The 144,179-nt window shown below is 37.2% G+C and overlaps 1 protein-coding gene across 1 annotated transcript; it reads right to left on the reverse strand.

Annotated features, from left to right (window-relative positions):
- Positions 1-25,800: 25,800 nt before the first annotated feature.
- LOC131069063 (uncharacterized) lies at positions 25,801-97,924 on the reverse strand. The gene is made up of 6 exons (XM_059210046.1): positions 95,952-97,924; positions 95,340-95,499; positions 95,118-95,139; positions 83,124-83,389; positions 33,576-34,002; positions 25,801-27,724 (listed from the first exon to the last, which is right to left on the reverse strand). The coding sequence occupies exons 1-6, from the start codon at positions 97,790-97,792 to the stop codon at positions 26,043-26,045; spliced, it is 4,398 nt and encodes a 1,465-aa protein (XP_059066029.1). The 5' UTR covers positions 97,793-97,924; the 3' UTR covers positions 25,801-26,042.
- Between the last annotated feature and the right edge of the window lie 46,255 nt (positions 97,925-144,179).

Consider the following 144,179-nt stretch of genomic DNA (forward strand, 5'->3'; position numbering starts at 1 on the left):
ATTTTTTTTAGGTTTAAACATAATTAGCATATTAATATAAATTTTAATTAATTTTAATGTTTAATTTTAATTTCAATAATCTTTAAATCTTATTTTCAAATTATTTAGTTTTATGATTATTTAGTTTTTTAGTTTTTTTGTTATTTTTCAAAGAGTTTTCAATTTTTAAGGGAACTTGTGTTTTTTTTATTTTTTTGGATTTTGCGGATTTTTTATGCTTACGCCAAGCCTACAACCTACAGAAATGATAGTTCTAATACTTAATATAAGTACAGATCCAATAGCCAACAAGATGAGAAAGGGGGGGGGGGTGTGAATCATACAAATTTAATCATCCATAAAAACATCAGAGTCAACCTTGGTAACATATACTTCAGTAATATAACCAAAACTGTCAAACATGCAAACTTAAAAGCATATAAACAATATAAACCTCATAACACCAGATTTAACGTGGAAACCCAAATAGGGAAAAACCACTGTGGGATTTCGGACCCACTAAGAAATATACTCTTCTAGAGTATACTCGGTTAAAAGCAAATCCTGTTAAAGATTACAAACACATTGCTAGATGTGACCCGGTTAAGGGATTTCCCTCAGATCTGTTAGGATCTTCACCTTGTTAGAAGTAACCTTGTTAAAGGATTTCAAACACTCAATCAAAATGTCACCTTGCTAGAGGGTTTACATATAAGACTGTTAAGTCCACTCGGTTAAGAGATTTTCTGTCACCTTCACAAAATTACAGTAATAAAAATCTATCTGCAACTTCACATCTAAAATGCTAAAGCAGATTCCTATTTGTTCAATACAATCTAGACATAGAACTAATCTTGTCTATCTGTTGGGCTTCTATACTTTGTTATTCTAACAGGTCTTCAAGCTTCTGTGCTCGGTAATCACTATGTAGCATCCCTGTGCATACACTTGCCCGCGCATACATTGTTTATCAACAGTTTCCTATTTATAAACAATTAGATAATCGCTTAATCTCCTTGATCACATTTCCCATGATCAATCATAACCATCAGATCTTTGATCTTGTCCAGGTTCAATGCATCTTTCGATCTGAAAATGTTTTACCCCGCCTTGGAACTTGTGTCAGGGTATTGCGGTTCAATTTGAGCTATAGATCTTTATGCCGACTTTCCTTTGTCTTAGATTCGTTAACAAACTTCATTCACGGCTCACCAATCATTTAATCCGCTCCAGCTCATCAGCTTCCTTCATTAAATACCGCATGTAAACATTTAATGCATTCTGTTATAGCTCGGTTACAACTCGGTAACAACTCGGTGAATACTAAACTTCACTTGGTAGACATTCCGCCTCCATTAACCGATAGCGATAACCTTAGGGTTTACCGACTAGGTTCTTTGCTTGATAACATAGTATAGTATTAACCTTTACAATTTACAACATATGTATGATGTAAAAACAATCTAAAACATCATGATCTCATCATTGTCTGACTCGGTAGTAGTTGCCCATTGAATACCTTATTCATCCCCTTATTCATCATATCCTTTCGTGTGTCTTTCACCAACATCTTTATAATCTTCATATCATACTTCTCAAGATATGGCAACATCATACTGAATTAGAAAATCAATTTCTTGACATCAATGACAAAATAATAATATCAAGACAGTAAAACATCTTTAATCAGTTATATCCATAGTCATCAACAACCTTCTCAATATCCTTATGAAATGCTAACAATCTTTCATTGCCTGTTATAATGCAATATTGCCAACACAGAAAATGACGACAACGATGACGAACAAAAAGACGAACGCACGATGAAGATGACAACAACGACCAACAAGAGGACGCATACACTAAAATGAAGACGCACAAGCAACAAGCTCGGAACCTCAAGGACCCGAGTTTTTGAAAAATGGACAGAAAAACAGCTTGGGAGTTCGGAAATCCGAACTTCCGAGGTGAAAACCAAAAGACGAACAAACACTTCGGGACTCCAGGAACCCGAAGTTTCGAAGTGATGCTCTAAAATGACACAAAGCGAACTCGGGAGTTCAGGAACCCGAACTTCCGAACAAGAAAACAAAAACATGATCCAAAACTTTGGAAACCCAAACTTCTGGGGCTACACAAACAAACAAATGAAACAACAACGAACTCGGGAACACGGGGACCTAGATTCTTGAACAAAGAAACAAAAACAAGAAAACAACCCACCTCAAGAACTTGGGAACCTGGGTTTCAAGGTGAAAAAAACAAAAGACTAAAAAGAAAAGGAAAAACTAATAGAAAAAAAGATAAAAGAGGGGACCCGTATTTTCATATAAATGAATATGATGGGAGTAGATATGTAGGGCATAACAGGATGATTGTTAGATGAAGGATTAGAGGACTTATGAGTGGAGGGAGCTTGTGGATTAACAAGTTTGGATGCCAATTTGGATTTTTCTTTGAGATGCATTTCTCCAGTGATTAGCTTGGGAATCCACATAGGTTTTTATTTTTTCTTTTTGGGCCATTGTGGCCTTTTGGATTTTTCTTTCTTTTGGATCATGTGTTTCTTTCCTTGAGCATGTCTTTTTGAGGGGACATGTTGATCCTTGGATTTTGTGGATTTCTGGATTTATGCATTTTAGATTTGGCATCCATATTACTTCCAATTGGAATGGTATGGGTGCATGAGAATGGATGACTTTGAGGTTTTATGGATGGGATGATGGAGGGAGAATGTTGGAAGGAATCCAAAGATGTGTGCCTTTGTTGATCTTTCTTAGGGATCATTTGAGGGGATGGAGTGGTGGATGGAGGTATGTAAGGACCCGAGATGCATGGAAGGGATGAAGGGTTTAGTGCTGGAACATAAGGATCCAAACTGGACGTGGATGAGGAAGGAAAGAACTTTAGGACATAAGGATCCAAAAGGGATTTGGAAGATGGGCAATGGAAATGTTTGGATTTAGATGAAGGTATTTTAGATTCAAAAGAGATATAAGGTATACCAACATCTTGAGCATGAGCTTTGTAGCCAAGGCCATATGAACTTGTATTTTCTTTGACTTGAAGGGGTTATAATATACCCTGTTCATGGAGGCCTAACCCTTTACCTTGATAATTCATTTTTTGACAAATTATTTTTCCAATGGGATACTTATTATTTTGGAAACAATATGCAAGTCCATTTTGAGGGGGTGGGATGTCGAAGGGATTGTAATCTCTTGGAGGAAACCATAATGGATGAAGGTGGAAGAGCCAAGTTGATAGATATGGGATTCATGAATAGCTTGGATAGTGGTGATGGTAGGCTGTGTAGGATTGGGATCATGTGGGGAATTAGGAGGAATATTAGGATCATCATATGGATTGGGATTATGACATGGAGAGGAAGGAATACTTTGACCTTGACTTGGGATGGGATCATGTGGTGGAGTGGAAGGGATGATTGGATCTTGAGATGGAGTGGAGGGGATGGGAGCATGAGATGAAGTGGAGCGGATGGGATCATGAAATGGACTAGAGGCTAGACATGGATTTTGAGATGTAGAGGTGTCATGAGATGGAGGGATGCCTTGATCTTGATGTGGAGAGGAATCAATGCTAGCATGTTCTAGAACAAGCGCTTGACATGGTTGGGGTTGGGCAGATGGTGTGATGGAGGAGGAGGTGATTTCTTCAACTTGGATGGATGGGGGATGGGAGTATCATGAAGTGTAGGAGAATGAGGTGTGTATTGATGGGGAGGGGATGGAGGTGGATGTAGAACTTGAGGATACTGGGAAACTTTGTTTTGAGGTGGGTATTTTGTCTCCTTTGCTAGTATTTCTTGGATAAACTTATGAAGAAACGACTTGGAGGATGGGGATGATTTGGATTTTGGAGGATAAGGATTATGTGGAGGTTTAGTATTGGATGGAGGATTGGGTTTATGGATTGAGGGATTAGAATTAAGGCTAGGAGAACTTTGGTGTAAAGGATTTCGATGGTGAGTGGCTATGGAGGTTTTATAAAAATATGGGGATTGGGATGTGGATGGGTGGAAATATGGAGGTATACATATTGAATCGGAGGGGTATGTAGATGAGGGATAATATGATGACATGAATGGGGAATAAGAAGGATTTTCCTTTTCAAAGGTAACGGAAGGATAAGAGATGTGAGATGAATTGGGACTGACTTGGTAAGTGGGTTGGGGTGGGAGACATGAATAGGTGGAAGTTGGATAACTTTGAGGCATGTATGAGCTAGATGGGCATGGTTTATAAGGTGATCCTTGAACTTCCATAACCATTTCTTCAAACCAACCCATGATGTTTGAATGTAGGTTTTGAATAGACAACTTTTTTCTTTGCTGAGTGTGTGCAAACTATGCAAGGGTAACCTCAAAATGATGAGAATGGGGGGATAAGTTGGAATTGGATGAATGTGAATTGGTCAAGAAAGGTGATGAGATGATGTTAGATGAAGATGAGCACTAGGACTTAGCAACTTTGGATTTGATTTGGATTGATTTGATTTGATTTGATTTGCCTGGATTGGATTGGGTTTGATTGGATTGGATTGGATTGGTCCTTGGATTAGGACAAGATTGATTAGATTAAAATGACCCTTAGCCCTTGGATTAGGACTTAGATGAGGTGAGAAATTGATGATGTGGACCACAAAGCAATGTGACAACCAAGCTAGGTAAAATTCAGACCCTTGGATTAAGGTGCAATTGATCAAAACTTCTTCTACTTAGGATAGCCTTACGTTCCTAAGAAAAAGAGGGTAAAAGAACTAGGGTTTTGATGAGCCCAAAATTATCAAGAAAAGGTACTTGGGGGAGATTTTTTCCCAAGCACAAGAGTCGATTGCTGATTGATTAGAGATAAAGGTTTAAATCAAACTTTTGCAAAGTGTTGACCTTGGATTAGGATGAGGTTGATTGATTGATAGATGATTAATTGATGATTGGATTGCAAGGGTGATTAAGTTGATGTGCTAAGTCCTTGAGGATGGAATGAAAATGATTATGGAAGGATGGATTGATGATAGGAAGAAGGGGAAGGTTACCCAAGATTGGATTGATCCAGTTGGCCAGAGATATTAGTTGGGGATTGATGATCATTTGGATGGATGAAAATCGATTAGGGATTTGAATTAGGAAGAGACGTTGAAGCAGGACAAAGACATTGAAACGGTGACGTGAAGACATTGAATCTCAATGCTTAACAGGGCAGAGACATTGAAGGACAGTTTGACAGTTTTGAATGAAATATGGTAAAACTTGGTCAAATTTGGAAAGATGTTTGATTTTTTTCTATTCTTGGAAAGAGAATATTAGACAATGAAGACACATTAGCCAAGGGCAATGCTTGATAACAAGTGTGAAAGTGATTGGGGGCGTAGATTAGCCTAAACAAAATTTCACTGGTTTTGCACAAATGAAGACACACATCAAACATACAACTTAGGTTGGAAAGTGGAAACCATTTGATAGACCTCTCGCACAAAGTGATACCTCAAATAGGTGAATATATAGAGATTATGGTAGCACTGCCCCCCCCCTTACAATGCACTCACTTCTCAGGCATACCAAATCCTCTTACCCCAAAGATTCGAAGATCTATTATACGGGGAATTCATGTCTCATCTCAAGAGTGGGTACATGAGAGGTAACTTCGGGGTACAATCCACATCCCCTGCACAATCATATGTGGGATTTTGACTACTACAACAAGGTTCTTAGTTATTTTCCAACGGGTCTAGTCAAACAACGAATCCATGAAGCAAGCCACTAAAGGTTTTAACTGAGCTTATCAGTATAGAGAAGGCCTTCACATACATCAAATTCACTCAACACTCCAATCATTTTACTAGGTTCTTATATAGCAGCTCGAAAACACACCGCTCGAGATCGCACTGGAAGAGTCGATATCCCTGACGTGTCCCAATTCGAAATATCCTTGTGGGGTGATGAAATCCCTAATCAAAGATACCCCTCAATAAAAAAGGAAAAGGCGGGTTTTGTTAATCGCTTTTCTCTTACACCCAAGATCCATGAAGGCGAGGAGAGAGGATACTAAGCATAATGATGGGTCCACCCTATGAAAGTGTAAGTGCACAAGACACAAAAAACACACTTTCTTTTTAACCTATGTGTTTTCTAATCTAATGCATGAAAGAAGTCTAATTTAGTGGAAAAATAAAAGCCTTCGACAAATGTCTTGCAAAAGATGATTAGTAGTTTGAGTTCTTGTCTTGGACCAACGAAAAGGCTACAAAGATAAGATGATTAGCACAAAGATACAAATATCAAGATTACTTATGATTTTATAAACAAAAAATTGGATTCCTTATGATTTTCTACGTAATTTCAAAAAAAACTTTTAATGAAAAATGATTTCATATGCTAAAATTAAATGCATTTAAAGTTTAAAAAGAAGGATTGACTTTGAACGTGATAAGATAATTTTTAAAACATGATATAAAAAATATAATGACAACCCATTTTATATCTCCGAGTCCTCTTTCCATCACATTTTGAATTTTTAAAATCCAACACCCGAGCAAAAATTTATGACCGTTTTACTAAAATTGCTTTTTTAATTAAGCGTAGACATTGAACGTCTGCGTGGATGTAGGTTCAATCCATATGCAGATGTTGATTCACATTTTTTAATGAAAAATTAAAAAAAAAGTTAGGCGGGAAGATTTTTTTGAACTAAGGCGTTGATTTGGGGCTGCAAAGATGTCAAAGCACAAAGTTTACAAAAATGGCAGGTTAAAAATTCAAATTTTGCATGCAGACGTTGAAACAACAAGTTGTAGATGCTGATTTGTAGGCGCAAACGCTATTCCGGAACCTGCAACTTGGAAACTCATAAAAAAATCAAACTTGAAATTAGTACTAAGGGATGTGGGTCCCATCGGACGTGCCAAAATGAAGAGGGGAATATCTAAGGTTAATAATCAGTTGCATAAACCACACAAAAAACACCAATAAAGCATTTAAACAACTAAATTGATCAATTATACTTTAGCTTCCACTCTTCCTTCGATTGAGGTAGATGAAGTGGAAGATGTGTCCTTGTTGCTCCACTTGATTTTCTTTTCCACTTGATTTGCTCCTTGGATGAAGGATTGGTGTGGATTGATTTCCACTACACAACAAGAGATTGGATTGAGTGAATGAGTAGGATGAAATGGATTGGCTAAGTAAGACAAGATTTTGGCATTATAATGGTATGATAGAGGATTTTCATCCTCAAATGGACATCATAAGGATATGATGGAAGTGGATGATTTGTGAGGAGAAGAGACTCCAATTTGTAGATTGGAGGAGGCCAAAAATGGAGGGCCAAGATTGATTTCAAAATGAAGATCCTAGTTGAGATTAATTTGAAATGGAGGAGAAGATTGAGAGGACAAGGTGTGGGATTCAAGAGATTTACCATAAAGGCATTTCTTGTCTCCACACCTCTCAAGGTACATGGGGAAGACTTCACAAGTACATTGAGAAGAGAAAAACGAATTAAAAATTCCTTGGAAAAGGGGGAGAGGAATTAAAAATTCCAAAATAAGAGGATGTGTGGGAAGACTAAATGAGAAAAGGAATTAAAAAATCCTTGGGAAGACAATGCATGGGGAGGTTCAAAGAATTTGAATTTCCTTGAAAGGATCAAAGCTGACCTATCTGATTAGAGATGTGCAAATGATTAAGGGGATTGATTAGGTGGCTTCAGGAGTGATTAGAGTGCAAGTGGGAAAGTTAGGAGGATGTAACATGAGGAGAGAGAATGAATGGAGGAATATAAAATTATAGGATAATGATAAGCATGATTAGAGAGGACTTAATTACGATAGATGAAGATTAGGGAAAGTGATTTATAGGAATCAGGGAATTAACTTAGTTAATGGAAGTTAATTAACTAATAAAGATTTAGAAGAAATAATGATTGCGATGACTTTAGAAGAATAGAGAAATAACTAATTTTGATACATTAATTATGAAAGGCTATAGTAATAAAATTAATTAAATTTGATTTAATTAAGTTTAAGAAGATCAGGACCAACACAATTAAATTAATTAATTATTAATTTAATTAATTTTAGGTGTCTACACTTACCATGCAATCTCTCTCTCTCTCTCTCTCTCTCTCTCTCTCTCTCTCTCTCTCTCTCTCTCTCTATTTATCTCTTTCCCCTCTCCCTCTCTATCTCTCTCTAACCTCCCTCTCTCTTTATCTCTCCCTCCTCCCCCTCTCCCTTTCTATCATTTTATAAGCTACAAAATGCAAGAAAATCTTATGATGCACAAAAGGCAATCACATTAAGATTTGGCATTTATCAAGCCACAATGTGATCATGTTAATTCATTTTGAACATAACACAAGTGCATTATGTATCAAATTGGCCATTTGGCCACTAATCGCACACCATTTCTATGCACAAGCCTAGATTTATGCAAGAATACACTTTATCTTGGGGATAGGAGGGACTCCTTGAATTCATACTTCATTATCTCAGTTTGGGAAGAAATAATTTTATTTTTTTTAAAAAGCAAAAACCTTCAATATAGAGTAGGCGAGTTTTCTAGATTCAAGAAAAATTTTCACTTCAATAACAATTATATAATGAAAGCTTAAAAGTCCCAAAGGCAAATGGAATTCGAGATTTCACGTTTTAAAACACAATTTATATATGTGGTTTTTACAAGCACTAAAGACATGAAAAACCTTGTTACCACAAGTAAATTTGGTTTTCAAGGTTTATAACACTTTCACAAAATTGAAAGGGATGGGGAACACTATCGGAAAAAATTAACAAGAACAAGAATCTATGTGATTTTCAATTCCTAAAGCACAAAAGCTAACTCAAGAAAATGTATACCAATTCTAAATGCAAGGTACTTGAATTAGGTTGTTGTGTGAGCATTTTGACATGCCCTCATAGTATAGGAACAAAGTTGAATAAAAAAGGAAAACTATACTAGAAACCCTAACACAAGGTGAAGATATTTCAACATATGGACAAGAGTTTTTAAAAATAGAATACCTCGAGAGCACTAGTATGAAGAAAATGACTTGGAAAACAATTTGCATAGAGAGCATAATGTTGTTCAAAGCCTAACCTAGGAACAAAAGTAAAAAATACATGTAGCTTAATTAATAGATCAAGAAATGATGATACAAGACTTTGGTGATAGCTCAACATAAATTAGGAGGGCTCAAGTTTGGAAAAGAGCATTTGACAACTTGACAAGATTTTATGTTTACAATTTGTGAAATGCAAAACTTCTCACAATTTATGTACTCCCATCCTATGAAATAAACGCACCTCATTATGACTCCATTGTCGAGTTTCAGAGTTTGACAACAATTTACTCATCTATGTAATTGAAATTATAAAACCCTAATTTGTAGTACCCCTCCCTTGATCAAACTATTTTGATACTCTTTTTTACCATCAGTGGGTTTTGTGGATACACTATGTGGTGGTGTTTTATTTAGATATTATGCTATGATGAACTATGTTTTGATGTGTGATTCAATGAATGTTGATTATGTATTATTCCTTATGGGTGATTAGATGTTAACTTTACTTATGCATTATTGACCATGGATTGACACATTTACCTTATGTATGAGTTGCAATATGTATATGTTTTCATGTGTGTGTGTGTGGAGTCTGTATGGGGTGCGTGGAGATGTTTTTTTTCTTGTGTGTGTCTACCATGTTTGAATGTGTGTGTGTGGGGGGGGGGGGGGGGGGGTTCGGTGATGCGAGAATTGTAGGTACAAGGTACTAACTCCACCTAGCTCCACAGGTCTGAGCGTACCTAATTAACCCGATGGAAGTGGAAGAGATAATCTTAAGGCCCTAAACATCATCCCTAGCCTTGCTTGATAGTGAGCATTGTCAGTGTTCTATCAACCTTTTCAATGTTGGTATGCAGGTCAAGTATTTACTTTGTTTAGATGAATTTTTGTGTTATGCGTTTTGTGATTTTATTTATCCTTCTAGTGTATTTTATGTGAAATTCATTATTAATACCTTAAGGTAATTAATAATTAATGTGTATTGTCATGCTTAAATTGTATTAAGGATAATTAAAATGGGAACCTTTTATGTTAAAATAAATAAATAAATCAATCATACTAGGTTGATTAATTAAATTAATGGTAAAATATATATTATCTAGTGGATTTAGTGGATTTAATATTATGTCATGTGTTTTTGTAAAAGAATTATTTTAACTTTTATAAAAATATATATCTTTATGGCTTTTTGTGTGAGAGAATTTAGTTTTAAATTGAAAATATAAATGTTATTAAAATTAGAGGAAAGAAAGTCAAATTGGAATTTTAGAAAATGTTGAATTTCCACAAGTAGAAGATTTTTGCCCTAAAAGATATTTTGGTTAAAAATCCTTTATAATTGGGGGATTTCTCCAGATTATGGAGTTCTTTTATTTTGGGAAATTTTCCTCTATGTGGTTGAATGTGGATTTTGCTGGAAGTGTTGAAGAAGTTGGGAAAGGTTTCAGTTGGTGAAAAGCTTTGGAAAGACTCTTCAGTTTTCTTCCAGGAAAGCATATAAGGTTGGATTTTAAATCTCTGTTTTTAGAATTTGTGTATTAAAGAAATATTTGTGTTTTGTAAAATTTTGTCTCTCAAATTTGTAGAGCAAAAGAAAATTTGTGAAGTTAACAAATTTTAAATTTCAAAATTTTAATGCCTATTTTGTGGCTGGCAAATAAGGAAAACTTGTTTACCTGAAGAATTGTTGGTTTTGTTGTTACAAGAAACTATGTTTTTTTGCCTTAGTATGTTGTGGTTTTTGTTTTATTTTATTTATTTATTACCCACAGTCATGGGTCCAACAAAGCCACAACCGCCTCCCCTATGATCATTTTGTGGGTTCAAAAAAAAAAATGTATGTGTGTGTGTGTGTGTGTGTGTGTGTGTGTGTGTGTGTGTGTGTGTGTGTGTGTGTGTGTGTGTGTGTGTGTGTGTGTGTGTGTGTGTAATTTTATATATATACTATCGTTTTAGAATTTTTATATTGATATTAGTGAATATGGATTGGAGGATTATATTGTTTTTGAAAACTATTGAAGAAATTGATTTAAACGTAAATTTAGAAATTATAGTGAAACATGGTCAAATATGAATTAGATGGAAAAAAAATCTATTTTCAAATGTAATGATGGTTTTTGTTTCATGTATGTTTGGCTTCATAATTAAGTCATCATGCAAGTCAATTGGCTATATGTTGAATTAGACATTTTCATGTTTTTTTTCCTCTGTGGTCATGTCTCGTGAGTAGACTGAATTGTCCAGTTGGTTAAACCTAGATGGAAGGGTTTGTATGACCAAGTGTATTTCTTTAGTTGTATTTGAGCTCCCTGGGTATGGTTGGCTTTTGTGTTTTTGCCTTGGAGTTCTTGGGAATTGTGTAGTGTCATAAGGAAGAGTGGCTTCCAAGTGGGGGTTGAGCCCAAAGTGGCTAACAGGATAAACCCCTCGGAAGTTGGATAATTAAGTGATAACCTAATAATATATTAGGGGGTTTGGGTAGCTTAAATACTAATTAAGATTAATTGTACCCCGCTCATGGTTGAGTGCTTGTACAGACTCGGGATGCAGTGGGAAGACCTGGAATGGCAGGGACCTAAGGCCTATGGAGGTCTACCAGGATAACCATTCCAAGCTATGCAATGACACTCTTCCCTTATGTTCACTGATGTGTAGACTTGTTGATGTCACTTGGAGTTTTATTGTGGAGTCATGTTTGTGTGTGTATGTTTATGTAGTTACCCGATGTAATGTTTAGACCATGTGTGCATTCTTTGTGGTTTGCTAGAGGGTCTTATTGCTATCTCCTAACACGATGGGGTGGTTCTTTTTGAGCCACGTGGTTAGGTGGTAGTGCCACTTTCCATCGGGTGTTCGTTCTATTCTTGTGAGGGTTGGCTTCGCAGGTGTTCTAGTTGTTCTCATGGATTTGATCTTCTCATGTACTAGTTGGACCCTATTTGTTCTTCTTGGACCATTCTTGTAGTTCTTGGACCTTATGTGGTCGGATGTATGCCTTCATGGCAAGCTTTAATTTTGGTGTAATCATTATGTAATCTTATGAGACTTGGTGTTTTAAGTGCAATGTAATATTATGGAATCCTCGTAATGTATATGCAGTGTATTATGATGAGAATTAAATGGTAGGATTTATATCTTTAATTAGAAACATTAATGTAATGTAAATGAATGTATTATTATGAATGCAGCATAGAAATATTTATGTTATCAAGTGCAAAAGTATGAATCAATCATTGTTTGCTTTAATTAAGTTCCTAATTGTTAAATATATCTTAAGTAGATTATTGACCTTAAGTAATGATTAATTTAATTAAGTAATCCACGTTGGGAAACCCTTCAGGAGTTGTAGTTTAAGTCTTCCGTTTGTGCAATTAAATGCAATCTTTCATCATAATGCTATGGTATGTTCTTTATGTTTAAAAAAAATAAAATATTTCCACTCTTTTTCTAATGTTTTTTAGTATATTCTTTTAGGGTTTCTTGGCGAGGCATTACATAATCTTTCTTTACTTTTTGAGTTTTCAAAGTTGAATAATGTTTAAACAACCTCTGAATTAGTGTTCATTTGAAAACCTAAAAGTTTTTTCAAGACTGAGCTTTTGAGGTTTGAAAACTTAATTCCTTTGTACAAATTGTAGAGAAAATCCAAAAACACAAAATGAAAGAGACTGCTCACTTTTAATTTAATAACTTTGTTTGCATGGATGGAACTTAGATTTTTGCAAGTCACTTAGACTTCCTTGGAACTTAGACTAATTATGAGTCAACTATGGGAGACATTCAAAAAATTGAATGTAATTATTTGACAAACTTAGGCACACACAATTTGAGAATTGTGAGTTTGAACATTCCATAATGAGACTAGGGGAAGGGGTCCACTTACCGCCCATGTTCCAATAACTAGTTGTTCACTCCTTGCTCACCCGACCCCCAATTACTAACTATAAAAAAAAATCAAAAAAATACTAATCAAAAGTCATCCACTTGTACCCTCAATAGTTAAAATTTTAACATTTAAGTGGAGGAGTTGTGCAACTTTATTAGTACCCATAGCATATAGTTACGAGGGCATTTGTACATAAGTATTGGTAAAAACAATAATTAGAGGATTATGTGTTGGATTAGTTGTGCAAATTTTTGAAGTGGTTGTAGTGCACAATTATTGGGACATATTTAGGTAGGTATCAGTAGTCACCTCTAAATGACTACTTTTTTACCTTTGTGCACATAATGAATCACCCCTCAGCCTTTCTAACTATCCACAAGCTGAAACAATAGCTTTAAATTCTTCAGTCACGTGTGAAAACACCAAAAAACCATCAAAATCTGATATATCATTTAGAAACTTAGAATGCCTGAAATTAATTATAACAACTACTAATACCCTTCACCGGCCATAACAAGGACTGTGACAATATCCCAAAAATATCTAAGCATGGAGGAATGGAGATTGGTGGGAGCCGAAACATTAAAGGGTTGTTACATAACTGCAATAACACTTATAAAGTACAACATAGGGGAAGAGACATCTCCTGAAACTGTGGAAAGAAAACGGGTATTCAAAATGCTAGCTTCATCTCTTCTAGCAGAAGCAAAGCTTGACCTTGAAAAGAAAAAACTCTAGATAAGTCAAGAAGTGATATGGAGGCTTGCTTGGAAGCAGAAGGACAAATGATTTGAAGAGTGAGTGAGGTATGACTCAAAATTGATGCAAGAGAAGTAGAGCTACAACGAGACTCAATGACTAGGTCAAAAGTGCACCTCAAGAAATGGATGATTACATCATCACTCAATTGAACTCAACAGAGCAACATTGGAAGATTCTACGAGTATACTCCTCAATAGAGAGGGGGTGACAAAAGAAATCGAGAGGCATTCTACAAGTAATTTTCACTGGATTGAGAGCAAAATTGAGTCATTGGAGGAAGGGCAAGATCATGGAAAGTACCCTAAGAATGCTACCTAGAGTTTGGTCAAAGGTGACAATCTAACTCAATCTGAGTGCAATGGTATAAAGCATGACAGACAACGGCGCGGTGTTTTGGTCTATTGGTTGTTGCAGTAGAGATCATTTTTTCAGCTCAGGGTTAGTGCCCACACATGGCCTTGCCACTCCAATCCGAAAGTGGAATCATCACTACCCTCCTCATCCTCGAATTGCAAGGATTTGAAGATCAAATAATTGTTTGGATTGGGCCAAGGGATCACAAGAGAATACTTTTAAGGCAAAACTACTGGAAGCTCATTTGGTAAGTCAGCACTCACATGCTGGTAGTGACGAAATTGGAGATGAAATTCTCAAAATCAGATTCCTATAAACCAGGAGATCCAAAATTTTAAAAAGATGATGATGGTAATGATGTATAACAGATAAATTAATGCTAGGACTCCCACTTTATGTGGGTTATAAGAATTCTGATATTTTAGATAATTTTGGTTGTGCTATCATTCAAAGTAAATCGGCTGATGTGCATATTTAATTGGGAATTTGGGGTTAAGAAACGCGTTTCTGGAAATAGAAAATTTTGAGGATCTGGTCTTAGAAAGACTTTTTGTAAGAGAATTCCAGCTCAGAAACAAAAGTCATTTTGTTAGCTTCCATTGTTGGAAAATGAGCCAGCCCGAATCAGAGATGGGTTGATCACCAAAAGGATCAGTACTTCAGTGATTAAGCACTGCAGCATCTTAGGTTTGATTTTTGGTATAAGAAAAGTTCAATATGGTATCAGAGTCAGGTCCGCAGAGTCAAGTCAAGCTAGATCCTTAAGTATCTCTAGTGTGACTAAAGGGAGAGTGTTGAAAACTGAGTCATACTCAAATTAAAAATGGATTAGTCATCAAGAAAGCTGGTAGCTCAGTCGTAAAGCACCCCGCAACATATGGAAGGTTCTAGATTTAATTTTTAACTGATCCATGACAAGTTTAATATCCATTGCAATCTGCATCAATTTTGATATAAATTTATCAACTTAGAAAAACATAATTATAAAAAATAAACATCCCAGTTGATAATTTTGCTACAATTAATCCACAATATTGATAAGTATCAATTCCATACCGAAGTCGTAATAGAATTACACTGTTCCTTGACTACATGAGAACGGAAAGCCCACCTCAGATTTTGTTACCTTCTGAAACTAAATGCTGCTTGATGAGAAATAGGGGTTCTGATGGCGAATTCTAATAATAGAAATTGCAAATATTCCCCGTTTGCTAAGAGGTATGTTATTGCAGTTGCATATCAAAGACAAGCTTGTTATTGATATTTGATCCAGATTTTTCTCAGACCCTGCAAGATTAATGAAAGCACCTTTTGTATAATAGAGAAAATAAGCACAGCAGAACAAATACAAACAAAAACTTAATTTTTGCTTTGTATTCATTATTCAAAACTAATAATTACATCTCTAAGAGCTTAAAAAACCCTATGATTCCAGCTCCCTTTTTATTCAGAAATATACCCTTAGATCACTGCTTTTAACAGAGACTCAACTCGTAAGTTATCTCCAACGGAGACTGCAAGGAACAGCAGCCTTAACAAAATAATCAGCCCCTAAATTAGATTATAGCACTCTTTTAACAGAAAGCTCACTCCTACATAGACTACTACAACAACAGTTAAGGAAATCCACTCCCAATCTAAATCCTACAGAGACTACTCAGCAACAGTAACAGCAGTTATGGAATAGTTTGCATGAATATTTATCCAACAACTTGTCCAAGACAATGATTGTTTCTCACACTTTTCCCATCTTGAGAAAGCCATTCCCATAGACCTTTTGAGGCCTCCTTACTGCATAGCGAATTTTACTATATCTTTTCTGTAAGGACCCGCTTGTCCTAACCCTAGTTAAACCAAACTTAAACTCATTGTTTTAATTAATTATTAAATTAACCATTATTACACATGCAAAAGCAATAATTATTAACATGCAAGTAATAGATAAGTAACTGAACAACCATGCAATTCATAAATAACATGTAGGAATTAAATGTGCATGCGAACAATAACAATCTAAAATTACGTATGAGGTCCAATAGAATGCAAACCATAATTAGTTATGATGTCGAGTTACGTGTGCACATGAATAGCGTAAATCATATGCATGAAAGTATTACGAATTAAATTAACATGCAAAAACTCATAATTAAATAATCTACCAGATAATTAAATATGCGTGCAAGCGTAAATGAAAACTAATCTAAGAAAGTAAATCATGCATGTTAGTGGGTTAGTATGTTAGTAGCCCTTTTTCTTCTTCTTTTTTATTTGTCAGTTACATTGCATGGCGACTTCTTGTCGCTTTACATCATGTGACCTTTATAGGTCCGTTTTCATAACCTCTACATGTGACCATTCTGGTCTTTACAATGAAATAAAATATACATCTTTAATTATTACATAAAATTTTATCTGGAATCTCTGACTTTCTTTGTCTCCAGATTTGTCGCCTCCATTTGACCTGGATAACCTCCTCTCGCAAACCGGATGACGGACATATGACCCAGGTGTTTTATCCATCCAACCAAATGAAGCATAAGCTTCCCGGTGCTCTTGATAAGCTCTCATCCCTCACGACGGAGTATCCTAGCAAGCCGGTACCAACTGGTAGTAAAGGAATCCTGTGCAATCATGTAGAACTAACAACCCATCCTGGTTGAACTAACTACATGTGTTATGGCAAGGAGAAAAATAAATAAATAGATATGATGGCCATCATTACCCTATTGGGGAGGTGAAGAAAATCACCCTTCCCTGGTTAGCCCATAAACAAGCACTCTCATTCCATAATCATCCCTCATAGACGAAAAAATAATTAACTCTCCGCGGATTAATGTCAAAATAATATTATTATATGTTTTCTTTATAGATTTTTATAATTTTTCCCTTTATAATATAATTTCCTCAAATCAAAATTAAATTTTAATATTTTGAATAATTCTAAATTAAGAATCTCTATTTAAGTTAGAATTTACCACTATCAAGACTTTCCAAATACAGTCGTAATGTTTCAGTATTTTCTTAAAAACCCAAATCCCAATTTCTCTGAAATTTTCACAATAACTAAAAATATTGGAAACGCAAAAACCCAGTAAAGTTTTCCAAAACCCAGTTTCTACTTTTTAAGATACATCGAGAAGATGGCATTGACAACACAACTGACACATCAAACAAACAAGCATTAAATCCACAATATCCAATTTTTAAAGAAAAAGATCAAATTAAGACTCAAATTAAATATGAAAAGTAAATGAACCTGACTATGAGAAAGAAGAATCCCAGGCATTTCCCAAATTTTAAACAATCTCTTCAAACTTGTCGACTTCACACAATCACACGAATCAAGAAGCTCAAAAAGAATTGGAATGATCAAATAACAGGTTTATTCCTATATTTATAAACATTGAATTCTCTAAAAATAAAATTTAATTGTTTGCATGATTAAATTCTTAAAATAAAACTAATTATTAAAATTAGAACTCACAAAATAGTTAATTGATTTATTAAATTACAATTTGTTAAAGATTTAGTTTTTAAGAAAATAATTAATTATTAGGCTCTCACATATCGTCTATTTTTTTAGTACATAAGTTTACTCCAACATTATATTTTTGCATGCCTTGATCATTTATTTAAATTTATTAATTAACATTTTAATTAATTTCTTGAATTAATCTCATTATTTATTTTAATTAGTCCTCTAATTTTAGTATTTATAAGATATTATATCTTAAATATCTTTTAGATTTAATAATTTAATTATCAAATAATTTTATTTTTAATTACTCAACTAATTAATTTATTTACTCTCTTTTAAATAATTATTTTATAATTATTTCTAGCTTGATTGTAATATTAAATACTTGTATATTTAATAATTTATCCTTATTGTTATTTTTATTTTATCAACATATTTTAGACTCCCTAATTTAATTTACTAATTGCTTATCTAATTGGGTACTTTGCACAAGGTTCCAATACTTAGGTTGCTACTGGCGAGCTAGAAAAACCCCTCCTCGATCATATGTCCGCCTTCGACGGTTACCCTACAACTTATACTTGACAAAAATTCGTCAGATCCCATTACATAAAAATCTAGCAAAATATTAACATCATAACATTATTATTTATCATCATTAAATAACGACATCATATCAATAAAACATCATTATTAAGTATTATTAATCATAACAGTAAAGTATCATTAAAACATTATCATCATAAAATAACTAACCATCATCATTGTCACTAAAACACACAATATCATCTATCATTATTAAAAGTTAATCAAAAGGTATCTGACATAATAAATAAATCTAACTAAGGTCTAATTCGAGTCGTGACATTTTCCCTTTCAACGAGTGTCATAAAGGTGTGATCTTTGAATGGAAAGCTTTTGTAAGGGGCTGCTGTCTCAGGGAGACCAGTATGCTTCTGGGGTTATAAGTCCCTTGTTATTCTCAGCAAGTGGAAGTTGTGGTGACGGACATATGTTTATTGCCAAGCTTCAGATGTGTGAGAACTGGACGAAAAACTTATATAGGGGGAAGCAGAGTACCCCGACCGTTCACGAGAGAACGTATCTACATTGTGCTTTACTTTCCACAGGCGAAGGTTCATGGTGGAGAAATCCAAGGAGGACCAAAACAGCATTCCAGCGAGCAAAGGTGTTCAGAGCGATTGCAGAGCAGCGGTGAAGTAGGAGCAGCAGCAGAGTAGCAGAGTGACTTGGAGTCCCCGTTTAGGGAGGGGGCCTGGGTCTTGTACTGGGTAAGCCGTCGCGGGCTCACGAGAGAGTTAGTGGTGCGCCACGTTGAGTTCCAAAGGAGACAGGGTCTTTGTGGATCAGGAGTTTACGTGAGAAGCTACAGCCAGGGGCGAGGTGCAGTGGTGTTTGTACCGGTGTTTCAAGAGTGGACGTTGATCCAGGGGCGGGAACTTGTAATCGAGTGTTGGGGAAGTACTCGGGGTAGTGACCAACGATATAGTTGGAATTGTTTGTAGACCGGGCCAGGGGCCATTCTTCAGATCAATAAAGCTATCTTATTGCCCCAACATTGTGTTATTGTGTAAAGATTCCGCTGTGCAAGTTTGTACGTGTTGTGCAAGTGTGTGTGTGCAGGTTCTGGAGCTTGGGAGTGCTTACAGGCGTAGTCCGAGTTCTTGGAAGTGCTTGGATCTCACAGACAAGTACCGAAAAGATCGTCGGTGCCGCACAGGAAAACCTAGCCCCGTGACAGTTGGTATCAGAGCACAAGGTTTTGATACCCCAAGCTAGCACACTAAAAGGGAGTTCAGTTTACAGCAGTCATGCCGAAGTCAAGAGCGGGGGAGTCTGACAAGGAGTCAGAGGGGGAGCAGGACTCGCCCCATATTCATGTCACTGAGAGGTCCAAGACAAAGGAGCGACTTCTTGAAGTGAGAAACCGTTTGGAGGCTTTCGAAGAGATGGAGCTGCCGGCGCGCGCGGAGGCCGCCGAGGTAAGACTGGACGTTGCTGAAGGTGAGATCAAGGATCTCTAGGTCCTGTATGGACATGAACAGCAAGAATGAGTTAGACTCGAAGACGAGTTGAAGAAGGCTCTTCGGGAGATCGAGTTTGTCAAGAGTTGTGTTTCTCAAGCAGGGATTACCAAGGGTGCAAGAGTGACACCACCTGAAAAGTATGAGGGTGATCGAGACGACAAGATCATGGAGAATTTCTTCTTTGACATGGGTCGGTACCTGAAATCCATGAGGGGATTGACGGATGAAGAAAAGGTGGAGACGGCCACAGGATTCCTCACTGGAGCAGCAAAGCTTTGGTGGAGGACCAGACTTCAGGATATGGAGGCTGGTAGGTCGGTAGTCAAGGTAGACACATGGGATGAGTTGCGGGACGCACTCAAGGAGCAGTTCAAGCCAGAGAATGCAGGTTGGACCTCCTTCAAATAGCTTTCAGACCTGAAGCAAACAGGGAAGATCCGAGATTATATCAAAGCTTTCCGGGTCCTTATGTTGGAATTTCCAAATATGGATCAAGATTTCAAGTTGTACCACTTCTTGAAGGGTCTGGCACCGTGGGCTCAGAACGAGCTACAGAAGCTGAAGGTTCCAAATGTCGAGGAGGCCATTTCAGTCGCGGATTGACTGGTTGACTACAAGGATTTGCCGAAGGCACCGGGTGCATCGGGTGGATCCTATCCGCCGAAGAAAGACAAGAAGCAGTTCCAACCTAAGGACGATGGAAAGTCTAAGGGAAAGGGGGACTCTTCTAGTAGCAAACAGAGCGGGACAGGGAAGTCCTCATCTAGTAAAGGTTCCAACAAAGGTTCGAGAGACGTCGTGTCAAAGACTAACAAGAGAGGGCGTGGGTGCTTCATCTGTGGAGGCTCAGATCATTGGGCAAGAGAATGTCCGCAGCGACAGAGGTTGAACTCTACACAGGTGACAGCAGAACAGGATGGTCAGATTGCAGCGATGGGTGTGATCCAGCGTTTGGGTGCAGTCAATGCCACCGAGCAGCCTAGGGCAACGGCTGCCGAACCTGAGAACCGCAACAAGTTGTGTTACGTGGAGGCCCAGTTGAGTGGGAAGTACACAGTGGCTATGGTGGATACAGGAGCTACTCACAACTTTATCTCAGTCGGGAGAGCTAGAGATCTGGGGTTAAAGGTGCAAGCAGATGCATGCTCTTTCAAGGCGGTGAATTCCCCGTTCAAAAAGATACATGGTATTGTCCGGGACATACCACTGAAAGTCGGCTCGTGGCAAGGTCGCATGGATCTAACAGTGATCGAAATGGATGATTTCGAGTTGATTTTGGGTCAAGAGTTTTTGAAGATCGGCAAGGTTACGGTGATACCTCACCTAGATTCGTTGGTGTTTTTAGATCCGAAGCAGATGGGCTTGGTGAAGATGATAGAGAGGCAACAGTCTGGGAAGGCTCCGATGATTTCAGCATTGGGAATGAAAAAGGCGGCCAAGAAGCATGGTAAGGAACCGATGTTTTTGGCAGGGCTACTTGGAGGTTGGGATGAACTTGAAGATGTGCAGGAGACACCCATTCCACCTGAAGTAGAGGAAGTCATTCTGGAGTTTGAGGACACTATGCCAGTCAAGCTACCCGCTCAACTCCCAGAGAGGAGAACTGTAGATCATAAGATTGAATTGGTACCAGGGGCGAAACCACCAGCACAGGCTCCGTACAGGTTATCTGGTCCCGAGATGGTAGAACTGAAGAGGCAGTTGGAGGAGCTGCTTGAGGCAGGTTACATTAGGCCATCCCGTTCTCCGTATGGGGCGCCCGTGTTGTTCCAGAAGAAGAAAGATGGAACATTGAGGTTATGTATCGACTTCAGGGCCCTGAACAAGTTGACCATCAAAAATAAGTATCCCCTTCCTCTTATTGCTGATTGTTTCGACCGATTGTCTGGGGCAAAGGTCTTCAGTAAGCTTGATCTTAAGCAGGGCTACTATCAAGTGAGGATTGCAGTGGGAGACGAGGAGAAGGTTGCATGTGTGACCAGGTATGGGTCATACGAGTTCATGGTGATGTCGTTTGGGCTATGCAATGCACCCGCGACATTTTGTACACTCATGAACGATGTGTTCCGACCTCTGTTGGATAAGTCTGTGGTGGTGTATCTGGACGATATACTAGTCTACAGTAAGAACATGGAGGAGCACAAGCAACACTTGGCAGAAGTATTTCAGTTGCTCTGGGAGAACAAGCTTTTTGTCAAGAAGGAGAAATGTGTGTTTGCTCAGGAAGAGGTGCACTTCTTGGGGCATATCATTGGAAAAGGTTTCATTCGTCCAGATCCAAAGAAACTAAGAGCAATCTGGGATTGGGAACCCTTGCAGAATATTCATGAAGTGAGGTCGTTTCTTGGTTTGGCGAATTACTATAGGAGGTTTGTTGAAGGGTTTTCTAGATGTGCAGTGCCCTTAACAGAACTTCTAAAAAAGGACCGAAAGTGGAAGTGGTCAGACAAGTGTCAGACGGCCTTTGAGACACTCAAGGAGAGACTCACGTCAGCGCCAGTGTTGGCATTGCCTGATTTCACGAGGCCATTCGAGGTTCAAAGCGATGCTTCGGACTTTGCAGTCGGAGGGGTGTTGATGCAGGATGGACATCCAGTGGCTTATGAGTCAAGAAAGTTGCAGGATAGGGAGAGGAATTACCCTGCCCATGAGAAGGAGATGACCGGGATCATTCATTGTCTTCGGACTTGGAGGCACTATCTCTTGGGAACGCGGTTTGTGGCGAAGACAGACAATGTTTCCTCAACGTATTTTAAGACTCAGGCGAAGCTCACTCCAAAGCAAGCCAGGTGGCAAGAGTTCTTAGCAGAATTTGATTTTGAGATCCTCTACAACCCAGGAAAGAAGAATGTTGTAGCGGATGCTCTAAGTAGGAAGGGACAGTTAGCTGCTATTGAAGAGGACCAGGAGGCATAGCCCGGGGCTAGTCGAGTGGAACTATCTAGCGAGGTGTTGGAGTCTATCAAGGAGGGGTACCTGATGGATCTTCAGGCGGCGGAGCTGTATAAACAGGCTAAGGAGGGTAGGACTCGGAAGTTCAGCATCAAGGATGGGTTGTTGTTGTTCACACAGGATCGAGTTTACCTTCCGAAGTGGAAGAATGTGAGGAGGGAAGTTCTCAACGAATGTCATGATAGTCTGTGGGCAGGCCATCTAGGACAGAAGAGAACCCTTGCGTTGGTTGAGAGAGGCTTCTACTGGCAGAACATGAGGAAAGATGTGGATGAGTATGTCAGGAGCTGTCTCATATGTCAACAGGATAAGGCGGTAACTAAATCTCCGGGAGGTTTGTTGCAGCCCTTACCCGTGCCAGTAAGACCGTGGGCAAGCGTGAGTATGGATTTCATCACAGGGTTGCCGGAAGTGGACAGGTACAGTAGTATCATGGTCGTGGTTGACAGGTTCTCGAAGTATGCTGTTTTTGTACCGTGCAAGGCACCGTGCAGAGCTGAGGACGTTGCCGACTACTTTTTCAGGAATGTTGTGAAGTATTGGGGTGTTCCGTTGAGTATCATTAGTGATAGGGATGCCCGCTTTACCAGCAATTTCTGGAAGGAGATGTTCAAGCTAATAGGGACAAAGTTGCTCATGTCGACGAGTCATCACCCGGAGACAGATGGACAGACCGAAAGGATTAATGGGGTCCTGGAGGACTATCTGAGGCACTTTGTTTGGTCGGACCAATCCAACTGGCCAAAGTTGTTGGACCCAGCGCAGTTTAGCTACAACATGCAGAAGAGTGCATCGAGTCAGTATTCACCTTTTGAATTGGCTACAAGTCAGCAGCCACTGACTCCTCATACTGTTTTGAGTGGATATGTCGGGGACTGTCCGGATGCAAAAGATAGGTTGAAGGAGTGGCAAGATCAAGTGGATCATGCGAGGCATAACCTGGTCAAGGCCGCGGAAAGAATGAAGCATTATGCAGACTCAGGGAGGAGCAATGTGGAGTTCAATGTTGGTGACAAGGTCTTTCTCAGGATGGACCCAATTCAGTTTAAGACACCCAAGGGGTTGAGTGCATCACTTGGTCGCAGGTTTGACGGACCATTCACAATCACAGGGCGGATTGGGAAAGTTGCATACAAGCTGAAGTTACCGACGCATCTTAGAGTCCACAATGTTTTCCATGTCAGCCAACTCCGTCCGTATCATCAGGATAAAGAGGACAACAGCAGGAACATACCAACCCGAGGACCAGCATTTGTCAAGGACAGGCCGGGACTAGATGTGGAGGAAGTGATCGCTGTAAAGGAGAGAGGATTTGGAAACAGGAAGTGGAAGGAGTTCTTAGTTCATTGGCAGGGCCAGTCCCGAGAGGAGGCGACTTGGGAGAAGGCTGAGAACCTCTGGAAATATGAAGCCAAGGTTTTGGAGTTCTTGGAGAGGAACTCCAGTCTCCCCTTCTAAGTGTAAACAAAGTTGGGGGCCTCTGCAGCATAAGTCTGGGACTATGTTGCCGGCGTCGAGGACGTCGCCTATTTTAAGTGGGGGAGGATGTAAGGGGCTGCTGTCTCAGGGAGACCAGTATGCTTCTGGGGTTATAAGTCCCTTGTTATTCTCAGCAGGTGGAAGTTGTGGTGACGGACATATGTTTATTGCCAAGCTTCAGATGTGTGAGAACTGGACGAAAAACTTATATAGGGGGAAGCAGAGTACCCTGACCGTTCACGAGAGAACATATCTACATTGTGCTTTACTTTCCACAGGCGAAGGTTCATGGTGGAGAAATCCAAGGAGGACCAAAACAGCATTCCAGCGAGCAAAGGTGTTCAGAGCGATTGCAGAGCAGAGGTGAAGTAGGAGCAGCAGCAGAGTAGCAGAGTGACTTGGAGTCCCCGTTTAGGGAGGGGGCCTGGGTCTTGTACTGGGTAAGCCATCGCGGGCTCACAAGAGAGTCAGTGGTGCGCCGGGTTGAGTTCCAAAGGAGATAGGGTCTTTGTGGATCAGGAGTTTACGTGAGAAGCTACAGCCAGGGGCGAGGTGCAGTGGTGTTTGTACCGGTGTTTCAAGAGTGGACATTGATCCAGGGGCGGGAACTTGTAATCGAGTGCTGGGGAAGTACTCGGGGTAGTGACCAACGATATAGTTGGAATTGTTTGTAGACCGGGCCAGGGGCCATTCTTCAGATCAATAAAGCTATCTTATTGCCCCAACATTGTGTTATTGTGTAAAGATTCCGCTGTACAAGTTTGTACGTGTTGTGCAAGTGTGTGTGTGCAGGTTCTGGAGCTTGGGAGTGCTTACAGGCGTAGTCCGAGTTCTTGGAAGTGCTTGGATCTCACAGACAAGTACCGAAAAGATCGTCGGTGCCGCACGGGAAAACCTAGCCCCGTGACAGCTTTATCCATCAAATTTCACTAAAATCTATTGCAACTCCAATATTCCTCTATAAATTATCATAGCTCTTCTACGCCCCTTGCTGCATCACAAATCATCCTCTTCAATGTTTGGAAGATCCGGATGGCAGGCATACATCCCCTAATAGTTTAGAGTGCATTGACCAGAGTACCGTGGAAACTATCATCTTAACACTCTGTCCCCTTACTGATGTTACCCCCATACAAAGATATGAAGGTCCAACTGTATGTCATTGTATCAGGAGTGATCTTCTTACAAGTATTTCATCAACATGCTCAGTTGCTTCTTTAACACTTTGAATTTCACAAAGGCCATCAATAAAAAGGTTGTAAGTTACCACAGTTGCCACCCATACCTGATAGTCTGTGTCTCCAGAAAGGAGTTCTGCATTTTGAACTTTGCCAATTTAAAAGGGATGGGGAAATGGGGTTCAAGGTTTCCTTGACAGGAGACTATTAAGAGTTTTCTAGACATGCAGGAAATAGTAAATTTTGACTATTGTCTTAAAAATAATTACATATTATTCGACTTTTGTGAAGTGCAAAGATATATTCTATACAGATTTATATATGGTTAATATGCAACGAACTAAGTTCAACTGGACAACAACCACAATTGGGGTATTCTTTCAGGTTTTAACAGGTGAAATCATTCAATGGGGACACAAAATATAAGATATGCACTATGCAGCAGCAAACCTATGAAACAAAAGAGATTGATACAACGGAAGTCTATCTCCATTAAGTGCTCTAGTGACAGATCAAAAAAAAATTATTATATTGAAATGGTTGCCAGGTAATAGATTAGTTTTTTATAATATGACTTCCTGATTTGGACAGTTATTTATATCAGGCTAGAAATGGCCGAAGAATCACTGGTTCCTTGAGAAACTGATTTAAGAATGTGACTGAGCTTGACTATTCCATTTCTGGCACTGTTAAAAGAGCCGGGATAGGAGCCCTTTGCTTCCATTTCTCTCATAAGCTGCATTGCTTGGTCAGACTTCCCCTCCCTTGAAAGCCTCTTCACCAGCACAAGATAAGTCTTACTATCTGGAGTACAATCCTTGGCAAGCATACAATATATGAACTTCAGAGCAACATCAAGGTTGCCATCCTTACAGAGGGAAAATTTGATACTATGAGTATAATCATCAGGTAGGTGCCCCTTGCTAGTGAATTCATTAAAAAGCTCAATGGTTGCTTCTGCTCTTCCCTCCTTGTGCATTGCGCGGATGTAAATATATCTGGAGCACAACCTTTCACAGCCATTTCGTCCAGAAGCTTTCTTGTATCTTGGGACCTCCCCATAATGCATAGACCTAAAATTACAGTATTATATGTAACAGCATCAGGCTCAATGCCCTCTCTTACCATCTTTTCAAGCAGGTTTGTTGCCTTGTCTAGGTCTCTTGCTCTGCAAAACCCACTGATTACTGCATTGAAAATCTTAGTATCTGGATAACGCCCATTTTCACTCCTGGCAAGCATATGATATATGTACTTCAGAGGAGCGTTGTGGTTGCCATCCTTGCAGATGAAAAATATGATTCTGTGAGTATGATCATCAGGCGTGTACCCCTTGCTAGTAAGCTCATTAAATAGTTCCATAGCTTCGTCTATTCTTCCCTCCTTATGCATTGCACAGAGCAAACTGCTATATGTAAATATATCTGGAGAACAACATTTCACAGCCATTCCATCCAGAAGCCTTCTTGCCTCTTGGGACTTCCCCACAACGCAAAGACCTAAAATTACAGTATTATATGTTACAACATTAGGCTCTATGCCCTCTCTTACCATCTTCTCAAGTAGATCTCTTGCCTTGTCTAGCTCTTTTGTTCTACACAACCCACTGACTATTGCAGTAAAAGTCACGGTATCTGGAGAAAGCCCGTGTCCGCGCATCTCTTCTAGAAGTTTAAAAGCGTCCTCCATTCTTCCTTGCTTACAGAACCCATTGATTATAGTAGTGAACGTCACAGTATCTGGAGAGAGCCCACTTCCACGCATCCTCTCCAAAAGTTCAACAGCCTCCACCATTTTCCCTTTCTTGCAGAACCCATTAATTATTGCATTGAAAGTGACGATATTTGGGTAGAGCCCGCTTCCATACATCTCCTCCAGAAGTTTGGCAGCCTCATCCACCCAGCCCTGCTTGCATAACCCATTGATAATTGCACTGAAAGTCACAATATTGGGGCAGAGCTCGTTTCCACGCAGATCCTCTAGAAGTTTGGCAGCCTCATCCATCTTGCCCTTGTTGCAGAATCCATGGATTAGCGTAGCGTAATTCACAGCATTAGGAGTGCACCCGTTTGATTTCATCTCCTTGAATAACTTCAAGGCCTCTTCTATCATATCCTTCTGAACAAACCCAGCCATAAGATTATTATATGTAGCTCCATCGGGGACCAAACCCAAGTCGAACAACATCTGTTTCAACAAACTCAATGCAGAAGCCATGTTTCCAACCTTACAATGGGCTTTGATCAATGTATTGAAGGTTTTGACATCTGGTTGGATCCCAGCAGACCTCATTTGTGAATATAGTGATTCCAGCATCGTAAACTTGTTTTCATACACAAGAAAATTGAGCAACATGTTGTAGATTTTGGTTGTGGGTGGGAATCGTTTTACCTCCATTTCGTTAAGGACTCCAAGGGCCTGGTCGACCATGTGCACTTTGCCGTAGCCCATAATGATGCTGCAGAAGGCTTCCTCTGTTGGTTCACTCAATAAGCTCAAAACATCCCGCATCTGCTCCAAATGCCCTGCATAACCCAGGCGATGAATGAGTAATTCACAGAGTGAAAGGTGGGGAGTGTACTCATTTTGGGCTATAGCTCGTTGAAGGATTGTGAAGACCTTCAAAGAGTCCCTTTCTTTCTTCAGGGAGTGGAACAACTCAATTGGGGTGTAATTTGTCGGCAGCTGGCGCACTGCACCGCTGTTTGCATTTGGTGATAAAGATGATTGGGGACTGAGTTCAAAGCTCCAAGTCGGGGAAAATTTCAAGGACTTCCAATGGAAATTCTGAGGCGCGGGATGCGGTTTAGTGGAGGAATGAATAAATGGCAGGGCGGCAGAAGCCATCGCCCCAGATACACTTATTCTTCCTTCCACACTTTAACCACACCTGTAACAAGGAATTTGGTTCTGTAGATCTTGTTATCCTGAGAATCTGCTTATTCACCACAAGGTATGTTACCTATTATAATTATCAGATGATCTTTGTTCTTCGTTCATCGTGTTGGCAACTAGGCTACCTTATTTATACTTGATTTTTAGTAATATGTTGAGTTGTTTTTTAACTATTTGGTAAATGTAAAATAAAACTGGTATATTTATATTTAAAAAAATTATGTAAAAAAAAATAAAAATTAAATTGAGTTTTTTTAGTTATAATATTGTTAAAAAAATAATTTTAAATTGAGTTTTTAAGTTATAATATTGTTAAAAAAAATCATGTTGCAACAAATAACATTCATACATTTATTTCATATGATCTTTTTCCAATACAACTAGGAAGAGAAGAAAATAACAAATGACATACACATTATTTATACATAAAAGCAAGTGCATTATTTAATAATAAAAATCAACAAAGAAGAATCAAAAATTGTATGCATGTTCAAATTCATATCAATCTTCATGATACAATCTATGAGTTCCTAACAAAGCTTCAATTTGATGACCATATAGATATATTTGCAATTTTTATTTTTATTTTGCTATTAAAAACTACTTTGGTGGATTGTATCTTACACACAAAAATCAAACCTCTCCAAATTCAAATGAAATAATATATATTATATTATACAATAGGTTTTGAATCTCATGTCTTATATTATCAATGAAAAACTCAACCAATGCCTCACCAGATAATATATGTACATTGAGAAGTTCTCCAAAGAACTTTAATATGGTAAAGTGGTGCATTATTAGGAATAAAACAAGTGGGAGGAATGCCAATTTATTATTTAATATTTTAAAAAAATATATAGTTTTTATTAATATTGATAAAATAATATATTTTTTAATATTGATAAAATATTTACAATTTAAAAGTAAGAAATTTCAGCCCATTAATGGGCTTTCACGGGTTAATTTGAAGCATAATGGTGAGATGATATCAAGTTGGATCCCCCTAGAACCCGGTTGGGTCAAAATAAATTTTGACAGTGCAGCCCGGGGCAACCAAGGCCCCTCAAGCGTAGGATGTGTTGGCATAGATAATAAGGATACAATATTAGCAAAAGGTAAGCAACGCCTCCCACTAGGGACAAACAAAGAAGCTGAAGTGAAGGCGACTCTAATGGCTATTCAATTGGCGACAAGAATCGAGGTGTCCAAAATAGACCTAGAAGGGGATTCTCAAATTATTATTCAAGCTATTATAAGGGGTGGAGCTCAGAATTGGAAGATTGACCGTGAAATTCAAGAGATGAAGGAAACATTAACATATTTCCATAGTTTCAAAGTATCCCATGTTCGAAGGGAAGGTGATATGGATGCAAACATGTGTGTGAACCAGGCTTTGACCTCCAAGTTGGTGAAGTGAAGTTTGAAGTGGAATAATACATATGTTCATATATTTGAAACTTAAATCTTAAGCGAATATTTGAATTGCACTTTATGCCTGTTGGCTTGTCCGAGGGTGGTAGGTGGGTGCGACATTGAGCTTTAATAGCTCTACATGGAGGCGATACGATGTGCTTTCTTAGAAAATCAAAATTCAACATATCTCGATGCATATCTTGGCGGATATGTTTTTTGGCAAAGAGGAGTTGTTTAGTTTGGCAATGTGGTGGTCGCTTTTAGCAAAGTACCTGATGCAGACGCATTAATGGTGACTAGCAGGTCACACAAGTTCACCACTCTAGCTAATCGAGCCTCATTAATCTCTTGTGTGATGCTTATCATTTTCATATTGGCTTCCTCATCAAGCAAAAGAGACTTAAGCAATTTAAAGTGTGATAGAGACACAAAGTTCGACGTTTTAAGGTAGTGGTGTTGAGGAGTGTTGCAAAGTTTGAATTCTGGATTCACATGGAGCCCAACTTTTCCCTGCAGGCAGTTAGACCAATGGTGGCCTTCTGAGGCTAGATTTCAAACAAAAGACTATCTAATCTCTTTCGTTTTGAACAGCAAGAGTTTTTAACGTGAATCAAGATTGTGTTAGGGGAAGAATACTTAAAGGTGCAATAAAAATGTCGCACGAATGCAGATATCACTTCCATGTTCATAGCATGGTGTTTTGAATTGGTCAGCTTGGAGAAGGTGAAATGGATAGTTACAAACTATGTGAAGGAGGAGTGGTGTGGGGGGTTAGAGATATTTCTAAGGTTGTCACGAGACGGGAGTGGCTTTGTGTGCTTGAATGGGGTTTGGATCCATTTGAGTGGATTTTGTCCTCCCTTCAAACCCTACCTCCTCTAGAGCTTTGATAGTAACAAGGAGGTTCGAAGGGCATCAATGCAAATTGGGATGCATGGGATTCAAGAGTACCTTCGGGCATGGGAGAGGCAAAACATTCGCAGGGAGTTGGAGAAATGGGGCCCTAGTGATCAAAAGTCGACGGATGAAGGCTCAACTTCATCTTCCAAAAGAAAGAGAGGGCGGTCGAGAGGCTCAAGGAAGAGATCAGTGAAGCACAATCTTTGGATTGGCTTCCCACCATAGGGAAACGACGACCTGGATGATTTGGAAGACCCACAAGATGATGAGCCAAAGAGTGAAGGGAGAAGCAACGAACTTGCAATAGTAAGTGGATCTTATTTTTTTCCCATTCAAGCTTGTTTTTTGTGATATTACTATGTAAATCAATAAAGACTGTGAACTATGCAGTAGATTAGGTGATAGGTAGTCCTTTAATGATGCTTTGATCCAAATACTTTATCTTGATGGTTTTGGATTCAGTAAATGGCTTATAAAACTGTGTTGGAATCAAGGAACACTGGAGAGGGGGGCTGAATTAGTGTTCTACTAGTTATCAGATTTTCTACTTTAACTTTAAACCACCGGAATCATAAGCATGAAACTAAAATGTAGAAACTCAAAACAACCAACCACAAAATTATAACACCAAGATTTTTACATGGAAATCCAAATGGGAAAAACCACGGTGGGATTTAAACCCATAATTTTATTCCACTATGGGCAATAGTAAAACAATATTACATGAGGAGGAATGCACAAGCATTCAAGCACACTGGCTAGAGCTCACTGCTCAATTACAATAAGGGCTACAACCCCAGAAGGCTCACTACCTTACTGATCAATTACAGAGATGAAATACAATGAAAGAACTCCAAAATAACATCTAACAATGCCTGGATGAGTTCTAGTTAAGTGCCAAATCTCTGACTATATCTGCTTTGCAACCCTGCTCTGTTTCCTATCTCAGTCACCTACCGGATCAAGAATGCACACGTGAAATTGTGCCAAAATAGATTCTCGATCACCACTCACTCGCATATCAATCATACCACACACCAAAAAGATCTTCTGCACCGATCTTATATATCTGTAATCACAAAATAATCATTTATCAAGTTGGCCTAATGATGTAACGTGTAATCATGAGTTGGCTTGACCGAATAACCAAAGACAAATGCAGATCACCAAATTGAGGATAAAATGATGTCTCTATGTTGGCCCAATCATCCCATGCACGATTCATAACACTGCAACCACCAAAAATCTTATGGACCAAAATTGCTCTGCTCAACCTGAAATACCGGTTAACTGGCTACCGGATGACATCTGCTTCCAGATATCAAGATCTGTGAGTACCGAATAGAAATCTCAAGAAGAGTTTCCATCAATGACAACCCTAAACCACTAATCAAGCATCAATATCCACTAGATGAGTGTTAATTGCCAACAATATCCCCCTTTGGCATTGATGGCAACACTCATGAAAAATGACTAAGTGTTGAAACTTGTACACCAGATCAAAATTGCTAAGGCTCCCCCTTAGACAAAGAATTTTTAAACCTGTAACATGCTCTCTACATTGCACTCTTCTATTGTACATTTTTTCACCTTTACTCTCCCCCTTTGACAACAATGCCAAAGATGGGGTGTTGTCCAAAACTTATACACAGAGATGTCTACCAGAGACTTTACAAGTAGTGAGAACTTTAGTGGCTAATATTCACCAATTGGCTATTTTTTGAAATTTGAGAATCAAATTTGGCTAATAATTTCAACTTTTAAGGTGACCCAAATCGCCACATTTTTACAAATTTTTATTTTAATGTTATTTAAATCATGAGAGAATTTATTTTATTAATTTTTTTTTTAACTTTAATATTTGCCATAATATTTGATACATGATTAGATCAGACTCGCCAACATTTTATAATTTATGATAGAAATCCAAATTATTTCACCAATAATATATCATAATTATTAGTTACTTTAGGGTTATATCAACAATCTTTTGTTTCCACCATTGATTTAAAATATATCTAATGACCTTCATTGTATTCCATGAGGTAAAATGTACCTACAAGTTGTAATGTTCATGGGGTTTGGAATTGCTTTTGAATTGTTGACTTCAATGAAAACCAATGGTCTAAAAGCAATTTTTGGCCCCATGAGTATTACAAATTGTTTGTGAATTTTATTTCACAAAATAGAAAGAGGGCTATTAGATTATTTTAAGTTAATGGTAGAAACCAAATAAAGTATAGTCTAACCATTAAACTCATTAATGATTTCAACCTTCATGCCTTTACTTTTTAATAAAATATTATTTTTAAATAAAAGGAAATGCGATAGTAATTAATACATACAATGATTATTTTCCAAGATTCGCCAATATTTTGTACCAAAAATATTGATATAAATAAATTCGCCAATAAAATTAATTTTTTTTTTATAAAAAGGAAAGATTCGTGAACAAACATTATTATTATTTTTAGAAAAAAATAAATATTCGCCAAGATTTTATAGAATTTTTTGAGAGGGGGTTTCTTAAAGTTATCACTGTTTACAAGTACTTGAAGATATCAGCAAAAATGGTCTTCAAAAATCCTAGGTGAGTATCCCACCCACTCTTCAAGTTATCCAAAATTGTAATGAATGCACTGAAAACATATGCATGAATCTCCTCATCCTTTAGTTCAAATGGAACAGGTTGTCCTATATCCTTCATACAGTCAACCTTATTGCTCAACATGGTGTCCAACTAAGGGGCAATCAAATTCCAGAGTTCACCAACTCTCCTAAAAATTTTGTCCTTATTTGCATTAAGGCTCGAGATCTGATCATTGAGAGCCATTATCTTCCCTTCTACACTGCTGGTTAGGGATACATTAGGATCAAAAGACAGTGAAATACCAACAAGTTTACCTTAGCAAACACTTATTTTCTTGTCTATATCTACTATGAACTTTGGCAAAATGAGACAAGACATATATTTTACCACCTTCAGCCAATGCATCTGAAATAGTCTGTAGACCTTTATTCAATCTTACTAGATATAATCTTCTATCATTTTTTGGAATGTCTGCATTCTTACCTCCTTGAATCTATCCAATACTCGCTTAGTGGTAGACTTCTCTAAAGAATCAAAATTAGTATTTACATTGTTAATCAATTGTAATAATTTACCGAAGGGGCTAGGATTGGGATCTAGCTGCACACTCGAAACCACCTTCTGCAACACATCAACAGACATCAAAATAAGCTTTTTGTCTTTAGATTCTAATTTGACCAGATCTTGACTGGCTTGAGCATGTACAACTACTACAAGCATTAGCTTTTCAGCAGGAGACATATGTCCAAGAGATAGAGGACCATCAAGATTGATAGAGATTTGGGGTAGGATCCTTGTGACTAGAGGAGTGTCAATTGCTAGATCAACAACTCCCTTCCCTTTATCTACCTCTGCATCTTTCACCTTTGACTTCTCAAACTCCTTCACCTCAACATCATTCCCTTTATCCTGTGCACCAGTGTTTCCACTTGGTGCAGTATCATCCTTTTGAATCTCGAGAACTTGTCCAACATCATCTACTACCAAAGGATTTGCATTGATCTCAGCATCAAGTGATATATTACCTTTATCTTCCAGATGCTCCTCAGTCTAAGTTTCTTCCTTTAGATCACCGAAGACACCTTCCTTTACTTCTAGATGGAAAGTCGAAACTGCATCATTGTACAAGGGATTGTTCTTCATGATTTTTCTCTAGATATCTTCAGTCTCCTTCCTCACCTCTTCAACCCTACCAATCATCAACCTGTTGACCCTGTTTCTACTTCTAAATTCCTTCTTATTTGCTTCCTCAATGAACCTTTTGGATTCATCTTGGGAGATATAGGTGCAAACATTAATAAATTCTCTTTCTTTCATTTCCTTACTTGTTTTTCTAGCAGTCAGTCTCCTCGCATCAATAAGGGTGTATAGATCTTTAGGGATGCTCCGTTCCAACTCAATCAATGTTTTGCTAAAGTTATGTAAATATAAAATAACTGCTTCCTCAATTTTTCTCTGATCTGCCTCATCTATATTTTCATAATATGCTCCAATATTTTTCAAATTTCCATCAACAATTATCTCATCAATCAATTGATTTGTTGTTAATGAAAGAACAAATGTATATTTACCTTGCTAGTCATCAGATTCAAGATCTTTCTCAAGCTGAGTTCTAGTTGGCCTTCCTCTCTTGGGTCTTCTAGTAAGGATAGGTTCAGATTTATATTTCTTTCTCTGCTCCACACCACCGGACTGAGGTTTCCTCACAACTCTGACAAACTCTCCCTTCTTCTTAGCCTTTTTTGCCTCTTCATCTTATTCGATCTCAGATTCTACCGGAGATACAACAACATAGGTTCATTTAGGCTTCTCCTTTGTCTTCAAAATTCCCTTTCTGGATGAGCTCTATCCTGATGATGGTACTACTGGAGTAGGGGTAGACTTGGTCTCTTTTGGCTTGGCTTTAGAGGGAACCAGTTTGGCCTTAGGCTTCTTGGTTTCCTCCTTAGCTTCCATCTGAGCATATTTCTCCCTTTTTTGCTTCACCTCCTCTTGGGTAAATCCCATCTGCATTGCCACTTCCTAAGCCATCTTAGATACTTTCCTCTTCCTAGCAAGTGCAGTGAACTGCTTGTGCAACTCTATGTCCTTTTCCTTGAAAGTGTCAAATATTCCTTCTTTCTTATCAACCGACTGACTCAACATATGTTGAGAATAGGCATCAAGGGTAGCAACTCATAACCCATTGGAAGAATCCACACAATCCTTGGCTCAATGACTTCCATTAGACATTGGTCTTTATCAATTATGAAGCAAAAATATTTCTCATACTTCTCCACGATCTCCTTTGGGATTCTTTCTCTACTCTTCATTGTGGCTTGAAAAGTTTTGAAATAACCCCATAGAGTGGATATCCTCATTGTGCCATCACCAATCCCCATAATCCCTTCCTTGATTAGCATAGCAACTGGCTTGTCATAGGCCCATTGGACCTTTCCTTGAACACCAAGGATTTAATTAATGAAATATAAAGCCAAACAGATAATAAGGGTGCCAAAATTAAAGGTGTGTTTCTTGTCTTGTTTAATTTTCTTCAAATTGCTCAGTAACTCATTCAAGAGAACCGTACATAAGTCATACCTCTTATCTTCCTTCAGCATCTGATAGGCAGAGTATATTGTTGTACTGGAGACAAAGTTTTGTTTGCTTCATTGGTATACTTTATATCCAACCACCATTGATGAAAACTTGACATCATGCTCTAGAATGTCATTGATTGTCATAGCACTACTGTCAAATTGAGAACCAGTGGTTGCAATTACAATGTTCTTTGATATTTTCCTTAAGCTAGGAACTTCACTGGATGCGCTCAGACAAGTCAAGGCCTGGATTGCTTTCTTAGTGATCTTGTAAGACTTTTCCAACCACATAAATTCATTGTGAATTATGCTAAGTATGAACCAGATCCATTCTTTCTCATCAAATGTCGAAAAGTGAATGAACTGAGAAAAACCCTTGACCTACAAATGCTGATATTCTGGCTCAAGATTCCCCAAGTTGTCCGCCAGATGATTGTTGTACAAGGTCAACATGTCAATGATTTTGAGTTCATCAAGATCACAATGGATATATGCCCTAATGTCCTCATTATGAAGAATGTCGTAGGGTACAGAGGAAAATGATCCTTTCGAGTCATCCTCGATTGATTTGAAAGGGTGTTTCTTGAAAACAGGTCGAGCCCTATCCTTGATTTCCACAACCAGTAGGGTAGCAATTCCTGATACTGATGCCATTGAGAACTTAGGGTTTTCAAAAAAATTGATAGCTTGAAACGGATAAATACCTCAATTTGCAATCGAGAACATAAATTTGCTTTAGATCGTTGTTTAGATCACCAAATTACTTTGTTGTAATGCTCTGCACTTTTTATTGATCACATTATGAGAAATAAAGGTTTGAAATGCCCTTTTTAACCCTTGAAAACCTAATTCTACATTGTAATAAATGTTGCAACCAGTTACCTTGATTTTTCATGGAGTCACTTACTGGAGCATCAAATCTTCACTAAATCTTTTGAATAACATCTGCATATATGATTTAAGCCTTCTGCAACCTTCCAGAATCGATTGCAGATCTCTGAAGAGGGGGTTCTTAGAATCTGCATGAAAAGTTCCCCCTAAGGCAAAAATCCATAGTTATCGGATGAAGATCCTACACCGAATTCAGGTGCAGATCCATTTTATGCCTTGGATTTATCTTTTCTAACTCACATCTTCTCATGCTTGTCTTTGATCTCTTCTACCTTTTCCTTAACTTTCTCATATGCTTTGTTCTTGTCCACCAGAGCACTCTTGTTCACATTTTTGCTTCTACAATATTTTATAATGTGACCAATTTTATTGCATGCATGGCAAACAACATTCTGCATAGGTCTGAAGTTCATCTGGTTTGGTCTCAACCTGCACTAGTTAGAGATATGTCCAAACATCCCACAAGCATAGCATCTCTTGTTTGGAAAATTATTCATTACTGCTCTACACATGTTTGACTTGTGACCAAAATTATTGCATATGAAACACTGACCGATAAAGGTGGGACCATTGTTCACATTATTCATTCCATTATTCACCCTACTTCTGCATTGATTCACCATATGACCAAATTTATTGCAAGTAAAGCATCTACCATTGAATTTATCAGCATTATGTTGTCTTATCAGAGGATTCTTGTTCTTAGGCTTTGCATTGCTTTGTCCAAATCCAGAGGATTCTCCTTTCTCAAATCCAAGTCCTCACATGTCCCTTCCATGTATCTAACTTTGTATCATCTCATTAAGCCTTGATGAGCTAGCATTGAATTTGTCTTTGTAATCATTTGCAGTAGCAAGTTCATCTCTTAGGGCCACAATTTGTCTTTCAAGTTCCTGACCATTATTCCTTGATTGTGTCAACTCAATCTTCAATTGATCATTCTCATAGGTAAACATGCAACATTCATCTACTCTTTCCTTCAATGATTGAGTCAAATTCTCTTCATTCTTCTTCCGGTCCTCAATCTCCTTAGTCATCCTCATCACAATGAATTGCATCTCATTCTTCAATGCAACATTCTCTCTCTCAAGTTTGTCGACTTTGTCCTGATTCTCCATGCATTGATCTTCTTTCTCCTTCATCTTGTCCATCATCTCTTTCCTCTTGTCTCTTGTAGAGTTCACTTGATCCTTTAAGTCATTAATGAAGTCTTCAGCTGCATTTAGGTTTCTCTTTAAGGTACCGATCTCATTTCTTACTGCATCAAGATCCTCAAGTGCCCCACTAAGTTGTCTCTAAAAACCAGAATCCATTGATTCAATCTCCCAGACCTTCCTCAAGTGGTTAGGATTCCTCAGAGGAACTAGGCTCTAATACCAATTGTTAGAATCAAGGAACACTGAGAGGGGGGGGTGAATCAGTGTTCTACCGGTTATCAGATTTTCTACTTTAACTTTAAACCACCAAAAGCATAAGTATGAAACTGAAATGTAGAAACTCAAAACAACCAACCACAAAATCATAACACCAATATTTTTACTTGGAAACCCAAATGGGAAAAACCATGGTGGGATTTGAACCCACAATATTATTCCACTATGGCCAGTAGTAAAACAATATTACATGAAGTGGAATGCACAAGCATTCAGGCACATTGCCTAGAGCTCACTGCTCAATTACAATAAGGGCTACAACCCCAGAGGGTTCACTACCTTACTGATCAATTATAGAGATGAAATACAATGAAAGGACTCCAAACTAATTAATTTATATATAAAAAGAAGATGGACATCAATTTCAATCACATGGAGTTTTTATTGATGGAGGTTCTTCAATTCATTATGCAAGTATAACACGCTCATTGATGTAATAAATCTATAATATTTTTATATTTATTAATTTGATTGTCATTCAAAAATATTGAAATAAATATAAATTATTAGATTCAATTAAAGTATATTTCAATTTTAAGAAATGAGAATCAAATACAATTAGAAATGAAATAGGAGAGAGGAATGTGCCCTTGTTTTAATGTATGAAGATGTTCAAGGTTGAAGAATATTGGTAGGAGGTTGAAGAATGTTGTTATTTGACAACTTAAAAAATCTCCTTTTGAATGAAAGCAAGTGTTAGTCCTTTAAAACATGGGAAAGTCATACAAAATCAACCAAACACCATAACAAAACAATATCAAGCATGAAAATAGAGCAACATACAATAAATAATTACTTAAATGTACAAATTTGGTTTAGAGAAACCCTAAAGGGGGGGATTTAGTTTTAGATGATAAAATTACTCTCCAAATCCACTACCACTAGTCAAGTACAATTAATAAAAATTAATAAAGGTTTGTACAAGACCTTTACAACTCCTTAACAAGCTACAAGAGTTAATTTATCCATCTACACACTTCTTAAGAGAAGAATGTGGTGACTTAGCAGGAGGATGTTGAATGACCAAAGGATCATTGCTAACCTCTAGAAGAGAAGCAGTGACAAACTTAGGAGGAGGAGCTTGTGTGACCATAAGAATAGAATAAGATAGATTAGTTGGTGGCAAAGAAGGCAGAGCATACTTATTTTGATGGAGGGAAAGAAGAGGACCCTACTTGAAGTTGTGCTTAGCTAGTTGATGAGGAATGTTGACATCAACTATGGCAGGATTGAGAGTCTTTAGAAATATCAAATGGCGTGTGTTGTGGAGTAGGATGAGCAATGAGAGTGATGATAGACACAAATTTTTCATTAAGTATGTCAATGGGCTTAATGAAAGTCAAAACGTTAGGTAGAATTATGATAAGTGGTGGTTTTAACTAGGAAGCAGTGAACACTTGCACCCTTTTGGGTTGAGGCTCATCAAGATCACTCAAAGGAATTGGAAGTGAAGTAGATGAGAACTTGGGTGTGCAACAAACTTAGAAGGATATGTAGAAAGACAAGTCTCATTCTCAGTCTTTTATAAAGAATCTAATTTGTGGGCTAACACACACTAATGATGCTTACACTACAAGCAAGTTGGTTACAATGATTGTGTTCTAGGAACAAACATTAATAAGACTCTAGAGCACTCTATTCCACAAATGGAGTTGTCAAAACAAGCTTCATAGGTGGAATAGGAAGTTCTATAGGTGTAAAAATTCTACTCTTGACCATGGGTGCCTTTCTTCAATCTACTTTTGAGGTAGGAGGAGGAATGGAGGGAACCCTTGAGGGTATAGATGTACAAGTTGTGTGTGGGGAACTTTCCTAAGAAGAATTCTTCCCTTTCCTATACTAAACAAGGTGAGGTATAGTAGGAAGAACTGTGGGATTAAAAACCTGAGGTTTATATTTTGATGATGCATATGTTTTTTCTCTTCCAATATTTATCACAGTTGGAGGGATAGAATATATTGGAATGATCTGATACCGACAGTAAACTGAGAGGGGGGGTGAATCAATTTACTCACAAGTACAATAATTAATTCAATTGAAAACCTCAAACCGGATCACAACACAATGAAAGATATATCATGAAAGCACAACACACATAACACCAATATTTTGATGTGGAAAACCGAGAAAGGGAAAAACCACGGTTGGAAACCCTACCCACAATCAGATGAATACTCTGCAGTAGTATTATGAATAATTACAATGGGGTCCGCACATGCAGAAAGGCCAACAGCCTAGAGCACACTTCTCATCACAAAGGGAAGTCTCATTGACTTACATAAACATCTGACTACAATCCGAAAAGAAATAAACTGTGAAAGTAGCATCTACTAATGCTTGATACAGTTCCGATCAAACACTGATGTCTGCTCTGCAATACAAAACCTTCACATGAATGATATGACTTTATTCACACATAATCCTTCCTCTGATAATGCAAACATAACCTCCCATAACCATCGATATCTAAGTTACATGAATAAGTCACATATAAATACAGATCATCAACCTTATTGACAAGGTCGACTAAACCCTGAACCCATAATTACAAAAATTATATCACATGATACCACCAGACCAATATTATGATTTACATTACATAGCATGGACCTAAATCAAGTAACCAAACAACTATATCCATCGGAGATTCTGCTAAGACTAAAATCCAACACGCTTCACCAACCGATAGAAACCCTTCGTGAAATAATAGAAATTTTAACCGGATCCAAATAGGACCATCATAACAACACGCCATCTAATGCAAAGTCACCAAAAGCTCAGGATACAATCAAGAAACACCTTTAGAATGAAAGAAACTGATTCCATAAGCCGAACCCAAAATCCATTGACCAAGTCACCAAATAATGCATACTAGTAAAGCTAACCAGGATAGCAGAGGCAAGCTAGTAAAGCTAGAAACTAGCTGGTACTAGTAAATACCAAAACCGATAACACCCAAAGCACCAAATCATGAATCAACAAAATATATCAAGTATGTAACCAACTATAATAAGCATCCAAAACCGAATCCAAAGATCTGATCATACCGGATCAGAATCACAGCCAAAACCAAGAAGATCACCAAGACTAACCGAGATAAATCCAACCGGGATAGATCCAATCGGGATAGTCTCCAACCGAGATACAATGTTGACATAAATGACAACACTTAACCAAATCCAGCATATTTCCAACAATCTACCCCTTTGGCATTGATGGCAACACTGAATGTGAAAAATATCCAAGTGCCAAGGAATGCCAACAATCACCCTCAAGGATATGACTGATTTTCACATGAATACCACCTCTCCTCCTTTGACATCAATGACAAAGGATGGATACTAGACCAAGAATATTGAACCAAATAGCTAACTACTCCCCCTGATTAGTATCACCATCTTCATCAATCCAGATCAGAAAAGTATGTCTGATAAGCTCACTAGATTGATGCATCCCTGCATCTCTAAGTCACTTCTGGAGGGTTGGTAACCCCCAACTGATCTCTGAAAAAATCAAAAGTGTCTTTAGGCAATGGTTTTGTTAGAATATTTGTAATTTGTTCCTTAGTAGGCACATAAACCAATCTGATTTCCTTTGCTTCAACCTTTTCCTTCAAGAAATTATACCTTATAGAAATGTGTTTTGATTTGGAATGAATTATCAGATTCTTTGACATATCAATAGCAGTAGTATTATCACAGTGAATAACAATAGGCTCATCATAACTTACCCTTATATCTTTTAACATTTTTTTCATCCATAAAATCTGAGTACAGTTGGTAGCAGCTACAACATATTCTGCTTCAACTGTAGACAATGAAGTACAAGATTGTTTCTTACTAAGCCATGAAACCAACTTCTTCCCGAGAAAGAATGCACCTCCAGTAGTGCTCTTCAGGTCATCCACATCTCCTCCCCAATCAGAATTTGTATATGCACATAATGTGAAGTCATCATTCTTTGGATACCATAACCCAAAGTATGTTGTACCTGCCAAATATCTGAATATCCTCTTGACAACAATATCATGAGTTTCTCTAGGATCTGCCTGAAATCTAGAAGTAATACAAACATTATTCATTATATTAGGTCTAGTATGAGTTAGGTACAACAAACCAACTATCATTGATTTGTATCTGCTTGGATTCACTTTAGGGTATTCATCATCCTTTGACAATTTGCAACCGGTTATCATAGGAGTACCGACAGGTTTAGAATTCTCTAGTCCAAATTTCTTAAGTAACTCCTTCACATACTTAGTTTGACAAATGAAAATACCTTTATTAGTCTGAGTAATCTACAAACCTAAGAAAAGTTTCATCTCACCAATCATTGACATTTCAAATTCATTCTTCATATCATTAGCAAATTTCATGCATAGACCTTCTTCTCCTCCAAAAATGATATCATCCACAAAGACTTCAATAATCAATATGTCATCATGTTCAATTTTCTAATATAAGTTACCATTAGCATTACCTTTACTGAAACCAAGCTTTGAAAGATACTTATCCAATCTAGCATACCATGCTCTAGGGGCCTGTTTTAGTCCATATAAAGCTTTCTTCAATCTGCAAACCATGTCCTTGTCTTTTGATAAGGAAAATCCATCAGGTTGCTCAATGTAAACTTCCTCTTCAAGATCTCCATTCATAAATGCACATTTAATATCCATCTGATATACTTTGTAGTTCTTGTGTGCAACATAAGCAAGAAAAAGTCTTATCACTTTAATTCTAGCAATTGGGGCATAAGTCTCTCCATAATCAATTCCTTCTTCTTGTGAATAACATTTTCAAACCAATCTATCCTTTTTCCTTACAACTTGACCTTCCTCATTCAATTTATTATTGAAAAACCCATTTAGTTCCAGTAATGTTCTTGTCTTTAGGTCTAGGTACTGGTTCCCACGTCTTATTCTTTTCAATCTGATCTAGTTCCTCTTCCATTCCCTTTATCCAATTTTCATCCTTACTTGCTTCAATAAATGATTTTGGTTCAATTTGAGAAATTAAACATACCTCTTCAACAACTAGCCTTCTCCTAGTCATCACACCTTTCCTTTTATCTCTAATGATTTGATCTTTAGAATGATTTAGTTTTACATACCTGGGAGTCTTTGAATTTTCTTGATTTGCTGACTCATTTTGTTGTTCATTTGGTTCACTATTTTGAACTGATTCTTGCATTACCTGTTCAAATCTGATAAATTCATCTTCCAGTCCATAATCAAATGATTTCATGTAATTACTACCATTCTCATCCACCTTGACATTTATGCTCTCCATTATCCTATTCAATCTTTTGTTATAACATTTGTATGCTTTTCTCTTAGTAGAATAACCCAAAAATATTCCTTCATCACTTCTAGGATCAAACTTTCCTAATGCATCATCTCTTCTAATGTAACATTTGCTTCCAAAAATTCTGAAATATCTGACAGTAGGAGTATGACCAAACCATAATTCATAAGGAGTCTTATCAGTATCACCTTTAATTGGTACTCTGTTGAAAGTGTATACCACTGTATTGACAGCTTCCCTCCAATAGATATCAGGTAATCTAGCTTCTATCATCATTGTCCTTGGTGCATCCAAAATTATTCTATTCTTTCTTTCCACTAATCCATTCTGCTATGGAGTCCTTGGGGCAGAAAGTTGTCTCCTAATACCATTCATTTCATGAAAGTTGTTGAAACCAACGGATGTAAACTCACCACCATGATCTGATCTTAAGCATTTTATCCTGAGTCCTATGCCAGTCTCAACCATATATTTAAAGATTTTGAATTTCTCAAAAGCTTCAGATTTCTCTTTCAAAAATGCTACCCACATCATTCTAGAATAGTCATCAATAAGTAACATAAAATATCTATCACCTTGAAAGCTTTTAGTTCTTGTCGGTCCACACAAATCAGTATGAATAAGATCAAGAAATTCATTAGATTTATCATGTATACTTCTGAAAGAAGTTCTAACTTGCTTACCCATTTGATATTCTCTACATATCGGATTATGAGGTTTAACAATCTTGGGAAAATCCCTGACAGCCGGTATTGAACTGATATTCACTATGCAATCAAAATGCACATGACACATCCTCTTATACCATAACCAACTTTCGTCAATTTGAGAAATCAAGCAAGCCTTCTCACCGGAGTTCAAATGAAAGATATTTCCATTGGTCTGAGTTTTGGAAGCAATCTCCAATCCAGATCTATTGATGATCTTACATTTTCCATCCTTGAATTGCAAATGAAATCCTCTATCTACCATCTAACCTACACTTAAAAGATTACCCTTAAAGTCTTCAACATAATAAACATTATCAATATTAGTCTTACCATCCAATGATATTATTCCTTTGCCTTTGATCCTACATGCCTTGTTGTCTCCAAATCTGACCAATCCACCATCAAATTCTTGCAATGATAAAAACTTTCTCTTGTCACCAATCATGTGATGCGAGCATCCACTATCTATGAGCCATTCATCCTTTTCTTCAATTTTTTGTAGCTAAAGCCTTTTCTTCAATATGAGTTGTTTCAATAACAAATTCTGGAAAACCATCCTTAATAGCAATAAAGACCCAATCTTTCCTAGATGAGGCTCCATTACCGGATCCACTCACAGGTTCATCATCATCATCATCGGAAATACCAAAATCATCATCACTAGCATAATAACATGATTTATCCTTATTCCTTATGAATTTAGGTCTGCTCTGATATTAAGGATTAGGCTTATAATTCCTCACAAATCTTTCATGATTCCTAGCAGCTCTTTCAAGGCATCTAGAAGCAAAATGACCAATCTTATTGCATGAAAAACATTTAAAAGGGACTTTTCCTTCATACTTACTTCCAGTTGGTCCTTTAGGAATTCTTCTAGCAATCAGGGCTTCCATCTCTTCAAGTTCTCTTTCTTCTCTCTCAATTTCCTCCATATCCTTAGCATGCATATCCTTCCAATCTATATTTTTCTTACCGGAGGTAGATGCTTTAAATGCAATCTCAGTTTTAGCAGCACTCTGATCTCCAAGCTCTTCAAGTTCAAAACCAATCAATTTCCCAAGTAATGTATCTTTGGTCACAGGGGTACATGACATTGTTCGGAGTTCATTGATAGCAGTAGCCTTAATCTTGTAAGCCAGAGGTAGAACTCAAAGAACTTTTATTGGCAATCTATAGCCTTCATCTTGTAAGCCAGAGGTAGAACTCTCAGAAAATCCATTACGGAACTATTGTTATTTTATCAAATCTTGTATGTGCTCCCAAATTTAGATGCTCAAAGAATTTTATTTCATTAGTAGAATCTTCTCCCATAGCACTGGCTATAGATTGCCAATAAATATTCTTTGAGCATCTAAATTTGGGAGCACATACAAGATTTGATAAAATAACATAGTTCCGTAATGGATTTTCCTGATGGAGGGTGTGAAGACATGGGACGGGAGGACCAAGGTCCTAAATTTGGGGATGACCAAGGAACGATGGGGGGATGACTATGAAGTAGTGGTGGGGGTGATGATGTTGATATACAAATTGAGGTGAATTGAAATCTTAAAAAAAAAATCTACAATCTAACATCTCTCAAGTGCCCCATGAAAGGTAAACTAATTTTCTAAAGTTAAAGGTTGCAATTATTATGTAATGGCATGTGCCATATAGCATGCTACCTAGTTCATCCTTAGCGAAGTGGCAAAGGTGGTGGTTCTATAGGGGGATGATTCCCCCAAATCCCCAAGTCTCAGAAAAACCCCCCTATAGGGGATGTCGGTTTCTTTTAGGGGCATGTCCCTATGGAACACTGAAAAATAGATTGGTATCTAAAAATAAAATTAGTGACTTTCTCACGAGGTCCTTTCTTACAATGGACCAAATTAGTGAAGGTAACATGTGATCTTATTTTCACGTGGAAGTGTTGAAGAAATTGATTTACTAATTGGTTAAAAAAAACTATAGAGTTGTCAAGAAGTGAATAGAACCAATACAACATGGTGTGCTTAAGAGATCATAGGAAAAAATTAGCTAACAAAACATCCTGTAAAAAGGAAATCACCACTAATAGTTGTAAAATTTGACATGTGTGTTTGCAAAACTCCTTTTCCCCTATACTCTTAAAACTTTGGTATGTCAAAGTCTTGAGGTAAGGGTGTGTTAAGGATGACTAAACATAGAGGGCTACAATGATAATAAGGTTGCATGATCGATTGAGAAGTAGAACTTACAATATTTTCTAGTTGATACTACATTCGACCCATATTTAACTGGATTAAGAGGAGGATTAGGCATAATAGTGGAGGTCTAAACTGTGGTATTTGGGATAATAGATATGGGTGGGTTAGGGATTTGATATCCTAAGAAAGGTTGAGAGACACCAATAGGAGAAACAACACTAGCAGTAGGACCACTAGAAGAACAAGAATTGTTGATGGGGTAGCACAAACCATATGAATGGAAACTTTTGGCATTGACAAATTTAATTATTTTCTAGTAACATCCAATTGGCATTGATAGGTTGAGTTAAAATAGATGTATATGAAAGAAAATGACTCTCAACTATGTGTGATAATTCACGTTAGAGTTCAAGGCCCTTGTGATATGAGATAAGCATGTCCCTCAAATTTTCAATAATAGGGGCCACTCAAGTGTAAAAGAAATCTCAAGATATGAAATCTTGGAAGTCCTTAAGATTTTTCTCCAATTATATAGACTTACTCAAAGGGGACTAGAAGAGCAGCCTAATGACTAACAAGAGGAGGAGATTCAAGTGGTGTATGAGAATTAGGTCTAGAATGTGGCAATGTAGGAACATAATTTGGAGAATTCGAATCATATGTGAACATAGGTCCTAGTCTAGGAGGATTGGAAGGATGATTAGATTTTGATATATTTAGGTTACGCAAACTCCTAAGCATATTCCCAAAAGTAGTAGATTGGACCTTGTGAAGCTCATAAGAAGGAGACACGACACTTAGTTCAAAAAACCTCAAGGAAGAAGAAAACAAGAGCTTGTTATATTTTTCACAAAAGATGTTCTTGGTTTGTGTAAGATATTCAAAAGGAGTGTTCACGTCGGGTTCACAAAAATGTAGGGTATGAAAAATAAACTTTTACAAAAGGATAAGAATCCTTTGAGAGTACATTCTTCAAATTTAAAGTCAAATAAACCAAAGGTCTCACTACCTTCTAGTTTATCTTACTTTAATACAAGATTAGAATTTTAGAAAGGAAGCCTTATGTGCTCACAAATGCACAACTATACAAACATAATAAAACTAAAATTACTTTAAGAGAAAAGTGCACAAACAATAGAGAACATTCAAGAATCCAACCCAACTCTTTGCTACGGATGTGAGCATGGCACATGGACTACAATGCAATGCATTGTCATCTCATATGGGAAGAGAACCAAATTTCCTCAAAGAATGATAGTTTTTACCATATAACATGAATATAAAGAAAATAGTAGTGTGAAATATGATGAAATAAAGGATGATTGCAACTATATATTAAAATAAACAAGTGTATAACAAAAAAAGAGAAGAACAGATCACCCAAACATTCAAATATCTATGATAGCTTCCATAGAGAGGGTTTTCCAGAACCTACACACAAAAGACAAAGAGAAATGTTGGGTGTGGCTATTTAGGGGGCCTACCTCAGTCAAACCCTAGGTTTAGTGTTTACACCTCCACATACAGCCAAGACCGATAAAGATAGAAATGACATGAAAATATAAAGAAAGGTGTATGCTTCCAAAGAAAAAACAATGAATAATAAAAATGATTTGCAATGAAAATGTAAGAACAACAGAGTAAGAACAATCCAACCATGGATGAGATTATCTTTGTGTTAATGCCAAAAGAGAAGAGAGTATACTTCAAAGATTCAAACCAGTCACAGATGTTATATCAAGAGATTCAAAAGAAAACTATTAATTATTTATGCATTCTGAAACCATCAATGAAAAAATGAGAGAGTGGAAGAGGGAAACATTCTTGTTTAAAATAAGAGTTCTAGTGCCAAATTAGAAGGTCTCGATTCACTTGTGGCACCCATCTTGGCTAATAGGGGCATTACGTTGGTGAAACCTAGGAAGTGTAACACTACAATGGTTAGTTAAGCCATATATTTACGAGGGATGCTAGTGCATCACTTGAATGTCCATGCAAAGATTCTATTTGAGTAGAATTGGATTTAGAGGCCGGAGATCAGTGAAATATTTTCATAAAAAATGATTTTTAATATAATTATTTTTCAGTTGTAAAAATTATCTTTTCTTGGGCTAAGGGGAGTTTTATTTAATGTAAAATTACAAGGTATGAAATTTGTGGCATTACAACTTTATCAAGCCACATAATTGGTAACATTGGTATCTCAATTGCATTTGATTTATTTTCTTTACAATTTTATCTCTCCTAGTTTTAGTTCATGTTTATTTTCTTCCATTTTCAAAATTTACGTTTCCAAGTTATGTCACTTGGCATATTTGTAGACTCACATCTAGTGTAGGTTAACATAGTTTTATATTAGCCTAATTATATTAGTCAAAAAAGCTTTAGTTTGTTATATTTAAACAAATACATTAGGAAATATACCTCGTTATAATTATGGTTTCTTAATTAGCTTATTTAGAATTAGGGTCTCTCTCTTTATAAATACAATTAAGGCTTCCCAAGGTTTAAACACTAAGGGTATAGAGCCTAATTTGGATAACTTATTTCACAAGAGTGTTGGTGCTTCCTCCAACCTAAAAAATGATATCATTTATCACCTTTCTCCTCATAATTCTCATGATATGGATGAATCGCTAAGTAAGGTTACCATTGACTAATTGGAGAAGATTGACAGTGAATTTGAAAATATTAAATGATGGATGAGTCAAGAATACCCGAAAAGTGATGCAATCCCTTTGATTGAAGGATTAAAAAGAATGGTGCAAAGTGATAAAATTGGTGCTGACTTGTTGCATGGCCTTGCTCATATTGTTGACACTAATATCATGCAAATCAAAAGTTGTGTTGAAGTCCTTGGTTACTCTCAATCCACTAGCCAAGCTAATCTTTCTATTCCTATGCCTGCATCCTTGTCTAGTGTGCCCACATTTACATCTTCTATCATGACTACTTCCATACAAAATGTTAATCCTACACGTGTTAGTCATGGGGGAAATCCTCTTAATCAATAGTCTTATATCCCTCATTTTGAGAGTCTTCCATTTGTATCCAAGTTATCTCCCATACCCACATATCATAGTGTTCCACCTTCTTAATCTCAACCCCCACCCACATATAGCAATATTACTCCTTCATCACAATCTAATATGTCCAATTTCAATCCTTCTATTGTAGAAACCATCAACAACTTAGCCCAAATTGCTACATCCTTACAACATCAATTGGCTTCCATCACTCAATCCAAGTTCAATGTCCCTAAATTTGATGTAGCAAGCCCATTATCCAATGACATTGTTCGTGTTGTCCCTCCTAAGCATATGGAAGTTCCTTAATTGGAGTTGTACAATAGAAAAGGTGACCCTTGACTCATGTAAAAACATTTCAAACTTTGTGCAATGATTTTGCTCATGACCAAAGACTAATGGCTAAATTGTTTACTAGAACCATTTGGGATAAAGTTTTGCAATGGTATTGTTCTTTGTATCCTTATTCTATCACTTCTTTTCAACAATTGACTAATGCTTTTATTCACAATTTCAAAATAATATTAGTCCTAAGATTACTTTGATTGATTTGATTCATTGTAAGCAAGGAGTTAAAGAAAAAGTGATTGATTTTATTGGTAGATATAAACATTTGTATTCTCAAATTGCTTATCCTATGCCTGATCATGATGTTCAAAGAATTTTTATTTCTTATTTACAAAAATACATTAGAGAGAAGCTTCTATTTTCTGAGTTTGCTTCCTTTACACAATTGTGTGCAGTGCTTCATAACTATCTGCTTCAAGTGAGTCAATTTGAATCATCTCCTTCAATGGCTCTGGTTGATAAGAATGAAAGTGCTCAACAATCTTTTGAGAAGTTTAAACCTAACAAATGATACATCAAGATAAATGACAACATCAATACTCAAGTGGTAGCCATAACATTGGGTGTGGCCGCTGTTAGGACCCGAAGGCAACTGAGAGGGGGAGGAGGGTGAATCAGTTGTCTATTAATTTCAACCCAAATATAACTTAATCAAACTTAGTGCATAATATCGGTAAACCAAACTTAATGTCGATAGATAGTTTAGCAGTTAATAACAGTGTTGGTAAAGTTTAATGCATGAAACAAAAAGACAAATAACATCCACAACACATAACATAGTTATTTATACGTGCAAACCCTCTAAGGGGAAAAACCACGGTGGGAAACCTTACCAACAATCAGATGATACTATTGTAGATAGTATGTGTGTACAAATGGGGTTTGCACATGTAGAAAGGCCAATTGCCTAGAGCTCACTACTCAATCACAAAATGGGAGTCACACTGACTACAATTGGATGGTTAAATCCAATGATAATGTACAGCTCAAAATAGCATCTTCATATGCCTAATTCAATACCGGTTAAGCTCTGATTGTCTTCTTCATACCTTCCTTGAATATTCAAATGATGTTTGTGTGTATAGCTCTACTTCTATTCGTATATACCTTATTACAATTCTTTTTCCACACCTTTGTTAATCTCACAAATGAGATCTTACATATATACCAAAACCTAAGACCAAATGTGTAGGTCGGCTCACTAAGAATATTACAATTAAATCAATTACAAATGAATCAATATGTGATGCATGATGTCGGCTCAATGCATTTACAACAATAATCAATCAATAAAACATCTCCATAACATGTCGTGTTGATCTGGAATAGATAACGCTTGTCTGTCCATAACCTAGACCTATTTGTCGGTAACAACAAATATGCAAACTCGATTTAGACCAATAACCAAACAATGTCTTTGAAATAACCAAGTAATCTCCAGATGATAACAGATCATCCTTAGTGCTGGTGAACAATATATCCTATCGGTGAACCAGATATCGGTGACTGTGCATAAGTCACTGAACATGCCGGTGAACATAACCAAAGATCTCCACAAGGATAAATGTTGACATCAATGACAAAACCAATGCAACACATCCATAATACCAACAATCTCCCCCTTTGGCATTGATGGCAACACGAGATGGAAAAACCATCTAAGTGCCAAAGCAAAAATGCCAAAAACTAAAAACCAACAATCTCCCAAAGAGATCAATTACCAAAAATCAAAATACATAATATCTCTCCCTAGGAATAATCTCTCCCCAAAAGATAATGTGTTTTTCCGTAGATATCTCTCCCCCTTTGACATCAAAATGCCAAAGCAATACAAAACCAAATACAATCAGCTCATAGAACTTATTACAAGTACCAATTGTTATAACCAAATTTATTCAATCTACTCCCCCTAAGAAGTAGCTCTCCTTCATCAAAGCCGGAAAAATATTTCTCTGTTAATTCTGTCGATCTGATGCCATGCTCCAACTATCTAAGTTTCTACCGGTGAGGGTATTGTTGGCATTTTTTATGATTATGTTGTGATTGTCATTGATGGACACACACTTGCATTGAGATCCCTTTTTTAATGTATAAGTTAAAGCTCAATCGGTACATGTTCCAACTGGTATGATGCATTATAGTCCTTAGACTATTGGTGTTTTGCAGAAAGTGATTACCGATCTGAAGCGGTATGTTGACCCCAAGTGGTTCAAGGATCTCAAGCGGTACGAAGGATCAAAGCGGTAGAACACATATTTCCCAGTCTTCATTTTGTCAAGCCGGCAACCTGTATTTTGCTTGAACCGATATTTTGTATGAACCGGTAATACTCTGTGATGAGTTACCAACCAACATTTGTGATGAGTTACCATCCACTGATTTTTTGACGATGCCAACACTTTAACAGTGCTTTTTGTGTCATGTTACTGAATGTAAAGCGGAAAATCGAACCCTAGGTGTTCCCCCACTCCATGGAGAGAGAAAGGAGGTCACTAGGATTGATGGTTTTCACTTAGAAGAGACTTTACATTCAAAAGAGGGGTTGAAATCCACAAGATCCAATCCCACACAATGCAAGATTGAATTCTAAATGAGTTTCAAGGGTTAAGACATCAAGGATACCCTCTTTTGTAAAGAATGTAGATAGAATGATTGAACTAGGAATGCATGTAAAGTAAGAAAGATTAGCTTATAAACGGAGATAGGGACACGGGATGAAGCTACGGACCTGAAATTAGCAGTAAAATGTCGAGACGATGCTGTCCTACAAATTTGAGCAAAAGTTGACGGGACGATGGCGCCCGGAGTGTACACGGTCCTCCGAAAAATCCGTGAAATGAAGGGGGATCTGTTCGTCTCTGCACAAGGATTCCAGATCTTCAATTATAGCCGCGTACCTGCAACCTACACACAGAAAAGAGAGGACGATTGGGGGGTTAGGGATTAGGGGTTTGCCTTTAGGTCAAACCCCGGTTTTGGAATTAACCAAGAAATGAGAATGTTGTAAATGTTTGTAATGTAATCAAGTACTGATACCTTGTTGTAAGAATGTTTGTATTCTTACATGCGAAGGTGTAATGATGTTGTATGTTGTATGTTGTAAGTGATCTCCTCTTCAATGGTTGAATCCTTGTCTTTGAATGCAACACCTAGCCTTGAATGGAGACTTAGAATACTCAATTGCTTGAAGGAATGCTTGAATGCTTGAATGTTTGAATGTTTGAATATCGCTTTCGCTTCTTGCCCACATATGTTTTTTTTTCGCCCTCCCTTTCGAGGAGGGGAAATGTAGTTTATATACTTGTCAATTAGGGTTAGGAGACTAATTTTTCCGACCTTAGGCCGACCTAGAAGCATTGTTTTCCGAATTGCAAACTTAAAGACCCGATGCCCAACAAGAGACCGAGCCCAAAATAGGGCCAGGGACCAGGGCGTTGGGCGCCATGGTTCCACCTCCCGGGATAGTAGGGTGCAAGGAAGGATCAGGCCAAGGTGCAAAAATATGTATTTTTTGATGTCGTAAACAGGTTCAGGGTCTCCATTCAGGTTCAACGTTGCACCGCCATTGTGAAGACCCAAATGCAGTCGAAATTGCAAGTGTCACAATTTTAGGACGCTACATTTAGCCCCCACTTTAGCGGGAGTATAAGCATTCGCCCATACTTCCGGTAAAGTACAAGGAAACAACATTGAAAAACTTTCACCATGTCAAGGAGGCAAGATACACCAAGCCCCCAGTGGACTAAGGATCTTACGACTTCGATTGACAAAGTAAAAGGGAAGATCACGAGGGAGAACCATGACTGTCAGAAGTAGGGTTCCCTCACTATGAGTCATGCAAGAAAAATACCAAAAATTTTCAAGGCAAAGCTAAATTTGCCAAGAAATTTTCAAGTATCTTGAAGAGATATGAACGGGGTGTATGCCCCCCTACGTTAAAGCGATCGCACACGCCTCATCGGAGGTGATTGCTTTAAGGTAGTGATACATATAAGAAATGAGAAGGGAAAGGAGCATGTTATCACAAAGATTTAGCCCCCAAGTTTGAGATAAGCCCAAGGATAATAGACACAAAACACAAAGCACGAGGTGACTTCGCTTTCCTTGGGGTCAGTATGCTGTATGATAATTCATGTATATCATATGTATGTATGCATAATTGTTCTTCATTCCCCAATCAAGGAAGGTCACCTAGAAGAAGGGAACACATGTGTCTTTTGAGTCAACATGAGAGAGACCAAAAGAGATCTCAATGCTTTGCATCATCCTCAAGTAGACAACACTAAGGACAACAAATAGAAGAATGAGAATAACACATAGAAGAAGTAACAAAAGAGATCAAGAGAGGAGGAGAGAGTCTGCTATGCTAATGAACTAGTCTAGCACGTCATCTACCCTTCGATCTTGCTGATCAATATTTCGGGAAGGCAGGAAACACGCTAGAGGAGGAACATCCAACACAGTAGATGGAGCTATCACAAGATCCAAACAAGGGCTATGTTCATGTTCCAAGCCACGTTGTTCTTGTCTAGGAGCTAGGATAAGAGCTTTAGAAAATTCGTTAGATACATGGTTATCAACATCAACATATTCATATTCACTATCAGAAGCAAGAAGAGTAACATTTTCATCTATATCATCATCAAGATTTATAAAAATAGGATCTTTAACTCGCACAGGATCAAAACCATCATGCATCTTATGTTTAGGACATTTTGGCTCAATTTTTGACTGAGGAGAAAATGGAATAATACTAGCTGAAGGTGTTTTTGGGGATTGCAAAGTTTGAGAAGCAGTTGCTTGAGCTCTAAGATGACGCTTTCATCGGCGTTCACGTGCAGAATGATTTCGTCTAGTCTTAGTAGGAAGTTGGGAAGATTGAGGAGGAGGAATGTTCTCATCCTTATCACTTGGGTGTTTAGGTTGTGGTCTCTTAGGTTGAACAATAGGAGAAGAGGAAGGTCTCTTCTCTCCATAAGAGGAAGGAGGAGGAATTGCTCCATATAAAGGAGGAATATTTGGTTTAGGAAGGAGACCAAGTCCATCATGATGAGGAGGTATAGGTCTACCTTTAGAAAGTTTATTAGTCATAGATGTAGTCACATTCATAGGGATGGGTTGGGAATCTTCTTGAAGAAAGACATTAGTTTTATCTTTCAAAGGAAGAACTTCCCTCTCAAGAACGATAGGAATATCAAGTTTGGGTGTTCTAGGTTCACTTAGAGATAGGATCATATCTTTTTTCCACTTTTGATAAGATTTGAAAAGATGATCACTTCGCGGTGGAAGAGATTGGAATTGTTTAGGCCAAAAATAATCAATAGGAACGCTAGAAGTTCTTCCAGCTGGTTTAAAGAGACTATGATTGACAGTAACAACTTCACCATTATGGGGAAATTTCAAACACTTGTGAATAGGAGAAGCAATAGCTTTCATGGAAGATAGCCAAGGATAACCTAGCTTCACACGAAATTGTTCGGACGATGGAATAATAGCAAAGTCCACATCAAGGGATTTGTTATGGACCTCAATAGGTAATGTAATAGAACCAATTGCAGGGGAAGAAAATGCATCAAACAATTTCACAGCCACGTTTGTTTCGTCATAGATCACTTGATTCAATTGCAAAGTAAAAAGAAATTCTTCAGTAATGATATTAACCATACAAGAAGGATCAATAAGCACTCCACGGCAAGGTGTATTCTTAACTTTTACAATTATATATAAAGGACCATCAGGTGCCCTGATAGTTTCACTAGAATCAAATGTGATGGAAGGCTCTCTAGGGATTTTCTGTTGCTCTACAAAGTTAATCACATTCGGAGTCATAGACACAAGACTATCAGGTGAGAAAGAGGAATCATTAGTCTCAATCACATTAGAGGTATGAGAAGGTAATGGATCAGTAAAAATCTTAAGATTTTGGTTAGGAGGAGCTACAGATGTGTTGCCTTTATCATTCACACCTAAAATAGAGATAGTATTATTATCAATCAAATCTTGAATTTTACCCTTTAAAGCAAAACATTTTTCAGTATCATGCCCAAGTTGACGATGAAATTGACAAAAAGATTTATTATCAAAATAGGGTGAATTAATCTTTGTAGGATCTATTTGCCTTATAGGAGGGAGAGTAAGCACATTTTGTTCCAATAACTTATTCATAATACTATGCAATGATTCATTCAAAGGAGTAAACTTTCTTTCTTTCTTGAAAAACTTAGAAATAGGAGGCACACCTGATGCTGCATTCACATTGTTGTTGATGATGTTTTCATTGAACTTAATGACCTCTCTATTTGGTTTAAACTTCCCAAATGGTTGTTGACTACTATCACCCTTATCACTCAGAGCCATAGGATTTGCTTGTTCCATTTGACTCATAGTCAGTTGATAATTGTGAAGAGTTGTGCACAACTGTTGGAAAGAAGTAAACTCAGAAGACATAAGTTTTTCCCTAATATCTTTTTGTAAATTAGAAATAAATATTCTTTGAATATCATTGTCAGATACTGGAAAAGAAATTTGAGCATACAAATGCTTATATCTACCAATGAAATCAGTCACTTTTTCTTTAACACCTTGTTTACAATGCATTAAATCAATCAAAGTAACTTTAGGACTTATATTGTTTTGAAATTGTTGAATAAAAGCATTTGCAAGTTGTTGGAAAGAAGTAATAGAATAGGAAGGCAACGAGCAATACCATTGTAGAGCTTTATCTCTTAATGTTCTAGTAAACAGTTTTGCAAGCAACCTTTGGTCATGAGCAAAATCGGTACATATTGTTTGAAAGGTCTTAACATGTGTTAGAGGATCACCCTTACCATTATAAAGCTCCAACTACGGGATTTCAACATGTTTAGGGGGGATAGCTTGAACAATGTCAAGAGAAAGTGGGCTCGCAACATCAAATGTGGGCACACTAAACTTAGATTGATTCATAGAGGCAATTTGCTGTTGTAAAGAAGAGACAATTTGTGCAAGATTGTTAATGGTCGCTTCAGTCGAAGAGTTCATATTAGACGTGTTAGATTGTGATGGAGGTATTATGTTATTGAAAGAAGGTATTGATTGAGAGTAAGGTGGCGGGACACTATGATAGTTAGTCATAGGAGATGATTGGAAAGGAGGAACACTACAAGGAGGAATGGAATGGTTAAATGAATTGCCCCCTTGCGTCATGTTCATTTATGGAGATGTAATAGGAACACTCATTGAAGGAATGAATGAGGAAGTCGGATTGAATGAAGGAAGAGGGTTGATTGAAGAAGAAGGATTGCCCCCATGACTGGTGATCATAGGTGGAATGTTTTGTGTTGAAGTAGTCATTATGTTTGATGTAAAAGTAGGTATACTAGCAATAGAAGTTGTCAAAGGAATAGAATGATTGTCTTGAGTAGGAGGTTGTGTATAACCTAAATTTTCGGCACAACTCTTCATAGGCATCACATTTGAATCCACAATGTGTGCAATACTATGTAAAATATCAATTCCATTCTTATCACTTTGAACCATACGTTTTAGACCCTCAATTAATGAAAGAGCTTGACTATCGGGGTATTCTTGAGACATCCATCGCTGAAAATCATCAAATTGGTTATCCAATTTTGAAAGTTGTTCTACAGGAACCTCATGGAGAGCTTCTTCATCATTAAGAGGATTAGAGGAATTACCCATGTCCTCGTTAAAAAGGCCATTCAAATTAGGTTCCATCTCCTCGGTAATTACACCTTGGAAGGACTTAATTCTAAGGCTTCGTCTAACGGGAATAGTGTAAGTAGGGCTTATTGTTGTAAAACTCATGCACTAAAGAGAGAGAGAAGATTTTGAACTTATTTTCAAATTTAGATGTAGCAAATTTCAATAAAATCAGCCAATCTCCTAGATTTAAGCTGTTAAATGCAATCATAACAATCTCCCGAAGTTTCAAAAAAAATGTCAGGGACCGTGGCGAACGGAGTGCACACGGTCCTCACAACTTTTTTCAAAATTTTCAGAGATGAAAGTTATGATGATTTTAAAGCTAATCTGAAAAAATTGAGTGATTTTACAATCTGTAGATAGGCCAAATTAAAGTTGCAATCTCAAAAATTGAATCCTACCAAGATTGTTGAAAAATGCAAAATTTGAATTTTGAAAAAGAGAGGGAAACTGAAATTTTGAATTTTATGATTTTAGAGGGAATACTGAAAGCAATGCAAGCTTTGAAATTTAAAAGTTGACTCAATTTCATGCAGAATTCAAATTTGAAAGCAGAAATCAAAGTTGTTGCAATTAAACACTTAATTTCAAAAGTCACAAACTGCAAGAATTTGAATAAAGCACTAAAATTTCGAATGAATGCCAACACACTTTTCAAATTTAGGATAGTAAGAAACACAATTTTAACACAAATTTCAATTTCAACAATTTTTGAATGATTATAAGCCTTAATCCAAGCAATCACTAGACCAACTTTGACTTTAATTTTGAAAGTGTTATAATTGATGAAACCAGCCAAAATTTTGGATTTTAGCAGAAGAATACAGTAAGATCTAGCTCCCGAAATTTCGAAAAAAATGTCAGGGACAATGGCGCTCGGGGTGCACACGGTCCTCGCAACTTTTTTCAAAATTTTCAGGGATGAGAGATATTGTGATTTTGTTGCGGAATCCAAATTTATAGCCGATTTGGAGGTGTTTTGATCAGTGAAATCATCGGTCAAAGGTTGAATCAAGAAGGTTTTAAAAATTAGGGTTTTGACACTTAACCACTTAATTTTCAGAATTAGAGCACAAATATGAGTTGACAATTTGCAATAGAAGGGTAGATCTGAAACAAGCATTAACAATTAAACATTTCACAAGCTCAATTACTAAAAAGAAAATTTAGGGTTTTTATGCAATTAACCTCTAAAATTTGCAAAAGATCAAACATGGAAATGTAATTAAGGAAGCAAATTTTTCAGATCTAACCATGAATAATCAGAATTAGGATGTTCACGTCGGGTTCACCAAAATGTAAAGCGGAAAATCGAACCCTAGGTGTCGCCCCCCCCCCCCACTCCAAGGAGAGAGAAAGGAGGGTCACTAGGATTGACGGTTTTCATTTAGAAGAGACTTTACATTCAAAAGAGGGGTTGAAATCCACAAGATCCAATCCCACACAATGCAAGATTGAATTCTAAATGAGTTTCAAGGGTTAAGACATCAAGGATACCCTCTTTTGTAAAGAATGTAGATAGAATGATTGAACTAGGAATGCATGTAAAGTAAGAAAGATTAGCTTATAAATGGAGATAGGGACACGGGATGAAGCTACGGACCTTAAATTAGCAGTAAAATATCGAGACGATGTTGTCCTACAAATTTGAGCGAAAGTTGACGGGACGATGGCGCCCAGAGTGCACACGGTCCTCTAAAAAATCCGCGAAACGAAGGGGGATCTATTCGTCTCTGCACAAGGATTCCAGATCTTCAATTACAGCCGCGTACCTGCAACCTACACACAGAAAAGAGAGGATGATTGGGGGGTTAGGGATTAGGGGTTTGCCTTTAGGTCAAACCCCAGTTTTGGAATTAACCAAGAAATGAGAATGCTGTAAATGTTTGTAATGTAATCAAGTACTGATACCTTGTTGTAAGAATGTTTGTATTCTTACATGTGAAGGTGTAATGATGTTGTATGTTGTATGTTGTAAGTGATCTCCTCTTCAATGGTTGAATCCTTGTCTTTGAATGCAACACCTAGCCTTGAATGGAGACTTAGAGTACTCAATTGCTTGAAGGAATGCTTGAATGCTTGAATGTTTGAATGTTTGAATATCGCTTCCGCTTCTTGCCCACATATGTTTTTTTTTTGCCCTCCCTTTCGAGGAGGGAAAATGTAGTTTATATACTTGTCAATTAGGGTTAGGAGACTGATTTTTCTGACCTTATGCCGACCTAGAAGCATTGTTTTCCGAATTGCAAACTTAAAGACCCGATGCCCAACAAGAGACCGGGCCCAAAATAGGGCCAGGGACCAGGGCGCTGGGCGCCATGGTCCTGAGGGACCAAGGCGCTAGGCGCCATGGTCCTGAGGGACCAGGGCGCTAGGCGCCATGGTCTTGAAGGACCAGGGCATTGGGCGCCATGGTACCACCTCCCGAGATAGCAGGGTGCAAGGAAGGATCAGGCCAAGGTGCAGAAATATGTAGTTTTTGATGTCATAAACAGGTTTCGGGGTCTCCATTTAGGTTCAACGTTGCACCACCATCGTGAAGACCCAAATGCAGTCAAAATTGCAAGTGTCACAATTTTAGGACACTACACTGAATATGTCTAGATGCACTGAACCTAGGAAATTGTATTGTAATCCTATTGGACCAACATTAAATCAGATTCCTTTATAAGGACATCATGTCTAGGGTTTTAGGTTGTTGTTGTTGATGTTGTTGCTAGGGTTTAAGGTGGTTGATGAGTTAGAGAGAGTATGAATGTGTAGAAGACTGAAGTAATGCTGGAATGCATTAGGAATGAGCTATCAAGGATCTAACCAAGCAATCTGTGCTATTTGCTAGATCACTCACTTGTTGATTACTCACATCTTCGACAAGTCTGTAGCCCTTAACCGGGTAGGCCTAAAAGCCTTTTGTAAATCCTCTAACAAGGTGGTTCACATCTATGGATCTAAAATCCTCTAGCAAGGTAGTCTTTAATCGGACTTATCTCCTAACAGAGATTGAGATTCCTAACAAGATCTATTCTAGTAAAGAACATTGTATGACCTTAACCGGTCGGTTCCTATTCTGCAGATAGTTACTTGTGAGTTCCATCTCACCATGGTTTTTCCCATTTGGGTTTCCACGTCAAAATCTCTTGTGTTATGGTGTTTGTGCTTCTATGGGTGAATGCATTATTTTCTATTTGGTTTGCATGTGTGCTAACCGGTTTGTCTACTAAACTATTTTACCGGTTTACTGTTAGTCTAGCAAAGTGTTTAAGTGCAAAGATTTTTGGCATACTAATTCACCCCCCCTTCTTAGTATTCATCAATTGGTATCAAAGCCAACCTTTCTATAAGTTTAACCACTTGGAAAGAGATATGGGGGAATACACATTGAGGGAACTTACTCAGTCTAAGCAAGCCTATGATGATCTTATGGTCAAATATAAGGCCTCTCAAGCAAAAAGGAGAGAACATGCTGAAAAGTTGATGGAGCTATCTGAAAATAGTTCTTCTGATGAAGCGGACATGGAAGCCCTAATTCAAGAAGTAGAAAAGTTGAATGAATCCAATTCCAACCTGAGAAAAGAATTGGAAGGACTGACTATCTGAATGTGCCAAGAGCTTGAGAACCGGAGGAAAGCTGAAGATCTGATAAAAGACAAAGATCATGAAATCTCCAAGCTAAAGCAAGAGATCAGTGCCCTAACTGCTCAACTCCATGCCAGCAAAGTGGAAAACAAAGACATGCAAGGAGAACTGAACATTGCCATCTCTGAGAATGAAAACCTGATGGAAATAAATGTTGCTATTTCCAAAGAACTCTCTGAGTCAAACGAAATACTTGCTAAGTTCAACAAGAGTACTGTCAAGCTAGAGCAAAAGCTTGAATCTGCCAAACTTGTCAAGAATACTGATGGACTTGGTTATTCCAATCATGAGGAAGGTGAGACCTCTGGTACAAATGTTGGAGCATCAAAGAAACAATCGACATCAAAGGATAAAGGTAAGCAAAAGTTTAAACCCTGTTTGCTTTAACTGTCTTAAAGAAGGACATACTGCTAATGTGTGTAGGAGTAAGGCTTACAATAATTTTCCTTATTTTCTAAACGATAAGCCTCGATCCTATAGATTCAATGGTAACTGTTATGCATGCAACAAGTTTGGGCATAGAGCATTTGAATGCAGGTCTATTATGAACAACATTGGAAGATATCCTTAGAGGACCCAAGGAGTTGGTCCTGAACCTTTTGTGAATCGAAATCACAACTAGTTTAATGCCTTCAATCATCAGTCAAGAAGCGGTGGCTATCAAGCGGCAACCGGATGGAGAGAAAACTGTATGGTCTATCATGGTCATGGTCACACTACTGCAACATGTAGGAGGAAGAACGACAACATGAAAAATGGACCTTGGAGAGCACCTGGAATGGTCTGCTATCATTGCAATAAACCGGGTCACATTGCTAGATTCTGCAGATCAAGAAAGAACATATCGGATGATATACCGGTCACTCCATAAGGAAAGATTGATATTGACATTGTTCAAGCGGATATGAACAAAACCTGGAAGAAGAAACCAGCGGTGTTACAAGAAAAACCGGTTTCTGCACCTAGTGTGGAAATATCGGAACCAGCAAACTAAGCATCAGAAAAGCTTAGGGGGAGCAAATGGCCAAATGTTTCAAACCCCTGGTTTACACCGGTAAAAGACCTTAACCGATATGTGATACATGTCATTTGGCAGAAGACCGAAAACGGTAAAAGGCAAGTTAGGGTTTACGCCCTAATGGTGGAGCATTAATAAGGGTAGGTGAGGAATATGTTTAAAAGGAATTTTCAAATCATTTCTCAGTATTAATTTTTTTTAGCGAAGAAGGTTTTCAAGTGCAGAGCGACGGAAAAGTGATTTGTGCTACAATTCAGAGAAATTTAGAAACCTTGAAGGAGATTCAAAAGCAAATTACAAACGGTCAAGAGAAGAACGCAAAGCGGTGATTCTACAACCGACGAAGTGGAAGGCGAAGTGGAATTTGCAAAGCCCTAAATTCTTGATTTCCAAAAGGTATTTCTTGAGTTTTCTATTTTGTCATCGCTTCTGCATCTCATGAGAGTTCTAGTGCAACTATCGATTCTATGGATTTCATTCAAAGAAAATCGAAATATAGTGCTTTGTCACAAGTACTGGCTGGGGTTATAGTAGAGGAAGGAATTTCAGATTATATAGACTGCAAAATCAAAGACCTAGGGTCTCTTGTGATCCATTCGCAACTAGGTCTATTATATGGGAAGGATAAGAAGATCAAACCAGATATAGCATTTTGGAGAAGAAGAAACTTCACAATGCGGTTTACTTCCTTGAGGATTTCACAGATGATCATATTAGAATCATTTTGAGCAGATTTCATGGTGACAAGATGTACCTGGAGAGAACACATGATATCACTCCACAAGCTATTAATGTCGTCACCAGTTTCTGCAATACAGGGGAAGTGCCAGCCCTTAGGAAGGTCAATAAGATGGAAATGTCCAAGCTCACCGGTTAATTCCATCAAGGATGACCTCGTGAAATATGCATGCATGGTGATTGGATACCGGATGTTCTCTGCCAGCAGAATTAACTCTTTATCTGTTGCAATGGTAAATGCTGCTTACCGGATGATTAAGGAAGATGCATCATTTGACCTCTGCACCGGTATGCAAAGGCAACTCCTGTTGAATCTGAAATCAATCAAACAGGATAATGCATTGAAGTTCAAGTTTGGTCAGCTACTGGTCGGATTATTCTTTTATTTCCAGGGTTACTTCCCAGGAGTGGGAGATATTCAGTGGTCTACAGACCAACCAATTACCAAGCAGATCAAAGAAATCCTGCAAGTAGTTGGAACCAGTTACCCTGACGTTCTGAACAGGTACCTTGATGAGTTCAGAAGCAAGATGAGCCTAAGGATGATGATATCCAGTGACATTGTCAAGAAGTATGAAGATGATATCTACTTTATCATCAATGTGGATCAATGCATAATGGAGGTCGTTGAGCCTAGACAGGAAGAATTGGAGCCTATGGGCTATGAGTAGTATGATATGTTGGACGAGTATGCCTCTACCCTAATTGTCTCACCCCTAGATCCCAAGGTAAAAAGAACCGGCACCTATCTGGAAAGGGTTGCACCGGTTGAAGAATCCCCTAACAAGAAAGGAAGGGCAATGCCTTCGGCATCGGCACCAGTTACTGCAGCCAATCCCAAAGTGACCAAGTGGTCACCTGCAAAGAAGAAACCAGTAGCGGCACCTGCCAAAGTCTTTGAGAGAAAGAGGAAGACAAGGAATGCCTCACCGGACTCAAAAGAAACTGTGTCTGAGGAAAAACCCAAGAAGACAAGGCAAGCAAAGAAAAAGACAAAGAATGAATCAGCATCATCGTCATCGGTAAATATTGTCATCTCCTCCTACAAACCTTTGACACATTGTCAAAGAACTATCAAAAATATTAGGAGAAAAGTGTTGAACGATTTGATTGATTGTTTTGATGATTTCAATGATGATGAAAAAGAAGCAGTTGAAAAAGAAATAATTAAGTATTTATGTGTTAATGACCGGTCGCCTTCAGAAATTAGATCTAAGACACCGGATTCTTTGTATAATTCCTTAGACAATAAATGGCACATTGCCATAGAGAAGGAACAAGAAATGAGAGAGAAAGTTTTTGCTGAACATTTTCCTGATGTGTCAAATTCAAAACTGTTTAAAGTAATGAATAAATACAAAGGCCTCTTCTTTATGAGAAGAAGAAGACTCTTGCTACTGGAAGGAAAGGCTCAAGAAGTGCTCAAGAATACACACACTCTTTCTCTAGAATCTCTTAAGATGCATCGAGTGGCTGAAGCCAACGGAAAGGCTGAGTAAGAACCGACAATAACTAAACCGGATGAAGTGTTTGATAATGAAGGAAACCCGATTACTGAACCGATAGACACTATTGATGTCGATGCTCTGGATGGAGAGGATGTTGCTCAGGGTACACCATCGGAAGCAACAGGACATGAGAAGCAAGCAGAATAGGAAGAAAAGAGAAAAGAAGAAGAGAAGAAAAGAAAGGAAGAGGAGAAGACAAAGGAAGAGGAGAAGCGAAAGGAAGCAAAAAAGAAGAAGGAAGAGGAAGATAAGGCAGAGGAGAAGAGGAAGGAAGTAGAGAAGAAGAAGGAAGAGGAGGATAAGGAAGAGGAAAAGAGAAAATAAGCGGAGAAGAAGAAGGCAGAGGAAGACAAGGAAGTAGAAGCGGCAAAGAGCATGCAGATGGAGACTCCAATGGCAACCGGTAGTCAAGCCAAACTAGCTGACCTCACCAATCCTATTGACCTCAGTCTGCAAGCAAAATGGAGCTACTACAAAGCATTAAGGTTGCTCAAGAACGCCTTGAGGTGTTAAGGAGGAAGAAGGAGGAAGATGTGATCCAAGCTGCGGTGGACACTCTTACCGGTTTGTTACCTGACACAAACCTCCCCAGTACTGACTCATCATTGGCCCAATTGAATCTCCTATGCATAGTAGTGGATGATCAAGTGCAGGGATTAGAGGAGGTAGCAGAGGCAAATGCCAAGAAAGAGCATCAAAAGGCTCTCAACATTGCCCTGGTGAAGAAGCTTAATGAGCTCCGGTCTAAACTGCAAAAAGCATAGAAGGATATAAGGAATGCTCTGGATGAGGGAAATCTACTACTAAGTAATATTTTCCAACCCCATCTCTTCTATGATGATGTGCTTGCACAGAAGCAAAAGCTTCAAACTGACTTGCAGTTGTATATGTGTACCTTCAAGCTGCCATATGACTCTTTTACAACTTATGGGCAAACCGTTCACCAGTTTCACATTTAGTCTGCCAAAATAGAGTTGGAAATAAGCAACCGGACTCAAGATTTGGAGGAACTCCAACTGGTTCTACTCCCACGCCTATAGATACTTCAAAAATGTTATCTCAATCTGGATGCTTTAACAATGACTCAGGAGATGAGCACACTAAATGCCATGGAAGAACAGGTCTCCCAGATGCAGATAGAGAAAGAAGTGGCAACCTCCCTACTTGAGTCCTGGTCCTTATCTATGAAACAATTTTTGCAAGACTTTAAATCAGTTTTTGACAAGTTTTATTCCTTATTGTCATAAACTCTTATTCTTTTAATACTAATGACATAGGTGTTAGTCTGTAATATTTTGTTGTCATTGTTGACAAAGGGGGAGAAGTATAAATTTTGAACGTTTTGATGTATACTTTCATGTTATTTCTGTTAAGAAGTAGTATTCATTGTATTTTCTGCAAAAGGGATAGTGTATATGCCTAGGGGGACTAATTTTGATTCTGGCATATTTTTGTTGTAAAACACTTAGATGTCAAAATTTCCTAAGTGTTGCCATCAATGTCAAAGGGGGAGATTGTTGGCATTTTTTATGTTTATGTTGTGATTGTCATTGATGGACACACACTTGCATTGAGATCACTTTTGTATGTATAAGTTAAAACTCAACCAGTACATGTTCCAATCGGTATGATGCATTATAGTCCTTAGACTATTGGTGTTTTGTAGAAAGTGATTACCGATCTGAAGCAGTATGTTGACCCCAAGCGGTTCGAGGATCTCAAGTGGTATGAAGGATCAAAGTGGCAAAACACATATTTCCCAGTATTCATTTTGTCAAACCGGCAACCGGTATTTTGCTTGAACCGGTATTTTGTATGAACCAGTAATACTCTGTGATTAGTTACCAACCGGCATTTGTGATGAGTTACCATCCACCGATTGTTTGACGGTGCTGACACTTTAACGGTGCTTTTTGTGTCGTGTTACTGAATATGTCTAGATGCATTGAACCTAGGAAATTGTATTGTAATCCTATTAGACTGACATGAAATCAGATTCCTTTATAAGGACATCATGTCTAGGGTTTTAGGTTGTTGGTGTTGATGTTGTTGCTAGGTTTAAGGTGGTTGATGAGTTAGAGAGAGTATGAATGTGTAGAAGACTGAAGTAATGCTGGAATGCATTAGGAATGAGCTATCAAGGATCTAACCAAGCAATCTGTGCTATTTGCTAGATCACTCACTTGTTGATTACTCACATCTTTGACAAGTCTATAGCCCTTAACCAGGTAGGCCTAAAAGCCTTTTGTAAATCCTCTAACAAGGTGGTTCACATATGTGGATCTAAAATCCTCTAGCAAGGTAGTCTTTAATCGGACTTATCTCCTAACAGAGATTGAGATTCCTAACAGGATCTGTTCTGGTAAAGAACATTGTATGACCTTAATCGATCTGACCTTAACTAGTCTGGTTCCTATTCTGCAGATAGTTACTTGTGAGTTCCATCTCACCGTGGTTTTTCCCATTTGGGTTTCCATGTCAAAATCTCTTGTGTTATGGTGTTTGTGCTTCTGTGAGTGACTGCATTATTTTCTATTTGGTTTGCATGTGTGCTAACCAGTTTGTCTGCTAAACTGTTTTACCGATTTACTATTAGTCTAGCAAAGTGTTTAAGTGCAAAGATTTTTGGCATACTAATTCACCCCCCCCCCCCCCCCCCTCTTAGTATTCATCAGGTATAACTCCAAGCTGCTCTCTTAGATATTCAAAAGTTTCCTTAGGCAAAGGTTTAGTAAAGATATCTGCAATCTGCTTTTTAGTATTCACATAAACCAATTTCACTTCTTTTGCTTCAACATTCTCTTTCAGAAAATTGAATTTGATATAAACATGTTTAGTTTTAGAGTGAAATACTAGATTCTTTGATATATCAATTGCTGCCATATTATCACAGTAAATGATTATAGGTTCTTTGCATTTTACCTTTATGTCCTTCAACATTTTCTTAATCCATAATGCCTATGTACAATTAGTTGTTGTTGCAACATATTCTGATTTTGCTATTGATAAAGATGTGCAACTCTGTTTCTTGCTTAACCATGAAATTAATCTACTGCTAAGAAAGAATGCTCTGTCGGTGGTGCTCTTTCTGTCATCTACATCTCTTGCCCAATTTCCATCTATGTATGCACATAAATCAAAATTTTCATCTTTAGGATACCATAAGCCAAGATTTGTTGTGCCTTGTAGGTACCGGAAAATCCTTTTTACTGCTGATTCATGATTTTCCTTAGGATTGCTCTGAAATCTTGAAACAATACATACTGCATTCATAATATTAGGTCTTGTTTGTGTCAAATACAGTAAACCTCCAACCATAGATTTATATCTTGTTGGATTAACAGGTGTTGATTCATCCTTCAATGATAGTTTTTATCAGTTGTAGTCATAGGTGTACTTACCAGTTTAGAGTTTTCCATGCCAAATCTCTTAAGTAATTCCTTCAAGTACTTTGATTGATTTATGAATATTCCTTTATCAGTCTATGAAATTTGCAATCCTAAAAAGAATTTTATCTCCCCAATCATAGGCATTTCAAATTCTCCCTGCATCTTATTAGAAAATTCTTTACACAATCCATCTTCTCCTCCAAAAATAATATTATCAACAAAAACTTCTATAACCAAGATGTCATCATTAGTCACTTTGAAATATAAGTTGATGTCAGCATTACCTTTAGTGTAACCAAGCTTTAAAAGATATTTGTCCAATCTAGCATACCAAGCTCTAGGAGCTTGCTTCAATCCATATCAAGTTTTCCTTAACCTGCAAACCATATCTTTGCCATTTGTCAAAGAAAATCCATTAGGTTGTTCAATGTAAACTTCCTCTTCAAGATCACCATTCACAAGTGCACATTTAACATCCATTTGATATACTTTATAGTTCTTGTGTGCTGCAAAAGCTAAGAATAATCTAACTGCCTCAATTCTAGCTACCAGTGCAAAGGTTTCATTGTAATCAATTCCTTCTTTCTGTGAATACCCCTTACACATTAATCTTGCTTTGTTTCTGATTACCTTACCATCTTCATTAAATTTATTTCTGAATACTCATTTAGTTCCAATTACATTTTTGTTTTTATGTCGGGGAACTAATGTCCATGTGTTATTTCTTTCAATTTGTTCCAACTCATCTTCCATAGCCTTAATCCAATGTTTATCTTCACATGCCTCATTAATGGTTGCTGGTTCAATTTGAGAAATTAGACATACCTCTTCATTTGCTAGTCTTCCTCTATTCATTACACCTTGATACTTATTCCCAATTATCTGACTTTCAGAGTGATTCAATCTTACATACTTGGGTGTATTCACTTGTTGTTGTTCTTCTGTCACTGTGGAATTCTCAGATGATGCCGATGTGACTGGATCAACATTATGTACACGTGTACTCATTGTAGGTTCATTTGTGATTATCTCAACTACCAGTTTAGAGTCCATAGACCTTCTGAATTGTTCATCAATCTTCACATTTGCACTCTCAATGATTTTATGTAATATCTTATTAAAACATCTATATGCCTTGCTCTTAGATGAGTAACCAAGAAATATTTTTTCATCACTTCTAGGATCAAATTTGCCAATATAATCATCTCTCCTAATATAACATTTGCTTCCAAATATTCTGAAATATTTAAGAGTAGGAGTATTACCAAACCATAGTTCATGAGGGGTCTCACCGGTTTCACCTTTGATGTGAACTCTTTTGAATGTGTAAACTGTTGTATTCACTACTTCTCTCCAATATACATGAGGTAGATTTGATTCTAATATCATGCTTCTAGTTGCATCCAAAATAGTTATGTTCTTTCTTTCCACAACTCCATTTTGCTGGGGTATCTGAGGTGCTGATAATTGTCTTTTGATTCCATTCACTTCACAGAATGTATTAAATTCCCTAGATGTGAATTCACCTCCTTGGTCTGATCTCAAACATTTGATTTTCTTACCGGTTTTATTCTCTACCATCACTTTGAATAGTTTGAATTTCCCAAAGGCTTCTGATTTCTCCCTGAGAAAAGTAACCCAACACATTCTAGAATAATCATCAATGAGTAGCATAAAATATCTATCTCCTTGTAAACTTCTAGTTCTTGCTAGACCACATAAATCAATATGAATTAAGTCAAGAACATTATTGGATTTTTCTGGAATACTCTTAAAAGTTGCTCTAACTTGCTTTCCAAATTGACATTTCTTACATACCGAATTGTGAGGTTTAACAATCTTAGGTAAATCCCTTACTGCCTTAGTTGTACTGATTTTCACAATGCATTCAAAATTTACATGACAAAGTCTCTTATGCCATAACCAACTTTCATCAATATGTGCAATCAAGCATGTCTTCTCATTATTATTCAAATGAAAGATACTACCTCTAGTCTGATTACTGGTTGTAATTTCCAAACCAGTTCTATTCTTGATTTTGCATTTACCATTCTTGATTTGTAACTGAAATCCTTTTTCAACTAATTGATCAACACTCAAAATATTATGCTTCAAACCTTCAACATAATAAACGTTATTAGTATTGTGCTTACCATCAAAAGATATAGTATCTTTTCCTCTGATCAAACAAGCTTTGTCATTCTCAAATCTTACTAGACCTCCATTATATTCCTGAAAGGTTAAGAATTTACTCTTATCACTAGTCATATGATGTGAACATCCAGAATCAATGATCCATTCATCCTTTTCTTCAATTTTAGCTGGCAGGGCCTGCTCTATTGGTTGAATAGTAGGTGTCAGTTGATCTTCTGTTATTGCAACAAAAGCCCATCCATTGTCTGTTGGTTCCTCATCAAAATCATCAGTAACTCCTTCATCAACATAGTAACATGATTTGTCTCTATTCTCCTTAAATCTGTATCTTTGATATTCAGGGTTAGGCTTATATGTTCTTTTAGCTTCTTCTTTCAATCTTGCATATCTATCAGGACACCTAGATGCCATATGACCAATTTTATTGCAGTTAAAACATTTAAATGGTGCTTTACCTTCATACTTACTTCCAACTGGACCTTTAGGCATTTTCCTTGCAAATAGTGCTTCAATCTCTTCAAGTTCTTCATTCTCTCTTCTAATTTCTTCAAGTTCTCTAGCATATAGTGCTTTCCAATCAGATTTTTTAGATGATGATGATGATGTCGCAAATGATGAAGCTTTGAAAGCCAAATCTATCTTAATTGTAGCAATAGGACCAAATTTTTCAAGTTTAAAAGTTGAAAGTTTTCCAACCAAAGTATCTCTAGATACTGATGCATTAGGAATTGTTCTCAATTCATTAATAGCAGTTACTTTCATTTTGTATGCCAATAGCAATGCTCTTAAAACTTTAGAAACAATTTCATCTTCACTTAAGGATCCTCCACAACATTGTATACCCAAAACAATTCCATTTACTCTTTCCATAAAAGCAGAAATCCTTTCATCTTCTTCCATTTTCAGATTTTCATACCTGACCTGGAAGCATTCTAGTTTTGCAATTTTGACAGTAGTATCACCTTCATTCAATGTCTCCAATTTATCCCAAATATCTTTAGTAGTAGATCGGTCTGATAATCCCATGATTTGTTGATCTGACAATGCGCTCAAAAGTGCTTCTCTTTCTTTGCAATCATTCTCCTAATCTTTAGCCAAGGTTGGTGGATTAGGTTGACTCTATGTAAGACCAACATAGTCATTCTTTGTAACATCCCATATGTATTTTCCAATGCAATTCAGATGTGTTTCCATTCTAATTTTCCATATACCATAGTTAGTTCCATCAAGCTTCAGACTGTCCTTCCTGAAATAGTTAGTTGCCATAGAATCTCCTCAAGCTGTTAAACTTCTACAAAAAGAGGACTTGGCTCTGATACCAATTGTTAGGACCTAGAGGCAACTGAGAGAGGGGGGGGTGAATCAGTTGTCTATTAATTTCAACCCAAATATAACTTAATCAAACTTAGTGCATAATACTGGTAAACCAAACTTAATGTCGGTAGACAGTTTAGCAGTTAATAACAGTACTGGTAAAGTTTAATGCATGAAATAGAAAGACAAATAACGTCCACAACACATAACACAGTTATTTGTATGTGGAAACCTTGTAAGGGGAAAAACCATGGTGGGAAACCTTACCTACAATCAAATGATACTATTGCAAATAGTATGTGTGTACAAATGGGGTCTGCACATGCAGAAAGGCCAACTGCCTAGAGCTCACTGCTCAATCACAAAATGGGAGTCACACTGACTACAATTGGATGGTTAAATCCAATGATAATGTACTGCTCAAAATAGCATCTTCATATGCCTGATTCAGTACCTGTTAAGCTTTGATTGTCTTCTCCATACCTTCCTTGAATCTTCAAATGATGTCTGTGTGTATAGCTCTGCTTATATTCGCATATACCTTATTACAATTCTTTTTCCACACCTTTGTTAATCTCACAAATGAGATCTTACATATATACCAGAACCTAAGACCAAATGTGTAGGTCAACTCACTAAGAATATTACAATTAAATTAATTACAAATGAATCAATATGCGATGCATGATATTGTCTCAATGCATTTACAACAATAACCAATCAATAAAACATCTCCATAACGTGTCATGCTGATCTGGAATAGATAACGCTTGTCGGTCCATAACCTAGACCTATTTGTCGGTAACAACAAATATGCAAACTCGATTTAGACCAATAACCAAACAATATCTTTGACATAACCAAGTAATCTCCAAATGATAACAGATCATCCTTAGTGTCGGTGAACAATATATCCTATCGATGAACCAGATACCGGTGACTGTGCATAAGTCACTGAACATGTCGGTGAACATAACCAAAGATCTCCACAAGGATAAGTGTTGATAAGTGTTGACATCAATGACAAAACCAATGCAATACATCCATAATACCAACAACCGCTTTATCTAAATACTTTAGAAAAGAGTTAACTCCCCTTTCTGAGTGTTTGCATCGTATAATGTCGAGGTTGATAAATGCTAATATGTTGAAATTTCCTCCCATTAGTCTAATTGACTCTTTTATACCATTTCCACCCTATCATGATCCCAAAGCCTTTTGTCCATATCACTGTCAACCTAGCCATGATACCAAGAAGTGTTATACTTTAAGGGGTAGGATTCAAGACTTCTTTGATAATAATAATATTATATCTGTAGCTAGTGTGAATGACAAAGAAATCAAATCCATAGATCCTCCTAATCAAAATCTCCAAATATTCACCAATCTTTTGCCTTCTCACTCTACTAATGTTGTTGAGTCAGAGTCTCTTGCCTTTTCTTTCGATGACCTTGGTGTAGAATCTAATAATGTTGTGAATCATGTTGACAAACCTAAACCTCCTAAAGACCTATGCATTACCATTGATCCTAGTGAGACTATTGTTGCACCTGATGGCCCATTGTATATCACTACGAAGATCAAAGACAAACTCTCACAAGGAGTGCTCATTGATCCAGTATGTATGGTGGAAGTGATCACTAAAGAATATCTTTACATTTTACAATTGCATCAAGTAACATATGATAAATCTAATGTTATGGTAAAGGTGTATGATGGTTTCTCTTTCCCTACTATTGGTTCTATTACACTTCCCATCGAAGTTGGTATTAAGTGCTTAGATGTGACTTTTCCTATCATTCCTACTTCGGATCAATTTAGTGTGAATTTGGGACATCCTTAGCTCTCTTCCATGAAAGTTATACCTTCTACCATTCATAAATATTTAAAATTATCTTATAATGGCACTATCATAACAATTAATCATAGCCTTTACCAACCCACGGTGAAGTGTGAAAAATTCACCCTTGATTACTTTTGGCCTAAACAATGCGAGCCTCTTAAGCCTCAAAGTGATGCCCTTTTTCTATCTTATCAAAAATTGAAAAATGGGATGATCCTATAGATCCTAGACCTATTCCTCCTCCTCATGATGGACCTAGTATCCTTTCTAAACCTTCTATTCCTCTCATGTATGTCACAGTACTACCTCCTATGTCTTACCAAGGAAAGTGCTTGGCATCTCCTATTTCTCAACCTAGTAGGGCTTCTCTTGTTCCTCCTCCTTTAAAAGAAGAAAAGAAGCCTATGTCCATTTATCCTCAACCTTCACAAGTCTCAACTAAAACTAAAAGGAATCATTGTGTGAGAGAACATCGATGAAGATGTCATGCTAAGGCTCGTGAACTTGCTTCCCAAACCATTTCCTCCTCGAAGACACCAAATGTTCACTTGGTCCCATTTTACAACCTTCGCCTAACCCTAGGGAGGATGTTCAACTTGAATCACCAAGATTAAACATGCTTAAGAAAAATGACGGTTCATGCTTTTTTGTGTGTGTTAGATATCCTATTTTTTTAATCTAGATGATGAAATGGATGATGATGTTGTCCATGCTAACAATGTTGATTCTAATGATTTTGATGATATGTATGAGCTTATTGAGGTTTTTTTGTTTTTTGTTTATTGGTAATAGTTGATTTTATTGAGAAAATTGGGTTTTGAACTAGCTCAAACCAGTTGGGGCTACAGCTAGGGAGCCCCTCCCAAAAGAGACTGACCATTATAGAGATCAATGATTACATTGTTAGTTTAACTCCCCCTTCTCTTGAGAGGAAAGTGTCTTTCTTATGCTCTCATCATTGACCCTCATATCCCTCTTCCTTTTAACCTCAATCCGTCCTTCCTCTCTTGCATTTTCCAATAACTTCAAGTTGGAACCCCTCAACACTTCCTTCCCCCCTACCTCCAGGTGAGGTAGATCAAAGTGATTCTTAGCAATTACCCATGTGGCATACCCCATCATAGAAACATCTTTCATCGCAACCTCTTAAACACCAGCCTTAGATTGCTTTGCCTCCCAATTCTTTGAAGGACTTGAACCGTCCTTGATCTCTAACTCCTTTTCATTGACATCATTGTGCCTACCACTCAAGTCATGAGGGATGTTTTGATTCTCCACCACCTTCTCCACCGTGTAATGGTGAGTGAGGAGCCTCCTCCTTCCACCACAAAGTTGGTCGCTCCACTCTACACCTATCACAAGCAATATCAATGTGCCCAATTTTAAAACATCTCCTGCATCTAAAAGAAACCTCTTCGAAGTCCACTGGTTGAACCCAACTACCTCTTGGTGATTTAAGAGAGATATCTGAAGGAAGTTCTTTGGAAAAATCCATCTCCACCAAGATCCGAGCAAATGTAATATGTAACTGTAGACACCTAAAATTAATTAAATTGATATTTAATTAATTTAAGCCTGTCAACATAATTAACCAGTTTAATTGATTTAATTCCCTTCTTCTAAAGGTTAATTAAATCAAATTTAATCAATCTTATCACTATAGTCCAATAATCAATTTATCAATAAATTAATTATTTCCCCATTCTTCTAAAGTCGCCTCAACCGTTATTTCTTCTAAAACCCATTTAGTTAATTGGTTTTAATTAATTAACCTAACTAAAATGATTCCTACAAATCACTTCTTCTAATCCTCACTTAGCCTAATTAATTATTCTAGAAGCATGATTATCATCATTTCTCAATTTTATATTCCTCTATTCATTCTCTCTCCTCATGTCACATCCTCCTAACTTTCCCACTTGCACTCTAATCACTCATTAAGCCACCTAATCAATCCCCTTTATCATTTGCACATCCCTAATCACCTTGATCCTTTCAAAGAAATTCAAATTCTTTAAATCTCCCCATGCATTCTCTTCCCAAGGAATTTTTAATTCCTTTATCCATTTAGTCTTCTTGCACATCCTCTTATTTTGAAATTTTTAATTCCTTCTTCCTTCCCCCAAGGAATTTTATATTTCTTTTTCTCTTCCCAATTTACTTGGGAGCTCTTCCCCATGAACCTTGAGAGGTGTGGGGACAAGAAATGTCTTTATGGCACATCTCTTGAATCCCACACCTTGTCCTCTCAATCCATGTGCTCCCTCTCAAATCAATCTCAACCCTTCATCCCAGAATCAATCTTGGCCCTTCATTTTGGCCTCCTCCAATCTATAAATTGGAGTCTCCTCTCCTCACAAACCATCCACTTTTCATACATTCTTATGCTGTCCATTTCATCCCTTGATCCACTTCTCATCTAATTTTATGTTGTTAATTTGGAATCCAAAATCATCCATAACGCCATCATAATGCCCAAATATTCTCTCATCTAATCCATATCCATCATCATTCAAATCCAATCCAAATCCAACCAATCTTGTTGTGTGTGGAGAATAATCCACATCCCAATCAAGGAGAATCCAAACAAGTTAAGGAGGGGTGCATCCTTAGCTTCACCAATAGCTCAATCGGAGGAACAAGAGAGAACTCTCTCTTGCAAGGTATAAGAAGCTTGGTTTATACTTTATTGTTTATTTGGGTTAAAACTAATCATCTAAACTTGCATTGGTTTTCCCTTGCTTTAATAACAAATTGAGAGAACCATCATCAGTCATCAAAAAATTACCTAAAGAGTTCCTAATAGCCTCAAAAGGGGAATCAAACCAAAATTGCATTGGAAGATTAGGAATTTTGATCTAGAGAGGGATCCGGTCAAAAGATTTTGATAGAAGATTAAAGGTTGGATGCCATGGTTTCAGCATCAATGGACGACTATCCTCCCAGTACCATTGACACTCATAGAGGATCTTGTTCCTGTTATTCTCATTTTCAAAAACTACCACAAAAAATCCTTTAGCATGTAGATAAATCTGCACACTACCATCTACAATGGGTTCCTAGTGAATAGAAATCCATTTATGCAGGTCACCTAAACTTGGCCATAATCCTTTGAAGCACCCTATAAGCCCTAGCCCAGAAAAAAACTTCTCATTGTGATCCATCTCCTTCTCCACCTCCTCTGTCATATTAACTATGACAGGCTTAACCATCATTGGTCCATTCAATGTTGAGGGACCAGTAGAAGTCTTGGCTCTGTAAGACAACGACCCCATGCAATTCGAACAAAACCTTCTTCCCACTCAGCCCATAACCACTCTTGGCCCCTTAGCCCATCCTTCCTCTGCAACATAACCATAGGGGGTTCATTTCCCCATACCTTATCTCACTTCAAAACCCCCAACTCCACCATGATAGGAGTTGTTGATCTCCAACCCCAATCCAACACTTCTAAATTGACTGTAAATAGTAGTGATTTCATTACAGCGACACCCATGCCTCACCGCAGTAGCCCAAGAGACTCGACCTTTGCGCGAAGATCCATCTGTAGGCGGCTTCCATTGCTTCCAAACCCTAGCAACAAGAGTAACTCTTAACGACATCTCAATGGCCCCCTATATCAAAAAATGAGCGTATTGATGTTTTGGATTATGGCAAAAATAGGTTTTGAAGGGGCCTTGAAACCCTTTACAAAATGGATTCTAAAAGATTTAGAATCAAAGCAAAAAAAGTATCCAAAACAAGACAGGCTATGAAGTATAGAACATTACAAACAACAGCCAAAAAGAAGTGTATATCTACTGTTGAAAGCCACTACCAAAAACAAAAGCTGCACAAAAGCCAACAAGCAGCCTAAAACCAGAGAAAGGGCCAAAGAAAAATCCAGTCCGATCATCCACAAACAAGAACCCTCAAGATTAATGTCAAGAACTAACCTTGTGGGACCGGTCATATCAAAAGAAGGCCTGGAGATCTTAGATTTCTTCCCCTTAACAATAATCCATCCTTCTTCCACCTTAGTTGTCGCGTCAAACCAATCCGAAGAGCCCAATGTTGGCCCATCCAGAGTCAGAGAGAAAGCACCAGCAGAGGACATGAGCGTAGTGATGTTAATCATGATCTTTCTTCATATTTTTCAAAAACATTAACCCTAGCTCCTAGTGACAAAGAAAGTGACTCATCATTAGAGCATGGTCCTTGTTTGGAACTTATAGTAGCTTCATCTACTGTGCTCAATGTAGCTCCTCTTGCATCTTGTCCACCTTCTCAAAATAATGTTCAACAGGATTGGGAAGCGAATGATTCACTTGATTAGTGTCATTCGTGTTGTAGACCCTCTCTTGTGTGTTTGCTTGTTTGTAATGTGTTTCCCCCATGATGTGTTTTTGTCTTATGTTAGGTACTCTTTAGATGATCCTTGTTACTCCGTTGGTACAAGGTAATAAAGTGGTTGAATCTGTGGTGACATTCTTCTATTTGTATCTCAATTCTTCTATATGTTGCCCCTTGTGTTGTCTACTTGGGGACAATGCAAAGCATTGAGATCTCTTTTGGTCTCCTCCATGTTGGCTCAAAAGACTCATGTGCTCTTCTTCCATTGTGCTTGTAGTTCCACTACCTCTAGGGGATGAGGTCAATTTGTTGCCCTAGTTTTTAAACATCCAAAATTTGAACTTTTGTGTTGTTGACCTTTTTACATGAACCTAGATGCAAAAGTAATTAAATCTCAAAAATTGTAAAATATCAGGGGAAACTGGCTTACGAGCATGTTCTTGGTATAATTTCGAGCAACGTAGCGAAGTTTTTTGAAAAACCCACTTCACCGTTTGTGAGCTATTAATGCTTCAATTTTTGCCACCCTTTGTTTGAAAAATGTCAAAGCATGGTTCTTAGGTTTGCGTCATGAGAAAGCAACTCTTGGGTTATCATCATTTAATCCTCACAAATCTATGTTTAAAATTTCAAGATCAAATTCTTTGTCAATCAAAAGTTACAATGATTTGAAAATTTAAACTTTGCATTTGAAAGTTGAAAATCCTAACTTTTGAGTCCAAAATTTAAAATTCCTAACTTTTGAAGAAGAAAGATCAAAATCCTAATTTTTACACAAGAAAAATGAAAACCTTAACTTTTGCTTTTTGGGAACTCTAAATGCTAACCTTTAACTTTCACGTTTTTCCAACCCCAATCCTTAACTTTCCGCACATAATGTCCCAAAATCCTAACTTTTGCATTTGAAAGTTAAAATTTCTAACTATTAAATCTCTGTTTCAAGGAGCTCATAACCGTTTTTCAAGAATCTTCAGAGGGTTGGAAAGCAAGTTCCCATGGTAACTCTGTGACAGTGAGCATGAAGGGTTGCAGGATTTTGTTGATGCTGTAATTGCAATCACCTCAATGGTCATGTATGCGAAAGATGGAAGCTTTGATAGGCATATCAACGCTTAGCAGAGACACACAAAATAATTCCATCTCATTGTGCATGACATGATTATAGGAAATGCGTTCAAAGCAAATCTGCTGAAAAGGCAGCAAAAACAACTTTACGGATGCAGCTCATTGACACATGCATGAAAATGTAGAAGCATAGATGTTGTATGTGAAACGTTTGACATAATGCCTCAAAGAGATGTCATCTCAATGAAGTTATTGTAGAATGTGCACCAAATGGATTGCACAAGAAGCTCTTGAAATCTTTGAATTAATGAAGCGCTCTAGAACATATCCTGACCATGTAAGCTTTGTTCACTTTCTGGTTAGTGAATGAAGACAACAAAATGCGGAAGCAAAGACAATACACGTGAAGTGTTTGACAAAATTTCTTATAGAGATATCATCTCATCAAAAGCGATGAGTGCAAAATTTGCACAAAATGAAATTGGTGAAGAGGCAATAGAAACCTCCAAGCGAATGCATTCGTCGGCATCAAAACATACACTATTTGGAATAATGCCTCGAAGGTATGCCCTCATGGACAGAAATGATTACAAGTTCCGCACAAAATGGAAAAATGGGAACCTTTGAACAGGTCGTGAACATCCATCAAATCATTATGAAGGGGAGTTTTTGTCAGATATTATGGTTGGAAATACTCTGATAAATGTGCAGACAAAGTGTAGAAACATTAATAGAGCCATGCGGACTATTTGTCAAAACACCCCAAAGCCGTCCCATCTCATAGAATGTTGTAGTTGCAACGTGAACACCAAACAGGTTTTTTTGAAAAGGATTAAAAAATAAATAAAAATCATTTTAACACAAATTGGCAGGAATAGATCCAAATTCAACAACCTTTTCTATTGTCCTGTCTGCGCAGAGTTGTAGAAACCGACATGGCGAACGAAGCAAGGTATTGTTGGTATGGAGGATTATTGGTGATGCTACATGAAACAATCTGAAAAAGAAACTTGCACTATAATAATGCGCAATACGTCAGATATCTGGAACAATGTATGGACATCCACCGAAACATAATAAAGGGAGATTTTTGCCAAATATAATGGTTGGAAATGCGTGGTCTATATGCATACAAGGTGTAGATAGATAGAGAAGGCACAACAAAGGCATTCAAATTAATGCCATAAAGAAATTTAATCTAATGACATGCCGTGATTGCAGTTATGTGTATAATGGATTTGTTGAAAACGCTTTAGAATCTTGAAAGCAAAGCGTGATCTGCGGTAAAAAATGAAACATTGTATTTGCTAAGATATCCATCGAAGCATGCAGAAGGTGAATGTGTGTCAGAGATTAGAGTTGTGAATGTTTTGGTTAAAATGTCTACACACTCTAAAAAGTAGAAACAAGGCACGTGAACTGTTTGATACTATGCCTCAGGGAAATGTGAGTGCATGAAAAATATGAGGGCGTAGACCATGCACCTAAGTTATTAGATTGAATGCCACAAAGAGATTTCATCCTAAGGAATTAATGAAATGATTGCAGAATGTATGCAAAATGGATTTTGCAAGGAAGCTCTCAAAACCTTTGAATTAACGAATCAGTCTTTAGCACACACTAACATTGTAAGCTTCGTTAGTGTTCCATTTGGTTGATGAGGGCTGCACACATTCCAATCACATGGGTTGCATTACATATATATTTGATCATTGGGTGTCCATTGTTGACTGTGATTCTCGTGGTGGCTATCATGGGAACACTCGATGCCATTTAGAAATGTGGTGATTGTGTGAATATGTTTTGCTGGTGTCTGTAGATCATACACAAATATAGGCTGTGCTTCAAACAATACGGTTTTTAAAATGATTGATCTAGATCATAATGGGGAGATTGACAAAGGAATTCAGGAAAGTGATAAACTTGATGTAAGTTGCAGAATATTCATAAAATGGATTCATTTTCCTTTATTCCAAGTTTAGGTTATATAGCTACTGAAGGTACTATAGCGTGAAGATAGAGAGACATGGTGGATTTTTTATATTGTTTGAAGCTATCAACAAGTTACATGCCACTGTTGGAAGTGAAGTCCAACGGACTCCTTCCTTTTGCCGTCAAAACTCTTGGTTATTCGACTTCTCCTTGCAAGCACTTTAAGAGCTGATTGTAATTCATTTGTAGAGGTTAATTTTTGGAGCTGCTGGCAGCTGTGTATATGTGTATACCAGATTGTTGATTAATCTATGATTCCCTAGCTTCAATGTGGATGTAGGCAATTGCTGAACCACGATAAATATGTGTGTTTCATTTGTCTGTGTTGTGTGTGTATTTAATTCTGTTTATCTGCTGTTTAAATTCGTTTCTTCATCCTAACAATTGGTATCAGAGCAAGGTTAGATTGCTGTTTAGATTTTGGTGGTTGAAATTCCAGAATCATGGAAGAATCGAAGATAGAGAAGTTCTCTGGTCAGAGCTTCGGATTATGGAAGGTGCAGATGGAGTCTTTGCTGATAAAGCAAGACCTTTTACTCATGCTTGAAGGGAAAGCAAAGAAACCAGCTGGGATGGCTGATGAAGAATGGAAAAAATTGGACAAGAAGGCGAGAGCGACAATTTTTCTCTCGCTGTCCAATAATGTTCTCTTCAATGTCACGGGTGATGCAACAACAAAAGATGTATCAGATAGACTTTCAGCCATGTATGAAATGGCATCGATTGCAAATAAAGTTTTTATTATGAAGCGCTTGTACAAACTGAAAATGAAGGAAGGTTGTGCTATGGCAAACCACATCAATGAATTCAATGCATTGATTAGTCAAGCGACTTCGGTGGGGATGACACAAGATGATGAAAGCAAGGTTGTTTTGTTATTATGTTCTTTACCAACCAGCTGAGATGGCGTTGTAATAGCAGTTAGCAAATCTATATTCGGTAAAAATAAGTTGGTTTTTAATGATGTAACAGCTACTCTTCTCAGTGAGGATTTGAGAAGAAAGAATGATGAACCTTCATCCGGTGAAGCCTTAACGGTGGTCAGCATCGAAAATAGAGGTAGAGGTCATAATAGAGGCATAAATAATTAACATAGATGTTCGAAATCAGCAAAGAGATCGAAGTCTAGAAACAGAAATGGTGAATGTTGGTTTTGTGGCAAAGCTGGTCATGTGAAGAAGGATTGTAGAAACTTCAAAAGGGCACAAGAGAGGGTGCGGGACAACGAAGCAAATACAGTCTATGATAAAGATGATAGTGTATTAATCCTTTCAACAACCGACACTACTTCAGATTCATGGGTGCTTGATTCCGGTGCCTCCTATCATGCTACCTCATGTCTTGAAGCGTTCATTAACTACCATGAAGGTCATTTTGGCAATGTTTTCTTAGGAGATAACAAAGCTTGTGAAAGTACAGGCAAAGGGGATGTATTGCTGCCATTAGAAGGTGGTAAAACATGGTTGCTCAAAGATGTTCGCCATGTCCCAAAATTGAAGCAGAATTTGATATCCGTTGGACAGCTCTTTGACCAAGGTCTAAATGTAGATTTTCTCCCGGATACATGGAAGGTAACTCATGGTACCATGTTGATTTCAAATGGTAATAAAGTGGGAAGTCTATACATATTTAAGACTCATGGTGAAGTGGGAGCTGCAATGGTGATTGAGGACAACAAATTGGATCTTTGGCATCAAAGACTTGGGCACATTAGCAAGAAAGGACTCCATGTTATGCATACAAGAAATCAGCTACCGGGCCTCAAGCTTGTTGACTTAGCCTTTTGTGAACATTGCCTTTATGACAAACAAAAGAGAGTCAGTTTTTTGAAAGATGGGCATGACACAAAGACAACACCGTTGGAGCATGTATACTCGGATGTTTTTGGGCCTACCGAGGTAACCTCCATTGGAGGAGCTAACTATTTTGTAACCTTTCTTGATGATTGTACAAGAAAAGTATGGATTTATATGCTTTCTAAGAAATCTGAAGTCTTTTTAAAATTTAAAATTTTCAAGGCTTTAGTTGAAAATCAGATTGGGCATAAGATTAAATGCTTACAAACCGATAACGGTGGAGAATTTTGTTCACATGAATTTGATGATTTTTGTGTTGATAATGAGATTAGAAGAATCAAGGTTGTTCCTTTCACTCCTCAAGAAAACGTTGCAGCCGAGAGAATGAATAGAACAATTCTTGAAAAGGCACGATGTATGTTGTCTAATGCAGGTTTAGGCAAGGAATTTTGGGCAGAAGCGTGTAACACAGCAGTGTATTTAATCAACCAAAGTCCATCATCTAAATTGGATTTTGGTATTCCAGAAGAGGAATGGCAAGGGAAGAGGATTTCATACTCGCATCTTCATGTTCTTGGATGCAAAGCCTTCTCGCATATACCCAAGGAAAAGCGAATGAAATTGGATCCAAAGTCGCTGAAATGTATTTTTGTGGGGTATGGAGAAGAGCAATTTGGTTTCAGATTGTGGGATCCAGTTCACAAAAAGATTGTTCGCAGCAGGGATGTAATTTTTCATGAAACCTCATTTCCTGCACTACAAGATTCAAATAAATCAGAGACAGAATTTGTCCCTATGTCCTTGTTTTAGAATTCGACTACCAGCGCTCTGCCTCCGGTCTCTCATTCAGTGGGAGCTCCTATGACATCTACATCAGCTGAATACAATTCTCAATCTGAGAATGATGAAGAAAGTGCTGATAATGTTTGGTCTTCGTGTAACTTTGAAATTGGGGGTCTAGAGAATAGAGCGAATTCTCCCCAAAATAACACTCATGTTGCAGGAAACTTGGAAAATCATCCTTATGGTAAGCATTTTGGCTCACATTATTCCCAATTGGCTAGGCAACCCACACAGTGGTTTGCAACTCCACCTCAACCTGCACATTGGGTTTCATCCTCCCCACACCCCTCACGATAACCTCCCCTACCTTGCGACTCCCCTCACTCCTCGCGTGACCTGCCAACGCTGCAGGCTTCCCTCGACCCCACGCTGCTTCCTCCACTCCTTCGCAGGCCCCTTGCTCCCTCTCCTGTGAGCTTCCCGCAGTCCCATCGTGGAGTCATCCTCCCGTGCAGATCGTGGAGGATGCCACCACGGCTCCCCACTCCCTACACTCCCGACAACCCCAAGCCGTGGGAGATGCCACCTTGGCACCCAGTCCTCTGCACACTCGCCAAAGGCAGGTCGTGGCAAGTAATTCTGCGGGTACATCCTCTTGTGATCTGCGTGCAACTCATGTGGATAAACATCCATAGGCGTTCAATTACTCTGCATATAGAGATCAAACCAGACTAAAAAACAGAGTTATTAAAGAGAACATAACAAAGACAATGGGAGAGATATGAGTTTGCATAAACAGGGAACACGTAATGATTCTACTACTCCAGCAGAGAGTCAATTGAGGAAATCAACCAGACAAAGGCAACCTCCTGCAAAGTTCTCTGATTATGATTTACTGTTTTGTGAAGAAGTTGAACCTTCTTTGCTCATCTCTGATCAAACAGCCTACAACATACAAAGAAGCTTGTAAAATTGTAGACCATGATAACTGGTACGCTGCAATGTGCGAAGAAATGGACGCACTAGTGAGAAATCGAACATGGGATTTTGTGCCACTTCTGCTTGACAAAAAGGCATTAAGAAATAAATGGGTGTATAAACTAAAAGATGAAGCCAATGGTCACAAAAGATTTCGAGCAAGACTGGTTGTAAAGGGATATGCTCAACAACAAGACCTCAACTTCAAATAAACTTTCTCACCAATAGTTAAAATGACTACCATCCGAGCAGTATTAGGCTTAGTTGCAGCCTGGGATCTTGAACTTGAACTGCTAGATGTGAAGACGGTATTTCTCCATGTCGATCTTGATGAGGAACTATTTATGTATCAGCCGGAAGGGTTCATTAAAAAGGGGCAGGAACACCTTAATTATAGATTGAAACGCAGTTTGTATGGGCTTAAGCAAGCCCCCCGGCAGTGGTATCTTAAATTTGACAAGTTCATGATTGATCACAGGTTTACTCGCAGCGAGTTTGATCCTTGTATCTATTACAAGAAGCTTCCTAATGGTGAATTTGTCATTCTTCTCCTTTATGTGGATGATATGCTAGTGGCCGACACAAGCATGAGGATTGTGAGTGAACTTAAAACTCACTTAGCAAAGGAATTTGCCATGAAAGATTTAGGGGTAGCAAAGAAGATCCTAGGAATGACTATTTTTCGGGATAGAAAAAAAAGAGAACTCAAACTATCTTAGCAAGACTACATTAAAAAAGTCTTGGACAAATTTGGTATGGCAGATGCTAATTCTGTTTGTGTACCCTTAGTCTCTCATTTTCAGTTGTCTTCTCACTTGTGTCCAAAAACACAAGAAGATAAGGAGTTTGTGGATAAAATTTCCTACAAATATGTAGTTGGAAGCCTCATGTATGCTATGGTGTCTACTCGACCAAACATTTCTCATGCCGTAGGATTGGTGAGTAGATTTATGGCTAATCCGGGCAAATCACATTGGGAGGTAGTTAAGTATATCTTGCGGTATCTCAAGGGCACTTTTGATTTTTGTTTATGGTTGGAAAGGACAAGGCAGTTTTGCAAGGGTTTACCAATTCTAATTTTGTCGGTGACCTAGACAAAAGAAAGTCTACTTCAGGTTATGCTTTCACATTTGCCAAGACAACGATTAGTTGGGCTTCAAAATTGCAACATATAGTTGCTCAATCAATCGCGGAAGTTGAATACATAGCTCTTTCTGAGGGAGCAAAGAGATGGTATGGTTGCAACTCTTGTTCAGTGAGTTGGGTTTGAAGCAATCAGATTTTGCTTTGTTTTGTGATAACAACAGTGCCATTTTTATGACTAAACATCAAACATCTTAGCCACGGTCAAAACATGTTGATGTTCGCAGTCATTATGTTCGCCATATGGTCGAAGAAGGTAAGTTTCATGTAGATAAGATTCATACCAACCTGAATCCAGCTGATGTGCTCACTAAAGTGGTTAAGTGGGAGAAGTTCGATTTCTGCCGAGCTTCTCTAGGCCTTTTCCAATAACTGATAGCAGGACTGAGTGGGGGAATCTACTTGTTGCAACAATTCGTTGGCCTTTAGTGGGAGATTGTTGGAAGTGAAGTCCAACGGACTCCTTCCTTTTGCCGCCAAAACTCTTGGCTATTCGACTTGTCCTTGCAAGCTCTTAAGAGCTGATTGTAATTCATTTGTAGAGGTTAATTTCTGGAGCTGCTGACAACTGTGTATATGTGTATACCAGATTGGTGATTAACCTATGATTCCTCTGCATCAATGTGGATGTAGGCAATTGCTGAACCACGATAAATATGTGTGTTTCATTTGTCTGTGTTGTGTGTGTATTTAATTTTGTTTATCTGCTGTTTAAATTCATTTTTTCATCCTAACAACCACCTCATCATTATAAAGCTAAATAGACCACTCCCTGTTTATGTCAGCTGTAGATGATATTTTATCAAATATGTTCAATGCAAAGGTTTAGAGTTAATTGGTAAAAGATTATTAAATCTTGCTAAAATCTTCAAAGTTTTATTTGCAATTCATGATATGATAGTGATGGGCTTCAGCATTCAAATTTATATGTTCGAGCATTTTTGTACCTTGTTACTATGCAATGAAGAAGGTAGGATTAACTTTGGAAGTTGTCACACTGAAGCACACAAAAATGGAAAGCTACCTCCCCAAAGTCATAATTTGGTTTTTATTCAAAATATGAGTTTTAGGTACCTTTTTGGTAAAGATGACTTATAGTTACTTTTTGTCACTCATTGTAACTAAAAGTTAGAAATAAACTTTATTTGTGCAAAAGTTGAGAAAAAGTCAAACAAAAATGAAGCTTATTTTTATTTTCTCAAATTTGCAAAGGTAGTTACTAGGTGGTTAGAAAATAGTTGCAAAATGGTTATCTAAAGAAGCTTATAAATAGAAGGCCATTTTCTATTGTAAAAGGGGAGACTTTTTGCAAATGGGAAAACTCTGTCGAAATTCTTAGATGAACTTGTAATGATTTTTTGGTTTTACACTATGTACAAAAGGGTTTATGAGATTGTATAATCTCATGAAGATAATAAAGAATGCATTTGAGTTCGTATGTTCAAGATGTTCTTTCGAGTTATCATTGCTAATTTTTTGTATGTTAAGTTGGTGATTCCTTTATGTACCTATGTGGATTAGACAATCTATGCAATTGATGTAGTGAAATACAGTCACTTCTTGGTATCTCAAGTTGTTTGTGTCAAGATAGCTTATTTCCTCATATGCCAGAATTTGTTACCTTTCTTTATCATTGTGTATCAACATTTGTGTTGTGCTTAAACCCTCTTTGTAATGGCTATCCATTGTGGGATCTCAACTAGTATTTGTATGTTTGCTACTAGCATTTCTGTTTTTTGTTTTCTTTAGTTTTTTGTTTTCTTTAGTTTTATGTTTTCTCATTTATATACTTTCAGGTTAAAAGTACACAAAATCCTAAAAACCCTTATCATACAAGGGAGTTGCCTCTCTCAAATGCAGAGGAAGATTGTGGTTTACCACAATCTCTCCTACTATTGGAACGTTTGTCATTGCTCTTCAATCAAACAGGGTCAAATTTGGAGAATCAATCGTAGTGACATATTTGTTTACCAACACAATTCAATACAAATATTCATGATATACATTATTTATCATAAGAGCATAGTGACCCCAAAGATAGTGGATCCCTTGTGTGATTTTATGTTTTTTGAGCATTATCTGTTGATTTGTCCTTTCTTGGGGGCATCTCATTGTGGTAACGTGCTTTTCTTTTGGATACATGCTACCTTAAAGCAATTACTCCCAATAAGGTGTATGTAATTGCTTTAACATAGGGGCATACACTCTGCTTAATGTTATACTTTATGCACACACCATGACATGTTTTGATACTCAAGTTATTTTGCAAACTAAGCCTTTTGCTTTGTAATTTGGTATTTTTCATTTTCATGACTCATAGTAAGCAAATCTTACTAGGCTAGCAATCATATTCTCTCTCTCTTTCCTCTGTTTTTATGTTGTCCCTTTTATCTCGATATTAGAGTAGTGAGATCCTTGAGCCCTTGGAGGCTTGGTGTGTTTTGTCTCTCTGATATCTTGATAGAAGTTTTCAATGCAAACCTTTGTACTTTACCATGAATATGCTTAGTCTTATACTCTCGCTAAAGTGGGGGCTAAATGTAGCGTCCTAAATTGTACTCGCCTACAATTTTGTCCTCACTTGGACCTCACTTTGTCACTTCGGCTTCCAAGGGTTGATTGAAGTGTTGATTTTGTTCATATAACCTATCAAACATGCTTTTTCACCATCTTCATAGTCTCCCCCCAAAACTAGAGCCTTGATTTTTAGGATCGTGGTGTTGGGTGCCCTTGTCCTAAATTAGGACCATGATGCCTAGCGCCATGGTCCTCTAAAAACGGGCCCAATTTGGGGCCTCATAACGGTCACCTAATTTTGACAGGGACCTAGATCTTGTGTTGACTTGTGTCAAAAATTCAGTTTGTTTTTTGACAAGCAAGTATAAAAGGAGGTCCACCTCTCTCACTTTAAACCTAATCAACTCAAGAAGGTAAAATTGAGATCCTAAATTCAAGTGAGCAAGCACTCAATCTTTCATCAAGCATTGGAGTAGAAGTGAAATCAAGTTTCAGACATTGAAGATGACATCCATGATCTATATTTTATGAAGACAACATACATGAAACCCTAATTCCTTTGTGAAGGTCAAACAAAACTTCATTGAGGTACATTAGGTTTTCAAACATTTTTAGCCTTTCCCTCAAAAGGAAATTATTTTATTGCAGTCTTTCATTACATTTAGCAATTCAATTTCATGGTTAATTCAAAAATCAAGGTTTCACCTAAGGCAAGCCCTTATTCCCAACAATTTTCTCTTTCTCTCTGTGTGCAGGAACAAGTACAAAGTTGCACTCAAGACGATCAACAAAATTCACAATGATGATCAAGTTCATCTTTTGCCGACGAAAAATTTGGAGCACCATTGCTAATTGATACTACCTGAACCTGAAAAATTAGATTGAACTTTTGAGAGCAAATTCCAAACAACTTATTTTGCCCAGATCTAGGTTGGTGGCTCCATATGACATCTATAGCTTATTGTTTCTGTCAGAATACTTCAATTATCACCTATTTTTCCCTAATCATCAACAATCAAATCAATTCAATTTTAGGAAGGAGAAAGGCCTTATCCAAAGAGCCTAGAATTTGATTAGAATCTCAATCTTTTAAGGCTAGATCTATTAGATTCCTTCTCCTTCCAAATATAATGGTTAATTAGGTCATTTAGTGGTTTTATTATCTTAATTTAACTCTCCACCATTATTTATATATATATATATATATATATATCCATCTCTCTCTCTCTCTCTCTCTCTCTCTCTCTCTCTCTCTCTCTCTCTCTCTCTCTCTCTCTCTTTCCCCCCTCTCACTATCTATCTATCTCTCCCTCTCCATCTCTACCATTTTATAAGTTGCAAAATGCAAGAAAATTTTATGAGCCACAAAAGGCAATCACATTATGGCTTGGCATTTACCAATCTATAATGTGATCATGTTATTTGATTTTGAACATAGCACGTGCACATTTGTACCAAATTGGCCATTTGGCCCCTTTTTGTACACCATTTCCATGCACAAGCCTAGACTCATGCAAGCATACACTTTATCTTGGAGATAGGAGGGACTCCTTTGAATGCATACTTCATTTTCTTGATTTGGGAAAAACTAATTAGAAAACAGCAAAAGCCTTCAAATTGAGTAGGTAGATTTTCTAGATTCAAGAACACTTTGCCCTTCAATAACAATTATGTAATGAAAGAAGGCCAAATGCAAATGAAAAAACCCAATTCATATATGTGGTTTTTAAGAGCACCGGGGACATGAAAAACCTTGTTACCACAAATGAATTTGGGTTTCAAGGTTTATAACACTCACAAAATTGAGAGGGATGTGCAACACTATTGGAAAAAACTAGCAAGCACAAGAATCTATGTGATTTTAAATTTCTAAAGCACAAAAGCCAACTCAACAAAATGTCTACGAATTCTAAATGTGGGACACTTGAATTAGAGTTTTCTGTGAGCATTTTGACACAGCCTCATAGAGATGTATAGGAACAAAGTTGCAGAAAAAAAGGAAAACTAGACTAGATACCCTAAGACAAGGTGAAGATATTTCAACACAATTAATATGGACAAGGATTTTTAAATAGAGAGTACCTTAAGAGCACTAGTATGAAGATAAAGACTTGGAAAACAATTTGCACAGAGAGCATAATGTTGTTCAAAGCCTAATCTAGGAAAAAGGGTGAATTTACATGTATCTTGATTAATATATCAAGAAATGATGATAGAAGATGTGGTGATAGCTCAACATGATTTAGGAGGGCTCAAGTTCGCAAAAGATCATTTGACGACTTGAGAAGCCTTCATGTTTGCAATTGGTGAAATGTAGAGCTTCTCACAAATTTATATTCTCCCATGCTATGAAATAAATACACCTCATTATGACTCCATTGTTGAGTTTCAAAGTTTGACAATAATTATTCATCTGTGTAATTGAAATTAAAAAACCCCAAATTCTAATTTTCCTTTATTTTTTGAGTTTTCAAAGTTGAATACTCTTTTAACAACCTCTGTATGCACAAGAATTTACCATTTTTACACTAGTTAAAATTGATAGGTTAAACCACTAAAATCCTTCTAATTAACTAAATCCAAAATGCTACACAATGAAAGTATGCTCATGAATCCATTAAAGAAAATGAATCAAAAACATTAGAAAAACCCCTTTACTGAATTTGAGCATGTTGCTTCCATTGTCCTTTTGATTCCTGTGGTAGGATGGCTCTCAGAGTTGTGCTATGAAAACCTTCAGGATATGGACATAAGAATTCGAAGATAGTGATTGCTAAAAAAGATAAATTGATGCTGAATTTATAGAATCTGGAAGGATTATTTGGATGATTTAGATTCATTTGAGAACTGAATCGATCAACAGTTCAGATTCAATGTGCCAAGTTGGTGGGAAATAATTGCTCATCTAATTGAGAGATCAACTGAATCGATTGAGAAGTTAGTTTGTTTGATTGGGAGTCAAACATAATTGATTGATTAGTCAGAAAATATGATTGAATAGTTAATTGACTTGATTGATTAGAAGACTTATTAATTTGGGAGAATTAAATTAGATTAATTAAATAATTTAATTAATATAGAGGAATAATTAGTGATGCTAGTAATGGTACAATTTTAAGTGTTTACACCTCCAAATTAATGTTCATTTCAAAACCTCAAAGCTTTGTCAAGGCTGAGCGTTCGAGGTTCGAAAACTCAATTGATTTGTACAAATTGTAGAGAAAACTCAAAAACACAAAATGAAAGAGAATGTTCATTTTTTATATAATAACTTTGTTTGCGTTGATGAAACTTAGATTTTCCTAAGTCACTTAGACTTTACTTGCAACTTAGACTAATTAAGAATCAACTATGGAGACATTCAAAAAACTGAATGAAATTATTTGACAAACTCGGAGGCACAAAATTTAAATAAATTGAGTTTGAACATTGCATAATGAGACTAGGAGAAGTGGCCCAAATACCACCCATGTTTCAATAACTAGTTCACTCCTTGCTCACCCAACCCCCCAATCACTAACAATAAAAAAATAAAAATAATAATAAAATCCCATTAAGATATTTCACAAGTACTAATAGCCACCTAGTTGTCCCCTCAATAGTTAAAATTTTAATATTTAATTGGAGGAGTTATACAACTTTATTGGTACCCATAGTGCAGCATATGTGCATAAGTATTGGTAAAAACAGTTATTGGAGGAAAATGTATTGATTATTAGAGGAATATGTAGTTGTGCAAGTTTTTGAGATGGTTGTAGCGCACAATTATTGGATCATCTTTAAGTAGGTATTGGTCATCACCTCTAATTGACCAACGTTTTGATCTTTGAGCACATAATGAATCATCTCATTTTTGTAACTATTTAAACTCTTAAGTTAATACAAAGACAACCAAAAGAACGACAAAATCTGATATACCATTTAAGAACTTAGAATATGTGATAACAACTACTAATATTCTTATCAAGCTTCCATATCAACACACTCCTCATAGAAACAAAATTTGAAAACTAAAATAAATCTGATGTACCAGTTAAAAACTTAGAATGTGTGATAATAACTATAGCATTCTTACCAAACTTCCCTATCAACACACTCCCCATAGAAACAAAATTTACCAAACTTCCCTATACACACTCCCCATAGAAACAAAATTTAGAAACAAAATTTGAAAACTAAAATAGGTAAAAGCACTAATGGACCACAATGACCGCTAACGAGGACAGTGACAAAATTTCAAAAATATCTTAGCCTGGAGGAATGCAGATTGGTGGAAGCCGAAACATTTGAAGGGTGGTTACACAACTGCAATAACACTTGTGAAGTACCACGTGAGGGGAAGAGACATCTACTGAAACTGTGGAAAGAAAACGGGTATTTGAAATGTTAGCTTTATCTTTTCTAGCAGAGGCAAAGCTTGACCTTCAAGAGAAAAACGAAACTCTAGATAATTCAAGAAGTGAGATGGAGGTGCGCTTGGAAGCAGGGCAAATGATTTGGAGAGTGAGTGAGGTGGTGTGACTAAACTTGATGCAAGAGAAGCAGAGCTACAACGAAACCCAATGACTAGGCCAAAAGTGCACCTCAAGAAATGGATGAAGAAGTTTTAAATGATAGTGATCTTCACTGTATTGAACTCAACAGAGAAACATTGGAAGTTTCTACGAGTATACAACTCAATAGGGGGAGGGAGACAAAAGAAATAGAGAGGTATTCTACAAGTAATTCTCACTGGATTGAGAGGGAAATTGAGTCATGGGAGGATGGGCAAGATCATGGAAAGTCCTCTAGGAATGCTACCTAGAGTTTGGTCAAAGGTGACAACCTAACTCCATCTGGGTGCAATGGTATAAAGCACGATAGAGAAAGCAAGGGTGTTTTGGTCTAAGGGCTGTAGCAGTAGAGATCATTTTATCAGTAGTCCTGCCACTCCAACCCGAAAGTGGAACTACAAAGATTGGAAGATCAAATGATTGTTTGGATTGAGCCAAGGGATTACAAGAGAATACTTTTAAGGCAAAAGCACTGGAAGCTCATTTGGTAAGTCAGAACGCGCATGCTGGTAGTAACGAAAGTGGAGATAGAAGAATACAAAATCAGATTCCTATGAGCCAGCAGATTCAAATTTTTTAAAAGGATGATAATGGTGATGATGTATAACAGATAAATTAATGCTATGACTCCCATTTTCTGTCAGTTATAAGCATTCAGATATTTTAGGAAATTTCGGTTGTGGGGCTGCTGTGTATATTTAATTGGGGATAAGGATCTTGCTGCTGGAAATAGGAAGTTTTCTTTAGCTTCCATTGTTGGAAAATAAGCCAGCCCGAATCATAGCTGGGTCGATCACCAAAAGGGTCTGTATTTCAGCAATTAAGAACTGCAGCAGCAAATGAGAGGTCTTAGGTTTGATTTTTAATTGGTACAAGAAAAATTTAACATCGTATCAGAGTCAGGTCAAAGCTAGATTCTCAAGCATCTCTAGTGTGCTCAAGGGAAGGAGTGGAAAAATGAACCGCACTCAAATCAAAGATGGATTAGTCATTAAGAGGGTTGGTGGCTCAGTGGTAGAGCACCCAGTAGTATATGAAAGGTCCTAAGTTTGATTCTAACTGATCCATAAAAAAGTTTAACATCTATTGTGATCTGCATTACTTTTGATATAAATTTATCGACTTAAAAAAACATAATTATGAAAAATAAACATCCCAGACATTAATTTTGCAACAATCATCCACAATATTGATTAGTAGTGCAGGAACACTCGGGGGCAAGATCCCACAGAGGAGAGGAGAGTAGAGAGTATTTGGAGGAGAAGAAGAGAGAACTTTTGGCAGAAAGGAGAGTAGAGAGTATTTGGAGGAGAAGAAGAGAGAACTTTTGGCAGAAGAGGACAGTCTTTGGTGGACAGGAGTCCACAAGAGGGAAGAGGAGAAGAGAGTACACTCTGTGGAAAAGGTCGGCAAGAGTCTCAGCTAAGTGCTGGAAGAGGTGAAGGAAGAAGACTTTTGATATACCTAAAGCAGTATGGGAGTTTACTCTAGATTGTTTACAACCTAGAAGAGTAGTTCGACTATTTAAACCCATTTTGTGTGCCAATGCCGACAAATCTCTTACCCGACGTGTCGAGACTCGAAACTAACCAAAAAATATATTTTCAATTATTTTAATTTTGGTTTGTTTGCCTACTCTCCACTCAGCTTTGCAGTCTGCATCTCTAACCTCTCTTTCAGTCCAAAAGCTAGCTATTATTGGTTCTCTTGTCAACATAAAAGAATAATGGTCATGGACATCAAATTATAAATTTTGTCAGACGTTGTAGTTGTGAATGCCCTCGAAGACATGTATCCAAATTATGGAAGCAAAGACGTGGCGCGTAAACTGTTTGACAGAATGCCTCAATGAATGTGACTTCATGGATAGCAAAGTTTGCGGATATACGCAAAATTAATTCGTAGAAAAGGCTTTGGTTACGTTCAAACAAGTGTACTTGGCAGGCGTAAAGCCAAATTCCAAAATCTCTGCCACCTCCCTCGCAGCTATAATGGGAGTTTTGAAACAAGGTGTAATCAAGTCAATTCCCACGCCAAACATCAAACGAGAGAGTGAAGGAGGATTCTGAGATAAAACGCCAAAATGCAATTCCATTCAGGTTGTAGATCTAGTAATATGAAGGGGCATCAATTATGAATGTCGATGGTATACAGAAAGACATCGATCCTTTGGATTGTAAACTAAAGGACCGAATGAACATTACACATGGAATAAATAAGTTATTAAAATGATTTGCTGTTGGTGCCGAGAGGAGGATGTGAACGGTGACAAAGGGAAGCACTATAATTTGTTTGACTTGCAAAGCTCGCAAACATCATTTAACCAATCTAAGCTCTGATATCATATTAAAAATAGAAAGATGCACGCAAAAATAGAGAACATAAAAAAACAGAGCATTGCTGTAAATTTTATTGATTTATTCGTCACTGATATTGAACTTGACAACAAATTGTAGCTGTTTGACGGCTATCTGAAAGTTATTAACAAGTAACTAAAATTAAGGTCTACAGTTCCACGTAGAAACCAATTGAAACTCTAATGACTTCTAAATTGCACAAACATTCAGTTGTGTATTAATTTGTAACATTGCCAAGCACCTGCAGTGTGGTTAAGTGAGGATGTTAAAAATGAGCCATACTCAAATCAAAGATGGATTAATCATCAAGAAGGCTCGTAGCTCAGTGATAGAGCATCCCAGCCGCAAAAATAACAATTAATTCACAATATTGATAAGTATCCATACTGAACTTGTAGTACAATTACACAGTTCCTTGACTAAATGAGAACAGAAAACCCACCTCAAATTTTGTCACCTTCTGAAACTAATGCTGCTTGATATGAAATAGGGGTTCTAATGACGAATTCTAATAATAGAAACTGCAAATATTCCTCCTTTGGTAAGAGATCCGTTATTCCAGTTGCATATCAAATTAAAGCTCGTTTATTGATATTTATCCAACAACTTGTCCAAGACAATGATCGTTTCTCGTTTCTCGCACTTTTCCCATCTTGAGAAAGCCATTTCCATAGTCGTTTTGAGTCCCCCTTACTGCATAGTGTACTTTACTATATCCTTTCCCTTTCTTAATGGATACAGACATCAACGAGCGTCATAAAAGTGTGATCTTTAAATGGAAAGCTTTCTCCATCAAATTTCACTAAATTCTATTGCTTCTCCACTTTTCCTCTATAAATTACCACAGCGTTTCTTTTTCCCTTGCTGCATCACAAATCATCCTTTTTATGGTCAATGTTTGGAAGATCTCGATGGCAGGCATACATCCCCTAATAGTTTAGAACGCATTGGCCAGAGTACCGTGGAAACTATCAGCTGAACACTGCCCCCTTACTGATGCTACCCTCATAAAAAGATATTAAGATCCCAACTGTATGTCACTGTACCAGGGGTGATCTTCTTACAAGCATTTCATCAACATGCTCAATTGCTTCTTTAACACTCTGAATTTCACAAAGGCTGTCAATAAAAAGGTTATAAGTTACCACAGCTGCCATCCATACCTGATAGTCTGTGTCTCTAGAAAGGAGTTCTGCATCCTGAACTTTGCCTTGCTTGCAAAGACTGTTGATTAGCATACCAATTTAAATGGATGAGGAAATGGGGTTCAAGGTTTTGTTGACAGGAGACGATTGAGAGTTTTCTAGACAGGCAGGAAATAGTAAATTTTGACTATTGTCGTAGAAATAATTACATATCATTAAACTTTCGTGAAGTGCAAAGATACATTATATACAGATTCATATATGTTTAATATGCAACGAACTAAGTTCAACTGGACAACAAACACAATTGGGGCATACTTTCAGGTTTTAACAGGTGCAATCCTTCAATGGGGACACAAAATATAAGATATGCACTATGCAGCACCAAACCTATGAAACAAAAGAGACTGATACAACGGAAGTCTATCTCCATTAAGTGTTCAAGTGACATCGGAAAAAAATATTATATTAAAATGGTTGCCAGGTAATAAATTATTTTTTATAGTATGACTTCCTGATTTGTCAGTTATTTATATCAGGCTAGAAATGGCCGAAGAATCACTGGTTGCTTGAGAAACTGATTTAAGAATGTGATGGACCTTGACTCTTCCATTTCTGGCACTGTTAAAAGAGCCGGGATAGGAGCCCTTTGCTTCCATTTCTCTCATAAGCTGCATTGCTTGGTAAGACTTCCCCTCCCTTAAAAGCCTCTTCACCAGCACATTATAAGTCTTACTGTCTGGAGTACAATCCTTGGCAAGCATACAATATATGAACTTCAGAGCAGCATCAAGGTTGCCATCTTTACAGAGGGAAAATATGATACTGTAAGTATAATCATTAGGCGTGCACCCCTCGCTAGTAAGCTTATTAAATAGTTCCATAGCTTCTTCTATGCTTCCCTCCTTATGCATTGCACGGAGCAAACTGTTATATGTAAATATATCTGGAGAACAGCATTTCACAGCCATTTCATCGAGAAGCCTTCTTGCCTCTTGGGACTTCCCCACAACGCAAAGACCTAAAATTACAGTATTATATGTAACAACATTAGGCTTAATGCCCTCTCTTACCATCTTCTCAAGTAGGTCTGTTGCCTTGTCTAGCTCTTTTGCTCTGCAAAATCCACTTACTATTGCAGTAAACGTGACGGTATCTGGAAACAGCCCGTGTCCGCGCATCTCCTCCAGAAGTTTAAAAGCTTCCTCCATTCTTCCTTGCTTACAGAACCCATTGATTACAGTAGTGAACGTCACAGTATCTGGATAGAGCCCACTACCACGCATGCTCTCCAAAAGTTCCACAGCCTCCACCATTTTCCCTTTCTTGCAGAATTGATCGATTATTGCATTGAAAGTGACAATATTTGGGTAGAGCCCGCTTCCACACATCTCCTCCAGAAGTTTGACAGCCTCATCCACCAGGCCCTGCTTGCATAACCCATTGATTATTGCACTGAAAGTCACAATATTGGGGCAGAGCCCGTTGCCACACAGCTCCTCTAGAAGTTTGGCAGCCTCATCCAACTTGCCCTTTTTGCAGAAACCATGGATTAGCGTAGTGTAATTCACAGCATTAGGAGTGCATCCATTTGATTCCATTTCCTTCAATAACTCTAAGGCCTCTTCCATCCTATCCTTCTGAACAAACCCAGCCATAAGATAATTATATGTTACTTCATCGGGGACCAAACCAAAGTCGAACGACATCTGTTTCAACAAACTCAATGCAGGAGCCATGTTTCCAGCCTTACACTGGGCCTTGATCAATATATTAAAGGTTCTAACATCTGGTTGGATCCCAGCAGACATCATTTGTGAATACAGTGATTCCACCATCTTAAACTTGTTTTCATACACAAGAAAATTCAGCAATATGTTGTAGATTTTGGTTGTGGCTGGGAGTCGTTTTACCTCCATTTCGTTAAGGACTCCAAGGGCCTGGTCGACCATGTGCGCCTTGCGGTAGCTCATAATGATGTCGCAGAAGGCTTCCTCTGTTGGCTCACTCATTAAGCTCAAAACATCCCGCATTTGCTCCAAATGCCCTGCATAACCCAGACGATGAATGAGTAATTCGCAGAGTGAAGGGTGAGGAGTGTACCCATTTTGGGCTATAGCTCCTTGAAGGATTGTGAAGGCCTTCAAAGAGTCCCTTTCTTTCTTCAGGGCGTGGAGCAGCTCGATTGGCGTGTAGTTTGTGGGCAGCTGGCGAACTGCTCTGATGTTTGCATTCGGTGATAACGATGATTGAAGTCCAAGTTCACACCTGCAGAAATTCGGGGGAAATTTCAAGGGCTTCCAATGGAAATTATGAGGCGCGGGATGTGGTCTGGTGGAGGAATGAATAAATGGCGGGGCGGCAGATGCCATCGCCTCAGATACTCGTCTTCCTTCCACGCTCTACTCACACCTGTACCAACGAATGATTACCAGATGATCGATGATCGTAGGATTGAGTAGATAAGGCTGGGGTTCGTCCATATTCTTAAGCTCTCAAATTGAAACTGGTGGTATCATCAATGTAATATTTTTGTATGTGCATAAAAAAAACAAGTAAAAATAATTCATTTCTTTTTAAAACTATTTTTTAATAGAAATTAAAGTTAGATGTTTGACAAGTGACAGATAACATCCTTAAGTTTGTGGGGCAATTTCTAGTCTCACCTCTATTTCACTCGCTCAAATTTATAACCCTAAAAAGTAGGGGCTTCTATTTTTTTGGAAAAGATTCTAAATAATCTCGTAGCACAAATTCTTTTTATTCATAGGACCGCCTCTTCCTTAAAAATAGAGCTTAAGCTCCCTTCATAGGACCCCTGCCTAACTTCGCATTGTAATGCAATAGTTCTTCTATTCAAAGGAAAGGAAACAATCTTTTATAGTCCACAATGTGAGCAATTTGTATATGGGTCTACAGATGGGATTTTAGCAATATGGGACTACCTTGTACTCCTTGCAGGAGGTACCTAATTGCACTACAAACGAGGCATACATACCTTACCCCCTTGTGAGATTTGAACTTGTGATCTCTCTTTTAAGAGCACATGTTCAGTATTATGATATTGCTATCAGAATTGAAGTGTGTAGTTTTTGAGTCAATCTTATTGACCCATGTTTCATGAGTAGCCATGAGAATGAATGATTCACTTAGTACTCATTGCATCTAAGTGATGCTCATAAGAACCCATCTTCTATTCATGTTATATTTTATTTTTCCGTAATAGATTGAGTTGTTTCTTTGTTTTATTTGGTAAATGTAAATTAAAATATATCTATGATATTTGTTTTACTTATTAATTTGACTATCTTTCAAAAGTATTGAAATAACAACAAATTATTTGATTCAATTTAAATATAATTTAATAAAAAAATTAGAATCAAGTACAATTAAAAATAAAATAATAAGAGAGATGAATGTGTCTCTCTTTTAATGTTGGAGGTTGAAGAAGACTAGTAGGTGGAAGAATGTCTCTCAATCTTTATAGGATGTTGATATAGGGGTATAATTTTTCCTTCCATTCCTATTTTTGGCTCATCCTTTATATTAGGATAACAACTATAACCATTACACACTCTTTATTACCTTAGTTTTCACTTGTTTTTGGAAAGCAACATTCAATCAAAGACATATTAGGAAAATTAATTGTCCATTATTCATTTTCTTATTTTGTTGGAGGTGGAGAATTAAGAAATGGCAAAATGTTGTAAGTGGGTCAAATAATTTTCTTAAAAGGCAAATACACAGGTTTTTGGTAGGTAATCACTAAGTTTTTGGAGAATGGAATGTGAAAGACAATTCTATTATATGGGTAGTATCGGGTGGTAGAAAATTTTCTTAGTTAGCTTATCAAAATTAAGTTTTTGTTTGTTGTTGGAAGTGTTTTGAGTTTGTACGATTGTTGTTCTTATTAGTTTGGGGTTTATAGTGTGTCGTAGTTGTTGGTTATTGATAAGTCAGTTTTTAGAGTCTGAAGTTAACAATTAGCATGTATGCCAATTACATGTCAAGTCAAGTAAATATGTAATATCGATATCACATAATAAAAATTAGTCATTTTATTCAAAAATAATACTCTCAATTGAAATTTTGCTTGAGCCAACCACTCATCAATGGGTTCTTAACTCTGGTTTGCATCACATGTTTCAAAAAAAAAAAAATTAGTTTCTAGGGTTGATCTATAAACTACCTCAGCTATTATTGTGTTCTGTTTCTAGATTCAACTGTATGTAATTGTTTGCATCAATTTTTCAGATCACTCCATGATCCATTTTTCTCTCAACAACTCTCTCATCCTAATGATGGATCATGGAGTGTGATCTAAAACATTGATGCAAACAAATTACACACAGTCGAATCTAGAAACAAAACACAACAATCATCATGAACTGTGGAAATATCTCAATTATTCTCAAATAAATCACCAATTGCAAATGTTGTTATTTGAGAACCAAAAAAACCTCCTTTTGAATGAAAGCGAGTAATATAGTCCTTAAAAACATGAAGAATTCATACAAGAGGAACCAAACATCATAATAAAGAAATATCAAGCATGAACATAGAGCAACACACAATAGGCAAATACTTAAATGCACAAATTTGGTTTCGAGAAACCCTAAAAGGGGGGAAACTCCAGTTTTAGATGAGAAAATCGCTCTCCAAATCTGCTACTAGAATAAGCAAGTACAATCAATGAAGATAAATATAGGTGTGTACATGACATTTACAACTCCTTAACAAGTTGCAAGAGTTAATATATCCATGTACACATTATTTTGCTCCAAATTATAATGCCCACAGAGGTTTATACCTTTATCATGTTATGTAAAGACGTAGACGCTCTAACTTTCAATAAAAGAATGAAAACTCTTTAACTTCAAACAAATCTATAATTCCTTTAATAAATTTATTTGTTCTTCTCAAATCATTCCATAATCACATAATGTCATTCTAATACGGTCATTACATATGCGAGTTCAATAATAGAAATAACAAGTCTAAATTCAATAAATAGTTATAACATAATATTCTTTACAATATATGTATTCTTTCATAGAATTACATCATACAATTCCTTTATCTAGGATACATTACATTACTTAGGCATTCAATTGCCTTAAGCTAAATATACAATTACAAGATAATACACAATAAAGAGAGGAGATGCATCCTTTGATCTCCAATCCATAATTTATCTTCAATTCAATCATTCGAATGAAGATGAGAACAAGATTCAGGTGCCTTTTCCACCCAACCTTGAAGCATACGCTTCCCCGGAATTCTTAATCAATCAAGAATACCCGACCCTGCACAGATTGCTTAGCAAGAAGAATTCGACATGCAAGATGGAATCTTGGTGCGTTCCTAGTATGATACATGCATTTTCATTTATTCTAACGCATTTAAGAAACAATCAAGATCAATACAAGGATATGGTAGAGAGTCATAAATACATCCATATATTCCAATGGTCAATAAGTTACTCGGCTGAGTATAATGTCATGCATAGCAATAAAAATAGTTTGGAAAAGCAAACTATACTCTTTATAACCCCATATTCGGCACCCGTCTTAGAATGTATACTTTCCCCAAATTACATTACTAGCATATTCATTCATCTAGCATGCCTATTAACTCCTAAGTTTACTTCTATGAGTATGTATGTCAAGTATTTCCATTTACAAGCATACACAGAATGAAAACTATTCATAAGTAATTCTTTTTGTAAGAAGAACAATCTTTCATTTTCAACATAATTTTAATAACTTTTAAAATAAGAAGGTGTAACACATGTACATGGTTTACTTTAGTGGTGAATATTTGCCAATGGTGAATATTTCACGTTAGCGACCTAGAAAATGACGAATATATTGTACCGATTGGGGGTGGCTATGCCGCCTGGACTTTATAAATATTCGTCAAATGCATGGCCTAATCGCCCATTGTTTTATGTAATTAATTGTATCTCTACCAAGGTTTCACCAATAGAATCTACGTTTTCCACACGGTAAATTCAATATTTTCGCCTACACTTTCCAAGGTTGTCTTAATAGATGGAGCTATAATTCGCCAATAGCCATATAAAGATTTATTGGCCAGGAGGACCCAATTCGCCTGGCATTTTGCGGAAGCGTGTCTTAATTCACCCCAATTTTCACCAACTCTATTATAATTGCCAATTAATTGGATAGCCCATAATCGCCTTGAAAATTACATAAGATGTGTTATAGTTAAGCATGATTTGCCAAATATTTGTATACCATATAAAATTCCCACTGAAATCGCCAAATAAGGATTGGTAGTCAAAGATCAGATTTATCTCTACACAATTTGGTTGGTTTTGAGCTCTCAATTCAGATCACTAGCGAAGTTTCAGACCAAGAACAACCATTGTTGCTGACTGCATTGGCAACTGCTAGTGACCTAAAGGTAAGTGATCATATTTTTGAAGTGTTATAATATTATTCTGAATTCATCTCTATCTATTTGTATTGTTGAGTTCATTTTGTATTTCTCTCAAGAACTTACCTGAAAATTTGAATTTGAAATGACTTTCTTGCACCCTCGAATTTGGATTCTAATTTCTGAATCTCCCTGGTTAATTGGTTTTTTTTTTTGTAAGTGCTATCTTTATGGGGGTAGCTCCCTATATTAAAATCAAACCAAGTTACATAGAGATTAATGTCATATTTTCCTAACACACTACCCATTACATCCGACCTCCATTATTAACAGACCCTCCTATGCTAGAGATCACCCCCTCCCAAAACATAGAAAAACACATATCCTCATCCCCCTTAGATATATTGCAGAATGATAGCCAACTGCTCTCCAATTTCCATCACAGCTCTAGTGGAAGCCTCTGAGAGCCAGTAGTCCCCCCTATCGATCATCCTCTAAAATGGAGCCAAGTTATTGTTTATCACTCCTACCTAACAAACCTCCCAAATTCTTCAATGAACGATCTTTTCTGTATCTTTTTTGCCTTATGCTTAACAGCCTCCTCGGACCCAACAAACACATCCTCCTCCGGATCATCCTTGGAGCCTGACGAAACATAGTTGTTGGGATTGAAAAAGGTGCGAAACACGCTAGCCCCCAAGTTAGCCTCCTCCATAATGGCATTGGCTACTACATGCCCATCAACTACCTGAATAAACCCCATCAATCCTCTGGATGCACACCTCCCTGGAATCCAAAACATCTACCAGCGGGCTAATTACAACCTCATACACGAATCCATCGCACTAGTGCTTGCCTACACCAAGCATGCATTTGACTAAGCTCTTCACCACGACATACACTCTTTCATCTATATGGAATAATCGTCTACATTGCATTCACAGAGTTTCATCTTTGCACATACAACTCACCCCAAAATGATGAACCATGCTTCCCCTGTGATGACTCCTTTCCTCTACAACAAGCTTCCTGACGTTTGCCTCCAACGTGGCTCTCCCAATCAATCTGGATAACTTTTGGATCCATCTTCCCTCCCATTTATAGCCCAACTCATTCTGGATTCTTCCATGGATAACACTGGAAAAGGAAAAAGCACTCTAAACCTCTATTCTAGACCCAGGAGACGTCCCTTCCAAATCGCCCATAATCAACTTCATGATAGAATAATCAAAACCAGTAAAGGCCACAATGGTACTAATATTCCTTATCTGACTAAATCCCCTGTCCAACTCCTACGCATGCTCGATCATCTCTGCCTGACTTCCACCAATCCTATTTTGCAGATGATCCTCCCATTTCCACATGATATCTCAAGTCTGAACCAGAGCATAACCTCCAGGGAAAACAACTATGGATGGTTGATGCTAACCAATCTCCTGCCTTGGAAGCGAAGATGAATCTCCACCCTCCACGACACTTATCTCCCTTAATTTCAATAGCTTCCTCAAAGGGAAAAATCATGATTAAAATTCATTTCTTTTTCTTTCTTTATTTTATAAAAAAAAATCATTTATTCATTTATTAAAACCTTTCATTCCTGACAGTGCTCACACGTGTCCCTAAGTCTATTCCAGGGACTTTTTGAAGAAACCCTTGTCCTTCACAACTTCGGCCTGGAATAGAGCTTATGTCATCAATTAAAATTAATTAAGTATACAATTTATAATAGTTAATTAATTATTAGACAATGCTTAGACCTGTTTCTATGTCGACGACTTTTTGAAGAAACCTTTGTACTTCAGAACTTCAAGCTGAAATAAAGCTTATGTCGTTGATCTGTGATCATCCAACGGTCATTAAGTTGATTGATTAATTTAATATTTAAATCTAAGTAATGAATAAATTTATACCTTGCTTATTTCATTTTATTTGCATGTAATTTTAGTTCTCTATTAGTTAATTGTTGAATTAGTTTGTAGATCTAGGGTTAGTGGTTGGATCTTTAGGGTTTACAAATAGGTCAATATTTATACACACACACATATATGTATATATATACATCATATATATAGATGTATATATACGTATACATATATATACACACATATATATGTATATATATGTATATGTATATATATGTGTGTATATATATGTATATGTATATATATGTGTGTATATATATGTGTATGTATATATATACATATATATGTGTATGTATATATACACATATATATGTATATATACATACACACATATACACATATATATGTATATATATACATACACATATATATACACACATATATATACATATACATATATATACATATATATACATATACATATAACATATATATACATATATATACACACATTTGTATACTGTGATGTTATTATAGACAATTATGGATGTATTTATGATGCCTATATGTAATAATTTTAATCCATATGCTTGTGAATATGATGCTATGGATTATGACCTAACCTTTATGTTGAAAACGCCACAAGATTGAGAGGGGGGTGAATTAGTCTAAACCAAATTCTAAACTTCTTTAATCACAAGTACTTATCAATTATCATTAACAAATTAAACATCAATGCAAGATGAAACAAAAAAATACCGAACACATGAAAACCATAATTTTTACCTAGAAAACCCAATGTGGGAAAAACCATGGTGAGAATCACACTCACAATATAAATATAATAAAAATTAAAATTAACGACTTTCATATTTTACCCCGTTGTGCACTTCCTTTGATATCAACAGTCCAAATCTTTGTGCGACTGCACATTTAGATCAAGATGCTCTTTCACCTTAACTTTGTAGCCCCGCCGCACACATGGCATATGGGCCCCGCCGACGTCAGGCTCTTCTTAAGTGGACCAATAAGATTATGCATGTTGGAGGTCAAAGGACACGTTAGAAAGGGTTGGCCCAATCTATCCTCCTCGTTAATTAAGTATACAATTTATAATAATTAATTAGAAAATGCTTAGACCTATCTCTATTCCGACGACTTTTTGGAGAAACCCTTGTCCTTCAGAACTTTGGGCCGAAATAGAGCTTATGTCATTGATTTGTGATCATCCAACAGTCATTAAGTTGATTGATTAATAAATTACAGATTTATAGTTAACTAGCACTTGCAGCTCATTATATGGATAACCGAAAGAAAATTAAAGATAAAATTTAATGTAGTTTAATATTACAAGTGAATAAATTAATCTAGTATTTAAATCCAAGTAATCAATAAATTTAAAACAAAAAGGTGCCTCATTCGCACTTATAGAGGTGGAATTAATGTTGAATCGTGCGGATTTCTTGTAGAACAAAGCTCAGACAACACATTGATGGCAGAGCATTGATGAGCTTGGCTCTCGACAGCGGAGTAGGACATGAGGAGTATTGATTATTTATTCAAAACTGGTGGCCATTTCTATTAAACATTTTTAAGAGTTCTTTGAGAGAGTGTGTTGTAAAGAGTAGGGGCTAATATTGAATTGAAGGGGTGTCGGCACTGTTACAGAGGGAGCATGGATTTGGAAGCCAGTTTCACATTCGAAACAAAAAAGAAAATGGTGCCATTCATGGGCAAAGTGTCAGATAAGAGATTGAAGGGCCTATTCCTGTTCAAGGATGAAAGGCTTGTGGATGCGGTGAAGCTCTTGCTGGGAGAGGAGATTGTCCATAATAGTCATAGATACAGGACTAATATGGAAATCTATTCCCTTATTGTTGCATAGGGATTAGAATTTGAAGAGGATGCAGACCAAGGGGAAGAGGGCCTTGCAAACTTTAATTGCGGCAGAATACCTGGGAGGTATGGATTCAACAAGAATCAAAGTTAGTGTTATTCAACCAAAAACTAATCTAAGTAGGCATATCAAAAGAGACAATAAAAACATGATAAAGGATTTAACTATGGAAGTAAATAACACAAGACATCTCCAAATGCCTTTTAACATGCTCTTAACTTCTTCTCCTTTGTTCCTCTCCTCTCCAAGTTCGAAATTAGTGTAGCTCTCAGTGGCTTTTTGCACTATGGATGCTTATGGAGGTTCAAGATTGTAGATGATTAGCTATGCTATGAAAGTGTGAATAAAAGTTGAAACGAGAGATTTATCTAATTAACTAGTTGATTTTAAACCAAAAGAGTGAATATGATGCTAAATGCTCTCTCTAAAATTCACTATAGATTAAATGCATACAAGTTTTTAGGATTACGACTATGAATGTTAATGGCTTGAGGATTTGAAAATGAGGAATGTGAGCTCTATTTATAGGTAAAATGGAGCAATGGTTGGTTGAGATTGAGTAATCTCAACAAGGGTCGGGATTGAATGATATTCAATCCATGTGAGGGATTTCAACCCAATCCCAAGATGACAAGTGTCAACATGAGAGGGGTTGAGAGGAGAGGGAATAAGCATTAGATGCTTGACATGACCTGAGAGTTAACTTGGGAGTTAAGGTCAAGGTTTGGTTGAATGAATAAATTCTTTATTCAAAGAATAAAGCTTTTATCTAATGGATAAACTCTTGTGCAAAGGTAAAATGGATAACCATGGTCAAAGCAATAAATGCTTGAGGAGACACATGAGTCACATGAGGGTTGAGTTAGGGGTTAACCATAAATGGTCATGTAAGAGCCATAAGTGGTTTAGAAGACTTTAGAGGTTAAATTGTTGAACACACAAAGTATTTAATGCTTTTCAAAGACTTTGAAGTCTTTGAGAAGTGACTCCAAGTTGCTTAGGAATGTGACAATAATTAGGGGATGGATTAGGTTAATTAGAAAGGGTTTAGAAGAATCTAGAAGGGGGTTTAGGAATGCAAGTGGGTTTGGTGGGTGAGGGAAAATAGGATTTTAATTAAAATAAAATTCATTTATTTCAATAAATAGGTGCAAGTTGCATTTGTAGGAAAATGCAAGTGGGAGGGGGGGATAAATGATTTAAATAAATGTTTTATATCATTTATTTAAAAGAGGAAAGGGGATTAAATGAAATAAATAGGATTTATTCATTTAGTTGATTGTGAATTTGGTTTAATGAATTAATTAAATAATTTATTTAATTAATAGGAGAATGTTTGAAGATGAATTAATTAAATATTAATTTAATTAATTGATGACTAGTGGGTTTTTTTTAATCAAATAAATAGCAAATATTCATTTAATTAAAATGGACAGATTTATGTGACTACATTTGCCCCTCTTTGAGACGGTGCGGTTTATCACGTCATTTCAAAGAAAGAAAAATAGGTGTGAAGAAATATGCCCCATAAAATGTTAATTTAATGGGTGGTATGCCCCCTCGAGAGATGGGCCAAAAATTTTGAAAAAAATCGGGCGATCTCTCGAAAAAGAATAAAAATTGGCGGGGTGATAGAAGAGAATAATTTAGCAATACTGGTGAAAGAATGGAAGAAATCGGAATGAATACAAAGAAATATCAAGCCAATGAGTACCCTAAGGTCATGTAGGAGATACGGTGAAAATGTGGTGGTTGTGTTTTCGATTGATGCTATACAATTGATCAAAATTGGTTGGACAATGTGGTGCAATCAGTTTAATTGCCTCGATCAAGTCAAAGTATGACAGTTGATGTCAGTTGGTCACTTGGACAGGATAAAGTCTGAGTAAGTGAATCAAAGTGACCTGATGTGACTTAGACAATTGATGTAATTGCCCGATGAAGTCAAGGTATAGGAAGCAAAATACTCATTAAGACTTAGACAATTGATGTAATTGCCCGATGTGATTATGTTTAATTGGTTCATCAATTGATAGTGTGTGTGTGTGATGGATGGTTGTGGTGAATCATAGCAGCCCCGTTGAGACTAGGTCATTATGATAAATGTCTGATGTAGTCTAGGATTACCATGATCGATTACCTATTGAGACCCGAAGATACTTGATCATAGTATCTATTGATAGTCTAGGTGTGTGGGGGTCGATGTACCTATGCAAATAGAGTAATTGGCTTGATTTATAGGATGACTTAGGATGGGAAACGTAGTCCCTCCTATTAGAGATGGATGGTGATGAACGTAACTTGATTGATTTGATGGGGCACGATGTAGGGTATGATGATGTTGATGATCAAGATAGGGAGGGTGAGGGGGGGTTCGATGTTAGATAGAAGAAATGGAGGACCTATGACATTCCTATGGAAGAAGAGGAAAATAGAGAATCCATTGTCATTAATATGTATGCATGATATGCAGCTATTATGAATGTATGGAGGGATGGAATGCAACGAAATGCAATATATACAGATGAGATGGAATAACGATCCATAGTGTTTTTATTTTTCATCATTGAGCTTTAAAATGTTGTAAGAAAATACAAGCAACTTGACATAATGATTCAAGATGATCTGAGTATTCCTTACATGGATTTTGATATAGCAAGTTAATACAAGCAACTTGATATAATGGATCAAGTTGACCTGAGTATTGCTTGCGGAACAGACAAGGATTATCTCCTTTCATGCATGACTTGGAACGTCCTCCTTGATGTTTTGTTGATCATATCCTGAGACAAGTTCATACCATAATCAGAGATAAACCATTATCGAGTTTGGATGAGGTAGTAGGAACCAAAGATGGAGCATTGTACCTGAAAGCAAATAGCATATATAATGAGTAAAGAATATGGATCCTCGATAATGGTTCATGCTCATATGGTCGAGGTATACATTGTAGTCAGCAAGCCATAGTGATCCATGACTGTGTTTCGCATAAGATCACGTAGCTTAGTGAATTTCCCACGTAGACACCATTAGTACATGCCCCAGTACTTCATCAAAATAATTTGTAGAAGATATACAAACAATGCTGTAGGAACTTGATGTATATATAAATGAATGAATAACCGACAAACCAACCAAGTACTTGATAGCTTTAAACAAAATTTTCTTGTCAAAGAAAATGTCATTTTGTCTTTGTTTTTGGTAAGGAAAGATGCATCCTTGTTTAGACAGTTTTGCGTGTTTGATGTTGATTGTTTGGTTGATCGGATAAGTGGTCATTTGTTGGAGTCTTTCACAATGTTTGCTTGGTATCTGCTTTGAAAAACATATGTACAGGCCGTTGCCATGTTTTTGATTGAGTTTTGATGTTTGATCATGTTTTTTGGATTTTGTGAGATAGTTTTTCAATGTTTTTGGTATTTGGATGATTGTTTTGAATGTTTTTGGATTTTGAGAGACAATTTTGAATGTTTTTGAATTTTGTGAGATAATTTTGAACGAAGAACCAATGAATCACAAGATAATGTAGTATCCACTTCCATCAACTAGATTAAGGGCATTTCCCCCAGTTTTAGACATGACTATGAAAAAGTCGGATGCCAGATGCATGAAGTATTGTCCTTGATTGTAGATCAAATAACAAACCATGGTTTGGATGGATGGATGAATGGATGTATAAAACCATTTGAGGTGCATGTTGTTGATCGGATCTGCTAGCGGTTCTCCTTCTAAAGTAGCCAACTGATATGCCTCGGACCCAAATACAACAGTAATAACATATGGACCCAGCCAATTTGATTCAAACTTTCCCTGATGTTCTCGGTTGGGTTGGTTATGAGGATTTTCTCGAAGAACAAGATCACCTGCCTCAAATGTACGTGGTCTAACCCGATGATTATAGCTTCTGCTCATGCGCTGCTGATAGGCCTTGAGGTGATTGTATGTAGCTTGTCGTTTCTCATCAAGTAGCTCTAAGTCTTGAAGACGTGATACTCTATATGCTTCATCATCGATGAGATTGTGCAAGGAAACCCATAGAGATGGTATCTCGACCTCAATGGGTAAGATAGCTTCTGCGCCATAGACTAGTGAGCAGGGAGTTGCGCCTGTAGGGGTTCGAATGCTAGTTCGATATGCCCATAGTGCTGGATTCAATTGAATGTGCCAATCATGACCGACATCATTGACTGTTTTCTTGAGGATTCTTAATATGTTCTTGTTTGATGCTTTGGCCTAATCATTGCCTTGTGGGTAATAGGGAGTGGAAAAGCGGTGTTGGATGTGAAAATTCTCACAGAGCTCACGGACATCTTGATTTTTGAATGGAAGTCTGTTATCTGTGATGATGGACATGGGTACACCATACCGGTAGATGATGTAATTAAGGATGAATGAGGCGATTTTCTTGCCAGTGACTTGGGTAAGTGGAACAACTTCGATCCACTTTGTGAAGTATTCGGTAGTGGTAATGATGAATTTATGGTCGTTGGATGAAGATGGATGAATTTTACCCACAAGGTCAATGACCCATTGACAAAAAGGCCATGGTGTTGTGATCGGTTACAATTCCTGTGCTAGTGCATGTATCAGGTCTCCATGAACTTTGCATTTCTTGCATTTTCTGACAAAGTAATAGGAGTCTTTTTCCATAGATGGCCAATAGTATCTAGTGCGCAGGAGTTTCTTGGCTAGTGAAGGATCACTTGCATGAGTTCCACAAATTCCTTCATGTACCTCTTCCAAGGCCTTTTTATCTCATCATGTTCCAGACATCGAAGGAGAGTACCATCAAGACTGCGTTAGTATAGGGTTTCAACAATAATGGTATATCGAGCGGTTTGGCGAACGAAGGTTTTATGTTGGTTATTCGATTGGTTAGGAGGAAGGGTGTGATCGCAGAGGTAGGTATAAAACTCACCGTACCATGGGGATTCTAAACCGACAAGGCGACATATCATCTCAAATTCGGAGATATCATAAGTAGGAATCCAAAGTTGTTCTACCAAGAACTCGTAGCGTGTTGAATTATGTGGAAGATCTAGGAGAGATGCAATGGTAGTCATAGCGTCAGCAGCTCGATTCTGATCTTTGGGTATCTGTTCAAAGGTGATAGTAGTGAATGATGTTTTTAATTTGTCCACCATTTATTTGTACGACATGATTTTGTCATCCTTGGTCTGATATTTATCTGTTACTTTCGGAATGACCAGTTGGGAGTCGCCATATACTTGTAGTTCTTGTAACTTCCATTGTATGGCTAGCCTGAGTCCTGTGATCAAGGCCTCATATTCAGCTATGTTGTTTGTACACAAAAATGTGAGTCTGTAAGACTTCGGGATGCTATCACCTTGAGGTGTGATAAACAGAATGCCTGCCCCCGAGCCATGTCTAGTGTATGAACCATCAAAGTATAATTTCCATGGTTGTGTTGTTGTGATCATGAATATATCTTCATCTGGAAAATTGGAAATGAGAGGATGATCGCCTATGAGTGGTGTATCGGCCAACTGATCTGCAATGACTTTTCCTTTGATAGCTTTACGGTCCACAAACTCGATGTCAAATTCACTTAGAATCATCACCCATTTGGCCAAGCGACCTGTCAATGTTGCTTTGCTGAGTAAGTATTTGAGTGGATCAATCTTTGCAATTAGCTGTACTTTATGTGTTAACAGACAGTGCCTCAATTTAGTGGCTGCCAAGATTATTACTAGGTAAGCTTGCTCAATAGGTGTGTAATTGAGTTCATAGCCAACCAGTGTGCGAGAGATGTAGTAAACAATGCACTCTTTCCCTTCTGCATTATGTTGTGCTAGTAGTACACCCAATGCTGTACTTGTTGCTGAAATATAGAGTAATAGAGGTTTGCTCGGATCTGGTGGGATTAGCAATGGTGTATTCATGAGATAGTCTTTAAGCATCTGGAATGCTTGATGGCATCTGGTATCCCATTGAAAGTGGATGCTTTTGTGTAGCAGGTGTGTAAATGGGTGACACTTATCTGTCAGTTGTGCAATGAATCTTCGGATGGATTGGAGTCATCCTTGTAATGTCCTTAGCTGACTGATGTTATTTGGTGGTGGCATGTCCATGATTGCTTTGACTTTGGCAGGATCAACCTCAATGCCTCTGCTTGAGACATTGTATCCTAGAAGTTTCCCTGAGGTTACTCCAAAGACACATTTCTTTGGGTTGAGTCGAACATGATATTGTTCCAGTCTGTCAAAGATTTTCTCTAATATGTCCAAATGACCTTCTCTTGTGAGTGATTTTGCCAGCAAGTCATCAACATAATCTTCTATTATAGTATGCATCATGTCATGGAAGATGGTGGTCATTGCTCGTTGATAGGTCGCTCCTACATTCTTTAGACCAAAAGGCATTACATTCCAGCAGTATGTTCCCCATGGACATGTGAAGGCCATCTTATGTTGATCCTCTGGTGCGATCTTTATCTGATTGTACCCTGAAAAGCCATCCATGAGTGAAAGCATGGCATGTCTTGCTTTTAGGTCTACTATTATGTCGATGTTTGGTAGGGGGAAGTCATCTTTAGGACATGCTTTGTTCAGATCTTTGAAGTCAGTACAGATACAGATGCCCCCATTTGGTTTGCCGATAGGCACAATATTGGATATCCAATCTACATAATCAATTGGTCTAATAAAACCAACATCTAGGAGTTTCTTGAGTTCTGCTTTGACTAGTACTGCAATCTGAGGATGCATCTTACGAAGTTTCTATTTGACAGGTTTGGCTCCTTCTGCGACGGTGAGGTGATGCATGACTAAATCAGGATCAAGCCTAGGCATGTCTATATATGACCATGCAAAGTTGATCTGACGCTTCTGGAAGAATTCTACAAACTTAGGTTGTTCATCTAGAGTTAAAAGAGATGCCATATGTATGTGGTGAGGAGTTTCAGGAGTCCCCACGTTGTATTCTTTTGTTTCCTCAATGAGAATTATCATTCATTCCTGTTGTGCACTAGAAGGGAGGATGTCAAACCTTTCATCCTCAGGCGCCTCAGAGAGGTTTTCACAATTGGATACACTCTTTCTTTTTACTTTTGTGGGATTAAATAGTGCCACAATATGGTTTTCACTGGAAGATCCATGTTTTATTGTTATATTTTGGCAGCTGAAAGGTTTGGCATCTGCCCCAAAGTATGTTGCACTATTAAGTTCTATGGGGAATCCAACTTTGTGATCCCCGCTTGGTATGTTATCTCGTAGTTCCAAGAAGTCAATGATTGCCTCATCGTTTTGGAAGTAGTCAAGGCATGGGGGATTAGGTTGGTTCCATTCGATGAGTTCAAGATGGATAATAGGCATTACTTCATCGATTAGGTTAAGTTCGTTAGATGTATCATTGAGGGTTAAGACGTTATGGTGAAGGTCATTGATGGTACTCTCCCTATCAGAATCAGGCGTAGGATGTGATGTAGGGTCTGTGGAAGAAGTTTCCAGCTCAGGAACCCAAGACGTCTTTATCTGTGCTTCTCCATAAATAGGGATGTCTTTGTAAGGTGGATGTGGTGATCTGTCCTCCTCATCTGAAGTATTAAGCTATATGGAATCGAATTCCCACTCATGTGAGTCAGTTTTTGAGTCACTTTCCAGTAACCGATTATTGTACCATACTGGGATATCCTTTGAGTTAAACACTGCAGGTGTGATTGGTTGATGTACCTTTGTAGATGAAATGATTGGTGCTACAGGAAGTATTATGGGGATCAATGAATTCAATATGGGGAGTATCAGTAGTGGTGACTCTGCTGCTTCTATTGGAATTGCCAGTGTTGTCGATATTGCTGGGAATTCTGATATAGTTGTTGCTACTAATGGTGCTATTGATGTTATTGTTGCGGCCGTTGTTACTGATGGAGGTGCTGGTTTAATTGGTGGGATGATTGGTGTTGTGGGTGGTTTTGCTGGGATTCTTAGCCTCAATGGGGCAGTTGCTATGGTGTTTGGTGCTGCTTTTATAATCAAAGGTGACCTTTTTGTAATAGGCCAATATAGTGGTTTGTTGGGTTTCCCTTTGAATCTAAGTTTAGGAAAGATCTCCTTTTGAAAGCTTAAGCCTATATTATCCTTGGGCTTTAATTCCGGCTGCAGTGGTTCATGTCTTCCTTGCTTGCAAGGGCCCAAAGCACTCTGACCATCATAACCCGTTCTTTGCATAATAAGAAGACCTTTTCCATACTGATTTGTGGGAAGCTTAGCTTGCGGAATATCGGTGGTGATGGGATCTTTATAGATCCATTCTGCTAAGTCCTCATCTCTGGTTTTGTCTTCTTGACTCTTTCCAAGGATGAAAGGCATCAAAGTACATGCTGGCTTGATCAGTGGTTGTTGAAGTAACCATTGAGGTTTACCGTGAGTCTTCAGAGAAGTAGGCATTTGTCCCACACAAAAGAGTTGACTCAAATTGTATTCCCCCGGACCTTCCTCTGCTATTTTCATCTTGAGCTTCTCTTGCTTGGGTATAGTGGTGTTTGAACTGGAAAGAGAGGCTAGACTTATGTATGATGTGGAGGAGATGGCTTCTCTATTGTTAGGAATGGTTATCTCTGGTTGATGACTGATATTATGACAAAATGCAAAGGGGTTTGCATCTCCCAGGATTGTGATCTCTACACCATTATGTGGGAACTTGATACACTGATGGTAGGTGGATAGAATGGCTTGCATGGTGTGTATCAAAGGTCTTCCTAACAACAAATTGTATAGCACAGGAAGGTCCAGAACTTGATAGATGATGTGTTTCATCACAGGGCCCACTCAGATTGGTAGCACAACAACTCCTTTAGATGAACACTTTGCATCAGCATAGGCTTTGATTATGATCTTCTTGTGGGGATCCACTAATTCAATTGCATATCCCAAAGCTGTGACTAATTGTCGTGTACAGATATTCAGGCCAGCTCCATTATCGATCAAGACTCGCTTGATCCTATGTTGGTTGATAAATCCTTCAATGTGGAGTGAGGCGTTATGAGGTTGCTGGAAGGATGTGTTGTCACTTTCAGAGAAAGTGATACAAGGTGATGACCTTAGATTTCCAACCATGGCTTGGAACTGATTTGTATTTAGGTTTGTAGGGATTGATGCCTCTTGGAGAGCTTGATCCAAGATTATTTTATGGGATGGAGATAGGCGCAATAGCTCTAAAATAGATATTAGTGTAGGTATTTTGTCTAACTGGTCCACAAGGTTATACTGCTTTGGGATAGATGGGGTGCCTTGTGGAGCTACTTTTATGGTAATCTTGCTGTGACGTGTAACAACATTGCAAGTGGAGCTGGGATTTTTGATGGTTATAGTTGCAATATGTTCACTGGCATCGTATAGGTGATTCATAGTGTAATTATACATGGCTTGCGTATATCGGTAGTATTTGTGTTTCTCCCTGAAGTGGAAGGACCCCTTTGATCATGTGATGGAAGTGGATTTTTAAACATGAGATGATCATTGTTTGTTGTCTTTGGGTCATGTCCTTCGATTTCTATTTCACCGCGGTCAATCAGATCCTGAATAAGATCTTTCAATCTATGACAATTGCTTGTCTTATGCCCTTTCCCTTTATGGAAGTCGCAATGCTCAGTATCCCTCCACCATGAAGGTTTGACTTGAGGTTCATAATTTGATGTTTTGGGTAAGGTTACCAGATTTTGAGAAACAAGTTGACATAACATTGTTTCGATGGGTTCCCCTAAGGGAGTGTATGTTTGCTTTGGTTTAAAATTTTGCTGACGTTGTCTGGGTTCATCTTGAGATGTGGTGCGGCTTTGATTTGGAGGAGCAATTGTGTTATTCTTGGGTGGGGGGTTCTGTCCTGCAAATCAAACCACAGGTTGTGCACTTTTGATAGTTCTTGCATCCACAACCCCGTCGTTGACGATATTTTTATTTTTGTTCCAAAAGTTAGGCTTGTCACTATTGAAGCGTGGGCAGGGGCCATCCTTTGGTTCATTATATATCTTGATAAGCCCTTTTTTGATGAGAGCCTGCTCACATTTCAAGCCTTTGGTGATCATGTCATTGAAAGAGTCTGTGTCTTTCACGTCTAAGTGAAATTCCATTTCTTCGTTTAAGTTGGAAATAAATATTTCCACTAGTTCTTGTTTAGGTAATTGAAGAGAATGCCTGCTAGACATTTGACGCCATCGTTGCAGAAAGACTGAAAATAGTTCACCTGGTTTTTGTTTAGTGTTACATAGATCAGCCATTGTGATATCACGCTCAATGTTGTGTGAGTAATGTGCTAGGAACTTATGGACTAGCTCTTCGAAAGTCCTAATGCCACCTGGTAATCGGGAAAACCATGATGTGGTTGTTCCTCCCAAGCTTTGGGGAAAAAGTCGCATTAGGTATGTGTCCTTGTATGCCACTTCGAGGCAAGATGAATGGAATTCTCTAACATGATCACAAGGATCTCCCTTTCCTCTATACTTTTCAAACTTGGGTGTTTCAAACCCTTGTAGAAAAGGTGGCATATGAAGATTCCTATCAAAGGGATAGGGACAAATGTCATTGAGTGAAAATTGATTGGTTTTTACACCACTATGAAGTTGTTGGGTGAGATTTTTGATTTGTTGCCGCAACATTTCTATGTCATTCGGAGGAGGAGGAGGTGGGGGATTACCTTGATGAAGGTTGTATTTGATGTGTTCTCTACCTCTTTCATCCTCATTACGACTTTGGCATTCTGATGCTTGTCTTAGTTGTGCAACATCAAAGTCATAGGGTAATTTAGCCTCTTCTTGAGCAAGTCTTAAAAAGTGAGCATCAACATTGCTCTTGAGTATTTCATCAAAAAGTCTATTAAAGAGAGGGTTGTGTTGTGCCCTTTCTATTGCCACTGGAGTAGGATTGCCTAGATTTTCATCATTTATATTTCCTCCAAGGGCTTCTTGGAACTCATTGATATTTTCCTCCTCTTCTTCCTCAATTTCTTGTTGTCTAGATCTTGATCTGGTATGAGCCATTTTGTTTATAAGTTTTTGTTGAAGTTTGATGAAAATGATGATGAGTTGTTGATGGAATGAAAGATTGATGTTTGGTGAAATGCTTTGCATATGAATCCCTAGCACTAAAGGTAGATGCTACCAAAGTTCTTTCTTGAATTGCTTGTTGTGTTTGATTGACAAAGTTTGATGTGATAAGGTTTAGAGAGATCTGAGATGTTTTACAGACTCAACTACCTAGTAATGAGAGGATGCACTCATAGACTATTTTTTAACCTGTGTAGAAATGCCTCTTATGATGAGTTTATCCTAGATGTAGAGACACTCTAAAAAGTGATGCGTTTGTGTTTGATTCAAGCAATATCAAAATAGAACTTAGGAAAAGAACCTCTTAATGTTTTGAGAGTTGGAATGGATTTGATGAGATATGAATATGATAATGGATGAGATGTTTAACTTCAATAGAAAATTTGTATTACAAAAGGAACAAATCCTTCCTCTTCTTGTTCAGAGGTTGGTGGTTCTTCCCGAGCTACGTTATATGTGATGCAAATGTTGGGAAAGAAGTCAGGATTGATCTTGCCTCCTTTGTTCTTGTGATAACTCAAAGCTCGATATTGCATAAAAGCTCTGCAGTTTAATAACTCTTGGTCAAATTCATTTGATTTCCCTTGAAGATATAGATGCATGTGACGTAGGAAGGTTCTATGAGAGACAAATATTTGTCTATTAAGATAGAAGAATTTCCTACATTTGATAAAAGCCTTTGAGCTCAATGGTCTTTTCTTCAAGTTGATGTGTTGATGAATATTCTTCTTTCTCAAGATGTGAAGAATGGTCATATAGTTTGATACATTTTGTTGTTTCTCTTTGTTTTGGATCTTTTGTGTTTTGAAAATGTGTGTGTTGGATGAATACTTGTGTTGGATTTTGGATTCTTATGATGTTTCTTTGACAAGAAAACAAAGAAAGCACACAAACACAAGAATGTTGCCTCAAAAGGCACAAGTAAGTATGGGTCTAGATCAACCCAATCTTTTGAACTTTTTATGACCCTTTCCTACAAATGTATTTTAGGTGTTTTTTTCAAAGCCTGGAGTCGGCTCAATTTGCACTGGTCTTGACTCAAAAATGAAAACACTTCAAACACTCTTTATCCCTAAGGTCAAATGGCTAGTTGCGATAATTTCAGCCCACATCTTGATATTTCTTTGACTTTGGTACTACATACCTTATGAATCTCGTCGTGGTAGGTAAGGATATGATATACTAAGTCTTGCGCGACCATAACAAATAGATGATCCCTATGATGGGGGAGTCACCACTTTTATCGGGCTACAAGTAACCTTTCAAAAAGCTATATTTCTACTCAAGGAAATATGTATGGTGAGTATCTTGGGAGAAAAACCTTCTATGCTCTTGCACTGAATTTATCACAAATATCCTCAATCAATAGAATCAAAATACACTTGTTCCTTTTAACTTGTCATTGCAAATGATTTTCTATCTAATTGGAGATGTTGCTCTAACAACCATGATGTTCTTTTTAACTTCAAAGGCAATATGTTTGAGTAAACTAGAATTTGAAATCCTGGTCAACTTAATGAAAAACATGTTTGCGTGAAGTAAAATCGTTTTGCAACAAAGAGTGACACAAATTGATTGTTCTTTTTACTTGCCCAAAAATTGAAGTGTGGACTGTGATTTTTAAGTTTGATGCAAGAAAGAAAAATTTGTCTTGTTTTTTTTAAGCACCAAATAAAGTGTATCCCTAACTTGCAATGAAAGCAAATTTGAAGTTGTTGTTCTTTTTACCTTGCAATAAAGAAAGATGAATTTTCTTTTAAGCACCAAAAACAAGTTTTGAGGTTCATTTTATGCACTCCAAAATAAAATTTGAGGTTTATTTTAACTTGTACAAGAAGGGAGAGTGGATTCTTTTTAACCAGTTTTTGTTGAAAGAAAGTAAAAAAAGAAACTTAAAGCCTCTAAACTAACTCCTTCCCTTGCACAAAAAAGATTAGAACCTGCACATAGTCAGTGATCAAATGTTAGTGTGGGCTTACACAAGCCTAAATTTTGATTTTGGTTACAAATTTTACAATCTTGATCCTGAAATGCCCTGAAATTTGACTAAGTTTGAAATTTGGAGGATCTTTCAAAAACTAGATTTTGCATTACAACTCCTAGAGGTCGGAAACCCCTCTCAAACATCCTGACAATATATATGGAATATAACTTAAAGTATAAGAAAAATAATTTTATACTTAAATGTTATATTCCATATATATTTTGCCTCCCACAAGCCTAAGAAAAATAATTTTATTAGTTACAAAGCTTTTTTTACAACATTATGTTACAATAGCGCCACTCTGTGTGAAAATAGAAGTGCTACTTAACACAAAAGTGCTACAATATAGACAAAAGCACTAATACAAAAACACAAGCGCTAACTAATGAACAAAAGTGCCATACTACTAACAAAAGCGCTAATTCTTGGACAATAGCGCTATTGTAAGAACAAAAGCGCTAGAATACCAAAAACAATTTTTACAACAATACAAAAGCACTAATACAGAAACACAAGTGCTAACTAATGAATAAAAGCGCCATACTAGTACTAAAAAAAGTGCTAATTCTTGGACAATAGCGCTATTGTAAGAACAAAAGCGCTAGAATACTAAAAACAATAGCGCTAAAGCACGAAAAAAGTGCCAAAGCGCTACCTGTGTGTCAAGCTAAACAATTAAAAAGTTAGTTTTGTAAACAAAAAATGTTGCTGGGTGTTTGATTCACGTCGGGTTCACCAAATGATACTCTGCGAAATGGACAAGTGTTAGATTAAAGCCTGTGGCCGTATAACACACAAAAACAACAAGAAACAAGGATCAAAGTTAGTGTTATTCAACCAAAAACTAATCTAAGTAGGCATATCAAAAGAGACATTAAAAACATGATAAAGGATATAACTATGGAATTAAATACCACAAGACATCTCCAAATGCCTTTTAACATGCTCTTAACTTCTTCTCCTTTGTTCCTCTCCTCTCCAAGTTCCAAATTAGTGTAGCTCTCAGCATCTTTTTACACTATGGATGCTTATGGAGGTTCAAGATTGGAGATGATTAACTATGCTATGGAAGTGTGAATAAAAGTTGAAATGAGAGATTTATCTAATTAACTAATTGATTTTAAACCAAAAGAGTGAATATGATGCTAAATTCTCTCTCTAAAATTCACTATAGATTAAATGCATACAAGTTTTTAGGATTATGACTATGAATGCTAATGGCTTGAGGATTTGAAAATGAGGAATGTGAACTCTATTTATAGGTAAAATGGAGCAATGGATGGTTGAGATTGAGTAATCTCAACAAGGGTCAGGATTGAATGATATTCAATCCATGTGAGGGCTTTCAACCCAATCCCAGGATGACAAGTGTCAACATGAGAGGGGTTGAGAGGAGAGGGAATAAGCATTAAATGTTTGACATGACCTGAGAGTTAACTTGGGAGTTAAGGTCAAGGTTTGGTTGAATGAATAAGTTCTTTCTTCAAAGAATAAAGCTTTTATCCAATGGATAAACTCTTGTGTAAAGGTAAAAGGGATAACCATGGTCAAAGCAATAAGTGCTTGAGGAGACACATGAGTCACATGAGGGTTGAGTTAGGGGTTAACCATAAATGGTCATGTAATAGCCATAAGTGGTTTAGAAGACTTTAGAGGTTAAATTGTTGAACACACAAAGCATTTAATGCTTTTCAAAGACTTTGAAGTCTTTGAGAAGTGACTCCAAGTTGCTTAGGAATGTGACAATAATTAGGGGATGGATTAGGTTAATTAGGAAAGGTTTAGAAGAATTTAGAAGGGGGTTTAGGAATGCAAGTGGGTTTGGTGGGTGAGGGAAAATAGGATTTTAATTAAAATAAAATTCATTTATTTCAATAAATAGGTGCAAGTTGCATTTGTAGGAAAATGCAAGTGGGGGGGGGGGATAAATGATTTAAATAAATATTTTATTTAATTTATTTAAAAGAGGAAAGGGGATTAAATGAAATAAATAAGATTTATTCATTTAATTGATTGTGAATTTGGTTTAATGAATTAATTAAAATAAATTGAATAATTTATTTAATTAATAAGAGAATGTTTGAAGATGAATTCATTAAATATTAATTTAATTAACTGATGGCTAGTGGGCTTTTTTTAATCAAATAAATAGAAAATATTCATTTAATTAAAATGGACAGATTTATGTGACTACAGAATGTAATTCCTTCCTTGAAGGAAATCCACATTCACACTACATAGTCAAACATTGACAATGAAATTTCCAAGACAAATAAAAATATCCTTAATATTATGATTCACCATTCATGTAATATTTGAAAGTACAAATGAAGACAATGTTAGTAACAATAATAAATATAGTAGTCTATTCATGAACTCATTGAAAAACTACTGAAAGAAAGTGTAAATTATTTCACCATGAAACCATCCTACACACTAGACAAGACAAAGCCCTGTTTCTAGTCCTACTCTCCCCGGAGATGAGAAAATTACAGAATCCTTCTTTACGACCTTGATATTCCTTTTTATAATCATAAGGAATGCAACAAACTACCAGCCTTTTACAAGAATGTGTAACATGTATTGCAACAATGCAATGTTGTAAAACCTTTAGGCCAATATTCATAAAAGCTTTGGTTTAGAGACAAATAAAGCTTCCATGAATTTGAACTACCTTATGATCCATGCTACTATCACACATTTGTGGTTATTGATGCAGAGAATACCAGGATACAAGATTCTCATTGTATTTCCTGGTAGGGGAGAACTTTGAGAGTTTTGATCAAGAAGGGATGCTTGACCCCAAAAGCGCATCTCTTATGTCTTCACCCAACTTTCTCTCTACATTCTACCCATTATAAGGGGGACATGGTGGTTGCTAGAGAGATCAGAATTATTTGCAACTGCAACTGAAGCCTGTAGTTGCACTTGAGCCTTTTAATAACCCTCTGGTTATCTTTGTCTATTTTAATAATCCTCTGGCTAAAAGGTAAGTCATCAATTTGCTTTACTTCATGACATCTACAAACCTTCAGCCATATCTATGCCAGAATTCAACTGCACCTTCTGTGCACCTCATTTTAAAACCTCTGCAAGCAAGGCAACAACACTTCCTAAAAACTCATCTCCAGGAAATGTGTATCTTTTACAATCTAAAATGCAATATGTGAATGATATAACTTCTATCTTCTACATTTTGAAATGCAACATACAAATAATAACCCTATTTCTCGATTTGCGAAGTGGCGGAAATTGACTGTCAGGTCTATACTTTGGATTATTCCACATACTGTATTAATCTATGTGAGATGTACTTTTCTCTCATTCCACAAGAAATATTTCATTCCAATAATCCTGGCACCTGTACATGATTCACAGACCCCAACACAGATTAATACGGGTAGCTTCTCATTAAATATTAAATATGTGCTATCCTCTGTATTTTTCTTCCTCTAACACATGTAGTGTTTTGAGTTTTCTATGCAAAAGGATAATAGAGAATCCTCGATCAAGATTTCATATGTACCAAAAAGCGGCTTTCTAAAAGATTTCATATGGATATGCAGGACACTTACAGCTAAGATGTGATGTGTTTGCTATATTAGTTTTTTTCTCCAATTAGTAATGGAAGATTAGCCTTAATTATTCTATAATTTTTATGTGATTGAAAAACATTCATCAATGTAATTATTATTTCCCCCCAAAATAATGAATGATTCGCCTTAATTTTTCCACATTTTTCATGCAATATGAACAAAATCGCCAATGTAATTATTATTTTTCCCCAAAAATAGTGAACTATTTGCCTTTATTTCTCAAAAAAAATCACGCAAAAGAAAAAGATTCACCAATAAAAGTAATTTTTTTCCCCAAAAGAATGAAAAATTTGCCTTAATTTTTGTACAATTCTTACGCAACTGAGAAAAAATCACCAATGAAATTTAATATATTTCCCCTATTAAAAAAAAAATTGGCAATTTTTTTTTTCTCCCAAAATATTGAAATATTTTCCAGGATTTTACACCTTTACCCAGGGGGGGGTACTTAAAGTTATCCTTGCACATGTATGGACATATTTGCATATAAAAAGAATACACAAATGAAAGATATGAGCATACGTTCTTTTAAATCTATGTTTCCTATATGGTTCTGAGTTCATTTTCAGCATGTATAATCTCATTGTTTCAGTTATTCATCTATGTTTCTGTGTTTTCAATGGTAATAATCACAAAAATTAGACTAGTATATTTTTCAATAACAGTAATAAATTTCCAGAATTCAAGTTTATATATATTTATAATTACTTGAACATTATTTCTAACTAAATTTTCTTGTTGACATGTTTTCTATAGGTTCGAACAAGTTTGGTATAAATCAACATGTTATCTCTTTTCAGTTTGAGATCTGAGAATACATATATCAGCATATAATTAAACCCATATTCATCTATATTCATCTTATACATACATACATACATACATACATACATACATGCATGCATGCATGCATACATACATACATATATATGTCGTGATGCGACTGTTTCCCTAGCCAATAAGAACAATAACTAGATTTAAAGTCTTAACTCAAAGATTTGGTCATTCATTCTGAGTAGCTATCATTTCCATGAATGAGGTTCACTTACTTGTCAACCCAGGGACATATTACTTGAAATGGGTTTGCATTGTATATGCACTAAGTTCATGTGATAGTCATTCTGCATTACTGCAACAACTAAGTCTATCTAAAATAAACAAGCAAAAATATGACAATTGAATAGCTACAAGAAATATTAACATTAGCAGAAGATTTTAACTAAATAATTGTTAACTAAGTTCAAAGCTGACAAACAAGAATTACTCTATCTACTTTGGCTGCAGGAACAGTCACAGGATCTAGTTCCAGTGGCTGTAGAAACAGTCAATTGCTAGAACATCTATTGCAACAAAAAGGAAACTTAATCTAACAAACACACAAGAATACTCACCAAGTTGGCCCCCTTCGATGAGTGTATCCAGACTTCAAAATGATTCTATATACTCAGAATAACATAACTTTCATTCATTATTTCCAAAACTCAATACAATACATGAGATAAAAGAAATGCTTCTAATTCTGGAAAATGCTATCTAACCTCTGTGAAGAGGTGCGGGTCTTTATTTATAAGAAAGTTATAACAAACTTCCTACTACTTAGATCATGTGCATGAAATTAGGCGGAAACATTTATTACTACAAGGAGAAGAAGTTAATCCATAGAAAATTTGGAACTTAACTAAACCGTAGCCAAGAATATAGCATGGCGGTGGTTACTAGATTGATGTCTATTGGAAACAACCATAAATTAATATGGTATCACCTTGCTATTCCTTTGTTGATTCACTTGCACACCATATAATCTATTGTTTTAAATATTCAACCACCCCAAAATGTCTCCAACTATTTTCATGACAAGATTCTCCACTTGGCTTAAAACAATCGCTTCTACAACAACTTATTTACTCATGCACTAAAGGTTAGAACATACAAGCATACATATATATCTATTTCCATTAATCAAAACATTTATACATCCACACATGATATTACCTATAATAATCAACATATCTACAGGAATATTAAATCAAAAAAATACATGGTTTAGCGGGTTTGGCTATCATTCAGAATGCACCTAATCAAAACTCTAATACATCACATGACTTAAACACTGTCCCAATATGAAACTTAAAACATAGGAAAAACTTACCAGTCATAGAAATAAAATAGCTATTATTTTAGCTCATCATTTTCCCCCCAACTTAATGTCTTGATGGTCGTTTAGTCGGAGGAAAATTCCTTACTCGGGCACTAACTCGTAAATCACCTTTGGTACCTTGTCTTGTGCCTCCTATAGCCAAGTTCCAATAAAATCCTTTCATTTTTCCAACCTAGCCCACCTAGCTTCCTCCACGGCCTCATCATAAGGTTTATATGTAGCTCTACATCCCATCAATGGACACATAAGGATAGGTGGCTGAAATATCAAAGGTAACCAATTATTGTTTTTTATCCTGCCCAAGTGGATATACTTGCGAGCTCTTTGTGTGGTTACATGATAATTGGGCAATGAATGAGGTTCACCCTTCTTTAGGTCCTCTAGAATACTGTTCCAACACTGAGCCAAACATTCAATTGTAGCTTGATTCTCACTTCCAACCAAATTTTCATACTCCTGAAATACTTCCTCTCTCAATGGTAAAACTTGGCTTCTGACATCAGATCTAGTCAACAACTTTTGCTAGTCATAGTACATATGCCGTGGGTTTTTAGCCTCATCTCTGAGTGGCAATGGGAAATCAAGCTCCAAGTTTCTATACATTCTAGACTGTATTCCCATACTAATTTCATTATGTATCCAGGACATCAATGCTTTTAACTGAATATCACCAATATACAACAAGGGATTCCATTCATTGTCAGAAGAGACAGCATAATTATGCAAATAAAAATCACATAGAAAAATCTTAATGGCTATAGGAGAGCTTTGGTAAACACTATAAAACTCCTACAAAGTATTCAAAGAAGGGCTAAGATCCCTAACAATGCGATTAAGTTTAAAGCATAGATATTGTTCCTTCAAATATAAAGCATAGAATCTTGGCGGAGCCTTGCACTGCATTAACTCGGGAACCATGTTTGCTACAACATCTACTTTGGTTTGCAACTCAAGAATTTGGTTGTCCCTCTTTTCAATTTCTTTTTTTTTCTTGTCAATTATCCCATGTAGCCTAGCCTTTTCTATTTCCCACTGTCTATAAAATGTGAGTGCAACGGATAAGCTAGTGAGGCATGAAGGGAGTTAGTGAGTAGTTACCTGAGGGCTCGAGATATTATCACCTGGTTCTTCAAACTACTCTGCTACTTGGGCTAAATTTGATAGTCTTTCGACTTCATGTCCTTCCTGCGATTTAGCCTCTTTCTAACTTTTGTGCCCTAATTTTGATGTTTCCACATAAATAACCTCACTCGCATCTCCTGTTGCTTGAGTTCTTCATTTAACCCAATGACTCCTTCTTAATGGCATTTCCTAAGTGGTTGCAGGAGGTTCTGCTACAAGAAATTTTTCCTCCAGTTTTTGCTTTTTAGCTATAGGAGGAACCTGCGCTTCTTGAGGTCGTTCCACGGTTTCTTCCCCTGCATCGTCTTTTTCTTTTTCTTTACCTTTCCTTCTAAAAAATGTAGTCCCACTTTGAGTTTGAGTGAAGGGATTCTCAATACTTGGATCAACTACTTTTTCTTCCGCATCAAGAAAATCTTCTTCGGCAATAGGAGGTTCGGTTGCTGCAAAAACCCTAGGAGATGAGGGTTCTCCCATATTTTCCTCTTGAACTACAATTTCTTCTACAGTAGGAACATTATCTTCCCAAAATTGCCATAACCTCGACCTCTCCCCATGACATCTGTGAGACATCTCTAAGAGACTATTCTATCAATAATTTGATTAGTCCATGATGACTAGCAGAATGGTTACTACCCCTCTGTGTTTCCTTTGCACTAATAGAGATAAGATGATACAAAACATTCAGAATATTCATCCTTCGGCCATGTCTTAGATGCCTCAATAATTTAAAATGAACAAAATGTAGAATGGAGTACCTACCATCACATGTTATATATCTCATTATATAAAATGCAACATGTGGCCATTCTCTTGGAAGAGATGTCCGCTTAGTTCCTTGCTTGTCCATGCTCAAAGGTCCATCGGTTGGGTGAGTAAACTCTGCCCTTGCATTTCTTGCATCTTTTGCCTCAGGAAATAGTTCTCCATCCCGTGACAACTCAGTGACTTCGACTATTCTCTGCTCTATGGCTATGACCCGTAACCCTTTGACAAAATCCTCCCCTTCACTGAATGTGCGCATAAATTCCTGCGCAATATCCTCATTAAAATCTGTCAATTTTAAATTATAGTCGATCTATCCATAGGTCCAGAAATAGTGTTCATATTGGTTATCTTGCAACAAAGTGTCATGAAACACAGGATCATGACAAATAGGGGCTCCTCCCATGGCTAACTTGGCATTCATAAATAATCACCACAACAAATGAATATCATCACAACACAATGAAAGATTGAAATATCCTGCACGATTTTGAAAATTCATGCCCCGTAATCTTTTATTTATTCTTCAGTGCCTTTTATCAACTATGGTGGCAGGACAGGTATACTCGCTCGTGCTACAGGCTTTCACATTCAAAAATGATGTCAAGAAAATTAAAACACATCATGGACAAGGACACATAAAACACCCCTCCCCCCCCAACTTAAGATGACACATGTCCACACATGTGAAAAAGGACAGAGGGAAGGGCATGCAGATTATGTGAATCATTTCAGGTAATAATCATAATGAAAGAATAAATGCATAATTAAAAAAAATAAAAAATGCACATACCTGCAGTTGTACTAATTAATGCTGCAATAAAACGATTAGCTATTCACAATATGAGATGAGGTGATGTGGAGTGGATGATGTGACAAAAATAGAAATGATATGAGCTGAGGTGGACGAGAAAATTGTTAGCAGAGACCAGTATTTCCATAAAGTATGGAAATGGTTATTATGAATGCATGCAAGAAGAATTTTAAGACTCGGGACCAAGAAGGCCCCCTGTAGAGGCTGTAGGAACTGTGCCAAGAAGGCCCCCTATAGAAGTTGTAGGAGCTATGGTATGCTCTTGGTTGTCAAATTGTTGTAGGAACTCTTCTTTTGTTGCAGGCTTATGATAAAGGCGTAGTTGATGACCATTGACCAAAAGTTTGAATATGACTGGGTCTACTGTTGCCAATCAAACTACTCCATTTTGAAAAACTTCATCTTATATGGGCCCAACCAACATGTCTGTAGCTTCCCCATTGTATCCTTATATTTGGAATCATATAACAATACCCAATCTCCAGATTTAAATTTTCTCTCCTTGATATATTTATCATGCCATTTAGCTCATTGATGTTGAATAATTTCTATATGTTGGACATCCATCTTTCTCAGCTCATCTAGAACATTCAATTGCATGATGCGGTCATTTTGTGCTTCTGAGAGAGTCATATTCAATTGCAGAGATGTCCTAAGAGTTTTATGCTCAAACTCAATTGGCATCATGGATGTTTTTCCATACACCATTTCAAAAGGTGTAAAACTAGTTGTTGGATGTCCAAATGGCTTCAAGAATTCTATTTGACCAATCTTTCTTATGAAAAGATACCATCTTGGTAAGAATAGCTGCTAAATCCTAATTTGTAACCTCTACCTGGCCATTTTCCTTAGGATGGTATGGAGTAGACTTCCCGTGTCTGATATTATATTCATTAACCAATGCTGCAATTAATGTGGAAGTAAATTGTGGTCCTTGATCTGAAACAATCTCTCTTGGTACTCCATATCTAGCAAATATTTCCTCAGAGAAATTCAGCTACCTTATTATCTCTTGCATGTGTCATTGCTCTTGCTTCCACCCATTTTGTAACATAATCAGTGCATACTAGAATATAGGATTTCCCATTGGAAGGAGGATCAATTGGTCCAACAAAATCTAATCCCCATTTGTCCAATGGTGCCACCAATATTTGGAGATACAATGGCATTTCATTAGATCTGGTAGGCCTACCCATTCGTTGGCATCTATCACATTTTCTAGTATATTGAGCTGCATCTTTATACAAAGTTGGCCAATAATATCTCGTGTTAAGGATCTTAAGTGTTGTTCTTTTAGTAAAAAAATGTCCTCCACATGGCTCATCATGACATGCATGAAGAATATCATATGTTTCATCCTCTCTCACACTTCTTAAGACTTGGTCAAGTCCAGTATAAAATAAACAATCAACAATCCAAGAGAAATTAAAGCTTTTCTCAACTAGCAACCTTCTTTCTTTAGGAGAAAAATGAGAAGACATCTTATTAGTAGCCAAATAATTTGCAATATCGGCATACCAGGGAGTGTAAGCTTTTATCAAGAACAAATGTTCATCTGGGAAAACATCATCTATAGCTTTAGGATTATCCTGCAATTGAAGTCTAGAAAGATAATCTGCAACTACATTATCTTTACCTGGTTTATCAATAACTATAATATCAAATTCTTGCATCAATAGTAACCATCGAGCCAATCTTCCTATAATTGACTTGTTCATGAGATATTTGATTGGTGTATGATTAGTATGCACATATATTTGATATCCTGTGATATAATGCCTAAATTTGTTAAGTGCATATATTACTACCAACATCTCCTTTTCTGTGACAGTATAATTAAGCTTAGGTCCCTGCATGTTTTTGTTGATGAAATAAATTGCATTCTCTAAATTTTCCATCTTCTGCCCCAAACCGCTCCTATAGAATAATCTGATGCATCTGTATGAATATGAAAAGGCAATGACCAGTTTAGACCCTTGAGCACTGGTTCTTGAGTCAATGCATGTTTGAGCTTCAAGAAAGATTCCTGGCATGTGGGAGTCCAATCAAACTCCATATCTTTAGTCAAAAGACAATATAAAGGTCTTGCAATTTTACTAAAGTCCTTAATAAATCTTTGATAATATCCAACATGACCAAGGACACTTCGGACATCCTTTTGCTTTGTGGGAATAGGAAGGTTTTGAATGACTTCAATTTTGGCTGGGTCAACCTATATTCCAGTTATAGAAATATGATGACCAAGAGCTATGCCTTTTTTACTGTTCAAGGATAAATTGTAATCTTTACACCTTTGTAAAACTTTCTTTAAGTTCTCCAATGCCTCTTCAAATTCTGAACCATAAGTGGTAAAATATTCCATATAGATCTCCATGCTATCCTGGGAAATATCTGAAAATATGCTCATCACTGCTCTTTGAAAAGTAGCTGGAGCATTACACAACCCAAAGGGAAGAATAGAATATGCATATAATCCCCAAGGGCAAGTAAATGTAGTCTTTTCTTGATCCTAGGAGCAATTTGAATCTAGTTGTAGCCATTGAATCCATCCAAGAATGAAAAGTACCACTTCCCTACAAAGGAATATAATACTTGATCCACAAATGGTAATGGAAAATGATCCTTCCTAGTTGTTGAGTTCAAAGCTCTGTAATCTACACATACCCACCATTTACCTCATTTCTTTGGAACTATGACTAGAGGTGACACCCATTGACTATCTTCCTTAATGCAGGATTGATTCTTTGTTGTGGTTGTCTGAGCGGTCTACAGTCTTCTTTGATATAAATACAGTGTGTACAAATCGTAGGATCAATTCCTTGCATATCTTTGTAATCCCAGGTAAAAGCATGTTGATGACATTTGAGCAATTCAACTAGTGCTAGCCTTTGAGTCTCTATGAGTTGATTATTGATATTCAAACATTTATTTGGATCAACTTCCACCTTGACAGTAAGATCGACCTGAGCTGCTTCAGAAAGATAAGAAGTGCGGACTTCCTACGACAACAAGGTATGCAATATGTCAGTGGCTGCAGGAAAATCCGTTGTTGTAATACTTGATGTTAACTCATGCGACTGCTGCTCTAGATTATACTGATTTTCCAGGATTTTAGAAAGAACAAAATCATCATCTTGGAGTTGTATAAATGATTCTCTATTAATCATCATAAGATGAATTCTAGAGTTGACTTCCCCTTCTAATTCCTCCCCCACGTTAGGCCAAACAACTTGTTCTTGATCAAGCTAGGGCTGAGCAGGTGAATACAGACATAGAGTTTTAGTAATATTTCCATTAGAAATGGTCATTTCCCCTGATCGGAATCCAATATATGCATCGGTTGTAGCAAGCCAAGGTCTCCCTAAGATAACCAGATATCCCCCCAATGTAGCCTCAAGAGACAAGATCATAAAATCTGTCGGATATTCCCATGAGTCTAAAGTAACTACAACATCTTCAATCATACCATTGGGCTGAATCGTGGAACTGTCGGCAAGCTGTAAGACTGTAGGAGTAGGCCTGAGACTGGTTATGTTAAGTTTTTGCATAATGTCTCTTGTCATTACATTGATGGTTTCTCCCAAATCTATTAAGGCATTCTTTATCTGAGTGCCATTGATGACTATTTTCACAATAGGACTACCAGGGTCAGAATATTTAGGAATTGAAACTTTTCCCAACATAATATCAGTTAGTTGACCCATTACATGCATATTTGCAGATCCTTTTTCTTCCTACCAGGTTTCCCTAAACATGCCTCTTTAATTGCCTTACCATAGATAGGGACATCCTTAATAGCTTGAAATAATAGAATCTTAACACACATGTGTTTCAGCTGATGAATGATACCAAAATGTGTATCCTCTTATTGAGGAATCTCTTCAGCTTGCAACCTTTGAGGAAATAGATGTATTTGTTGACTCTGAGGAATTTGGGTTGCTGGGCTAGATATTTCCTTTTTCCTTTTGTACTTCAGTTATAACTAGAGGAGACGGGTTAGGCAAAGTTGTCCCAGATCTAACATGAATATCACTTATAGAGAGAATAAGTTGGGTATTGATTAGGATCAACTGAGTATACTTGTTGTTGCTGCAGAGGCTTGCTATTAGGACTTGGCATGGGTTGAGTGGGCAGCTGTGTGGGTTTAGGTGGAATAGTATTAGTAGTAGGAGGAGGCATTATAGCAGGCTGCTAAGACTATTGATGTTGCTGTAGAGGTTCCTGATAAATAGAAGACTGATTCATCCATTATTGACCTCCTCTCCATTGAGGAGTAGGTTGCCAATTCTCTTGGAATGGTTTCCATGGTCCCTGAGATTGAGACCAATTTCCTTGTGGTTTTCACCACTGTGGAGTTTGATTGGCAACATTTTGCCCTTGGCCTTGAGGATTATACCAATTTTGATAATTTCCAAAATTTTGAGCATATGGAGGTTTCCATTGATTATTTTGTGCATAGGAATTTCCACTATAACCAGAAAAAGAAAGTGGATTAGGAGGCATACCTTGTCTTGGAAAATTTGGTCTTCTTTGAGCAACATAAAATATTTGTTTATCATCTCCTTGTATTTTCTTGAAATTAGGAACTTCAAGATTTGCAACCATCTTACATCTATAGTCTCTTTTCTTCTATCTACAATGTGGACATAATTCTGCGAGCATTGTATCAGCTTCATCATGCTTCTTCTTAGCTTGAAGTGTGTCTAACTGAGTATCCATATTGTTTATGATATCCTCTTTAAAATCCTTCAAAAGGTGACTAAGCTCCATTCGTGAAACTCCATTACTGGACGTTGATGAAGACATTCCCGGCTTGAAACACTTATTCTTCTTAGAAGAAGATCTAGAATACTTCTGACAAATTTGACCAATGTCATTCCATGTTGATTGAGTTATATCACCACCTTCCATAAGGTCTAAAGCATCTGTGCATTCGTCACTGATTCCCCTCAAAAATATCAACTTAAGAGAATCTTCATTCAAAGTACTATGCTTCGACTTCTTGACACTGAATAGAAATCTCTCCAGATAATCTTCTAGACTCTCATCCTCCCTCTGTGTCATTCTAAAGATATCATCCCCATGGCGGCCATTCCCTCTACAATAATCTTTAGATTTCACAAGAAACAACCGTTTCATCTCATCCCATGTAGTGATTGTACTACTCCCTAGACTCATAAACCATCTCAAAGCTGATTCTTTTAAAGAGGTAGGAAATATTTTGAGTCTATGGGAATCTGTAGTGTAATCATAACTCCTATAGAGGACATTTAATTCAAACAAGAAAGTATCGGGGTACTGTATAACTAGTCCATAAAATTTAGGAAGAGAAGAAGCTAGAATGTTCTTGAGATTAACATTATTATGCAAATAAAAAATGGGGAATTCAAATGTTGGGTTCACAGGTGGAGGTGGGTTATTCCCACTGGGGGTTGATTTCCTTGCATTAGTCTTTGAGGAGGAGTTACTGGACAAGGGTCCTCTTCAGGAGGTCCAAAGATGAAATGAAGGTTGTTCTCAGAAAGTTCAAATTCAAGCGGGTTCAAATTATCTGGGGCTGGGTAAAGTGTAGCAAAAGGGTTTACATTGGGTGCTTCATATGGATTGAGTCTTTTATGATCAGGATGGTTAGGAAGAAATCTACCTTGAGCATCTCTTCTTCGTCTATGCATGCAAATTCATGAGAATTACTTTAAAAAAACTGAGGTATCAAAACCAACTATACTGAAAAATTAAAATTTCATAACTGTGACAGGTTCTTAGTTTGACACCATCCCCGACAACGGTGCCAAAAATGTTTGCCTAGCTAATAAGAACAATAACTAGATTTAAAGTCTTAACTCAAAGATTTGGTCATTCATTCTAAGTAGCTATCATTTCCATGACCGAGGTTCATTTACTTGTCAACCTAGGGACATATTACTTGAAATGGGTCTACATTGTATATGCACTAAGTTCCTGTGATAGTCATTCTGCACTACTGCAACAACTAAATCTATCTAAAATAAACAAGCGAAAATATGAAAACTGAATAGCTACAAGAAATCTTAAAATTAATATAAGATTTTAACTAAATAATTATTAACTAAGTTCAAAGCTAACAAACAAGAATTACTTTGTCTGCAGGAACAATCACAGAATTTGGTTCCAGTGGCTATAGGAACAATCAGTTGCTAGAACATCTACTGTAGCAAAAAGGAAACTTAATCTAACAAACACACAAGAATACTCATGAAGTGGGCCCCCTTGGATGAGTGTATCTAGACTTCAAAATGATTCTATATACTCAGAATAACATAGCTTTCATTCATTATTTCCAAAAGTCGATACAATACATGAGATAAGAGAAATGCTTCTAATTCTGGAAAACACTGTCTAACCTCTGTGAAGAGGTGCAGGTCTTTATTTATAAGAAATTATAACAAAATTCCTACTACTTAGATCATGCCCATGAAAATAGGCAAAAACATTTAATACTACAAGGAGAAGAAGTTAATCCACAGAAAACATGAAACTTAACTAAACTGTGGCAAAGAATATAGCATGGTGGTGGTTACTAGATTGATGCCTATTGGAGACAACCATAAATGAATATGGTATTGCCTCACTATTCCTTTGTCGATTCACTTGCACACCATCTTATCTATTGTTTTAAATGTTCAACCACCCCAAAATGTCTCCAACTATTTTCATGACGTGATTCTCCATCTAGTGTAAAACAACCACTTCTGCAACAACTTATTTACTCCTGCATTAAAGGTTAGAACATACAAGAATACATATATATCTATTTCCATTAATCACAACATTTATACATCTACGCATGATATTGCCTGTAATAATCTGCATAGCTGCAGTAATATTAAGTCAAAATAATACAGGGTTCAATGAGTTTGGCTATCATTCAGAATGCACATAATCAAAACTCTAATACATCACATGACTTAAACACAATCCCAATATGCAACTTAAAACATAGGAAAAACTTATCAGACATAAAAATAAAAGAACTATTATTTAAAATGACTATTCACTATGAATATCAACATATTTGAAAACAAATCTTAAAGAGATCAATTACATTACAAAGATAAATAAAAGGAATAGTTGAAAGAGATACAATCTGAGAATGATTTTCATCTTCCTCTAATGTTGAAATATGAAAGTGTATATTCGTTCAAATTAGAGAAAAGATTCGGTTTCAAGAATTTGATCATATGTTTATGTATATTTATATACATATGTTCATATATATAATATAAATATATATGTACTTATATATATAAATATATAAGAAGTTTATAAATACGGGTTCTATTCTCAGCAAAAGAAGAAAACATTGAATGAAGTTTTGACAATCCTTGCTTTCAAAATCAACAGAGATTTCATATTTAAAAGAGAAAGACATTCTTTCTACAGAAATATAAATTTGACAAAGATTTCATATTAAAGAAGTGATTTTTCTAATATTCATGTATAAAGTAAAATTGAAACAATTTGGCCTACCTCAGAAAATCGGTTCCCTGAATCTGAATCAACAAATGTCATGTGGTTGATATCGATTTCCCTTCCCTCCTCTTTACTGTTATTTTCCCCAATCTGGCTGAGTTTTTTACAGTGTATCTTCCTTTCCATTCTGTTGTGTATAAAATAATGACTACGATGTTTCCTAATATACTAATGGGCATTGCATTTTATCCTGACTTTGTGGTTTAAAACTCTTTGTTGGCTAACTGTTAACTATAGTGAAGAGGATAAAATCTAGCAAGGTGAGATCAATGGTTAGTATTCCAAGAAAAATTCAAAATGCAAACAAAACCATTTTATACCTTGCAAGCTATCATCTCCCTCAGATTGAGCTTAATGAACTGGATGATGTGGATGCGCCCTTGATGCTCCACTTGATGTGTTGCTTGCTTGATTTGGATGTGGATTGGTCTCCATTGCTCAACAAGATTAATGGATTGATATTTGGATTGGATTGTGATAGATAGATGAGGATTTGGATTAGAAGAGGATAGGATAGAGGATTATGAAGACATTATGATGGCTATGAAGAAGATGATTTGGATCAAGGAGAAAAGAGCAGCATGAGGATGCACTAGGAGTTGATTATTTGTAAGGAGAATAGGCTCCAATTTATAGATTGGAGGATTTAAATGGAGGGCCAAGATTGATTTGATCATGAAGGGTTGAGATTGATTTTAGATAGAAGGCATGGATCAAGGGTGCCTTGGGAAAATAAACAGGAATATAAAATTCCTTGGGAAAAGGGGGGGAGAAATTTGAATTTCAAATATGAGGAATTAAAAATTCCAAAATAAGGATGCATTGAGGGATTCAAAGAAATTTGAATTTCTTTGAGAGACTCAATGTTGATGTGACATTAGTGGGAATTAAAAATTGAGGGATAATGATAATCATGATTATGAGAGATTCTAGAAGGATTAATTAGGCTAAGTGGGATTAAGAAAAGTGATTTGTAGGAATCACATGACTAGGTTAATTAATTAGAATTAATTAACTAAGTGGGTTTAGAGGAAATAATTATTGGAGGGGACTTTAGAAGAATAGGGGAATAATTAATTTATTTGATAAATTAATTATTGGACAATAATGACAGGATTAATTAAATTAGATTTAATTGATTCTGAGAGGAATAAGGATAAACAATTAAATTAATTAATTATGTTGATAGGCTTAAATTAATTAAATATTAATTTTAGGTGTCTACATTTTTCCCCTCTTTGATATAGCATTGTGAAATGATGTTATATCAAAGAAGAATAAAACATAGTGGAAGAAAAGGATAAGGACTAGTAGCATGATGCCCCAGTCATGAGATGAAGAAAAGGATAAGGACTAGTAGCAGGATGCCCCAGTCATGAGATGAAGAAAAGGATAAGGAGTAGTAGCAAGATGTCCCAGTCATGAGATGAAGAAAGAATGATGAGGAGGAAGGATGACGAGGAAGCAATGGTATGCCCCCTCGAAAGGACATGCAAGTTTGAAGAACACGGGTGTGCTCTCAAAGAATAAGTGATGAAAGGATGAAGATAATGAAAGAGGGAACTAGGATGGGTTGGAGTGTTGTGAATGAAATGAGACAAAGAAATGATAAATGGATTGGATTTCTTGTTGAGCAAGTATAGAGAGCAATCCTAGATTTAATATTGCCATGGATAGTCTATACCACTGATTATGAGAACCAGGATGATATGAAGATCTGAAGCGTGGACTGATGTCAGTCAAATAGGAATGCCTTATACACAATCATGCAAGTGTTGATAAACACTAATACAGGTTTGTCAGTTTGTACAAGGAAAACCTTCAAACACACCATGCCATGAAAACAATGCCCCATTATACACTAGCCAAGACATACCAAGATATAGGATGATCAAGGCAATCCTGAACAAGTATAGTCCTGTGACACAAGATGGAAACAAAGCGAAAATCTCAAGCATGCAAACAATATGCACATGGTCAACTGACATATCTTTCCAAGAGTAGGACATGGATTTGGATAAACTACCGGACTAGGGAAGGATACATCTCGATGGGCAGGGTAATGGATTGATTGATGGATGACAAAAGACAAGTTGGATGCATGAGGTCTGCAAATGAGAGGATTGTTGCTTGGATTTGATTAGCAAAGTATGGATGGGTGCTTGGATTAGGCACAAGTTGGTGCGAGCTTGGGTAGATGGGGAAGGATCAGTTTGATGGATTGGATAGGAGTGGAGGAAGGATAAATGATTAGATAGGATGAAAAGGGGGGGTGGATGGTTGAGTGGGATTGGATTTAGGATGGGATTATTGATTAAATTGGAAGAGATGGAGAATATGATTGGATTAGAAATTGGATAGGATGGGGTGGATTGGTGGATAGGATTTGATTTACTAGAATCAATGACAAGGGAGAGCCAATGGGTTGGTAAGAGGATGGATGAATGGAAGGAGGAAGTTATTGTTTTGATAGGAGAAAGATGGATGGAATGGATGGATATGTATAGGATATGGAGGACTGGAGGGTAGGGTGATGGAGAACCAAGGACTATGCTGCAAAGGAGTGAAATGCCCCATACTAGAGGTAGTGGAATTAAGGATGCAAGGATGGTGGATGAAGATGTATGAGGTGGAAGGATAACATGTAATGGATATGGATGGTAGAGGATTAAGGCTTGAATGATCCAAAGCATGCATGCATATACCTTATTTTGCCTCGTATATGATCAAGACAATAGATAGGAATGGAGGATTCATTTTGATAGGATGAGGGATATGAGATGGAGGATATGGATAGGATAGTCAAGATCAAAGATAGGAAAGGAGAATGGACTTGGATATGATGCAGATGGATGGGAGGATTATGTGGTTGAAGCTTGCCCCCAAGTGTAGAGTGCAAGAGGATGAAGGGATTACACATGATGCTTGTTTGCCAAGTTTTCATCATGGTAATTACCCAAGGCGCCACAAGGAGTTGTTTTCATCATTGGATGAAATGATTTTTCTTTACTTTTTCTGATTTTTTAAACAAAAAATTTGTATTTTTCTTTATTTTTTTATTTTTTGAATTTTTAGAATAGTTTGGATTGATAAGGATGAGGATGAGTGGATAGGGAAGATAGTGGATGCGTGAAGGAGGAGGGAAGGACTCAAGCATCTAGTTCCATATATGGTATCCCTTAGTATTTCTTATAGATGTTGATAACAATGAAATGGATAGGGGATGGAAGATAAGCATTTGCAAAGGATTGGACTAACGGAATGGGATTGTGAAAAGTGGATGGTGGATAATGGATGGGGTTTTGAAGAATTTGTGGAAGATCAACATTAGCACACACCTTGAAGGGTGGTGGAGTAGTGGGGGAGATTGTTTTAAATTAGATAGAGGATAAAGTGTGGATTCTGGGAAATGATGACCCAAAATAGAAGAAGGGGATGATGAAGTTGGGATGGTGGATTTTGGGACATAAGGATCCAAAATGGATTTTGAAGATAGAGGAGTGTTAGATGGAGGATTGGATGACTTATGAATGGATGGAGCTTTTGGATTAATAAGTTTGGATGCCAATTCTGATTTGCTTTGGGAATCCACATAGTTTTTTATTTTTTCTTTTGGGGCCTTTGTGGCCTTTTTTATTTTTCTTTCTTTCGGATCACATTTTTGTTTTGAGCATGTCATTTTGAGGGGACATGGTGATCCTTTGATTTTTGTAGATTTTGAGATTTATGCTTTTTAGATTGGGCATCCAAATTGCTTCCAATAGCAATGGGATGGGTGCATGAGGATGAATGACTTAAGGATTTTATGGATGGTGGGATGATGGAAGGAGTGTGTTGGGAGGCATTCAATGATGTGTGCCTTTTTTAATCTTGCTTTAAGATTATTTGAGGTGGTAGGATGGCGGATGGAGGGATGTAAGGACCCAAAATGGATGGAAGGAATGGAGGATTTAGCTTTGAAATATAGGGTCCCAAAATGGACGTGGATGACAGGGGATAATGAGATTTTGATTTGTATGAAGGAAATTTGGATTTAGGAGGAATAGAGGATGTACCAACATCTTGAGCATTAGCTTGAGGACCCTTATTATTTCAGAAATGAGATGCGAGTGTATTTTGAGAGGGATGAGATGTGGAAGGAAGATTAGGATCTTTAGATAGATTGGGATCGTGACATGGAGATGAGTGGATACTTTGATCATGACTAGGGAGGGTATCATGAGATGGAGTGGGAGGGGTGATTGGATCATGAGATGGAAGAGGATCATGTGATGGAGGGAGAGGTTTGGATAGAGGAATCATATGGTCATGAGAGGAAGTAGAGTGAATTCCATCATTAGATGGAGTAGAGAGAGATGCATCATGAGATGGAGAGTATTCTATGGTAGCATGCTTTGAAACAATTTTTTGGCATGTTTGGAGTTGTGGGGATTGTGTGATGGAAGAAGATATGGAATCTTTGATGTGAGTAGATGGGGAAATGGGGGTATCATGAAGTGTGGAGGATTGGGATTTGTTTTGAGGTGGAGGTGATTGGGGTGGATGGAGGACTTGAGGAGACTTGGCCACTTTGCTTTGAGGTGAGGATTTTGTCTCCTTTGCTAGCATGTCTTCGATAAGAATATGGATGATGGATTTGGAGGATGTGGACAATATAGATTTTGGAGGATTAGGATTAGATGGAGAATTGGGATTAGATGGAGGATTGGGATTGGATGGAGGATTAGGATAATGGATTGGGGAATTAGGATTAATGATTGGAGGACTATGGAATACAGGATTTGGATGGGGAGTAGAGGTAATCAATGCATTGTAGAAGGATGGGGATTGGGATGTAGATGGGGGGAGAGATGAAGGTATACATATTGGATTAGAGGAGTATATGGATGAGGGATAATATGGAGATATGGATGGGGAATAAGATGGAGATATGGATGGGGAATAAGATGGATTTCCCTTGTCGAAGGTAGAGGAAGGATAAGAGATATGGTATAGATTGGGATTGGGTGTTTATGTGTTGAGATGGGATGGATGAAGGTATGATAGGTGAGTGGGAGATTATGGGATTAATTTGGTAGGCAGATTCATGAACTTCCATGAGCATCTTCTCATACCAAGCTTTGAAATTCTAGGTAGTCATGTTGAGAGTGAAGGATTAGATTAGAATTGGATGAATATGTTTTGGAAGGGAAAGATTATGAAGATGATGTTAAATGAAGATGAGGATTAGGACTTGGCTTGGAATGATGATGGATTAGATTTGATTAGATTTGGATTGGATTTGATTTGGATTGGAATTGGATGAGTCCTTGGATTAGGACTTGATTTGATTGGATGATTGATTGATTGGATTGGATTTGATTGGATTGGATTGGATTGGATTGGTCCTTGGATTAGGACTTCGTTTGGTTTGATTGGATTTGGATTGGATTGGATTGAATTAAATTGAATTAGATTGAATTAGTCCTTGGATTAGGACTTGGTTTGACTGGATTTGATTTGGATTGGTTCTTGGATTAGGACTTGATTGGAGTTGATGATTGATTGATTGGATTGGATTGAATTGGATTAGACTGAATTGAATTGGATTGAATTAGTCCTTGGATTAGGACTTGGTTTGATTGGATTGGATTTGATTGGATTTAATTTAATTTGGATTGGGTCCTTGGATTAGGATTTGATTGGAATTCATGATGAATTGGATTTGATTGGATTATTGCTTGATGGAGGATTGGATTGTTAGGATTCCCTAAGATACTAAGAGGGGGGGGGGGGTGTGAATCAGTATCTGACCGGTATAAGAATTTATTTGAATTATAACATGAAAAGCATATCAAAACTGTGTACCGGTAAACCAAAAATAATGCAGTAAATAAGAGCAATAACCATGACATAAGAGACACACCATAACACAATATTTTTAATGAGCAAACCAAGTGTGGGAAAAACCTCGGTGGGATTTGTGATCCACAATATTCGCTTACTGGCCAATAAGGGAATATTACTGTTTACTATAGGGGCCTACACATGCAGGAAGGCCAAGTGCCTAGAGCTCACTGCTCATTTACAAAAGAAGTCTCACTGACTTACACAAATGGATTATACAAATCCAATGTCTTGTACTGCTTCAGATCAACATCTACTATGCTAGATTCAGTACTGGTTTAAGCTCCGCTACATACATAAACCCTTATCCAATATCTGCCTTACAATTCGCATATTAGGTCTGCATTAATCTTTTCATCTATCACTTCTCTAAATGATCTACAATGATCTCATACTTATATGAGTCATATTACAATCTGCCAAGTCGGCTTACAAAATATTTTACAATTAAATATAAAATACATTTAAACAAAATTCCTGTCGGCCATGGTGTCGGTGATCAATCTTTTCGGTGCCGGTGATCTATGTTCCAGTACCGGTGCCTGCCGATATCATAGGATTGCAAGGTTGCCATCAATGACAATACCTTCAATCACCTACAATTTCTCATTGGAGTGTACATTTTCCAACAATCTCCCCCTTTGGCATTGATGGCACACATGAGAAAAAATCAAAAAGTGTCCAAAAATGTTGTCCAAAAAGAATCTGCCAAAACATCTTACCAAAACTATGTTGTCAAAAATGTATGCTCCCCATGTCTTTGTTCTAATCATTTTTCTCATTTCCACTACTCCCCCTTTGACATCAATGACAAAGGTTGTCATTAACTATCAGTGGAGTGTGGATCCTGCCTAGATCCTTGTAATCGGGGGGTTACAATCTAGAAAAGATCTGCCAACATCGATAACCAGATTAGGAGGATGGATTTGATTGATTGAAATTTTGGAGATTTGATTGGATTGGATTGGAGGGAGAATGTTAATGGATGAATGGATAGATAGCATGAAGAATAAAGGGGGAGGCTACCCAAAGTCGGATGAATGATTTGGACAAAAATATTAGTTGAGGAAGGATGATTGTTTGAATGGATGAAAGTGGATTGGGATTGGAGAATTTCTTGGATAGATAGAAATGGATTAAAGATTTATGATGACAAGATGGAATTTGGAAAGAGGGATGATTGGTTGGTTGTGGGGGATGGACTTGGCAAGAGATGTCAAGTAAAGAAAACACAATTGTCAAGAGAAGTTAGACTCAAAAGACACTCATGCTCATTCACAACATATCCTATGGCGAGAAAAGACAATAGTCAATGGATCCCAATTGGTTTCCCAGCTACGCTTACCTAGAGCAGACACTTAGATGCTTGACCCCATTGGCTCCCCTCCACGACACTCACTTCTTCGGGGTAGCCAAGCATCAATTCCCATGAAAAATCCTCATGGAAAACTTTGTGTATCTATAAGGGCCAAAAAAATATGGGCAGCTTCGGAGGTCCGACTTCTTGCACCAATGACTAGAAGGTTTTTGGTCACTATGCACAAGGTGTTTAGTATGGCTTCCCATTAGGAGCTACCCTTTGCAGTTGCGCAAGTGAAATTGAGGCCTATAGCCCAATGAAGCACCAAGAACCTAGTAGTCAGGCAAGCATGATTGAGATCTGTAGGATCCTACCAAGCACCCAATGTGAGAGTGAACTCTCATATAGCCCCAACCATTGATTCTTTCAATCTCAATGGCCTAGTTATTATAGTGAGTTGGGAACCCCAGGTCTGGGTGTACTCACTTGGGTCATTCCCCTCTCACTGGCTCTAAGAACAACTAGGGAGGGCAGGCCCGCTAAGGGTAACACAAGCAATATTCCTAGAAAAGACCAAAGGGGTCTAGATTTCTGATTGCCTAGATAGGCAAGAGCATACTCTCCTACCCTTTGACTCTTCAAGACAAAGAAAACACAAGATTATTTTACCCCCTAATTAGATCTAGGTACCTAATAAAAGAAACACAATATTTGCTTGAACATCCTAAGCAACCTACAAAACCACTTGATTAGTAGTTTGAAAATGAAGTCTTCAACAAGCGTCCTCCAAAGACACAAGAATGACAAATTTTATTTTATTTTAATTTTTGGGAATGAGTAGAAAAACAAGAATAAAAACTTTTCTACTAAAGACAAATGTGGATTTGGAGGAAAGTTTGATGGGTAATTGGGGTTTGACTAGGTTTTTGACACTTTCGAAGGGATAGGCAAGCATAAAATGGGGATTTTAGAGGCGAGGTGAAGGAATGGAAAAATTTGTCCAAGAGGCACAAAGAAGCAAAAACTGGAGATAGACAATATGGAAAAAATTGGAGGTGATTGGATAAAATTGGAAGAAGTTATGGCAAACCCTAAAAATAGAGAAATGTGGGATTTCGGGCTTCAATAAGTGGAATTTGGGATAAGGTCCTCAAAGAGGGAAATGTATAAAATGAAATTGCGGGGGATCTAGTGAAGTTTGGAGGAAAACAGAGTGAAGATAAAGAAGATATGGCGAAAAAATAGAATAAATATTAGTATAAAATAGATAGCAACAAAAATGCAGATGCACTGATTAGCAGGTGGTTGCACCATTGTGCAGGCGCTTGCGTCAAAACAACTAGAGTTAGCACCCAGAAAATTCAAATTCAATTTTTTAACAAAACGCTCACGCTAAAGCGACAACTAAAAACAAAAAACACAACTAATCTAGTGTATTTATTTTTATTTTTTTGACTAGATTTTACAAAAAACAGATAGAAGTGAAAAGAATGGAAAGAATGAAGAAGAGGAGATAGATGAATTTGTGTGGCGGTTGCGCTGCAACACAGTGAGGCACCAATTTTGTTTTTGAAATATGATGCAGTCACGCGGAAGCCGAGACGGTCGCACTAATTGGCAAATGGTTGCGCTGATCTAGTGAGCAATCGTGCTGAAGCGTGAATCTGCTGGAAACCTTCAAAAAAAACTCAAATTTGTTGTTAAGTTCTGTAGCGTCCTAAAATTGTGACACTTGCAATTTCGACCGCATTTGGGTCTTCACGATGGCGACGCAACACTAAACCTGAATGGAGACCCCGAAACTTGCTCACGACACCAAAAACTGCATTTTTCAAGCACCCTGGCCTGAACCTCCTTTGCACCCTGCTGTCCCGGGAGGTGGGACCAGAGCGCCCAGCGCCCTGGTCCCCTAGGACCATGGCGCCCAGCACCCTGGTCCCTAGCCCTATTTTGGGCCCGGTCTCCTATGGGACTTCGGGTCTTTTTGTTTGCAAATTGGAAATTATCTTTCCTGGTCGGCCTAAGGTCGGGAAAATCAATCTTTTAACCCTAATTGGAAATTATATAAACTACATTTTCCTCTCTCATTTGGATGGATGGAAAATAGATGGAAAAGGTGAAAACGATATTCAAACATTCAAGCATTCAAGCATTCCTTCAAGCAATTGATCATTCTAAGTCTCCATTCAAGGCTAAGTGTTGCATTCAAGACAAGGATTCAACCATTGAAGAGGAGATCACGTACAACACATTACATGCTACAACATACAACATACAACAAACAACAACATCTATACCTTCGCATATAAGGATACAAACATCCTTACAACAAGGTATTAGTACTTGTTTTACATTACATTTACAACATTTCTCATTTCTTGGTTAATTCCAAAACCGGGGTTTGA

The sequence above is a fragment of the Cryptomeria japonica genome, chromosome 1, assembly GCF_030272615.1.
Source record: "Cryptomeria japonica chromosome 1, Sugi_1.0, whole genome shotgun sequence".
NCBI classification, from domain to species: domain Eukaryota; kingdom Viridiplantae; phylum Streptophyta; class Pinopsida; order Cupressales; family Cupressaceae; genus Cryptomeria; species Cryptomeria japonica.

Bases quoted from the DNA above. Each gene is read 5' to 3' on its own strand.
- LOC131069063 (XM_059210046.1), bottom strand. From the start codon at position 97,792: ATGGCATCTGCCGCCCCGCCATTTATTCATTCCTCCACCAGACCACAT. The intron at 95,500-95,951 runs AATAACTGACAA...GCTAATCAACAG, and splicing joins GCCATTTCTAGCCTGATATA to TCTTTGCAAGCAAGGCAAAG. The intron at 95,140-95,339 runs GTAAGAAGATCA...TTTGTGATGCAG, and splicing joins AGCATGTTGATGAAATGCTT to CAAGGGAAAAAGAAACGCTG.